The sequence below is a fragment of the Ochotona curzoniae genome, unplaced genomic scaffold (assembly GCF_017591425.1).
Source record: "Ochotona curzoniae isolate NIBS_2020 unplaced genomic scaffold, NIBS_Ocur_1.0 scaffold_3208, whole genome shotgun sequence".
Classification (NCBI taxonomy): domain Eukaryota; kingdom Metazoa; phylum Chordata; class Mammalia; order Lagomorpha; family Ochotonidae; genus Ochotona; species Ochotona curzoniae.
This window is the reverse complement of record NW_024467106.1, coordinates 32,527,222-32,657,776: the sequence shown is the minus strand read 5'-3', so window position 1 is coordinate 32,657,776 and position 130,555 is coordinate 32,527,222. Positions and strand designations below refer to the sequence as shown.

At 44.2% G+C, this 130,555-nt stretch overlaps 3 protein-coding genes and 1 non-coding gene across 6 annotated transcripts; 3 read left to right on the top strand and 1 right to left on the bottom strand.

Moving 5' to 3' along the window:
- The first annotated feature begins 24,463 nt into the window (after positions 1-24,463).
- Positions 24,464-24,870, top strand: LOC121144713 (cytochrome c oxidase subunit 7B, mitochondrial-like). Its single transcript, XM_040963162.1, has one exon. It carries the CDS (start codon positions 24,509-24,511, stop codon positions 24,749-24,751), a length of 243 nt encoding a protein of 80 aa, XP_040819096.1. The 5' UTR covers positions 24,464-24,508; the 3' UTR covers positions 24,752-24,870.
- Positions 24,871-26,094: 1,224 nt separating this feature from the next.
- UBAP1 (ubiquitin associated protein 1) lies at positions 26,095-83,771 on the top strand. Of its 3 annotated transcripts, none has more exons than XM_040963830.1 (7): positions 26,095-26,270; positions 51,969-52,009; positions 64,317-64,441; positions 70,531-71,454; positions 81,183-81,356; positions 82,198-82,299; positions 82,682-83,771. In XM_040963830.1, the coding sequence occupies exons 2-7, from the start codon at positions 51,976-51,978 to the stop codon at positions 82,820-82,822; spliced, it is 1,500 nt and encodes a 499-aa protein (XP_040819764.1). In that variant the 5' UTR covers positions 26,095-26,270; positions 51,969-51,975; the 3' UTR covers positions 82,823-83,771. The 3 variants fall into 3 exon arrangements, with proteins under 3 accessions (XP_040819764.1, XP_040819766.1, XP_040819765.1); XM_040963832.1 differs by having other exon boundaries at positions 26,128-26,146; XM_040963831.1 differs by lacking the exon at positions 26,095-26,270 and adding an exon at positions 50,427-50,438.
- A 1,435-nt stretch (positions 83,772-85,206) lies between these two features.
- KIF24 (kinesin family member 24) lies at positions 85,207-130,342 on the bottom strand. The gene is made up of 13 exons (XM_040963829.1): positions 130,199-130,342; positions 129,306-129,953; positions 122,616-122,805; positions 115,107-115,204; positions 111,858-112,073; positions 108,708-108,795; positions 98,248-98,369; positions 97,332-97,437; positions 93,990-94,061; positions 91,089-91,198; positions 86,747-88,921; positions 85,820-85,913; positions 85,207-85,347 (listed from the first exon to the last, which is right to left on the bottom strand). The coding sequence occupies exons 1-13, from the start codon at positions 130,246-130,248 to the stop codon at positions 85,207-85,209; spliced, it is 4,110 nt and encodes a 1,369-aa protein (XP_040819763.1). The 5' UTR covers positions 130,249-130,342.
- On the top strand, positions 103,555-103,660 carry LOC121145203. Its single transcript, XR_005881984.1, has one exon. It is a non-coding gene; the product is annotated as a U6 spliceosomal RNA (small nuclear RNA).
- Positions 130,343-130,555: the final 213 nt, after the last annotated feature.

Here is a 130,555-nt window from a genome sequence, read left to right as displayed (position 1 = left end):
GCGAGAAGGAGATTTTTGTGGTGGTTTAACTTACCCACGCCCCTCTTCATCTCAGTGGAGCAGAGGTTTCAAAGCTGGTAGCCTGCGTTCTTGGCTGGATATTGGTTCTTAAGGCAGTAGAGCAGGTTTTGTTTTCAAGGAAGAGTGTCTATCTTTTGTACCTGACAGGGATTTTCCTAAGGGATTTCCAGAGCAGAATAGCTATTTAGAGGACTCCGTCTAATAACACTGAAAGACAAGAAAACATATTGTGGCTGCCTGGTTAAAGACAATTAAATAACAGTTGGAGCAAATAGCACACATGCTGAAAGCTTGAGAAGGAAATGCAAATGGTTAGATCTGCGGACAAATAAAGCTTTTATAATATTCATGTGATTTTAAGTTTCCACTTACTTATTTCATAGGCAGAGACAGAGGAGGCAGAAAGATCTCATTCATGGATTCACTCCCCAGGGATCTGAAACAGCCGAGGGTGGGCCAGACTGGGAACTTAAACTGGGTTTCTCACATAGACAGCAGGTGCTCAGTCACTTGAGCCATCACTGTTACTTTCCAGAATATTCATTGGCTGGAAACTGGAATGGGGAGTAGAATAGAGACTAGAACTCAGGCTCTCCAGTAATGGAATATACACATCTTAAGCAGTGTCTTGGCAGCTAGGCTGAACTCCTGCCCTGGGTGTTTAATGGGGAATGTAGAAAGTCACACACACTCCAAGGGAAGGACACACCCTTAGAAAAGAGTTGAGCACAAACTTTCAACTCTGGCTGACTGTCAGGTTCCACACAAGCAGGATGTGGAGGGTAAGACAGAGTCATCAACAACCAGGCAAAGCAAGAAGAGACCTACCAAGGAGCAGGAGAATTCTATTTTCCTTCCTTTCTCCCTCCCTCCCTCCCTCCCTCCCTTCTTACCCTTCTTCCTTCCCTCCTTCCTTCTTTAGGGTCTCCCACATGGGTGAAGAGACCCATGGCCTTTTGTCATCCTCTATTGTTTTTCCAGGCCATAAACAGAGTTGGACTGGAAGTGAAGCAGCCAGACACAACCCAGTGTCCATATGGTTGAGGATCAGTGTGCTATACCACTGTGTTGGCTCCTTCTTTCTCCCTTCTTTCCTCCAGGCATTTAAAGAAATCTCTCAAGCCATAAATAAATAAAGTTATGTAAGAAAAGGCCTTTGCTTATGGGAAGTACCACACTGAATTATTTGGGTGTTTACAACTTTCCAACCTTTTAGTGATATTTCCAAATCACTGACTACAGATTCAGAAACAGACGAAAGCTTAGTAATTTAACAAGCATTTCTTAGGCTCTACTGTGTGATAGGTGTGGTAAGGGGCAGAGATGTGACATCATAAGGAACTCATAACTAAAATACCAGGCAGCCTAGGGAGGGCCATAGGAAACACACGAAGAGCAACAGGAGTTTATCCTTCCTAAAACTAAGAACAAAGAAAGGCAATGGGAACATGATACCTAAGCATATGAAAGCCAAGCTCTTTACACCTTTTCCTTCTCTTCTCCTTTAATCAGTTTTCTGGGGCTGGTGCCATGGTTTAGTAGGTTAAGTCTCCACCTTTGTGCTGACATCCCAGTTAGTGTTTGGCTGTTCTACTTCCAATATAGCGCCCTGCTAATGGCCTGGGAAGCAGTAGAGGATTGTCCAAGTCCTTGGGACCCTGCACCCATGTGGGAGACCCAGAAGAAGCTCCTGGCTCCTGACTCAGGTTTGGCTGTTGTGGCCATTTGGGGAGTGAACCAGTTGATGGGAGATCTTTCTCTGTGTCGCCTTCTCTCTGTAAGTCAGCCTTTCTAATAAAAAGAACTAATTTACTTTAAAAAGCTTGGTTTTTCTATATTAATACAGAAATGAATGTATACATACATATACACAGCAAGAACAAGAACAAGAGAGAGGTTGATTTATTTACTTTTTCTATGTTCCACTGGCTCCAGAATTGTAGTTTCAGGTATACCAATGGATCTATGTCTTCTCTTTTTGAAAGTTCTTTCACACCTTCCACGTGTTTCCCAATATCTCTCGCTCTTTCCATTCTAGCTGTACAAGGATTCAAATATGCTGGAGATTTAATTTCTCCAATTACATGGAAGACCATCTGTGCCCTGCTTTGATGCATGAACTCCTTCCTGCTCTAACCAGGGAACCACGTGCTGCTCTGGCAGGCCTTCCTTTGTCCAGCATTCCTCGTTTGCATCTCTACCATCTGGCCATGGGATCACTTTTGTTGCAAGAGTGGGACTGGGAGGTGGAGCTTTAAACATCAAGCCTCCCTGCCCAGCTGTTGCCCTGATGCCCTGGGGACAGGCAAACACCAGAAGGCCGTTTGACATCAGCCACCCCTGGCCCAGAGCTGCCTCCTGCTAGACGTCTTCAGTGGCTGAGAGGGTGAAGGGCCCCTCCCCGCAGCCTGGAGACTTGGCGCTTTATCTCCCTTTAGCAGATTTTACTTAAGTTCAAGGCTGAGTCATTGGGGTAAGCACTGGGATGTTCTCACTATACTTAAGTAGACGTTGTTGACATTATGGCAGAATTCTGGTAAAGACTACATGTTGGTCTAATTGAAAAGTATTTTCTATAATGAAAAATCATGAGAAAAAATGGATCTTTCAGATTCTTGCTTTTTTTTTTTTTAAATCTAAAAACAGACTTTTCCTTTTGTGGACCGTGAAGAAGAAAAGAAAAAGTTACTGAATCTTTTCAATTTTGTAAATTAACATTTACCTTATTTAATTGAAAGGAAGAGTGACAGAATGAGAGAGAATGAGAGAGAGAGAAAATCTTCTATTCACTAGTTTACTTCCCAGACAGCTAAAACAGCCAGGATTGGATCAGGTTGAAGCCTGCAACCAGGAATATTGATCAGATTTCCCACATGGGTGGAAAAGATAAAAGCACTTGGGCTATCCTCCTCTGCCTTCCCAGACACATTAGCAGGAAGCTGAATGGAAAGTGAAGCAGCTTGGACCTAAACTGGCTCTCTGATATGTAATACCAGCATGGCAAGGAATGCTTTTTTTTTTTTTCTTTTGAGCAATAATTTTCCTTCAACCTCATCTACTCCTCCCCACTCAACCAAGAATATTGGGAGAAAGAAAGCAACTAAAGATAAGAGTGTGACCTGCTTCTATTATTAACTCTCTTTGTTTGTCTCACTGTTCGCTTACCCAGCCATTTCTGTGACTTATTTACAGCCTATCTCTTCACCCTCATATGTCCTACCCCTTCTTTATTGGAATAAGTCACATATTTCAGTTCAGGGCTCCCAGCTATTTGGGGTTCAAAGTCTATTAAGCAAGGCTTTACTCTTTTCTTTGATTAACACAAAAACTCAACTTCTTGCCAGCCAGTAGAAGCAGAAATCAGAGGGGGAGGAACCTTTGAAGATAAACAAATCTGATTCATTTCATATGTAGGTGAGAAGTCAAAGACCTGTCTTGCCTTCACCAAGGTGGGAACACCAGAAGATTGTCCTGGGGCCTAAGTGGCAAAAAAGCCAGCTGAGCTCCAGATATAAGTAATATAGTGTAGTCCTTTTGAAAGCCCACATCTGGGGCTATGGACTCAGGTGCTTTGCTCCCTGGCTGCGTGGCTCCCCCCAGGGGACTCAGACTGCCTGGTGGTATGCTCTGAGGACTTGGGGTGTGGCATTATAGGGAGTCTGGGGGATGGCACAGGTAGAGGTGAGCAGGGACCTGAGGGTTCACATCCAGGTGAAGAATGACTTATGTGGGACTTCCAAGGACAAGGTCACACTACTTGAAGGGTTAGAACATGGAACCCACCAGCAAGGGTCGGAAAAGGTAATGGGTCTGAGAGGCTGGGCCATGAAGCCAACAAGCATGTGAGTGAATCAGGTCTGGTGGTAGAATCTGCAGGGGAATATTGGGCTCATCCATAGGAACAGCAATCTCCATTGTCATGTGCAAGATCTGTGGCTGGGAATAGGTCTGGTTGGGGACCTAAGGGGACGCCTCAGTTGGGCTAGAATTCCCACTGGTGAGCACAAGAGCTGGAATGGGGGCATTGGGCTGGGCTGGGCATGGAGGCAGTCTCCCTCGGCATGGGTGTAGACTGGCTCTGGAGAGTACCAGACTGGGGTAGACTCTAGCACCCACTGGTACTCGTGAGAGTCAGGGTGGGTGTAGAACAGGCTGGGCTAGGTCTCAGATCCTGTTGAACCATGTGAGAGCTGTGCCTTGACATGGACCAGTTGTGGTTGGGCTGCAACACCTAAAAATAAAAACCAGAAAGGGTATGGGTCAATTGGGAAGGGACACCATTCCTGACTGGACAAGAGGTGGACAAAATTAACTTGGGCCAAGGACCCAGCAGTGAGTGCAAGATTTGCCACTGGGAAGAGACTGGATAGAGGAGCTTGATGAACTCCTTTGTCAGGTTATAGTCCCTGCAGGTAAGCGCAAGAACCAAGGCAAGGAGCAGCCCAAACCAGGCCAGGTTACAGTACCAGCTGGCATACATATGAGTCAAGTCTAGGGGTGGGTTGCATGACCTGGGGCCTTGGGCCCACCTGCACAGTGGGTGCTAGGTCCAAGAACCCCAGGGGTGGGGGTTCCAGAGGGACCTGGGTCCTAGGCCCACCTGTGGGGGTGGGGTCCAGCAGGACCCGGATTACCTGGCTGGAACCATGAGCCTGCCTGTACATTTGGTGGGGCTTAGGTCACCTGCCCCAGGTTCTTGGGCTCACCTGTAGGTGGGTGCCGAGTCTGGGAGCCCCAGGGTTGGGAGTCTGGCTGGGCCCGTGTCACCTGGTTCAGGTCCATGGACTCACGTATGAGAACTGGTTCTCCTCAGTGTAAAAATGGAGTGCTGGATGGCAGATCATGATGCACCTAGAGGATATGGTAGACAACTGGGGCCTGGAGAGGACATCTGGTACCATAGTAGAGAATGGAGAACGGAACATGTGAACGACTACTTAGCCAAATGACGACAGCAAATATCTGGGCGAATGTGGTCAACTGTCAGCCAATGGACATTGAAAGGGATTCCTCATCCATAGATCAGTGAGACTGACAGCATTTCAGAACTATTGCATTCACTTGGGGAGAACTGCGGAGCATGTGCCACATTGTAATCCTGGGTTGATATCAGATGCTCATTCCCCATCCCCGAGTACTGGGATGGTGGGAGGCTAGGTTTGGCTTCTCCCTTATCTGTCCCCCACTTGCAGCAGAAATGGGAAGAAAAATAGAGTTTGGAAACAATGACCACACCCACTTCTTTCTAACCCTAAATTCTTCCCACCCTGACCAACTGTGTAAACATTATCTAAGATAATACAAAAAAAAAAAAGTTTTTAAAAAAGAAAGCCCAGTTTTGGAATAAGATCAACTTGGTTTAAAATCTGGTGATGTTGAATAAAAATTTCCACTCTCTAAATCCATGTCCTATGCTGCATATTCGAGATAATATTAGTATGTTTGGCCATTTAATGTAAAGATGGATATAAAAACTCTAGGCTTGGAATAAAGTAACCATCTGGAAAATGGTTGCTATCCTGTGTTTCATTACACACCATTTCTTTCCCCCCTTTCTAAGATTTACTCATTTTTATATGAAAGGTAGACTCACAGAGAGAAAAGACAATGATCTTCCATTTGCTGATTCACTTCCCAAATGGTCACAACAGCTGGAACTGAGCTGATCAATCCAAAGCCAAGAACCAGGAAACTTCTCCAGGTCTTCCATGCCAGTGCAGGGACCCAGGGACTGAGCCATCCTCTGCTGCCTTCACAGGTCATAAGCAGAGAGCTGGATTGGAAAGGGAGCTGTCAGGACCAGAACCAGTACTGTATAAGATGCCAGCATTGCAGGTTAAGGATTAGTCCACCAAGACATTGTGCTGGTTTCATTCCCACCCTCCTCCCCATCCCCTAACTTTCTAAGCAGTGGCAGAAGAATAAAGGAGTTGGGAAGTTTCTTGCTTCCAAGAGAGCTCTAGCTGCTCTGCCAACCCAAGTTATTCAGCTAGGATATCCAGGATGATCATGAGACCCAGGGCAAGTCCTTAATTCTTTGTACTGGAGGAGAAACTGAGGAAGGGTAGAGATACTTTGTGATGTGAAATGATAAGGAGTATATAGAGGTGGGTACTTGGTTTAGCAATTCAGCCATTAATTGGGATGCTACCATCCCAGAAGCGAGTACCTGGGCTCAATGACCTGCTGATGTGCACCCAGAGAGGCAGCATTGATGGCTCAAGTAATTGGGTTCTGGATTCCTGACTTCCACCCCAGGCTGAGGTGCTGGAAGTATTTGGGGGGTGAAGTAGCAAGTGAGGGGTTCAATTTCTGTATCTTTTTTTTTTCTTAAGATTACAAAGTCAGATATACAAAGAGAAGGAGAGACAGACAATAACCAACTAACAGGTACAGCTGGCCTAATGAATATTTGCACTGACAACATGTTTGGAATTTTTCATTTATAGTTGATTAGAAGGAGAGAGTGCGGGAGAGCTTCCATCCACTGGATCACTCCCCAAATGCCTGCAATAGCTAGGGCTGTAAGAGGCCAAAACCAGGAGCCTGGAACTCTATTAGCATTGCTTCTGTGGATAGCTGAGACCACAGTACTGCCGGCATTGCCTGCTGCCTCCTGGGTGCACGTTAGCATGAAGCTGGAATAGGAGGCGGAGCCAGGTGTTGTACTTCACACTCTGGTTTGAGTATCTCTACCACTGTGCTAAATGCTCACTCAGGGAATGCTTGTCTCCTACTAAAACCTCTTCTAGTCTCCTCTCAGCTCCCTCATTCTCTTTCTATTTTGTTTATTTTATTAATTTGTTTCCAAAAATTTTTACTTTATTTTTTATTTGAAAAGTGGAGTTATTGGAGTGGGAAAGAGAGAGATCTTTCATATGCTGATTCAATCCCAACAGTCAGGGCTGAGCTGATCCAAAGCTAGGGGTCTGTAGCTTTCTCCAGGTCTCTCACATGGGTGGAGGGGCCCAAGGACTTGGGCTATCTAGGATTGCTTCCCCAGACCACAGGCAGGGAAGCAGATTGGAAGTGAAGCAGCCAGTACATGAACCAGTGTCCATATGGGATGCTGGTGTCATAGGTGGAGGCTGAGTCTACTATGCCACAGAACCAGCCCCCAAATTTTTAAAGATTTATTTATTTATTTGAAATTTACAATTAGAGAGAGTTTTCACTTGCTCATGACTCCTCAAATAGCTGCAACAGCCAAAACCAAGCTGAACTCAGGAGTCAGGAGCTTCTTCCAGATCTCCCACTTGAGTGCAGGGTCCCAAACACTTGTGCCATCTTCAGCTGTTTTTCCTGACACATTAGCAGGGAACTGGATGGGAAGCAGAATAGTAAGGACACAAACTGGTGTACATATGAGATGGGGAAGTCACAGGCGGTGGTTATCACTATACCATTATCTCACTACTCACTGTTAAAAAACAAAACAAACAAACAAACAAAAACAAACCAAAAACGAACAGTTGATACCAGCACCAGCACGGTAGCCTAGGGGCTAAAGTCCTTTTCTTGCATGTGCCAGGATACCATATGGGCACCGGTTTTAATTCCAGTGGCCCCACCTCTCATCCAGCTCCCTGCTTGTGGCCTGGGAAAGCAGTAGAGGATGGCTCAAAGCCATGGGACCCTGCACCCACATTGGAGACCTGGAAGAAGTTCCTGGATCCTGGCTTCAGATCAGCTCAACTTTGGCTGTTGTGGCCACCTGGGAAGTGAATCATCGGACGGAAGATCTTCCTTTCTGTATCTCCTCCTCTCTGTATATCTAACTTTCCAATAAAAATAAATAACTCTTAAAAAAAAGAAAAACATCAACGCAGTCACTGCTATACAGTGAAGTTGAGCTTAATTTACACGATTGTCATCTCTACTGTGATAGTACACCGTTCATTAATATCTTTCTTTACCACTCGTGAACATGTCCTTGTTTTCATTTGACAGGTTTTTTGACCAGCTTTACGAAGCTTCAGTTTGTTCACTTGAGGTTACCTGCATTATTCTGCATCAGATTCAGTGTGACCACTTGGAATTTCTGATTCTCCTTTTCCTTGTGGCTCTTCTCTGGCAAACTGCCTGGCAAATTTCAGTTCCCTTTGAACTTCTCAAGCTTGATCTTGGCTTCTTCATCTCACCAACACTGCTACGTTCAGTTTCAGTTCCCCACTCTGAGTTGAAGTTGGACAAGTGTCCTAAGGCAGAAAGCCTTGTTGTTGAGCCCATCTTTTCTCTCCTCGGGGAATCCTCGTCATGTACTCCTTGTTGTCCAGAGCCTCGAAACAGTTCTTACACTTATCTGGCTGCTTGTCAGTACCAATTATTCATTCTAGTGAAGTTAGAATCTCCTTTCCCATAAAGTTGGCATCCATTTAATTTAATCGGGTGGTAATAAAGGAAGGAGAAAAATACGAATGGCTGCAATGACCAGAGCTGAACTCATCCAAACTGGGGAGCCAGGAGCTTCTCCAAGTTCTCCTGCATGGGTTCAGGGTCCTAAGTACTTGGGCTGTTCTCCGCTGCTTTTAAGATGATAAGCAGGGAGCTGGATGAGAAGTAAAGCAGCCTGGGATTATTTTTGAGCTTGCCATAATCTACTGATATCTTCCAGAATCTAAGTAAGATTGTTGATCAGAAGAAAATATTGAGGCAGGGGTTGGACTTGGTGGTTAAGACATTATTTGGGGGCCCAGCACAGTAGCCTAGTGGCTGAAGTTCCTGCCTTGCATTTGCTGAGATCCCATATAGGTAATGGTTCTAATCCCGACAGTCCCACTTCCCAACTAGCTCCCTGCTTATGGCCTAGAAAAGCAGTTTGAGGACAGCCCAAACCCTTGGGTCCTTGTGCCCTGCTGGGAGACTCGAAAGAGGCTCATGACTCTTGGCTTCAGATTGGCTCAGCTTTGGCCATTGCAGCCAGTATGGGAGTGAGTCAGTGGACAGAAGATCTTCCTCTCTGTATTTCTGACTTTCCGTAAATTAAAAAAAAATCTTTAAAGAAAGGACACTATTTGGATACCTACATCCTGTTTTGGAGTCCTGCTGGGAGTCTGTGCTTCCCAGCTTTTGTGTCATTGAGGCACACAAAGTTGCAAAGAGTACAACTTCCCTGCTGGCAAGGCTGCAAGGAGCTCCCCAGCTGTATGGCAAGGCCTAGAAAATGTCCCTGCAGCTGCTTCAGTGCAATTTCAGGAACACTCAACTACCCTTGGAATCTATTAATGCATTGTTGTTTGCCCTTATAAGATGATCTCTGCTGATGAGAGCTAAGGAGCTAATGTCATTAATAACGTCTTGGTGAACAGGCCTGTAACAATTTATGGGTCTTGGTCACTCCCATGACTCTTTGGCTGGAAGAGCTTAAGGATGTTTGCACTAACATTGTAAAACAAGTTTTCAAAGTCATTAAGAGTTTTTAAAGCCGGTTGTGGCAGTGGGAATTTATGTTTAAAGTTTTTTGTTTCTGGGACCTGGCGCCATGGCCTAGTGGCTTAAGTCCTTGACTTGAATGTGCTGGGATCCCATATGGGTGCTGATTCTAATCCCGGCTGCTCTGCTTCCCATCCAGCTCCCTGCCTGTGGCCTGGGAAGGCAGTCGAGGACGGCCCAAAGCACTGGGACCCTGCACTCTCGTGGGAGACCCAGAAGTAGCTTCTGATTTCTGACTTTGGATTAGTGCAGCACTGTCCGTTACAGTGACTTGGGGAGTGAATCATCAGAGGGAAGATATTTCTCTCTGTCTCTTCTCTTCTCTGTACATATCTGATTTTGCAATAAAAATAAGTACATTTTTTTAAAAATAAAGTTTTTTGTTTCTGATCTTCATGTTTTTCCCTCTGTGATACATTTTCTCCTGTAACTGATAAGTTGTAGAATGAGAAATGCAGTGGGAGTGTATTACTGATTAATATGTGCTGCCAGCTGAGGAATTCCTGGCTGCAAGGTCAGAATGGATAACGCCCTTCTTTAAGGTGAAACAATTTGCAGACTTATCTTTGGAAACACCCACTTGACCATGACACAAAAAGTCTGTGCGAAAGCTTGTAACTTCTGCATAAATAGAGAGGACAGCTTTCTTGCATTTTTCATTATGATCATGACGTTAGAGTGGTCTATCTTTTCTCTTTATCTTTTTTTTAAAACGTTGACTCCACACATCTTGTGTGATCCTAAGCAGGGTCCCTGGGTTTGAGTCTTGACTGCTCCTGATCTTAGCTTAGGCAGTCATAATGGCTCAAGATTTTAAGTCTCTGACATCTACCTGGGAGATCTGGACAGAATTAATTCGTCCTGATTTCAGGCTGTCACAACCCAGGTTCTTATGGGCATATGGGAAATTTCTGTCTACTTTTCAAATAAATAAAAATAGACATATTTAGAAAAAGAAAATATGGGGCCCGGTGCAGTAGTCTAGCGGCTAAAATCCTCACCTTGCACACACCAGGATCCCATACGAGTGCCTGTTCTAATCCCGGCAGCTCCATTTCATATGCAGTTCCCTGCTTGTGGCTTGAGAAAGCAGTCAGTCCAAAGCCTTGGGACCCTGCACCCGCGTGGGAGACCCAGAGGAGGCTCTGGGCTCCTGGTTTCAGATTGGCTCAGCTCCAGTTGTTGTGGCCGCTTGGGGAGTGAGCCGTTGGACGTAAGATCTTCCACTCTGTGTCTCCTCCTCTCTGTATATCTGCCTTTTCAATAAAAATAATGATAAATCTTTAAAATTATAAAGGGCATTTATCTTTTCTCTAAAGTTTACTTACCTACCTGAAAGGCAGAGCCATAGAAAGAAAGTGGGACTGGGGTATATTCTGAACACTGATTCATCCCATTAAGTAACTGAAATAACTGGGGCTGGGACAGGCCAAAGGCAGCAGCCGGGAACTTCTTTAAAGTCCTCCCTTGAGTGGCATCGGCCCAAGTACTTGAGTCACCATCTGTTGCCTCCTAGGGTGATTGCAGAGAGCTAGACTGAAAGCAGTGAGCTAAACTTGCTCTAAATCATTTCAACATGGGATGTGAGTATCTTAAGCATCAGTTCAACCTGCTGTGCCATGAGGCCTGCCCTTATAGCATCCTTTTTTATTTTATTTTATTTTATTTTAAAGATTTATTTTATTTTTTATTGGAAAGGCAGATATACAGAGTGGAGAGACAGAGAGGAACGAAGCCAGAAGCCTCTTCAGGGTCTCCCACGTGGCTGCAGGGTCCCAATGCTTTGGGCTGTCCTCGATTGCTTTCCCAGGCCACAGGCAGGGAGCTGGAAGGGAAGCGGGGCTGCCGGGATTAGAACTGGCGCCCATATGGGATCCCGGGCGTGCAAGGCGAGGACCTTAACCACTGCGCCACCGTGCCGGGCCCATATATAACATCCTTTTTAAAGAACAATTTTAGATTTACAGAAAAAAAAATAAGTAGTTAATTCAGAGTTTCCATATTGTACCTGTCTTCTCAGCTTCCTCTATTGACATTTTCTTTAATATAGGACATTTATTATACTTCCTGATGAAGAGTTGATGCGTTCTTATTAGTGTCCAAGGCTGAAGTTGTAACAAGGTTAAATATCTTAATTGGTTTTATGATTCAAGTCTCAATAAGTATATCTTGCCTTGGGTTAAGCAGAAGAGATTGGTTTTATAGACAGAGATGGGTTGGGGGCAAAAAAAAAAAAAAAAACAAAAAGCAGCTTGGTCATTTCAAAATTACTTTTCTTGTAAGGCAAGGACATGAAGACAGAATAGGAATATAACATTGGCTAACATTAGGTTATTTCAGGTTATATTCTTGTAAGTATTAAAGTAGAAGAAATATTTATTTTTTATTATTTTTTCAAATTTTACCAGCCAACATTTTTGTTTTTAAGGATGTATTTATTTTTCTTGGAAATGCAGATATACACAGAGGAGGAGAGACAGAGAGGAAGATCTTTCGTCTAATGGTTCACTCCCTAAGTGACCACAATCCAAAGCCAGGAGCCCAGAGCCTCCTCTGGATCTCCCATGTGGGTTCAGGGTCCCAAGGCTTTGGGCCATTCTCTACTACTTTCTCACTGAAGTTTCCCTGCCACAAGCAGGGAGCTGGATGGGAGGTAGAGCAGCTGTGATTAGAACCTGCGCCCATATGGGATCCTGGCGTGTTCAAGGCGAGGACTTTAGCTGCTAGGCTACTGCATGGGATCCAGAAGGAGCATTTATTATTAGGCTGAATGAACAGTCTGGCTAATTGGTTGATTATCTCTTTTTCCTGATTTTACAGAAGGCCAGTTAACAGTTTAGTTTTCTTTCTTTTTTTTTTTTTTAGCTTAGTTTTCAGTTGAATGAATCTTAGAATGATGATCACATTAAAATTTTTAGTCTGATTTTTTGAAGTCTAGTGCAGGAATTTAGTCTAAAATAGCGAACTGTTATACTTTTTGTTTAACATTAACTAAAATTCATTGTTCACACTAAGGTTCCCTCCCTCCTATACAGCAATATGAGTTTGACAACCACATAGTGTCATGTATTCATCATCAAAATATCATATAGCATGATCTGACAACCTAAAAATACCCTGTATGGGGCACGGTGTGGTAGCCTAGTGGCCAAAGTCCTTGCCTTGTATATGCCAGGATGACATATGGGTGCTGGCTTGTGTCCTGGTGGTCCTGTTACCCATCCAGCTCCCTGTTTGTAATCACTACACTTCTCACTGCCTAAAATTTTGCCTTTTATAGCATCCTCTTTAATAGGTACATAACCTTGTCCCTTAGATTTATCTAGACAATCCCTTATTATCAGATACTGAGATACACAAATTACCTAACTTGAAGACTAGAATGGTAATTCCAAACCTTGGATTCATGTAGAGCAAACCAAACTTGGCTGAGATGGTACAGAATTCATTTCCTCAAGGCCTGACACTTCCTTGTGTATACAGGAGCCTTTGAAACCTCCCACACTATCTTGGAAACCAGAACACATCTGGCATTCTGTGTGATGGGAAAACTAAATAAAAATATAAACACCATCTGTTAATGTTTCCTTCCAAAGAAGCCTGTCCAAATTTCCAGGAGGTTCCTTTGCCAGCTCCTCGTCATGATTAGTGGAGCCATTGAAGTTTCTCAGGATGCTCTGGACTAGGAGACTAGGCTCCAGGATTCTCTTGCTGCACAGGTATACATGGTCTAAGAATGCCTTTGCCTGCTTTTTTTTGTTTATTTATTTGTTTGTTTTTTTAAGATTTACTTATTTTTATTGGAAAGGCAGATGTAAAGAGAGGAGAGCTTCCACCTGCTGGTTTACACCCCAAATGACCACAATGGCCAGAGCTGAGTCAATCTGAAACCAGGAGCCAGGAACTTCTTCCAGATCTCCCACTTTGGTGAGAACCCGTAAACTGCAGTCCATATGGATCCCAGCGCTCAGAGGTGGAGGGTTAACCAGTTGGGTTTCTCATAGGGACCTGTCTCTTCTCCTTAAGCAAAGCGGATGTATGAATATGCCCTTTGTGATTTGTTGAGGAATCTGGAGAGGGCTGAAGTCCAGTTGCACTCAGCTTTGCTAAGCTGTATGCTCTGGTAATCCATCAACCCTGAGAGGACACTTTTCCATTTTGTACAAAGGCAGTCCTTGCCCTCCAATCCCCTGAGATTATTTAACATCTTTTTAAAATAGTTATTTATCTTTATCGGAAAGGCAGATATACAGAGAAGAGGAAGATCTTCCATCTGTTGATTCACTCCCCAAGTGACTGCAATGGCCAGAGCTGCGCTGATCCAAAGCCAGGAGCCAGGAGCTTCTTCCAGATCTCCCACGTGGGTGCAGGGTTCCCAAGGCTTTGGGCTGTTTTTGACTGCTTTCCCAAGCCATTAGCAGGAAGCTGGATGGGAAGTGGGGCCACCCGGCTCAGAACCATCGCCCATACGGGATCTTGGCCCATTCAAAGCAAGGACTTTAGCCACTACAGTGTAGTGCCGGGCCCACCACCCCAACTCTTAAGTTAATCAGCTGGACTTATATTTCCATAGGGTTAGGCCCACATATTACCTAAGGATCTACTCACCAGACCTGCTTCTCTTGAGTGCTGGTTGGTGTCATGGGCCAGCATAATGTGACTCGTTCCCTATTCTGACACTCACAGTCAGGTACTAGGATCTAGCCCTGCATTACAGGCCCCCAGCCCTAACTTTCATGTGGGATGGCGTGTGGCGGTCAGCAATGTTCTGTGCTAATAAGCCTATCTCAGAACTCCCATTTGGGCTGGAGCATCAGTCTGACCCGTAAAATCTTTGCTCTCTCCCCTTCAAACCACCAGGTCTCAGTCCTCTTGCTTACCTGCAAGTACAGTGAACTTGTTAGGAGTCCTTCTAGAGTCATTCCTCCCCTGCATTTATGGTGTTTGTTTCCAGGGATGTCTCTCAGCAGTAATTTCTCACCTGGGTGTGAATCCACAGGTCATCACTCTCGCTCCCTTGTTAGATTCCCCAATCTCTCTGCAAATCCTCAGCCCCAGGTTCCCACAGAATGCTGCCAGGCAGCCTGAGGATTGCACCTAGTGCCATTGGCACCTGGACCACAAATCCCAGAGCCACCCCTGCCACTGCCGCCAGCTGGGTGGGGGCAAAAAGACCCCAGCAGGCTCCTGAAGTCGCCTGTAGCACCTGAGGAGCACCGGGCTCAAGGTCTATTTATTTATGTGAAAGCAGAGAGACAGAGAGGGAGCTACAGGGAGAAATATTCCACCCCCTGGTTCACTCTCCTAATGACCAAAACAGTCAGGTGTGAGCTAAGCAGCAGCCAGGCGCCAGGAACTCCATCCTGGTCCTCCACATGGTGACAGGTGCCAAACCCTTGGACCATCTCTTGTTATTTTCCTAGGCATATTAGCAGAAAGTTGGATGTGGGACCTGGCACAATGACTCAATGACTAACTCCTCTTCTTGCATGTGCCAGCATCCTATATGACACTGGTTTGTGTTATATGTGGCTGCTTGCTGCACCTGCATTAGATATCTGGAAGAAGCTTGAGGCTCCTGGGTTTGGATGAGTTCAACTCAGGCCGTTACAGCCATTTGGGCAGTAAACCAGCAGATGGAGGATCTTCCTCCCTGTCTTTCCTTCTCTTCATAAATCTGATCTGCCTTTCCAATAAAAATAAATATATCTTTTTAAAAAAGTTGGATGTAATGTAGACTTGAACCAGCACTCCTGTACGGGATCCCAGCATCTCAAATGGTGGCTTAAGACTTTATACCACAATGCTAGCCTGTAATTCAGTTTTTTAAGATTGTTTTATTTTTATTCAAAAGGCAGAATTATAGAAAGAAGGAGAGAGTAGGAAGTCTTCCAACTGTTCTCTCAAGTGGACGCAAAGGCCAGATGTGAGCAGATGGGAAGCTTCTGGGAGGCACTTCTTCAGGGTCTCCCACATGAGTGCAGGGGCCCAAGGTCTTGAGCCGTCTTCTGCTGTTTCCTAGGGCTATAATCAGAGAGCTGGATTGGAAGTAGAACAGCTCTTGGACAGGTATCCATATGTGATGCTGGCACTATAGGGAAAAGCTTAGTCTGCCCCTCAATTTTTTTCTTAAAGATTTATTTACTTTTATTGGAAAGGTGTATATACAGAGGAGAGACAGAGAGGAAGATCCTCCATCTGATGATTCACTCCCCAAGTAATTGCAATGGCCAGAGCTGAACCTATCTGAAGCCAGGAATCTGGAATTTCCTCTGGGTCTCCCACGTGGGCCGTCCTGGACTGCTTTCCCAGGCCACAACCAGAACCGGTGCCCATATGGGATCCTGGAGTATGCAAGACCAGGACCCCAGCTGCTAGGCCACGGTGCTGGGCCCTCAATTTTATTTTTATTGATTCATAAGGTTCTTTGTGCATTGACAAAATGAACTCACTTTAGTTTATGTATCACAAATATTTTCTGTTTCCTCTTTTCATTTTGTATAAAGGATCTTTGCCATCGTCAAGCCTATCAAGTATTCCCTTTGTTATGGTTTCTGGATTTGATGTCACCATTAGACAAAGTAATGATTAATTTTGTCAATTTCATTGGGTTAACGAATATGCAAAAACATGAGAGAGCATTCTTTTGAGAGTTTCTGTGGGAATGTTTCCAGGGACCAACCCTCTGTGTCTGAGTGAGCTTTGAGGGAACATTTCCCCAACTTCCTACTCCCAGTATTGTGAATGGGCTCCATCTAATTGGCTCGTGCTCCAGAGGAAACAAATATGGGTTGATTGGTTTCTTCCACTGAGAACAGAGATGTGTTGCTTTTGTGCCCTGCATATCGGAGATCCAGGTCTGCTGGCCTTTGGACTCCAGGACTCATGTTGTTGGCTCCATTGCTGATAGTCTTTCAGTCTCAGGCTGAACTGTGACAGCCCAGACAATCGGAAATGGTCACAGGAAGGCTAGGTCTTCTGAAAACTTCTGGGACATGTCCATCACCTGGGCTCTTGAAAAGTCCCGAAAGGAAAGTGACAGTGCTTAGCATGGGACTGTATCTCATTCTAGGATGAGTTCTTGCTTTTCTTTCACAGCTCAGGTGGTAAGCTGATTGACTCAAATTGTGTTCTGTAAATAGAATTGGAAGGATCTGTTTGCCTGGTTTTGTTGTCTGCTACTAGATGGGATGTGACTCTTGCTGATTGGATAGCTTAAAGTGCAGGATGCTTAAACTGGGTATCTCTGTTCCATGCTGCTACAGTTGATTGTATCATTTGTATTGTACACTGTTGTGAACTTGGTTGATTGGATGATTCACATCATGTATCAGGGTCCTCTTAGTTGACTAGATGATCATCGCTTAAGAACTCCTGAACACGGCTGATCGGGGCTGATCCCTTCTTCCATATGTGGTGGAATGGGACAGTCCACTGGTCCGCACCAGCAGGTTAATATATATATGCACACACACACTCTATATATGTTCTATACATATACTATATATTATATATAATCTACATATAATACAAATATATACTCCATATTATAGTGTGTATATGTATATATATACACACATATATACATATATAAGAGTCTGCCTCAGACTAATTTATGGGATAGATTTGGTCAACTTGCAACAGTTACACCCTTGGTTCCCCTAGTTCTGAGATCTTTGGACTTGAACTGAGCCATGCTCCTGCTATTCCAGGGATTCTGACCTGTAGGTGATCTTGGCTGGGAACCTCTTAAAAGTCAAAATTGCATGAGACAGTTCCCCAATAAGTCTGCTGGGGTTTTTTTGAAAGGGTATTTATTATTCTTTTTTTTTGGATAGGAAGTGTACAGAGAAGAGAGAGAGAGAATGATCACTCAACTGCTGTTCCACTTCCCAAACGGCCACAATGGCCTGAGCTGAACTGATCTGAAGCCAGGAGCCTCTTCCAGGTCTCTCACATGAGTGTAGGGTCCCAAGGCTTTGGGTCATCCTCCAGGCAACAAGCAGGGAGCTGGAAGGGAAGCGGAGCAACCAGGACATAAACTGGCAGCCATATGGGATCCTGGTACTTGCAAGGTGAGAATTTAGTCATTGAGCCATTGTGCTGGATCCTTAAATTTGCTATTTTATGTCTAGAAGCACATAGTATTGCTTTGGTCTGCTTGAATTATTTTAATACAAATTCTTTCCATCCAATTATTTTAAAAATTCTTCTATACACTTGTTTAAAGGTAGATTTATTCATTTATTTTGAATGTCAGAGTTACAATTAAAGGGAGGCAGGGAGGGAGAGAGAGGTGGGGAGAGAGAGAGATATCTTCCATTCACTTGTTCACTCCCCAGATGGTTTCAAGCACCAAGCACTAGGCCAGGCTGAAGCCAGGAGCCTGGAACTTCCTTTGAGCCTCCCACATAAATGTTAGGGGCCCAAACACTTAGGTCATCTTGCACTTTTCCCCTCCAGGCCATTAGCACAGAGCTGGTTTGGAAGTGGACTAGCCAGGACACAAACTGGTCCCCACAGGGCTGGCCTCTTCCATATTTAAATACTTTCTTTTAGTTTTCCCTTCCTAGTTTTCTAGAAGTTTCACTTATTTGTAAGAGTTATGTGGGAGGGTCAGAGAGAGAGAGAGAGAGAAAGAGCAAGAAAGAAATTTCAATCACTGGATCCCTCCTCAAATAGTTGCAACAAGGCTGGGGCCTGGGCCAAGCTGAAGCCATGAACTAAGGTTATTGAATTGTGCTGCTCTTCCAGGAGCATTAGTAGGGAGCTGGATGTGAAGCAGAGCATCTGGGTCTCGAACAGGCACATACATGGAACGACAGTATTGCCACAGCTTAACTCTGTTTGTCCTAAGACTAGCCATCTTCTCGTCCCATATCCTAATCTAGATATTATTTTTAAAGATTTATTTATTTTTGTTGGAAAGTCAGATATACAGAGAGAAGGACAGAGAGAAAGATCTTCCATCACTCTGATTCACTCCCCAAGTGGCCACAACTCCTGGAGCTGAGCCAACCTGAAGCCAGGAGTTTCTTCCGGGTCTTCCAAGCATGTGCAAGGTCCCAAGCCTTGGGGCTGTCCTCCACTGCTTTCCCAGGGCACAAGCAGGGAGCTGGAAGGGAAGTGGAACTGCCAGGATATGAACCAGTGTCCATATAGGATCCTGGTGGATGCAGGGTGAGAACTTAGGCACTATGCTGTAGTGCTGGGTCCTATTATAAATTCTTTTCAAAGATTTATTTATTTATTTGAAAGGCAGAGTTTGTGCTTGTTTCAGCAGCACATATACTAAAATTGAAAGGCAGAGTTTACAGATGGGTGCTAGTTTGTGTCCTGGCTGCTCCAGATTCCATATAGCTCCCTGTCTGTAGCTTGGGAAAGCAGTGGAGGAAGGCCCAATGCACTGGGACCCTGCACCCTTACAGGAAATCCAGAGGAAGCTCCTGGCTCCAGGCTTTGGATAGACTCAGTTCACACCGTTGTGGTCACTTGGGGAGTAAACCAGTTTACTGTTTCTCTTTTTCTCTGTATGTCTGCCTTGCCAATAAAAAAAAATATGAATCTTTAAAAAAGAAGAAGAAAAGAAAAGGATAGTTATAGGGAGAGAAGGAGAGAGATTTGGGGTGCAGTATTGTAGCTTGAGGCTTAGCTTACTATGCCATGATGATGGTCCCCACAGGATTTTTTTTTTTTTTTTTAATATCCCCAGTTCTTAGAAAAATGCCAGGACCTGGGCCAGGAGACCCAAATCCTGCCGGGTCTCCCATTCCTGGAGCTCACGAACCCAGCACTCACCTAATAGGCAGGTCCTAAGACCTGGACCAAGCAACCCAAGCCCCACTGGATCCCCCATCCCTGAGGCTCACAAACCCCACACTCACCTAGTAGACAGGCCCCAGGACCCGGTCCATGAGGTGCAAGTCCTGTCAGATTGCCCATCCCTGGGACTCACAAACCTGGCCTCCACTGTGCCCAGGCTGGCGTGACTCACCTCACCTCAGCATCCACAATCTTATTGTGCAGCCTGGCCTAGCCTTGTCTGCCCCCTGTTCCAGCTCCTGCTGTTGGGCGCTACAGCTTATCCCAGCCCAAGCTGATTGCTGTCCTGGTCCTAGTGTGAACTGGCTGGTGTCGCGGCGTTATCTGGCTCCTCCTGCCCCCTGCCCTTGTTCTCAGATCTGCCAGTGGGTGTTATGTGCTGGCCCCGACCGTTCTGTCCCTAGATGTGACCCACATGTATGCTGGTGGGTGTTGTAAACTAGCATTGTCTGGGCTGCTCCTTGCCTTGCTTTTTGTACTCACCTGCAGGGACTGCTTCCCAATGAAGGAGTTTCCTAAACTCCTCTGTCGAGTCTCCTCCCAGTGGCAGTTCTTGTGCACACCAGTGGATCGTTGGCCCAGGTTGACCTTGTCCACCTCCTGCCCTGGCAAGAACAGTGGTCTTACTCAGCCGGCCACACCCATTCTGGTTCTTGTTGCTCATTGTTGCAGCTCAGTGATAACTGCTCCGTGCCCAAACAGCTTTCACATAGTTCAGGGGAAGTCAAGAGCTAGCCTGGCCTGTTCTACATTCAACCCGGCTCTCACCAGAACCAGTGGGTGCTGGAATCTAGCCCAATCTGATGTACAACAGTCCCAGTGCACACCTGCAAAAGAGCAAGCAGCAGCCATGTCCAGTCACCTGCTGCTCCCAATCTTACTTTCTTCCTCACCAGTGGGAACCCCAACGCAGCTGGGGTGCCTTCTTAACTCTCCAGCAAGGCCTGACCCCATCTGCAGTTCTTGGGCTAGCCAGCAGAGATTGCAGTTCCGCAGGGGTGAGCCCACATTTCTCAAACAGATTTTGCTATCAGATACACTTTTTTTTTTAAGATTTATTTATTTTTATTGCAAAGTCAGATACACAGAGAGGAGGAGAGACAGAGAGGAAGATCTTCCATCCTATGACTCACTCCCCAAGTGACCACCATGGCTGGTGCTGCACTGATCCGAAGCTAGGAGCCAGGAACCTCCTCTGGGTCTCCCACGTGGGTGCAGGGTCCCAAGGCTTTGGGCCATCCTCAACTGCTTTCTCAGGCCACAAGCAGGGAGCTAGATGGGAAGTGAAGCTGCCAGGATTAGATCCGGTGCCCATATGGGATCCCAGCGCTTTCAAGGTGAGGACTTTGAGCCGCTAGGCCACAGCACTGGGCCCCAGACCCACTTCTCTCACTCTTGTTCTCCCCTCCAAATCAAATTGCTGTCAGTCCCCTATTTATACACACATCCTAGTTTACGGAAGTCCCTCAGCTATAGTTCCTAACCTGGGCATAAAACCACAGGTCATCTCTCAATACCACCTGTGAGGTCTCGTCATTCCCCTGTAAATCAAGACCCTTCAAACCATGAGGGTATGCCAATGCGAGGCCTGAGGGGTTTCGCCTGGGTGAGACACATGGTCATGCTACAGGCATCTATGTGGGTAAAAAAAAAAAAAAAACAAAAAACCTTCCAGGATGAGGTGGTCTCAGAAGTCCCTTCTCCCTAGAGAGCCAGTGTGCACAGCTATATGTACCTTTGCCAGTTAGAAAAGCCTCCAAGGGTCTGGCATAGTAGCCTAGTGGCTAAAGTTCTTGCCTTGCACATGCCAGGACTCCATATGGGTTCTGGTTTGTATCCTGGCAGCCCTGATTCCCATTGAGCTCCCTGCTATGGCCTGGGAAAGCAGTCAAAGACAACGCAAAGCCTTGGGACCCTGCACCCGTGTGGGAGACCTGAAAGAAGTTCCTGGTTCCTGGCTTTGGATAGGCACAGCTCTGGCTGTTGTGACTGCTTGGGTAGTAAATCACTGAATGGAAGATCTTCCTCTTTGTCTTTCCCTTCCTTTGTAAATCTAACTTTCCAATAAAAATAAATAAACATTTAAAAAATAAAAAGCTTCCAAGCAGAGGGTCCTGAAGGCCCTCCACAAGCGTACCTCCCCCAACACAGCCACGCAGCCCGGTTATAGGCACCCGTGCAGCCAACCCTTTATTTTTATTTTATTTTTTTTTTTTTTAAGATTTTACTTACTTTTTCTTATTGAAAAGGCAGATACACAGAGATGAAGAGCGACAGAGAGGAAGATCTTCCATCTGATTGTTTATTCTCCAAGTGGCCACAACGGCTGGAGCTGAGCCAATCCAAAGCCAGGAACCTGGAGTCTCTTCAGGGTTTCCTACACAGGTGTAGGGTCCCAACGCTTTGGGTCATCCTTTGCTGCTTTCCTAGGCCACAAGCAGGGAGCTGGATGGGAAGCAGGATCGCCAGGGTTACAACCGGTGCCCATATGGGATCCTGGCACATTCAAGATGAGAAACTTTAGCCACTAGCATATCGTGACGAACCCCAGCCTACTTTTTTTTTTTTTTAAAGATTTATTTTGCTTTTTATTAGAAAGGCATAAATACAGAAAGAAGAAGAAAGAGAGGGGAAAAGATCTTCTATCTGCTAGTGGCCTAGTGGCCTCCACAGCATGGACTGAGTGGATCCAGAGCCAGAATCTTTGGGCCTCTTCCAGGTCTCCCATGCAAGTGCAGGCCCCCAAGACTGTAGGCCATCCACTCCTGCTTTCCCATGCCACAGCAGGGAGCTGGATGGAAAGTGCAGCAGCCAGGACATGAACTGTTACCCATATAAGATCCCTGTGCTTACAGGTGGGGGATTAGCTAGTTGAGCCATTGTGCCAGCTCTGTCCCTCAGAATTTTACGAAAGCTCAGGTCTGTCTTATTTCTGACAAGGACTCCCAAAATTTGACTTGTTCTTCAACATATCTCTTTTAGTTTTTAAAACCATTGAACTGGGCCCGGTGGCATGGCCTAGCAGCTAAAGTCCTTGCCTTGAACGCGCTGGGATCCCATACTGGCGCCTGTTCTAATCCCAGCAGCTCCACTTCCCATCCAGCTCCCTGCTTGTGGCCTGGGAAAGCAGCTGAGGATAGCCCAAATCCTTGGGACTCTGCACCTGCATGGGAGACCTGGAAGAGGTTCCTGGATCCTGGCTTCAGATCGACATAGCATCGGCCGTGGTGGTCACTTGAGAAGTGAACATCGGCCGGAAGATCTTTCTCTCTCCTCTTCTCTGTATATCTGACTTTCCAATAAAAATAAATCTTTATTTAAAAACAGCCATTGAACTAAATATATTTTGTTGTGGCCATATTTACACACATGGATATCTCATAACTTTTTACATTTTAAAGTTTATGATTCAAGGGGTGTTAATTGCACTCCAATGTTGTATGAGGACAATCATTTGCATTATGAAGTTCCAGAACTTTTTCCAGAAGGAAGCCTGTGAGCATTAAGCAAGTTATTTCCAGTTCCTCCTCCCCCACTTGGAGACATTCATTCTATTGAGTCATCTGACCCTTTTAAAATCTGGGTAATGCTCATATTTTTTCTGTGTCCCCTGACCTAGTCACTTCAGACTGCACTTAGTCATATGGCATGATTTAGAGGCCACACATTAGATAAAAATTTCTCCTCTTGATCAGTTCATATTTGTCTAAATAACATTTAAAGTTTTTTCTTAGATTTTATTTTTATTGTAAAGTCAGATATACAGAGAGGAGGAGAGACAAAGAGGAATATCTTTTGTTTGTCGATTCACTCCCGAAATGGACGCAATAGCCAAAACTGTGCTGATCTGAAGCTAGGTGCCAGGAGCTCCTTCCAGGTCTCCCATGTGGGTGCAGGGTCCCAAGGCTTTGGGCCTTCCTCTACTGCTTTCCCAGGCCATAAGCATGGAGCTGTATGTGAAGAGGGGCCGCTGGGATCAGAACTGGCGCCCATATGGAATCCTGGCGTGTTCAAGGTGAGGACCTTAGCCACCAGGCTATGCCGCTAGGCCCTCCCTCTTAAAGTTTTTAAAAAACAAAGTTTACTTTGAAGGAAATTAAAATTTCCTTTGGAACAGTTTTAGATTTATAAGAAAATAATAGGTAGTTCTTTGAAATCTCTGCCAAGTTTCCTTTTTTTAAAAAAATAAAAGATTTATTTTATTTTTATTGGAAAGGTAGATTGGTAAGAGGCAGATTTACAGAAAGGAAAAGTCCTCCATTCCTTTGGTTCAGTCCCTGAAAGTTCACAACAGCTGGAACTGTGCTGATCTGAAGGCAGGAATCAGAGGCTTCCTCTGGGTCTCCCATGTGGGTACAGGGTCTGCAGGACTTGTGCCAGCCTCTCTGCTTTTTCAGGCCATAAGCATGGAGTGTATCTGAAGTGGAGCAGCCAGAAAATGAACTGTCACCCATACTGGATGCCAGTGCTGCAAGGCTGAGCACGACCTTGCTAAACTACGGCATTGTCCCCGACAGATTTTTACTCATCTGATTTTTTTTTTTAAATCTTAATGTGATAGTAAAAGAAGCAGCAACAAATTCAATGCAGTTCACAGACATAATTCTAAGAATACAATGCTATTCCTCGTTGTTTTTTAGAATGTTATATAGACTTGTGCCACAGGGAAAAATCACAGGATATGTGTTCTGACATTGGAATGCATGTGTTGGGACTAGACCTTCTCAGTTGTTGATGCCAGTGCTGTGGACAGCAGGTCCAGATGCACACGGAGGACATGACAGCCAGCTCATGTAGGCCAGTAGGGGATGTCAATTGCCTCATCAGAGGATGGAAAGCAAAACTGGTCAGACAACTTTCCCGGCCAAGCTAGCAGCATGTTCCTGAGTCTGTAGATACACTAAGGTGGACTTTGTCAATCAATGGATCTTAGAAAGATCTTCTCAATCCTTGAGCAACAAAGCCAACAACTTCTCAGAACTATCAAACCCCCTTAATTAACAGTCTCGGAACACTGTTCGCCATGGCAGGGTCCTTAATGCATCACCAAATGACTGTCCTCCATCCCTGAAGCTTAATGTAGTTTGACATCAAAGAGCAGACCCCCTCCCTCTTTCCTTGAAAACACAGGAGGAATTTTGTTTTTCAGGCTCTCTGTGAGGGTATGGGGAACAGGAGTGAACTTGCAATGAAACAGTAGCTGTGATTGTTCCAGTTGTATTTCTGTTTCACGATGTTTCCTTTGGCCAGAAATGCGCTGAGTCATCAGCAAGTTCGAAGCATTCAGCAAGCAATGGCAAGGCAGAGCCACCAGAAAGGTACATCTGATTTTCATGACAAATATGGTAATATTGTATTGGCCGGTGGAGCCACATTCTGTATTGCTGAATGGACATATACAGCAACACGGACTGGAATAGAATGGAATCTGTCTCCTGTTGGCAGAGTCACCCCAAAGGAGTGGAGAGATCAGTAATCATCCCAGCTCGTGTAATGCTGAATTGATCCAAACCAACTCATAAATGATGCCAAGAAAAATCACTGTAACAGTTAAAATACTGTATTATTGAAGAAGTAAAATACATTTGAAACCTTCAAAAAAAAAAAAAAGAAAAAACAAAACACTTGTCCCACTCACCTTCCCTCACCCTAATCAGAACTCCACATGGGCGTGTATCCCTCTCAGTTCTGTAAATGATAGAAAGGAAATAAAAATTGTTTTCTGAAAAACTTAAAAAAACTTAGAACCCGTTTCTCCTTGCAAACAGTAGATATTTAAATCTAGTTGAGTCTGTCTCTAACATCTTACTGCAGTTCTTCTGGTAGTCACGGAACAGCCACCGCTTCTGTTTGGCCCATGGAGTCCGACTCGGTGGGGAAAGCTTGCAGCCTCACTGTATTCACTGCTATCATTTGAATACTCGTCATGAAAAGCTTTGTCCAGCTCCCTGTGCTCTCTACAAGGCTATGCCTTTCCATGTCCTGAACTAAGCAGGCAAACAATTCAGAACCGGTGACATGCTTTTCTCTTCCATCCCCCTTTCTGGAATGCCCACTCATTGTGAGTTAAAACCGCCACACCCTTCAAAGCGCAAAAAATTCTTTCCTGCCTAATTAGGCTCAGGGGAGAAAACAGCGGAAGAAATAACATGGGATGGACGCATGCTTTAGGTTTTTCCAAAGCAGTAGATGCACTTGTGTTATACCATGATGCTTCCTTTTTTTTTTTTTTCCTCTAAGTCAACTGCTTTTGCTTCTATTTAGTGTCATCGATTAGGAACTTCTGGGGCTAAAGATTTATTTTAGTCACGGACCTAATTCCAACAGACATCTAGAAAGAAGGCAGTGAAGATGTAGGATTGGTTTATGCGGTTTCAAACTGTTCCGTGTCAGAACTGGAGGGAATTCTGGGGGTCACCTTTCAACCCATACACTTACAAACGGGGAAAGTGAGGCCCTTGGGGGGAACGTGTATTACCAGGAACGTGTCAGACGTCCTAATTCCCATGTAGGAATTACTGCTGAGTCTGGGTGCCTCCTTTCGCGATTTCACGGTCTTTGCCTTCGGTCCAGTCTCTTACCCTCTTGGGGACTCCTTTCTTTCCGTCTTCCTCTTGGGTCAGTCGGGTTCATCCTTCCCAAGCTTAAAGCTCCAGGTTGCAGGACGTGTACAGCGCCTGACTAGAGATCAGTTACGTCACCGCCAGCTCCTCCCATTGGCCCGGGCGGGTGGAGCGCGGCGCCATGACGTCGGACGCCCATAGGGGCGGACCCGAGAGGGAAGGAGGAGGGAAGTAGGGCTTCAACATGGCGGCTGGGAAACTGGTGCTGGCTACGGTGACGACCTGGCCCGGGGCAGGCAGAGTTGGAGGTGGTGGAGTTCGCTTTCCCTAGGGGCTGTCGGGAGCTCTCGGGGTGGGGGACTGAGCCTGGAAGGCCGGCCGGTGCCAGCACCTTTGGGCTTGCGGGACGGCGGTGGCTGCAGCGTCGTTCAGGTGAGGGGGCCTCCCTCTGGGGGACGGGGAAGAGGGGTGGAGTTGGGGGAGGGGGCCGGTACCGACAGACCGGTGTCGGAGCCTCCCGAGAAAGGGGCTGGAACCCGAGAGGAATGGAAAGAATTGGAGCTAGGAGTGGAAGGGGCAAGGGCTAGAGGTCGGTGACTTGGGGAGGATCCTGGGAGGGTGTTAGAGTGAGGGGACCCGAGTTGAAGGGACAGAGGGCACAGGGGGTGCGGGGGAATGCGTTGGGAGGAGGGGTGCTGGTTTCCTTCAGGGATCTGGGCACCAGAGACGGCTCTCGGGTCGGAGTTAGAGCTGGTCGGAGCGGGGTGGAGGACTCAGGTGAAGAGCGTGAGTGATGGGGGCGGTGGAGGGTGCGCTGGGGCCGTCCTCTGTAGTGCTTCCTGAGGCCCCGAGGTTAGGGAGAAAGCAGAACAGATCGGGGTGAGCTCTCTTCGGGGGCTTCCTTGCATTGTCTGGTCCTCTGCTTTTTGTTTGTTTGTTTGTTCCTTGTGTGGAGACTTACCTGTACAGTCCACCTTGGCCCCAGGACACAGCCTACCGTCTTGTGAGGCCAAGTTATAGATCATGTATATGGCCTGTAGCAGCCATCTCTGACCTTTGTGTGGTTGCCACATGTAATTGTTTCTTGACTAGTCTCCTGAACGTGTGGCTGGACATACAAATATATTTTATGTTAACCAAACAAAATTTTGATTCTTTTTAGAAACACTGTAATGTTGCAACGCTAGATTTGGTAGTTTGGGTTAACTACTAAACATGTTATGTTCTAAGTACACACAATATTTTGTGTTTTTCCTTGGTTTAATTATCGGTGTTTGAGAATTTAAGTGTGATGGATGTATCCCTTCGGAGCATTGTCAGATTTGGTCTTGGGAAAAGATATGCACTTTGAGTTTAGTGATGGCTCTTTGCATTTAGTGTCCCAACCTAGTTAAACTGAAAGTTTATCATATCTTACAGCAAAGCGTGTGTAATGACAAGTTTTAATTACTTCTACTAACTTGTTATAAGTCGGATTGTATACATTCAGTTGTTCACTGTTATTCTGTTATTTAACTTAGTATGTATTAAATTAATAAAAAATCATTGCAAATGTTGAAATGGGCAAATGATATTTCTCTAATGAGCGTCTTATCACTACACAGCAAATAACTTGCTAACCAGCTGCGGTCTCATTGGGGGAAAAAAAAAGTGCTGTTCTAGAAACAGAAACCAAGGAAGAAAATGAAGTTTATGGATATAGACACTTCTTCAGTTTCTCTTTCATTTAGTATTTGAGACGCATTACTTTATCATGAGGTGTATCTGATTTTATTTTTTGTTGTGATTTTTTAAGAGAACAGTAGCTAGTTAGTGTTGTTAGTTTATAGAAAAGTTTTAACACGGGAGGTATGGGCGATGTCACTTGGGTATTTTGACTTTCATTCTCATGGCATGACATTTAAAATGAGAATCCTGTTAAAATATTCTGAACGTTAGAGATTTATTGTCGTTAGTACTGAATGTAGATGTTGAAAGAGTAATTTATTTACTTTTTAAGAGTTATTTGAAAGGCAGAGAACAGAGAAGAGGAGAAACAGAACTTCCATCTGTTGGTTCACTCTCCAGATGCCTGTAACAGTCAGGGCTACACCAGGTTGAAGTCAGGAGCCAGGAACTCCTATCTGTCCCAAATAATCCATTTTAAACTCCTTGCTCTCAGTTGAAATACTGGTATTACTGGAATGATAGTTTATTGAGATTTTAGACATTTATGATGTCATCAGTATTGAAGGAGGAAATGAATACTTGAATGCTTTGTACTTAAGAAAATTGTCAGGATATATGAGATCAGGGATTGTAAGTTTTCTTTTTTGTATTGCCGAGTTAAATTGGACCCTCTTTATTGCTGAGTCAAATTGGAACTGGTCCATTAGGGGCTAACTTGTGTTTGGCGAGTATCTGCATGCCTTCTCAGGATGCTGCATTGGTCTGTGAGTTACTTAATGCTTAGTGTACACTTCCAGCATGTGAGTCACTGTTTTGACTCGTGGTAATTGGAAATCTTGTGGTTATTGAGTCAAGAGCTAGTGATGTGGTGGGTCTCTCCAAGACCTGATATTATCAGACTTTTGGATTTTTTTCTAATCTGGTGAATTTCAAGAATATCTGTTGTGCTTTTATTATCGTTCCTTAAGTTGAGCAACATTAAAATATTCATTGGCTATTTTCTGTCCATGAGGTGTACAAATTCTTTGTCTATTTTAATTTTGGATTGTTTGTCTCTTTCTGATTGATTTTTAGGAGTTCTTTATATATCCTAGAGACTTGATTATATGTTAATTTATGAATTGCAAATATCTTGTCCCACATTATGGCTTTCTTTTTTCTTTTTTTTTTTTTTATTGGAAAGGCAGATATACAGAGAGGAGGAGAGACAGAGAGAAAGGTCTTCCGTCCGATGGTTCACTCCCCAAGTAACCACAACAGCCGGTGCTGCACCGACCTGAAGCCAGGAGCCAGGAGCTCCTCCAGATCTCCCACGCGGATGCAGGGTCCCAACAGCTTGGGCTGTCCTTGACTGCCTCCCCAGGCCACAAGCAGGGAGCTGGATGCGGAGCAGGGCTGTCGGGATTAGAACTGGCGACCTATGGGATCCTGGCTTGTGCAAGGCGAGGACTTTAGCCACTATGCTATTATGATGGGTCCATGGCTTTCTTTTCATTTCTTTATATCTAGTTTTGGTCAGAAAATTTGTAATTTTATTGAATTGAATGTTTCAGCTCTTCTTTTTAAAATATTTATTTATTTTTCTTTATTTTTTTTAAAGATTTATTTATTTTCATTAGAAAGTCAGATATACAGAGAGGAGGAGAAACAGAGAGGAAGATCTTCCATCTGCTGATTCACTCTTCGAGTGGCTGAATGGCCAGAACTGAGCTGGTCTGAAGCCAGGAGCCAGGAGCTTCTTCCAGGTCTACCATGCGGGTGCAGGGTTCCAAGGCTTGGGACCGTCCTGTGTCTCCCAGGCCACAAGCAGGGAGATGGAAAAGAAATGTAGCAGCTAGGATACGAACTGGCACCTAGATTGGATGCTGGCACTTGAAGGTGGAGGATTAGCTAGTTGGGCCAACCTACCAGGCACTAAATAAATCTTTTTTTTTTTTTTTTTAAATAATTAAGGCACATTAACAGTGAGCTGGATCTGAAGTGGAGTAGCTGGAGCTTGAGCTGACACCTACAGTGATGTTGGCACTGCAGGCAGTGACTTAACCCATAGTGCAACAGCACTAGCCCGAAAGTCACTCTTTTTAATGCCTGAATTATTTCCTCTCTGATCAGTAGGAGCTGCTTCAAGCTGTTTCTGTGATATGATCGGTGAATCTCTGGAAGACTTTTGTTGTATAACATATGGCCTGTGTTCATCTTGTGCCTTTCTTTCCCCCCATCTGAAAGTAACTGTTTCTCTAGAATCAATACAAAATAGTGTCAAGGGCTTAAAGTCTGAGCTGTGCTGATGTTCATTTTTACGCTGTGTTTACAAATATTTAATTGCAATCCCATGGTGCCAGCGTTGTGATGAAGTAGGTAAGCCACCACTTGCAGTGGTATAGGGGTGTTAGAACTCTGATCAACTGGGAAATGTGACTTTTGGGGAATATGTGACTTTACTAAGTAAACCAGCTTTGTACTTCCTTCCTTCACACATTCCTCTGTGTCCTTACCCAGATCAGTTTAGCTGGTCTTGCCCTTAGAGAGCTTCTCGCCCCAGAACCCATTCCTCTATCACTCTTCAGATGCTCGACCTTTATAAAACCACAGACCCTGGCTTGAGCATCTCGCTCCCCCAAACCAGCATCATTTCCTGGCTCTTCCTTCAAAGGCTGTAGTGTCTGTTCCTGGCCTCCATGGCCTGCAGCCCTGCTGGTTACTGGATCCACTTCATTTCCGGACCCACCCAGCAGCTTTACCTGCCCTCCAAGTACAGACAGTGGCTAGGTACGAGCCGGGACGCTGGCTGCAGACCCTGCCTGCACACAAACAGCAACAGCTGGGCCATCCAGAACCCCGGGCTAGGCCGACTGCTGACTGTCTTTCTCACTGAAGTGAACCTGTGCAGAAGTGCTGTCCAATTCTTCAAATAGCAGGATCCTCTATGAGCCCTCTCACCTGGATCCCTGCGGGTCTGTCTGCAGGGTGCCTATCTCTAAGGAGGTTTGGGAAGCCTAACTATGGAGGCCTATAGTGTCCAGGTCTGGGTAGTGGGCTCCTTTCCTAGGACCCCCAAGGAGTTAGAACTCAGGGCATCCTACCTTAAGCATATTACCTTTAAAAGTGTAATATGTTTTGGTAACAACAAAGAAAAGCAGATCATCTTTGTTGCCTAATCAATTGATCCATAATGAATTTTGTCTTAATTGCCCAGTTAGGATCTTAGGTTTTCCATCCAAGCTTATAAAGGACAGATGCCATGGCAGTGTGCGTTGGATAGTACAGTGATGCACCATTTTCCCAGGAGTGTGTCAGGTTCATTGCCAAGGCCTTAGGAGGGATCCAATTACTTTGACATCGTGACAACTGCCCATATAGGAACTGAGCGTTACCTGGGCCCTCGCTACAGCTTTTCTGATCATGATCCTCTTCTGCCTTCCCGCACGTGCCTGGCTAAAATATTTGAGTAAGAGGTTGACGATACTCAAATCCAAGCAATTCTGAATTCTTTATAAGTTCAGAGAGCTCTGTTTTCTTTCTTTTTTTTTAAAAAAAATTTATTTATTTTTATTGGAAAGGCAGATATACAGTGATTCACGGAGGAGAGACAGGAAGATCTTCCGTCCAATGATTCACTCCCCAAGTGACCGCAGTGGCTGATCCTGAGCTGATCCTAAGCCAGGAACCAGGAGCAAGGAGCTTCTTTCTGGGTCTCCCACGTGGGTACAGGGTCCCAAGGCTTTGGGCCGTCCTCAACTGCTTTCCCAGGCCACAAGTAGGGAGCTGGATGTGAGTGGAGCAGCTGGAATTAGAACCAGTGCCCATATGGGATCCCGGTGCTTTTAAGGTGAGGACTTTAGCCTCTAGCCATTGCGCCGGGCTGAGCTCTGTTTTTTGTAAGGGTTTGTAATTGGAGTTTCTAGTTTCCTTTAATGGGGTTATTTGTCATGTTCCTTGTAATGTTGTATTGTTTTCTGGGTGTTTGAAGAAAAGGACACCACTTCTGTCTGTACAGGTTCGTTTTGGCGAGGAAAGACAGTCAGCAGTCAGCGTAGCCTGGGGTTCTGGATGGTCCAGCTGTTGCCATTTGTGTGCAGGGCCTGCGGTCAGCATCCCGGCTTGTACCTAGTCACTGTACTTGGAGGGCACATGAGGTCCCTGGATGGATTCTGAGGTGAGGGGAGCCTGTTGGTTGCCCAGCCTCTACATTCTGGCAGTGCTGCGGCTGACTGAGTTCCCTGCCTGGGCTGGGTGCTGCCTGGCTCCCTGGTTGGGGGAGTTTGGAGGCTGGGCCCTGTGATTGGGTGCAGTGTGATTTGACATGACTGTAGGATACTAAAGAAGTTTTGGATTTAGGAGTATTTCAGATTTTAGAGTTTTGGATTAGGAGGCTGAACCAGTAATCTCTGCCAGTGGAAAATCCCGAAATCTAAAACACTGCTGGGGGGTAGGGCATATTCAGATTCTACTTCATGAAACAATGCCAAATAATTTATATGTAATACTTACAAATATAGTGATTTTTCTTACCCTCTGGTCATTAAGAAGGCATTTGACCTTATAAACAAAGGTCTCTCTGTGTACAATTTTTTTTTTTTAATGCTAGAAAGTATCTTGAACATCAAAATGAGATCTATTTGTGGGTACAGAAATCATTGATGCATAGGTTTAGGAATATGGCTCATAGTAGGTGGTGGAAAATAGAATTGTAAGCAGTTCGCATAAAAAGATTTGAAAATGTACATTAGATTTCTTCTGATTATGATGATTTCTAGCCATGTGGCAACATGTCACTGGGTAAATCAGAACTGGCCTGAAAGGTTTGGTTAGGATGTAATTTCATTCTTTGGGGTTAGGAAGTAGGAAATGCAGTTGAAACATGTTTTTGCTGTTTATTCTATTTTCCTTATCTCTAAATAAGCCTTTTGTTAGAAAAATGAACCCTTTGGATGAGCCATTGTCAACAGAAATGATTTGTTTTGGAAATGGGAAAAAGAATATTATCCTCCAGCAAGTTAGTATCTGGGTGGTGCCCAGATTTTGGATTAAGTGCTCTAAAAATTAGTCCAAGAGATATAACAATTAAATTGTAGGGTAATATTCGGTGTTTGGCACAGTTGATTTTTTTTTCTAAAATATTTATTTATTATTTTTATTGGAAAGTCAGATATACAGAAAGGAAGAGAAACAGAGAGGAGGATGTTTCTTCTGTTGACTCACTCCTCAAGTGGCTGCAACGGCTGGAGCCGAGCCAATCCAAAGCCAGGAGCCAAGAGCTTCTTCCAGGTCTCCCACGTGTGTGCAGGGTCCCAAGGCTTTGGGGCCATCCTCAACTGGTTTTCCAGGCCACAGGCAGGGAACTGGATGGGAAGCAGGACCATCAGGACACAAACTGGTACCCATATGCAATCCCGGCACGTACAGGGCAAGGAATTTAGCTACTAGGCTACCGTACCACACTCTCCTCTCCCCCTTTTTAAAAAAATTTTCATGTAAATAGACTTAGCTGAAAATATGATATTCTGATGACCATGTCTTTAATTATAGTTAATGTAAAGGATTATCAGAGATTACTGATAATAGCTAGAATATAAATGCTAGTCACTGACTCCTGCTGTTAGTAGTGTTGGACCTGATATTTACCGTGTAAATCACATTGAATGTACAGCTCTGTCATTCTGGTTACTAGGCCTGACAGACTTTGCTGAATCATTTTTAGATAGGGCATCTAAATAATTGATAGTCCAAACAACTCATCAATCTTAATTTTTGAGGTATCAGAATATTTTCCTTAAATTTTTATTTGAAAGTGGTTCCTTGGTGTGAATTGACTTTATTGAAGATCGGATCATGTTTGTGGAGGAGTGGGTTCAAGAATTCCATTGTAGCACAGTATGTAAAGCTGCTGTCTGCAATACCAGGCATCTTATCCGGGTGCTGGTTCAAGTACTGGCTGATCCTCTTCTTTTTTTTTTTTTTGAGATTTATTTATTCATTGGAAAGTCAGATATACAGAGAGGAGGAGAGACAGAGAGGAAGATCTTCCGTCTGATGATTCACTCCCCAAGTGAGCGCAACGGCTGATGCTATGCCGATCCGAAGCCAGGATCCAGGAACTTCCTCCGGGTCTCCCATGCGGGTGCAGGGTCCCAAGGCTTTGGGCTGTCCTTGACTGCTTTCCTGGGCCACAAGTAGGGAGCTGGATGGGAAGTGGGGCTACCGGGATTAGAACTGGCGACCATATAGAATCCCGGGGTGTTCAAGGCGAGGACTTTAGCTGCTAGGCCATGCCGCCAGGCCCATGGCCTGATCCTCTTCTGATCCATGAGGTAGAAATGGTGATTCAGGCTCTCGGCTCGTCCATAGAGCCTTTTTGGGCCATTTGGGGAGTGAAACAGTGGATGGAGGATATTTCTCTCCCTAAATCTTTCAAATAAATACATGGCTAAAATATGAAATACCAAAACAGAATTTAACTTTTAATTGTTTTATTGATTTAGAAAAATTACATGACACCAAGGGAAAGAACTACTTAAGTGAGAGTTTGATTTTTCTTAAAAAATAGACTTATTTGTTTGAAAGAATGAGAGAAGGAGAGACACAGAGTGAAAGATCTTCCATTCATTGGTTACAATGACAGGATGGTTACAAGGGACAGCACCGAGCAAGGCCAAGCACAGGAGCTAGGAGCTCCTTCCAGGTCTCCCATGTGGCTAGAAGGTGCCCAAGCACTTAGACCATCCCTCACTGCATTCCCAGAACATTAGTAGGGAGCTGGATTGGAAGTGGAGCATATTGAGCATATGTACCCACAAAGGACACTGGTATTGCACTCAGTGGCTTTAACTGCTGTGGGAGTAGAACCAGTGCCCATATGGGATCCCAACTCATACAAGGTGAGGATTCAACCACTGAATAATTGCGCCAGGTCCATATGCCTTTTTTGTATAAAGCAGTGATTGCCTTGGGTGGTGGAATTTTTTTTTTCCTGTTTCTGTTTTTCTGGCTTTTTAGTTTTTTTCTCACAATGAGTACTTCATTTAAAGAAAAATTTCTGGGCCCTATGTGGTAGCCTAGTGGCTAAAGCCCTCACTTTGCATGTGCTGGGATTCCATATGGGTGCTGTTTCGTGTCCTGCTGGCCCCGCTTCCCATCAAGTTCCCTGCTTGTGGCCGGGGAAAGCAGTCGAGGACAGTCCAAATATTTGGGACCCTGCACCTGTGTGGTAGACCTGGAAGGAGCTCCTTGCTCCTGGCTCCTGGCTTTGGATCAGCTCACCTCCAGCTGTGTCCACTTGGGGAATGAGCCAGGAGCCAGGAGTCTCTTCCAGGTGGAAGATCTTCCAGGTAGTTGGAAGATCTTTTTCTCTTTGTATCACCTTCTCTCTGTGTATCTCACTTTCTAATTAAAAAATAAAAATAAATCTTTAAAAAATTGTTTTGGGGCCCGGCGCGGTGGCACAGTGGTTAAAGTCCTCGCCTTGAACGCCCGGGATCCCATGTGGGCGCCGGTTCTAATCCCGGCAGCACCGCTTCCCTTCCAGCTCCCTGCCTGTGGCCCGGGAAAGCAGTCGAGGACGGCCCAAAGCTTTGGGACCCTGCACCCGCGTGGGAGACCTGGAAGAGGCTCCTGGCTTCGGATCGGCATAGCATCGACCGTTGCGCTCACTTGGGGAGTGAATCATCGGATGGAAGATCTTCCTCTCTGTCTCTCCTCTCTGTATATCTGCCTTTCCAATAAAAAAAAAATAAAAAAAAAAATAAATCTTTAAAAAAAATTGTTTTGAAGGGCAGAGTTTTAGAGAGAGAGCGACAAAAGAGAGAAGGCTTGCAATCACTGGTTTGTTCCTTACATGGATACGGCTGCTGGGACTTGCCCTGCCTGAAACCAAGAGCCGGAACTCCATTCAGGTCTCCTACACGATGGGGGGGGATGAGAGAGGGGTCCCTAGTACTGGGACCATGTTCCTCTGCATTTCTAGGCGTGTCAATAGGAAGCTGAGTTGAAGTGGAGCAAGTAGGACTCACATGTTTACCTATGTGATGTTGATGTTGTATCCAGTATCCATCTCAGTTTTTATTATTATTATTTTTTAAAAAGATTTAATTTTAGGGCTCGATGTGGGAGCCTAGCAGCTTAAGTCCTTGCCTTGCACACATCAGGATGCCAGTGGATTTTCTAATCCCAGTGGTCGTATTTCCCATCCAGCTCCCTGGGAAATAAAATAAAAATAAATAAATCTTAAAAAAAAAATTCAATTTTATTGGGAAGGCAGAGTTACAGAGAGAAGGAGGGACACAGAGAGACCTTTCATCCTCTGGTTCACTCTCTAAATGGCTGTGATGGTTGGAGTTGGGTAGGTCCAACTCTCGGAACTAGGAACTTGGAAATTCCTCCTGGTCTCATGTGGATGCAGGGGCCCAAGCACTTTGGGCCATCCTTTGCTGCTGTGTCAGGCCATTAGCAGGGATCTGGATTAGAAGTGGAACGGCTGAGACTGATACTGGTGCCACATGGGATATAGGCGCTACAGGCAGGCTGTACTGTGTCACAGTGCTGGCCCCTCCACATGGCCTTTAAAACATGTAATTATCCACTCTTTTTGGGTTTTTGTTTAGGTACTGTATCTCCAATTTCTTCTGTGGTGGTTAGATTTCTATTCTTTGACATTTGTGTCACTTTGTCTTTTCTGTTCTATTTAGTCAGAATTTTGTTTATGTTAATATATTTTTATATAGTTTTTTAAAAAGATTTATTTATTTTTATTGGAAAGGCAGATATACAGAGAGGAGGAGAGAGTGAGAAAGATCTTCTGTCCGATGATTCATGCCCCAAGTGAGTGTAATGGCCGACGCTATGCCGAGCTGAAGCCAGGATCCAGGAACTTCCTCCGGGTCTCCCATGCGGGTGCAGGGTCCCAAGGATTTGGGCCATCCTCGACTGCTTTCCCAGGCCGCAAGCAGAGAGCTGGATGTGAAGTGGAGCTGCTGGGATTAGAACTGGCGCCAATATGGGATCCCGGTACGTCCAAGGCGAGGACTTTAGCCGCTAGGCCACGGCGCTGGGCCCAGTTTTTTCTTTTTTTAAAAAGTATTTTTTGGAAGGTCAATTTATATAGAGCAAAGGAGAAACAGGTTTCCATGTGCGAAACAGGTTTCACTCCCCAAAGAGCCACAATGCCCAGTGCTGGGCCAGGCTAAAGGCAGAAGCCTGGCAGTGGGTCTGGGTCTCTCATCTGGGTGACAATGGCCCAAGCATTTGGACTCTCTGCTTTCCCGATTGCATTTCCAGTCCAGCGGACTCGATCAGAAACGGAACACCTGGGACTGAACCAGCATTCGGATAGGATGGTGGCATCCCAGGTGATGGCTTAACTCACTGAGCTAAGCTTTGTTTTACATTAAATTGTGAAGTCTTTGTGGTCCAATATTTTGCACTTAAAAAAAAAATTTTTCCTTTTCTGTCACCCTAAAGCTGGATTTTGACTGAATGCTGAGTATTGATAGTTGATCAAGTAGTAACACTTTCAGCTAGTTTATAAATGAGATATTTTTAATTTTCATTTGGCCAGTTCAGTTAACCTAAGGTATGTAACACACATTTTGTTTTCTTTTTTTTATAACTTTTTTTAAAAAAAGATTTATTTATTTTTATTGGAAAGTCAGATATATAGAGAGGAGGAGAGACAGAGAGGAAGATCTACCGTCTGATGGTTCACTCCCCAAGCAGCCGCAATGGCTGGAGCTGAGCCAATCCAAAGCCAGGAGTGGGGAGCTTCTTTCCGGGTCTCCCATGCAGGTGCAGGTTCCCAAGGATAGCTTTGGGGTATCCTCAACTGCTTTCCCCGGCCACAGGCAGGAAGCTGGAAAGGAAGTAGAGCTGCTGGGATTAGAACCAGCGCCCACATAGGATCCCAGCTCTTGCAAGGTGAGGACTTTAACCACTATGCTATCGTGCTGGGCCCTACATTTTGTTTTCATTCATGTGTTTAATTTCTTCTGTAGCCAGTGGAGAGGTTAGAAGAGTAGATTAGGGCCCGGCGCGGTGGCGCAAGTGGTTAAGTCCTCGCCTTGCACGCCCGGGATCCCATATGGGCGCCGGTTCTAATCCCGGCAGCCCCGCTTCCCTTCCAGCTCCCTGCCTGTGGCCTGGGAAAGCAGTTGAGGACGGCCCAGAGCTTTGGGACCCTGCACCCGCGTGGGAGACCCGGAGGGGGCTCCTGGCTTCGGATCGGCATAGTATCGGCCCGTTGCGGCTCACTTGGGGAGTGAATCATCGGACAGAAGATCTTCCTCTCTCTCTCTCCTCTCTGTATATCCGCCTTTCCAATAAAAAATAATAAAAATAAATCTTAAAAAAAAAAAAAAGAAGAGTAGATTAACAAAAATGACAGGAGTTGTATTTGTGCCACAGTGGATAATGTTGCTGTCTGAGTTTCCAAATGTTCCACTTCCCATCAGGTTCTCTGCTAGTGATCTGGAAGAGTAACAGAGAATGACCGAAAGTGCTTGTGCCCTTGCACTCATGTGGGCAACCTGGAAGGAAGCTCCTGGCTCCTGGTTTTGGTGTGGCCTGGCCCTAGCTGTTATGGCTGTCTGGGGTTGAGCCAGTAAATGGAAGATCTGTCTCTCCCTCTCTCTGTAACTTTTTCAAAAGAAAGAAATCTTTGCGCCTGGAGCAGCTGTCCAGCCTCTAAAGTCTTTGCCTTGCATTCGCTAGGATCCCATATGGGCACAGGTTCTAATTCCCAGCAGCTCCACTTTCCATCCAGCTCCTTGCTTGTGGCCTGGGAAAGCAGTAGAGAATGGCCTAAAAGCCTTGGGACCCTGCCACCTGTGTGGGAGACCCAGAAGAGAGTCTGGGCTCCTGGCTTCGGATCGGCTCAGCTTTGACCATTGTGACCGCTTGGGGAGTGAATCATCAGACAGAAGATCTTTCTCTGTCTCTCCTTCCCTCTGTAAATTTGCCTTTCCAGTGAAAATAAAACAAATAGTAAAAAAAAAAAAAATTCAGGGGCTCATGTTGTAGTGTAGCAACTTAAGCCATTTCTTGCAGTGTTGGCAAACCATATAGCAACAGCTGCTGCACTTACTGATCAGCTCCTGTTAATGCACTGGGAAAAACAGCGGGGGATAATCCATGTGTTTGGGCCCCTGGTACTCATTTGGGAGACTTAGAAAAAGCTCATGGCTCCTGACTTAGGTGTGGCCCAGCTTCCAGGCATTGGGGCCTTTCAGGGAGTCAACCAGCAGATGAAAAATCACTTTCTGGGCCCGGAGCCGTGGCGCAGTGGTTAAGGTCCTCGCCTTGCACACCCGGGATCCCATATGGGCGCCGGTTCTAATCCCGGCAGCCCCGCTTCCCTTCCAGCTCCCTGCCTGTGACCTGGGAAAGCAGTCGAGGACAGCCCAAAGCTTTGGGACCCTGCACCCACGTGGGAGACCCAAAAGAGGCTCCTGGCTTCGGATCGGCATAGCATCTGCCATTGTGCTCACTTGGGGAGTGAATCATCGGACAGAAGATCTTCCTCTCTGTCTCTCCTCTCTGTATATCCGCCTTTCCAATAAAAATAAAATAAATCTTAAAAAAAAAAGAAAAGAAAGAAAAATCACTTTCTGTCCTTCTGCCCTTCTCAACTATTTCAAAGAAATAGTTTTGTTAGTTTGTTTCTGTATTTATTTTTTGAGAAGCAGAGAGAGGGAAAGTCAGAGGTCCTTCATCTGCTGGTTCACTCCCTAAATGACAACAATGGCCGGAGCTGGAGTGGTCTAAGGGAAGCCAGAAGCTTCATTTAGGTGTCCCCTGTGAGTGCAGGGCCCTCAAAGACTTGGTCTGTTCTGCACCGCATTCCCAGGTGCTTTAGCAGTGAACTCTGCCAGAAGTGGAGCAGCTGGGACTCCAGCTACTATCTGTGGGATGCCAACACTGCAGACAGAGGTTTATCCTACGATTAAGTAGGACCGCAGTGCATGCCCTGAGACAGAGATGGAGAAATCTTTGATCCACTGATTAACTCCTCAAATGGTTACAGCAGGCAGAACTGGGTGAGCCTGGAGCCAGGAGTCAGAAGCTCTCACGTGGGAGGAAAGGGCCAAAGTACTTGAGCACATTAGCAGGAAGTTAGATTATAAATAGAACACCTGAGAAGTTGGGCTGTAAATAGAACTTGAGCCTGTGCTTTTTAAAAAAAATTGTTGTTAATGTTTATTTAAAAGGTGGGGAGATCACAGCATAGTTAGGCCATGCTCAGGGATAAAGTGGGGCAGAAGGAGAAAGGTGAGAGAAATCCTTCTATGTTCTATCCCAAGTCTGCAGAAAGCAGACAAGCAGCTCTTTCTGTTTCCATGTTGTAGTACATTTCAGTGTTTCATTCCTTTCTGTATACATTGTGGTCAAATAACATTCCATTGCATGGTTATAGCACTTACCATTGGTGGACATTCGGTGTTTTGCTCGCTAAGACTCATGCTGTTGTGAACATTCATGTTTGTGTGGACAGAGATTTTCATTTCTCTTAGGTATATATGTACAAGAAAACTTGCTGAGTCATATGGTAACTGATTAACATTTTGGAGAAACTACCAGATTACTTTTCTTTTTTCTTTTTTTTTTTATTTTCGGAGGTTTATTCCAGTGGGGCAGGAACGGAGTGGTAAAGATGAGGAGGAAAAGGGGAAGGGGGAAGGGAGGCTGGAAGAACTACCAGATTACTTTCTAAAGAAGCTGCTTTATTTTATGTTCCCACTGGCAGTGTGCAATGGTATAATGGTTCTGATTTTTCTACATCTTTGCCAAGAAGTATTATTTCTGTCTGCTTATAGTTATCCTTGCAGAAATGAATGACATCTCATTGTAATTTATTAATTCAATGAGATTAACAAAATTAATTATATAAATGTGAACAATTCACTGGTGTTTAGCATATTATGGTGATGTGCAGCCCATACCTCTATCTGTATTCAGAACTCATGGTTTTGATTTCTGCTTCCATGATGACTAACAATGTTGGGCATGTTTTCATGTGTGTCTTGACTGTTTACATATTCTTGGGGAAATGACTGCTCAATGCTTATTTCCTTTTTCCTCCCCTTTTTGGTAAAGATTATTATTATTTAAAAAAATTTTTTTTATTGGAAAGGCGGATATACAGAGAGGAGAGACAGAGAGGAAGATCTTCTGTCCGATGATTCACTCCCCAAGTGAGCGCAATGGCAGATGCTATGCCGATCCGAAGCCAGGAGCCTCTTTTGGGTCTCCCACGCGGGTGCAGGGTCCCAAGGCTTTGGGCCGTCCTCGACTGCTTTCCCGGGCCACAGGCAGGGAGCTGGAAGGGAAGCGGGGCTGCCGGGATAGAACTGGCGCCCATATGGGATCCCAGGCATGTAAGGCGAGGACCTTAACCACTGTGCCACTGCGCCGGGCCCTGGTAAAGATTATTTTGAAGAGTTATGGAAAGGGGAGAGAGAAAGAGAGTCTTTCCATTTGTTAGTTATTTCCCCAGTGGCATAAATGGCTGGAGCTAGGTCAGAACAAAGCTAGGAGCCAGGAGTTTCCAGGGGGGTTGGGGGTAGCAAGAACAAAAGCACTTAGGCCATTTGCTGCTGCTTTCCTAAGCTCATTAGCAGGGGGCTGGATTGGAAGTGGAGTGGTCAGGACCCAGCAGATACCCATATGGGATGCTGGTGTAACAGACAGTGGCTTCATGTGCTATGCCACGGTGCTGGCTCCCCTCACCCATTTCTAACTGTGCTGTCTTTTTATGGGTTGCAGGTTTTACATATTCTGGATGTAAGTCACTTAGACAGATGTATGTTTGCAAGTATTTTTTTTTTTTTAAAGATTTATTTTTATTATTTTTTCATTGGAAAGGTGGATATACAGAGAGGAGAGACAGAGAGGAAGATCTTCTGTCCGATGATTCACTCCCCAAGTGAGCGCAACGGGCCGACGCTATGCCGATCCGAAGCCAGGAGCCTCTTCAGGGTCTCCCACGCGGGTGCAGGTTCCCAAAGCTTTGGGCCGTCCTTGTCTGCTTTCCCAGGCCACAGGCAGGGAGCTGGAAGGGAAGCGGGGCTGCTGGGATTAGAACCGGCGCCCCTATGGGATCCCGGGCGTGCAAGGCTAGGACCTTAACCACTTGCGCCACCGCGCCGTGCCCGCAAGTATTTTTTAAAAAATTATTTTTAATGTTGTTTACATAGTTGAGAAGAGTACATGCTCACGTGGGCCACTGATAGGATAGGGAGGGTCGAAGCATGTGGGAAAGTGGGTAGGACAAATGTTTTCAAAATTTTGCTTTTTCTCCTGTATTGGCATGGGAATAGGGAAGGAGAGGAGACTGCATCTTGCTGCAAAACTACATCAGCATCCAGGGATGGGGGATGACCACTTGATATCATCTTAGAGACCCTCATGTGAAGAAGAGTGCTCAGAAGATGTTACTTGAGTGATTTTCATAGTTCCAAGACATTGTTGATATTGTTGCTCCAAGGTTGAAAGAATCTTTCCAAGGTCCATTGGTTGACAAATTGATATCCATCTTAGTGCATCCACAACTCAGACACCTGCTACCAGTGCTAGGCAGGAGAGCAGGAGAGTTGTCACAACCTGCTCTGCTTTCCATCCTCTTACAAGATAGTTGATGTCCTGTGCTGCGTAGATGGTCTGGCCAATCAGCAACCGAGGAGGCCCAGTCCCAACTCATGTGCTGGACGGTCAGGTCACATATGTTGTGGTTTTTCCCTCTTATTGGAGTTTGAGTCCAGTAGTTTGGTTGGTTGGGGAGTCCCGCAAAAAACCTTGCCTGTGGTAACCCAGACATTTTGTGCGCCAGCTAGTGCAGGGTATGGGTCAGTATATAACTTGCATATCCTGTGTACAGACAGTGAATGCAGTTGCCTGGTCAGTTCCGCCCCCAGCTCCATCACCTGTGCAAACTGATTGGTGCTGTGGGCTCTTCCTAGTTCAGCCTGCCACAAATCTGGCCATTTAACACCAGTGCGAACTGCAACCTAGATGGGGTGACCCCGGATAAACCCTTCCAGGTTCAACCCTAGGCTGGTGGCATGTGCAAGAGACTAGTCCAGCCCCTCCCACATTCCATCTGGTTGTTTTACACACCCGTGGGAGTTGCAGCATAGCAGAGGAGCGCCCACAGTTTCCCTATTAGGCCTACTCCCAGCCCCAGATCCTGTACTTGCCAGGGGGCACTGCCATCCAGCCTGACATGACTTGAACCCAGTTCTGGCACTTGCTAGTGAGTGAATTCTGCAGCAAAGCTATGCCTGCTCTCTCTTACTCTGGCTCTTGTATGTGCCAGTGAATGCTGTGGTGTAGCCTAGCCCAACCATCCCCTCAACCCAGACAACATTTGCAATTATTTCCTCCCATTCTGTCAGGTATCTTTTGGTTGAGCCTTGAAAAAAAGTCCTTTTAAATTTAGGTGGAAAGGCTACAGCTTTGTATTCTTTCTAGTGACAGCTTATATTGAGTTTCTTTTGGAAATTATTTCTTAAATTGAAGGCTCAGCAGCATCTCCAAGGCATTGCCTCATGAAAAGAGCTGTGTCAGGCCAAGTGTTTGGTCTAGTGACTAAGCTGCCAGTTTTTATGCCTACATCACCTATTAGAGTGCCCAGGTTCCCGTCCTAGCTCCACTTCTGGTTCCAGCTTCCTGGTAATGAATACCCCAAGGCAGCACGTGGTGACTGGTATTTGGATGCCTGCTATGCACATGGGAAAACCTTAGTACTGGGATTTGGAGAATCAGCTACAGGATGGGACGTCTCTTTTTCTTTCTCTTTCTCTATGTAAAATAAAATTTAAAAAGGCATTTGGGCCTGACACGATATCCTAGTGGCTGAATTCTTGCCTTGCATTTTCTGGGATCCTGTATGGGCACTGGTTCATGTCCTGGCAGCCCCACTTCCCGTCTGACTCCTTGCCTGTGACCTGGGAAAGTAGTGGAGGATGGGCCAAAGCCTTGGGACCCTGCACGTTTGGGGTGGGGGATAGGGAAGCTCCTGGCTTTGAATTGGTTCAGCTCTGGCCATTGTTGCCACTTGGGAAGTGATCCAGCAGATGGAAGATCTTTGTTTCTCCTTCTCTATGTCTGCCATTCTGATAGAAATCTTTAAAAAATATATACAGAACTAGGGTAGCATTAATGGCATTGCAGCACTGTGCATTAGGCTGCCTATTGAAAAACTAACATCCCAGGTCAGAGTGCTGGTTTAAGTTCTGGCCTCTTCGTGTGCTTGCTTTCTCTGTTTCTCTTTTCCTTCCTTCCTTTCTTTTTTTTCCATTAAATTTTATTTTATTTGTTTGAAAGGCAGAGGGAAGTATGTAAATGAAGAGATCTTTCTACTGGTTCACTCCCCCCATGGCTGCAATGGCTGGGGCTGGGCCATTCTGAAGCCTGGAACTTCTTGGTCTTCCATGTGGGTACAGGGTCCCAAGAATTTGGGCCATCTGCTGCTTTTTGAGGCATCCTATCCGGGAACTTCATTGAAAGTGGAGCAGCTGGACACAGGATGTATAATCCAACATTGGAGTGCATGTATAAAAACTGGGCCTCCTTAGTTGCTGATGCCTGTGCAGTGGACAGCATATCCACATGTCCAAGGGGAGCATGATGGGCAGATCATCTAAGCCAGCACAGGACCTCACTGCCTTGTAAGAGGATAGAAAGCAGAGCGGGTTGGACAGTTCTCCTGGCCAATCCAGCAGCATGTTCCTGGGTATGTGCATGCACTAAAGTGTACTTCAATTTGTCAACCAATGGACTTTGGAAAGATTTTCTCAACCTTGGAGCAACTAAAACAGTAACTTCTCAGAACTATCAAAACCACTCAAGCAACACCCTCAGAACACTATTCCCCACATTGGGCTCTCTAAGGCGTCGTCAAGTGACTGTCCCTCATCCCTGGTTGCTGATTTAGTGTGGCAGCAAGGAGTAGCCTGCTCTGCCTCCTCGCTGCAGACACACACAGACACACACAGACACAAAAGGGGAAGTGGAGTGCCGGCATTGTGGCCTGCAGCTTAACCCTGTGTGTCATAATGCTGTCCCTTATCTTGCTTCAGTCTAGCTTCCTGCTATGTGCCTGCAAGAGAATATAGGATGGCCTAAGTGCTTGGTCTTCTCCCTTCCACATGGGAGACCAGGACTGAGTTTCTGGCTCCTGGGTTGACCTGACCTCGACCTGGTTGTGGGGTCTGTTTGGGGAGTGAACCCGTGGATGGAAGCTCTCTGTTTCTGTTTTTTGTCCTTGCTTTCTCACCCTGCCTTTCAAGTGAATGAATAGATAAATTCTTGAATGGAAAGAACGGTTTCTTTACAATATTGATATCTTACAAAATCAGTAAATTAGGGACACAGAAATGAAAACACTGGTTTCCTGCACCTGTCTGTGAGCATGTTCACAGCTGTCACTGCTGGGCGCTTAGATGCTGCTGCTTTCCCAGCAGAGAATTGTAAAAACAAATGTGTGGTGTGTGGCTGTGTGGGAGGGTTGATGCAGTGAGGAATCTTGTGAGTGGCAGTATAGTGTAGTGGTTTGTAACCATCGCAGTGATCCTGAATCCCCTGTAGGAGCCTATGATATATCTTCTATAGAGAGAAGAAAAGTTGATTCTCTTTGTGCTTTTTGGGTCTTTGAAAACTGAATGTCATTGTGCTTTGTAATTTTAACCCTCTATTAACAAATATACCTCATCCTTTTGGGAAAGAAAATGGCACTTGTAGGCATTTGAAATACATTTTAAAATCAGAAGATCTTGCTATAGAATGCTTAGAAACAAGCAGTTTATGAATTAGTTTTAGTTCTTTAACTTGAGATAACCATTGTAAATGTTTTAGATTATTTTTTTTTAAACAAATTTAACAATGTCTTTTTAAAAGAAGTGTTTCCATTTTCAAGAGTTATAGAGAGGGAGGGGAAGAGAAACTTCCATTTGCTGGTTTATTTGAAATACAGAGTTTCACACTTGGCTCTCTCTGTGCATAGTAGTTTAAATTTCTACCAGGGGTGCTGACATCCCATATGGGCACTAGTCCTAGTCCTGATCCCTCTACTTCTGATCCAGCTTCCTGTTTATGGCCTGGCAAAGCAGCAGAGGATGTCTCAGGCCCTTGAGTCCCTGAACCCACATGGGAGACCCAGAAGAAACTCCTGATTCCTGGGTGTGGATTGGCTCAGTTCTGACCATGGCAGCCATTTGGGGAGTGAATCAGTGGATGAAGGATCTCTCTCTTTGTTTGTCCTTCTCTTTGTAATCTTTGTCTTTCAAGTAAAAATAAATGCATCTTTAAAAACAAGAGTTACAGAAGGGAAGAGGGAAAGAGAGCAGGATCTTCTGTTGCAGGTGGCAATAGACAGAGATTAACCAAGCTGAAGTCAGGAGACAGAAATTTCAAGTGGATTCCCACATGGTGGCAGGAGCCCAAACACTTGGGCTGGGTTTTACTGCTTTTCCCAGGGCATCAGCAAGCAGCTGGATTGAAAGTGGAGCAGCTGGGACACTGGTGCCTTTGTGGATGCTGGTACTGTGGGTGGTGGCTCTAGCAGCCTTGCTGCTTTTAAATCTGAGAGCGCTTTGTATCCTTAATCAGTTGTAGTCACACACATAGTACTTAGGAGATAATTTCTTACCCATTGCTTTTTAAATATAATGATTGAATTTCTTTTTTTAAGCCAATAAATATTACAAAGCCTGTTTCACTAATGATAGTTATTATGAATGTGAAGACATCACTTTTTTTTTTCTTTTTGTCTTCTCTTCCTAAACAGTCCTTATTTAGTTGCATTGTTTACTAAATTTAGAGTGGCTTTTTTGATAATCACATTGACTATAATTTACAGCAATACTCAATTTAGTAGAGTTTAGTGTATTCAGTTTTATAGTTATCACTATATTCAATTTTTGAATTTTAAAATTATTTTTAAAGATTTTTTTTCCCCTTTACCTTAGATACATGAAGGAAACAATATGGAAATAATAGTCTTACCCACTTTCCTGTAGCCTTTGAACCTTTTTACCCTAATTAGCTATGTAAAGATTGTCAAAAATATAATAAAAAAATGGACAAAGTAAAAAAAATATGTAAGATTTACTTATTTTTTATTGCAAAGTCATATATACAGAGAGGAGGAGAGACAGAGAGGAAGATCTTTCATTTGATGATTCACTCCCCAAGTGACCGCAGTGGCTGGTGCTGCGCCGATCTGAAGTGAGGAGTCAGGAACTTCTTCCAGGTCTCCCATGGGCTGTCCTTGACTGCTTTCCCAGGTCACAAGCAGGGATCTGGATGGGAAGCAGGGCTGCCGGGATTAGAACTGAATGTCAAAACAGTGGCCTCACCCACTTTCCTCTAGCCCTTGACCCTTTGCACCCTAATCAAATATCTAAAAATTATAAAAAATAAAATGTATACAATTATTAAACATTTTTATAAAGGGTTTATTCATGTGTTTTTTCAATAAGCATCAGTTTATTAAAACAGTTGTTTATTTATTAAAAAAATTTTTATTTGAGAGGCCGAAATAAAGAACTCCGAAATACCAGTCAATGCTGGCAATGCAAGTGATAATTTAACCTGCTGTGCCATTATGCTGACTCCAGAATTTGCATTTTTCAGCTTATATGCTTTTCTTTTTCTAAAGATATATTTTATTTTTTTGATTGGAAGGCCAGATAACAGAGAGGTGGAGAGACAGAGAGGAGGAGACAAGAACATCTACCTGAGGATTCACTCCCAAGTGGCCACAGTGGCTGGAGCTAAGCCAGTCCGAAACCAGGAGCCAGGAGCTTCTTCTGGGTCTCCCATGCAGGTGCAGGGTCCAAAGGCTTTGGGCTGTCCCCTTCTGCTTTCCCAGGCAACAAGCAGGGAGTTGGATGGCAGTGGGACCTTCAGGACATGTACCGACACCCATATGGGATCCTGGTGCTTATAAGGCGAGGAATTTAGTTGCTAGGCTACCGCGATGGGTCCAATATATGCTTTTCTTTAAAGGAACCTAAGAGGTATATAAACCAGTTTACCCTGACTTAGTGATTTTTTCCCCCCCTTTTGTATAGGGAAGAAATTCAGTGTTGCAAATATCTATCATGGGCCTGGCGCAGTGGCTCCATTGGCTAATCCTTCCTCTTCAAGTGCTGGGCTCTCATATGGGCACTGACTTGTATCCTGATTACTCAATTTCCATCCAGCTCCCTGGTTGCTTGTGGTCAGGGGATGCAGTGGAGGATGGCATAAACCCTGGGACCCTGTACCTGCATGGGAAAGCCAGAGGAAGCTCCTGGCTCTGGATCGGCTCAGCTCTGTCTTATGGGTGCCATTTGGAAAGTGAACCAGTGCACAGAAGTTCTTTCTCTGTCTCTTTCTGTCTATATTTCTGCCTTTTCAATAAGAATAAATGTAAAAATAAAAAAATTAAAAAAATGTACATCATAGTGAAAATTTCATGTCATCAGGCAGGAAACATATTAGTGCAATTTCAGATAGCCATATAATTTCTTGATTTTGAATTTTGAACTTTGCAAAATCAAATTGTGTTTCACTTCATAGGTTAAAATATCATCAGTAGGGGCAGGCCTTTGACTTTGTAGTTCAGATGCTTGTGTCCCACATTAGTGTGCCTGGGTGCCATGCTTGGCTCTGGCTCCTGACTTCAGCTTTCCTGTTAGTGGGTGGCAGTGAGCGTGGCTCAGGTAATTGGGTTCCCGCCACTCTCTGAGAGCTAGCTCCTAGCTCCTCGCTTCAGGCCTGGCCCAGCCCAGTGCTTGTGGCCGTTCAGGGAGTGACCAGCAGATGGAAAACATATAGTCCCCGTGTTCTTGCTCTAACTGTATACCTCGTGAATAAGAAAAAGGAAGAAAAAAAATGAAAAAGAATATCAGTTCGTTGTTTGGGAGAAAATACTTGCAAAGTGCATTTCTGATCCGGGAGTTACATCCAGGATATATAAAGAACTCATTAGATTCATTAATAAAAGCTTAATAAAATAAATGAATCAAAGGTGAATAGATCCTTCATCAGAAAAGATCTTCACATGCAAGTGAGCACATGGGAAGATGTTAGTCACTAGGGAAGTACAAAGTCAATCCCAAGAACACACCACACCCATCGGAATGGCCGAAAGGGGCAAATGGCCGTGCTAAGTGCTGATGTGATAATGACGTGTGCCTGAGTGAGATGCTTTCATACTGACACAATGAAGTATTCCTTAGTAATGCAAAAGGAGAAAATACTGGTTCAGTACCATTGTAAAAATGGGTCTGAAGTGTGCCATGATAAATAAATAAGCCTGACTCTAGAAGATCGTATACTATTAAAAATTTAAAAAGTGGAAAAGCAAAATGAAGAAAAAGTAAACAAAAAAGCCCAAAACAACAACTGCAAAAAACAACAAAGAAATAAAAGCAAAAGAAAAAATAAATCTATGCTATGTAATTTTGTATATGATGCTCTGGAGTAGGCAGAAAGCATAGGGACGCAAAACTAACTAGGTATCAGAAACTGACTATTAAAAGGAACAAGGGGGCCTGACGTCATAGTCGCGCAGCTAAAATCCTTGCCTTGCAAGCACCAGGATCCCATATGGGTGCCAGTTCGTGTCCTGGAGGCTCCACTCCCCATCCAGCTCCCTGCCTGTGGCCTGGGAAAGCAGTCAAGGACGGCCCAAAGCCTTAGGATCTTGCATCCGTGTGGGAGACCTGGAAGAGGCTTCTGGCTCCTGGCTTCAGACTGGCTTAGCTCTGGCCTTGTGGCTGCTTGGGAGTGAATCATCAGGTGGAAGATGTTCCTCTCTGTCTCTGTTTCTCTCTGTATCTCTCCAAAACAACCAAATCAAAACAAGACAAAACAAAACAAAACAAAACATGGGAGTGCCAGTGCCATAGTATAGCAGACTCATTGGTGTTGGCGCCATGGCATAGTAGACTAAGCCTCCATCCTACCTTGCCAGCATCCCCTATAGACTCCAGTTTGAATCCCTGCTGCTCTACTTCTGATTTAGTCCCGTAAACAGCCCGGGAAAGCAGTGGCGGATGACCCAGCTGCTTAGGCCCCTGCACCCATGTTAGAGACTTGGAGGAAGCACCTGACTTCTGATTTCGTACTGGGTTAGTTCTGGCCATTGTAGGCAGTTGGAAAGTCTTTGTATCTCCTTTTTGAAGGGAACATGGACAGTTTTATATTTGTGCCATGTTACATAATTATATTTGTCATAAGTCATTAGATCAAAAAGCTAAACATGGTTAATGGTTAATTTTTTTTACTCACTGGTTTACTTGTTTTTTTTTTTTTTAAAGATTTATTTATTTTTATTGGAAAGGCAGATATACAGAGAGGAGAGACAGAGAGGAAGATCTTCCGTCCAGTGGTTCACTTCCCAAGTGATTGCAACGGCTGATGCTGTGCCAATCCAAAGCCAGGATCCAGGAACTTGTTCCAGGTCTCCCACGCGGGTGCAGGGTCCCAAGGCTTTGGGCTGGGAAAGCTTCATCCACTGGTTCACTCCCCAGATAGCTGCAGCATCTTATGCTGGGCCTGGCTGACGTCAGGAGCCTAAAACTCCATCCAGTTTCCTGTGTCGACACAGAGGCCCAAGTACTTAGGCCATCTTTCCCTACTTTCCCAACTTTCCCAGGTGCGTAAACAGGGACCTGCATCAGAAGTGGAATAGCCAGCACTGTCACCTGTTGGGGTGCTGACTTGGCAGATGGTGGCCTAACTTATTGCCCCAGAAATTTAAATTTTTTTAAAGAATTATTTATTTTTATTAGAAAAATAAATTTTATTTATTTTTATTATTTTTATCAGATATACAGAGAGGAGGAGAGACAGAGAGGAAGATCTTCTGTCCGATGATTTACTCCCCAAGTAACTGCTTCGGCTGATGCTACGCTGATCCGAAGCCAAGAGCAAGGAGCCAGGAGCTTCTTTCAGGTTTCCCATGCAGGTGCAGGAACCCAAGGCTTAGGCCGTCCTTGACTGCTTTCCCAGGCCACAGGCAGGGAGCTGGATAGAAAGTGGGTCCACTGGAGCTAGACCCAAAACCCATATGGGATCCTGGCATGTTCAAGGCAAGGACTTTAGCCTCTAGGCCACCACACTGGGCCCAGAAATTTAAATGTTAACAGTCATCATTATCTAAGCAATATTTACTTCCATGAGTAAAGTCAAGTCTCCGGATCTGCTGTTGACATACTTTTGGTTTATGTCAGGAATACACACACTCAAATTATTTTGGTAGCATATAAATTGTTTATTCACTAGTACACTTTGTAAGCATGGAGACTTAAGAAAGACATGTTTTGTTTAATAAAATAATGTCTCTGCCCAAATGTCTTTTGGAGGGTGGGACCAACACTGTGGTGTAGGTGGTTGAACTGCTTCTTTTGATGGCAGCAATTGCTGGTTCAAGACCCAGAAACTGGCTTTTGGATTTAGCTTTTTGCCGATTCCACCTGGGAAGGCAGAAAATGATGCAAATAGTTTGGGTTACTTTACCCCCTAGACCACGATGGAGGTGCTGGCTCCTGGCTTTGGCTGGGCCCAATCCTGGTTGTTGTTGCCATTTGCTGAGTGAACCAATGGGTAGAAGGTCTGTCTTTTTTATCTCTCTTTGTGTCACTCTCCTTTCTTCTTCTTTTTTTTTTTTTTTACGATTTAGTTATTTTTAATGGAAGACATATATTCAGAGAGGAGGAGATGAAAGTGGTCACAACAGCTGGAGCTCAGCCTATCTGAAGCCAGGAGGTATAGGAACTTGAGGAACTTGTCTAAGTCTTCCATGCGGGTGCAGGGTCCCAAGGCTGTGGACTGTTCTCAATTGCTCTCCCAGGCCACAGCAGGGAGCTGGATCAGTAGTGAAGCAGCCAGGATACAAACCGGTGCCCACATGGGACCTGGTGCTTGCAAGGCAAGGACCTCAACCACTAGGCTGCTGTGTCAGACCCCTGTCGTTCTTTTCAAGTAGATGAAAATAAGTAAACCTTAAAAAAAAATTACAGAAGTGAGGTACTGATGCAGTGGTATAATGGGCTAATCTGCCAGTGCTTCCCAGGTGAACACGGGTTCCTGTCCCAGCTGCTTCACTTATCATCAAACTTCCTGCTTGTAGCCTAGGAAAGCAGCCCAGGGGATGGTCCAAAGCCTTGAATGCTGCTCCTACTTGGGAGTCCTGGAGGAGGTCCCTGGCTCTGGATCAGCTCAGCTCTGGCTGTTGTGGCATGGAGTTAGCCCATGGATGGATGAGCTCTATTTCTGTCACTTCTTTTCTGTGTAGATCTGTCTTTTAAATTAAAAAAAAAAAAAAAATTAAATCTTAAACGAAAAAGGTGAGGCTATGTCAGTCATTAAACTTTTGACTTTTTGGTTGTTTTTTTTTTTTTTTTTGTAGTCTGAATTTTCTTGAATTACTCATTTATACCTATGACATCATGCACCTAAGTAAATTTCCTTTTTTTTTTCCAGGTTATAAATGGCTTCTAAGAAGTTGGGTGCAGATAGTCATGGTAAGTGAACTGCTCAGTATCATGAGTTAAGTTATGATTTTATCAGTTTTAAACCACTTAGTACAGTTTTAAGTGCTCCTTTTTGTCTTTTTAAATGAATGGTTTCAGAAAAATGAAATTGTGTAGCAATGTAGCATATATATTCAGAGATCTTTAATTTTCAAGTATTTTAGGCTAAGTGGTAGAATCTTCCTGGATATTGTAGCTGAAATTACTAAGGGTAGGCTAAAGAGCCTGCCCAGGTTTGTCCATCTTCAGCAGGGTTTTGAAGAAAGTCTGTTATTTCCTGACGTGTTCCTTGGTGTCCCTGGTGGTGTGAAAAAATTATAACCTTTGAGATAATTCTTTGTAATATTATAACTCTTAAAATTATCACCCTGTAGAAAATGCTTTAAGATGTTCTGGTTTAGTCCTCACTCTAAAAAGGAAGTAATTGTTTTCTTTCTTTCTTTAGATTTATTTTATTTATTTGAAAGGCAGAATTGTAGAGAAATAGAGGGAGAGAGAGAAATCTTCCATGTACTGATTAATTCCCCCAAATAGTTGTGACGGCTGGGGCTGAGCAGGCTGAAGGCAGGAGCCAGGAGCTTCATCTGGCTTCTCAAGTTGGTGTAGCAGTTCAGGGATTAGGGAAGGAAACAGAAGATGCCAACATACTTGGGACGCTGAACTCAGGTGGGACCAGGCTCTGGCTTCGGTCTGACCCAGCCCTGGCTGTTGCTGCCATTTTGGGAGTTAACCAGTGGATAGATCTTGATTTCGATCTTTTCTTTCTGTAGCTCTGCTTCTCAAATAAATAAATGAACTTTCCAGGAGTTCATGTGTTCTGAGCTCTTCTTGGCTATAATTGTTCCTTGACAGTGTCACTTGATCCAGTTGGGGTGGTACAACTTCAGGCACTGTGGTATCAACGTCTGTGTATTTTTGTTTTTGATACCATTGTTCGTATACTGACATACATAACCTGCCAATATTTTATTTAAACCTTTTAGAATTAAATCATTCCAGCTCTGGAGTCGGCACTCCCTGGCAGCTCAGGCGGTAGGCCTTCCAGGTGAGCTAGCTCCAGAGTAAGGATTATTAAGGGATCCCGGAGGATTTCTCAGTGAGAGAGGCAGATCTGAAGTTGTCTCTGGATCATTTTTTTAAGGGAAGAGAAAGCACAGAGCCAAGAACACAGGAAAGGCGTCTGCAGAGAAACCAGCAAAAATGATAAGTTAAACTCACAGTGTTATCTTAGTCCTTGATTTGAAAAAAGTTTGTGCCCTAGGATGGGTGTTCAGCTGAACAGGCTAAAGAGAAGATTCCAGTTCCGGAGGTCTTTTTTTTTCTTTTAAAGAACTTCCTCCATCTCTTTACATTCCTAACAAAATGTATTTAAATAAAAATTTCTAGCTGAGGAAAATTTGGGAGAAAATTTTCTGATCTTCATGTTGCTTCTGGTTTAGTAGGGTTCTAACTGTAGAGTTCCTGGTTGAATTTCAGTGGCTTTACTTTGATTTTTAGAGGGGGAGAATTCTGCTTTTTAAATATCAAGTAGTTTGAGGAATAAACCTAAGTGAATATGTGGGGAATTAAATGTATATGTATTGAGAGAACTACCATTTGCTGGCTCACTCTCCAAATGTCCACAATGGCAAGGAAGAGGCTGTGCTGAGCCAGGAGCTGGGCATGCAGTCCAGGTCCCCACAGCGGTGTCAGGAACCTGATTTCTTGAGCCATTATCACTTCCTGGTCTGCATTATCAGGAAGCTAGTCAGGAGCTAGAATTGCATGTTGAAACCATGTTCTCTGATGTGGGATGGAAATATTTTTTTTAAAAGATTCATTTGTTTTTATTACAAAGTCAAATATACAGAGAGGAGGAGAGACAGAGAAGAAGATCTTCTGTCCAATGACTCACTCCCCAAGTAAGCACAATGGCCGGTGCTGTGCTGATCTGAAGCCAGGATCCAGGAACTTCTTCCTGGTCTCCCACACGGGTGCAGGGTCCCATGGCTTTGGGCCGTCCTCGACTGCTTTCCCAGGCCACAAGTAGGGAGCTGGATGGGAAGTGGGGCTGCTGGGATTAGAACTGGTGCCCATATAGGATCCCGGCACGTTCAAGGTGAGGACTTTAGCTGCTAGGCCACGCTGCCGGGCCCAAGATTTATTTTTTATTGCAAAGTCATATATACAGAGAGGAGGAGATACAGGGATGAAGATCTTCTGTCCGATGATTCAATTCCCAAGTGACTGCAACAGCCGGTGCTGCGCTGATCTGAAGCCAGGAGCCAGGAACCTCCTCCAGGTCTCCCATGTGGGGGCAGGGTTCCAAGGTGTTGGCCCATCCTTGACTGTTTTCCCAGGCCACAAGCAGTCAGCTGGATGGGAAGTGGAGCTGCTGGGATTAGAACTGGAGCCCATGTGGAATCCCAGCATGTTCAAAGCAAGGACTTTAGCTGCTAGGCCACTGCGCTGGGCCTGGAAATATTTTTTAAAATATTTATTTGAAAGGCAGTTACATACAGAGGATAGATAGAACAAGATTTTCTGTCTGCTCTTCACTCCCTAGATGGCTGCAACATCTAGAACTGAGCCAGGAGCCTGGAGCTTCTTCCAGGTCTGTTGTGTGGATTCTCTGTAGGCAGAGGCTTACTTTTGTATGCCCTGGTGCTGTTTCCTAGATGGATATATGTTATAGCTGGTAGGGCATATGCCTGTCTCAGGTGGAAAATATTTAATGGGCAATCTTGTAGGCACCTGAGCACAGTAAACCTAAGTTCACTGGCATCTTACAGCGTTGAAATTAGAGAGCCGGGAACCTATGGCTGTTTTTTGTTCCATTTGTCAGGAATCTTCTTTGCATTTCCTCACCACTTTCCTGTGCTCCCATGTTTATTTGATCATTCCCTAGTTTGCTTTCTTGGCCTATTAGTACAGAATATACCAATCTCCAAATGGCTGTGTTGGTTATCTTGTTACTTGCAAGTTTAAATGGTTAGCCTCATGCAGATGGAGTTTTGGTTTCTTTGATCAAAGGAATCTGATGGCATAGTTTAACGAGCATGTGGATAATTGGTTCCCCCCAAGCTAAGTATTGTCTGACTAGTCCATTGTGGGATTAATGGGTGTGGCTGTAATTTTTAGGGTATGTAGCATGTCAACAATGAAGTAATAACTGCTGTGACTGAAAACTTTTTTTCTATTCTTTGTGACTGAAATATTAAGATGCCTCTGTTTCTGAATATTTGGAGCTGATTATGTGTTGTGCTTTGCTTATTGACCAGCATTTACTTTCAAGTTCATTCTTTTCAACTGTATTTGAACTTTTCCCACTGTTATTCATAGTCTTATATTCCTGAATGACAGTAAAGAATTCAAAGAGTTTCTTTTCAAAGATTTTTGAGGCTATAGTGCATATATTGTATGAAATGGAAACCTTTGGCTCTGGTTAGATACAAAACTTAGGAGCCTTGCACTTTTATTTTTTAAAATATTTATTTATTCTTATTGCAAAGTCCTATAAACAGAGAGGAGGAAAGACAAGAGGAAGATCTTCTGTCCGATGATTCCAAGTGACCACAACAGCCGGTGCTATGTTGATCCTGAGTCAGGAGCCAGGAACTTCCTCCAGATCTCCCAAGGCTTTGGGCTGTCCTAGACTGCTTTCCCAGGCCACAAGCAGGGAACAGGATGGCAAGCGGAGCTGCCGGGATTAGAACTGGAGCCCATCTGGGATCCTTGCATTCAAGGCGAGGACTTTAGCTGCTATGCTATCGTGCTGGGCCCAGGAAACAAAAATCTTGTGTCCTTTGATTCACTCCCCAAGTGGCTGCAACAGCGAGATCTGAGCTGATCTAAAACCAGGAGCCAGGAGCTTCTTCCTGGTCTTCCATGTGGGTACAGGGTCCCAAGCCTTGGGTCATCCTCCAATGCTTTCCCAGACCACAGGCAGGGAGCTTGATGGGAAGTGGGGCCGCTGGGACAGGAACCAGCAACCATATGGTATTCTGGGACTTAGAAAGCAAGGATTTAGCCACTGAGCCATCATACCACTTCTTTTCTCTGTAACCCCTTTTCCTTTTTTTTTTTTTTTTTTTTTTAAATCCCTATCTCAAAAGTCAAATAGAGAGAGAGTGCACCTTCCACCTACTGGATCACTGTCCAAATGCTAATAGCAGCCAAGGCTGGACCAATTGGAGACAGGAGATCTGGGTCTCCTAAGTGGGGCATCATCCTCTTCCTCCCAGGATGTGTTAGCAGGAAGGGAGTTAGGAAATAAACAGTCAAGACTTGAACTGGCACTCTGATAAATGATATGGACATTTCAAACAGCTGCTCAGCACACTGTGCCACAACTTAAACCTTGATTGTGTTTGAATTTTAACTTGTTTCTTCCCCCCAAAAAATTATTCTTTTGGTCAAAATGCTTTGAGATTTTGTTTTAGAAAAAATAGGGCTTTTTAATAAAACTTAATAAAAGTAAACTACCCACTTCTTTATAGTATTATTTTTAGATATTTAGTTATTTGAAAGGCAGTGTGACAGCGAGAGAGATCTGTGTGTGTGTGCCAATTCACTTAGAGGGAGAGGTTGATCGAGCTGTTTTTTTGGTTCACTCAACAAATGGCCATAATAGCTGAGGCCAGACCAGATCAAAGCCAGGAGTCAGGAGCTCCATCTGGGTCTCCCACATGGGTGGCAGATGCATAAAATATTTGATGCATTGTCCACTGCTTCCCAGGTGCATTAGCAGGGCTGCTGGTTTGGAAGCGGAGCATTTGGCACTATTTCAAGTGATGGCTTAATGTGCTGTGCCCCAACCTGCTGTGGCCCTCCCTTCCCTTGTTATGGTCACCTCACCGAGATATGACTGATAGCTTAAATAGCTGTGTAGGTTTAAAGTTTGCATCTTGATAAGTTGGAGATAAATGTATACCCATGAAAGTATCTTCATCAAAGCATAAAACTTCCTATCCCGTCTCCATTTTCCTGTATTGGTGCCTGTTAAGAGGCCTGGTTCATTGATCCAATGTGGAAATCTGGATTTTTAGGATGATTAGGTATCTTCTGTGAAACGGCGTAATATTTGCATGTAGCCCAAGCATATCCTCCCATATTTTAAATGCTCTTAGGATTTCTTACAATGCCCAGTAGACCATAAATGCTGTGCTGCAGTATTACACTGTTTAGGGAATAACAAGAAAGGCATAGTTATTTAGTAGCGACACCATTGCTTTCCCAAAAGATTTTTAATCTTTTGGTTGAATCCACTAATGTGCTATTCATGAATCTGGAGAACCAACTATATGTGAGTTTTTTCCTTTGAAGATTTATTTATTTGACAGGCAGAGCAACAGAGAGGGTGAGAGGTACAGATCTTCATCTGCTGGTTCCCTTTCCAGATGGCCGCAGTGTCTGGGGCCAGGGCCCTGGCAGGCGGAAGTCAGGAGCATGGAAGTCTCCTAGTGTGTGGGAGGCATACCTGTACAAAGCTTCTTCCACTGCTTTCCTGGGTACATTAGCAGGAAACTATCGGCAGTAGAATAGCCAGGGCTCATATCCACATTCTGATTTGGGATGCTGGCTTTGCAAGTGGCTGCTCAATGTATATGTATATTTTTAAGATTTTATTTATTTTTATTGTGAAGTCAGATTTACAGAGAGAAGGAGAGAGAGAAAGGTTTTCCATCTGCTGGTTCACTTCTCGAGTGGCCACAATGGCCGGAGTTGAGCTGATCCAAAGCTAGGAACCTGGAGCTTCTGGCTCTGGCATGTGGGTGCCAGGTCCCAAGGCTTTGGATCATCCTTTACTACTTTCACAGGCCACAAGCAAGGAGCTGGAAGGGAAATGGAGCAGCTAGGATACGAACTGGTGCTCATATAGGATCCTGGTGCATACAAAGCGAGGACTTTAGGCACTAGGCTACCATGCCGGGCCCTGCTTAAGTTATTTTTACACACCGTTTAACTGTGTTGCTTTTGGGATGGGGAGGGTGCTAGAAACACTTAACTAAAATCTACACTTTTAGCAGTTTTCAGTGTATGGGATGGTATTATTAGCTGTAGGTACTATACTGTGAAATAGATCCCAGAACTTTGTGTAACTGAAGCTTTATCACTTCCTCACAGCTGCTCCTTTTCAAACTAAACTGTTCAGTTTATGACCAGTTGACTAATTTCTAGAGGGGTTCGTTTTACTCTTTATGATGTTCCTGTGGATTGATAGAATAAACATTTTATTCTAGAATGTTATTAAAGTTGATCTGCAATTTGCTTTGGAGAGAAGTCAACGTAATTTTAATTATTCTCTATGTAATTTATCACCCCACCCAATATTTTTTTGCTTGTTTATTTTCATCTAATTGAACGGCAGAGAGAGATTGAGATTGAGATTGAGATTGAGACTGATCCTGATCCTGATTGATTGGTTTTTCCCTATCAATTGGTTCATTTCCCAAAGATGTACAACAACTACAATTGGCAAAGGCCAGATTAGGGGCCAAGAACTCAGCTCCTTCTGGTCTACCATCTGTGTAGCAGGGGTCCAGGCACTTGAACTATATCGTCTGCTACCTCCCAGGCTGAAGTAGCTGAAAGTTCCATTACAAGCAAAGTAGCTAGACTGCACATTGTCACTCCAGTATGGGATGCTGGTGTTGGAAGTAGTTGGTTAACCTTCTGAGCCACAGGACCTGACATCTCCATTCCACCCCAGGGCGTTCCTTCAATATGAAAGGGAGAGACAGAGGATCTTTCATCTGCTGGTTCACTCCTCAAATGCTTGCCATGGCCGGGGCCAGCCAGTCCAAAGCCAGGATCCTGAAATGCAATTCGTGACTCCCTGTGGGTGACAGGAATGTACCCTATCGAACTTCCCAGGGTTTGCATTAGCTGGAAATTGGGCTGGGATGTCGAAGCAGGGCTGGAACCAGACAAGGCATAATGGGATGCAGGTGTCCCAGGCAGGCCAGGCTTTGAAGGTCTGGTGCCAGAAGCTTTATCTCTAGAAAACTGGATTTAATCACGGAGTAGTTGGAGCTCTGATGTGGAATGTGGGTTTCCCAGGTGGCAGCTTGAGCCTCTGTGCTAGCCCACTCCCAAGGGGGCATCATGTCTTTGTTTTTTTGAAGAATTTGTTTTGTTTGAATGACAGAGAGATGAGACATCTTCATATGCTGGTTTGCTTCCTTATGTGGCTACAACAATTGGAGTTGGACCAGGCTGCAGTTTCCCAGGTGTGTGGCTGGAATTGGAGAACTTGCGCTCCCAGAGTAGGCAGCTCTGGAACTGGCAATTGCCATTCCACCACACTTGCTCAGCTGGTTTTAAGATTTTTTCTTTATCTTTTGTTTTCAACATTCCTTGGTGTGATTATCTATATATTTATCCTGCTTGGGTTTAGTGAACTTCTGTAGGTTGGTTGATATTCTCAGCCATTATTTTTTGTTGTTGTTTTCTCCATTCTTCATCTTTACTACTTTTGAGATTCTAGTGACATATAGGAGGCCAATACTGTCCAGACATTTCTTAATTTGGATCCAGTTTTTAAAAAACTTTTTCCTCTGTTTTATTTATTTGTTTATTGCTTTTTATTTAATTTCATGTTTTTTGAATCTTTGTTCAGTCTTGTTTTCTGGTTAGCATATGCTGGCTTATGAGTCAACAATATTTTCTATGATAATGCTCTTTTCACTGTTTGCCTTTTTGTATTTCTGTCTGTGCTGAAATTCCCCATCTGCCCACACATGTTTAATCTTTTCCATGAGCTCTTTTAACTAATTTGTAATAGTTATTTGAAAGTTCCCTTGTCTGGCAACTCCAGTATCTTGGCTATCCTTGGGTTTGGTCTGTTTTTCTCTTGATGATGGATTGAATTTTCTTGTTTGTGTATCACACTTTTTTTTTTAAACTCGAATATCATGTATTACCTATAAAAGGCTGGTTTTGTGGGGTAGTTGTTAACCTGATTAACATTTCCTTTTGACTTCATGTCATATGAAGCTGTTTATAACAATTTTTCAAGTGTTACTTGGCATATGGCTTTAAGACAGTGATTACCTATCATAGAATTGTAGTTAATTTGCTTATTTTAAGTGCGATCTTGATTTTTCAATAATCTTGTATTTTGAATTACTTCAAACCTGAATTACGCATAATCCAGTTGCTTTCCTCATTAGGAGTTTCCCTCTCTACCTGGGATTAATTGTACCTTCCCTTGCTCCTCCCCCCCAGCCATTTAGAAAGAATGACATCTTCCCAGAATTTATCCTGAGTCATTCATTACACATTGAGCCATTTTCTTCCACTGTGGCCTCAGGTGACCCTCGGGTCAAGGAGCTGCTGGAGCTGCAGTCATCGGAGCTGCACATGGTGTCTTTTTTCTAAATGGATTTTGGGAAAATGGCCTAATTTTATGGAGATTTTTCAGTTACAGGGACTGAAAAAGTATTTGGGGTGAGCCATAAAATCAGTAGCTACAATACTTAATGCTCTGGGTCATGTGGTGAGTTGAATTTTTATTTAATTTGTTTAAAAAAGTAGAACGTATTAAGTAGCAAGAAAAGTTGGTATTTTTAAGTAGGTATTCTGATATGTTAGATAAGACAGAGTATATTTAAGAAACATTTTTGTAATCCTTACCACATCATCATTAAATAATACGGTGGGTGCTGTTACTCAGAAGGTTGCTGGTTTTTGTTCTCATCTCCTTGAGGACCTTTTTTTTTTTTTACAACAGTTGTAAGATTTATTGCAGCAAGACTTCAAGCAGCAAAGCGAAAGCAGTTACAGCCTAGCTCTAGAGATCGCCTTGAAGCGTGCCTGGGAGAATCTTGAGGACCTTTTTGTCCTGTTTTTTCCATCTCCTCAGTTGGGTGCTCATTCCCTGTTAGCAAAGGTCAAGGACTGTGGAAGTTTAGGGATGGCATTTATTTTATCAGTGAAAAGACACTGCCTTTTCAAGCAGGTATCTGATTGGTGCTCAGCAAGGGAAGAAAGCAGTTTTTTCAAGGTGTTCTACTTCAAATTGTCCCCATGCCAGAACCCTTGAGTATATATTACACTGTCGTCTTTCCTAACTGAAACGTAGACAAGAGAACCAAGCAACTTTGTTTTTTTGGCTTAGGTAGCTTTATCATAATATGGGGTACCTACAACAGAACTGTTGATTTAAGACAATTTAAGTAGTGTTAATGTGGATAGATTTTCTTGTATCTTTGTATCTATCAAATGCACTTATTAGTGTTATGGAAAGGATTTTTCTAATGTTGCTTTGTAATTAACTACATTACACAGTTCTGTTTAAGGAGTGTTTTATTAAGCAAAAGACTTAATTTTGTGAGTTAACTATACCTTGCCAATGAATCTTAAGTAAAGCTCAAGTTCCAATTTCTCAATTTGTCAGGGCACTACACAAAATAGAATTCTTTCAGGAATATTGGAGCACTTTCTTTTCTTTTTCCTTCTTTGTTTTTAAAGATTTGTTTTTATTGGAAAGGCAGATCTGTAAGAGAGGAGAGAGAGAGAAAGATCTTCCATTTACAGGTTCACTCCCCAAGTAGCTGCGACAACTGGAGCTGCTGATCTGAAACAAGGAGCCTCTTCTGCGTCTTCCTTGAGGTTGCAGAGCCCCAAGCCTTTGGGTCATTCTTGACTGCTTTCCCAGGCCACAATCAGGGAGTTGGATGGGAAGTGGAGCAGCTGGGACATGAACTGGAGCCCCTATGGGATCCCAGCATTTGAAGGGGAGGATTAGCTAATTGAGCCATTGTGTTGCACCCAGAGAACCTATTTTCATAGAAAACATGTAAAAATTCTTTAAAAAGAGCTTTTTTTGAAACCTTTTAATATTTTCCAAGTGCCAGAGGGCACAAGATCTTTTTTTAAAGATTTATTTATTTTTATTGAAAATCTGATATACAGAGAGGGAGATAACAGAGAGGAAGATCTGCTGATTTATTCCCCATGTGGCTGTAACAGCCAGGGCTGAGCTGATCCGAGGGCAGGAGCCAGGAGCTTCTTCTGAGTCTTGAACATGGATGCAGTGTCCCAAGGCTTTGGGCTGTCCACGACTGCTTTCACATGCCACATTCAGGGAGCTGGATGGAGGTGGAGCAGCAGGGACATGAATGGATGCTCATATGAGATCCAGATGTGTGCAAGGCAAAAAATTTAGTCACCAGGCTACTGTGCTGGGCCTGAGTTTATTTCTTTCTCTTTTCTTTTCTTTCTTTCTTTTTTTTTTTTTTTAAAGATTTATGTATTTTTTTAAGAAGCAGAGTTACAGAGAAAAAGAGCGAGAGAGCGATTTCACCTGCTGGTTCACTCCCCAAATGGCTACAACTACCGATAGTGGGCAAAGCTGAAACCAGGAGATCCTTCTAGGTCTCCCACACAAGTGGCAAGGGTCTAAGTACTTGAGTCATTTCTGCTGTGTCCCAGCTATATTAGCAGGACGTTGGAATGGAAATGGAACAACCTGGGCTTGAACCCACACCTGCATGGTGTGCCATTGTTGCAGGAGGCAGCTTAATCCACTGTACCAAAGTGGTTCCCTTGAGTTTATTCTTAATGACTATAGATGCTCAAGTAGTGTGGGTAAGATTATGATAGGCCTTGTCAGCTGAGAAAACAGCACATGTGAAAGTATAACTACACTTGAAAAATTTTCTAGAGTGTTAATGATTATGGTTAATGGATTTAGTTTTTGGCTGAGCAAATTGCAGATATGTTTTAAGTCTGACCCCTTCCCCCTTCTCCCTCCCAAGGATGAGCATGGGGACTTTCTTCCAGATGACATATTTCAGGTGTATTGAATGAATACCAACTTCAGGAAATTGTACTGATGGCAAAATTACAGGTGTACTTTTGACCTTGATAAGGCTGGATTTCTGAATAGATTTTAGAAGGAAAAGCAGTCTCTGTGAAGAATTATAATTGGACTCTTCCATGTCCATAAGTGCCCATGAAAATACACTTGTGTGTGGGCCCATAAATAAGCCTTAATTTACTGACTACTAAAAGTGAAAATGTAAAATTTATTTTTATCAGCCATGTTTCATGGTCCATAATGTCTCTGTCAGGAAAGCTGGCCCTCCAGAACTTGTCCCGAGGAGAAACTGTGGCACCTATGAGAGTGTCACACGAGGCACTCTGCTTTTCTGACTCTGAGTTGATAAAGATTGTGTCTTTCATGGACCTTCTGTGTTGTTTTGTTATGTATGATAAGCAAAGAGTCCTTTGGGAGTTAAAGCAGTTCAGTTGTGTCTAGCTTCTGTTTCCTGGTTACCCTATGCCAGTTCTCATGGTTTACCTGGTTTTCCTTTGTCAGCAAGTACTCATGTTCACCTATTTCCATGCTGTTCCAGAATGTGGTAGTAGTAGTGTTTTTAGATCTAGAGTGCTTGTTTAAATAAAGAATGATTCTTTATGAAATAGAGGAATACTAATCAGGGAAATTCTTTTGTTGGAAGTCTACCAATTTAGTAATGTTTATTAAATGTCCTATATGTGCTAGGCAATATTACAGGTTTAAAGAAATATACCATTGAGTGAGGTATATTCAAGGTAAATGCTTGCCTGAAAAGAACTTAAATTCCATTGGGAAAAGAAAATAATAAACCTGATGGTACTTCAAAATTTATAGGAAAATACAAAGGTAAAATTTTGAAATCCATGCATAGTTTTTTTCAGAGTACTCATTTTTGTGAACTTTTTAAAGACTCAATATATGCATGGATTTTAAAAAATCACTGTACCAAAAATAACCTTAACTTTTAATTCCATTTCATGAACTTTTTGAAATACCCTTGTGTAATTTAAGAAATAAGTCATGGCTGTTGGGTGATGGGAGCTGCTGTGGGGTAAGGACAAATACTGGCCCCAAGGTGCTACAGTGAGGGTGGGTCAGGCTGAGGCTGCTCGAGAGGTAACCTGCTTACCAGGCCTGGGAGGAGTGACAGGTCACCTGAGTATCTGGGGAGGAGTGTTCACATGGAGGGAACAGCCAGTACAGAAGCTTTCAGTCTGTTGTTGTTAGGAACATGGTCACCGTAGCTTGGGGCAGCCAAGTGATTTCTAGGAGATGAAGGCAGAGGTCATGGGCTGTGAGTACTTGGGTGTAACTGCAAGTAAACGGTAAGAGCAATACTGCAGGGTTTCTCAGAGATCCAGGTCAGGAGAAGGTAAGCAGTCAGAGGAAGGCTCTGTCTGTAAAGTCGAGTCTTTGGAGACCATAACTAATGCATATCCAGTAGATATAGAGATTATAGAAAGATATTATAAAGTTCTTTGCTGATATTTTCTACTTTATTTTTGATTATAGGGACTTTCAGTTACCTTGATGATGTCCCATTTAAGATAGGAGACAAATTCAAAACACCAGCTAAAGTTGGTCTACCTATTGGCTTCTCCTTGCCTGATTGTTTGCAGGTTGTCAGAGAAGTACAGGTAAGTGGTGATTTTTAGTTTAAGTTTAGTACATTTAAGATTTTAAAAAGTAAGCATTTTATGTTTAGTGAAATAGAACAACCTTTATTATCTCTTATTTATATTCCTGATAGTTCCTGGCTCACATGATTGCACGCATATGTACATAAATCTGTTTTATACACTCAGGCACATGTATTTTGTGTACTTTGTGTAATATGGTGGGTCGTGTATTCCTGGGTCTCTGCCTTGCACAGAACAAACTCCCGTTGCCCATGTAACTGTCATTTTTGCCCCTACTCCCTTCTCTGCCCATGTCCTTCTTATCTTCTCACTCAGTTTAGGTAATAATCTTTTGCTGTGTTGTATGTTCCACCCCTGCCTTACTTTACACATATGTTAATGCATTGGCCTCTTTAATTAGCCCCTTTGCTAGTAGTATTTTCCATGTTGTTTCTAGAATACTATCCTTAGCATTTTAAATTGTTACACCCCTGTTAAACTGCTTAGTGAATCACCAGTCCTTATTGAATTTAGTGTAGACTGTGGCAGAGCACCTTAGCTCATCCTCTCCACATTTTCTCCAAACCAGGTTACATTACTTTGTTGCACAAATCTTGTACCTTACCTCCCTGTGCCCTGCCTTTTCTCATGAGCTACTCTCTCCACCTGGCATATTCCTCTCTTTTTGCCTTATTAAAAGCTATCATTACCTACTTATTCTTCTAGACTTGTGCTTAAATATCATTTCTGCAGGACTTCTTTCTTAACCCTCTCATCTTTAAATTCAGTTGTATGATAAATGTACTGAATTAGTGCTGGAAAGCAGCAAGCAGTGCTGTGTCATTTGCTTCCTGTAGTGTGCACTTGTCGGTGGCCTGCTTTGGAGGGGAGTTCTGCTGGCCCAGAACACAGAGCTGCTTGCCTGGATCACTGTCTCTTAAAAGGAGTTTTATTTCTGGGGATTTACTAAGCTATCCCCTTGTTACTTTAGGAAGTATTCTTGGTCTTCCCTTTCTAGAGTTCATATGCTTTGATGAATCGTAATAGAACTTTAGTTACTTTAAAAATTTTTTTTCTCAGGGGACTTGAACTGGCACTGCAATGTGGATTGCTGGTCATTGCAAGCGTTGCTTGCTCCATTGCAAGTGGAGGCTTAACCATTTGTACCACAATGACAGTCTCTCACATAGTACTTTTTTTTTTTTAATTTTAAGATTTATTTGTTTTATTTTGCTTCAAAGTCAGAGATACAGAAAAAGGGTGGGCAGGACGGAGGAAGGGAGGGAGAGAATCTTCCAGTTTACTGATTGATTTCTCAAATGGCAGCAATGACCCAGAGCTGGGTTGATCTGAAGCCAGGAGTCAGGAGCTCCCTTTGTTTCTCCTATGGGGTACAGGAGCCCAGGGCTTTGGGGCATCTTCTGCTGTCTCCTGGGCACATCAGCAGAGAGCTGGATTGCAAGTGGAGGAATAGAGACATGAAATGGTGCCTATATAGGATGCTAGTGCGGCAGATGGAGGATTAGCCTTCTGTACCACTGTGCCAGTCACTCACATAGCACCTTTAAACTTGACTTTCTAAGGGATTTGGCTGTGGTCCTCATCAGAATGAGAGCCCTAGACGACTGGCTTGAAGCTTTCTGTAATTTTTATTTTTATTTGAGAGGCAGAGAGAGCTAGAATGACAAAGTTTTCATCTGCTGCTTGTTGACTCCCCAAATGGCTGTCATGGTTGGAGCTGTGCCAGTGCAAAGCCAGGAGCCAGAAGGTTCTTGTGGGTATCCCACATGGGTATAGGAGTCCAAGTACTTATACCATCTTCTGCTGCTTTTTCAGGTCATTCAGCAAGGAGCTGGATCGAAAGTGGAATAGCTAAGGCTAGAACCGGAGTCCACATGGGGTGCAGATACTGTAGGCATAGGCTTAACCTGCTACACCATGGTGCTGGCCCCAGTAGTAAAAACTTGTCGGTTAAAATTCCATCAAGAGAAGCTGTTACAACATACTTGGTGTTTTGTATCTTGGTGTCTGTCTAGAAAGCTTCCATTTGAATGGAAGCACTTTGTGTCATGGTTTAGAACCGAGTCGGGTTACATATGTACAGTAGATGCAGTGGCTATGAAATAGTTATGTAATCTTATAAAGATTTATTAAACTCTCCAGGCCTCCATTTCCTTATTTAAAATGGCAATAATGAGCTTGTATAGTTGTCCATAAAGATTAAAATGGTAAAATAATCCTGTGTTAGTCTGTATGGTGTGGCTATTAACAAAGCACCTGAGGATACATGTTTCATACAGACTTCATACACACTTTTGAAGGCTGTAAGTCTGGGGCTACACTGTTCCTTTTAGTCTCTGCTGCTGTTGCCTTGTAAGTGCATCAGAATGTGAGGCCGCTGGCCACATGCGGAAGGCTTCCAGCAGGGGAAGACCATGGAGTGAAATAGGAACCAAGAGGAAACTCCTGGGAGCTTCCAGATTGTGACCAGTGGTTTTGTGGGCTTTTTCTCAGTTTAGGGGTTTAGAGAAGGAAGAAATAATAATGTGGGGGAAAAAAAAAGATGTTTTGAAGAGCAAGAAAGCACTCCTTCAAGAAAAACAGTTGTATCTCCTAGTCACCTGTATTTGGTCCCACCTGTCCGAAGCTCCACCACCTCTGCCACCATGAGTTTTCTAGGGACAGATGCCATCCAAATCATAGCAATCTCCTTGTCCTGCACACTTAGGTTCCCAATCCTGCTGTGGGTGCCTGAGACCCCAAGTGGTGCTAAATTCCGTATGTAAGCAATTACTGCCCAAGCAATTGATTTGATAACCATGATGAGAGAGTAGCGTTTACGTTTGGCTATCCTGGATAATGGGGTGATTTACATTCTGAGTGAGATGGAGCAGGAAGGTGCCAGATTTAATCATATTGCTCAGAATGGCACAGAACTCCAAAATTAAAATTTCTGGAATTAAAAAAATATTTATTTATTTGAAAGGTACAGTTATGGAAAGAGAGGGAGAAAGAGAAAAACAACCATCTATCTGCTGGCTCAGTCCTCAAATGGCTGCAGTGGCTGGAGCTTAGCTGGTCTGAAGCCAGGAGCCAGGAACTTTTTCTGAGTCTCCATATAGGAGACACCTGGGCCCTCTTCTGCTCTTTCCCAGACCCATTAGCAGGGAGTAGGATCAGATGTGGAGCAGCCAGGACTTGAACTGAAGTATTGTTAATGATGCCAGTGCCATAGGTGGCAGCTTTTACCCAGTATGCCACAGTCCAGACCCCATTTCTGGAATTTTCCAGTCAGTATTTAAGGACTGTAAATGACTACAGGTAAGTGAAGTTATGGAAAGCTAAACCACAAGGAATTGTTGGCTAAGATGCTTGCATGTTCCAAGTATTCTGCATTACTTTAATTTTCTTAAAAGCTTCATAAAATTTGCTAGGAAAGGAAAGAAATTTGTAATTATAGTTGTTCTTTGAACAAAACTTTAGAGGTCTGTGTTGATAGCATGGGAAGTTGGTTACAACTTTTATTTATTTATTTATTTTATGAGTTATTTATGTTTATTGGGAAGGCAGAGTTAACAGAGAGAGGAGACAGAGATTTTCCATCTGCTGGTTCACTACCCAAATGGCTGGAATGGCCAGAGTTGGACTAGTCAAGGAGCCAGGAATTTCTGGGTCTCACGTGGGTACAGGGACACAAGGACCTAAGCCAGCCTTTTCTGCTTTTCCTGGCCATAAGCCTGGAACTAGATCGGAAATGGAGCAGCCTGGACTCATGCTGGTGCCCATATGGGATACTGGTGCTGCAGATGGAGACAGCCCGTTACATCACCACACTGGCCTCACAGTTTCTATTTTTAATTGCTGTTAGCCGGTTGCCAAATTGTATTGCATCCCCTTCCCCGCCCCCCACAAATAGAAGCAGTGAAGTCTTTGCCCAGTGCTGCTTTTTTACATCTGTAGTGGCAGAAAGCAGGCAAGAGGATACCCCTGGGGCCTTTCTGGGCACCCCAGATGGCTCAGTGGCCAGTGAACTTCTTGACACGCATCAGTTGTAGGCTTCTTGTTAGAAGCCGAGGGGCTTGGGATGGCCAGAGACCTTTATGTTTCTTCTGCTTTGAAATGCTTATCTTACTGAGGCATAATTATTTCCTCTGTTCTCCTCCCATCCTTTTTTTAACCATTGATGTGGCTCCAATCTTGATGTACCAGCATTGTTTGTATCGATTGCTTTAGAGTGAATTCTAAAATGTGTTTTCCCCGTCCAGTGTAAATTTTGCTTTAATGTTTTCTAAGCATGCAGATGAAAATGTTGTAAATTGAGCTATACTTTAAGAGATTGTAAAGGAATCATGAGGTGAATACAGTTTGCTGTATGAAATCTTAAACACAGTTTTGGGTTTTTTTCTTTTTTTTTTTATCTGAGACATGGAGGGAGGGAGGAAAAGCTCCCGATGCCAGGGCTGCTGGTTCACCCTCTAGATGCTCACAAGTGCAGATCTCCTAGCTTGAACTGTCACTTCATCCTCCCTTGTTTTGTGGGAAGTTGGAGTCAGGAACCACAGCCAGGCACTTTGAAGAGGGATGAGGGTGCTGCAACAGCTGGGCTAAATACTGACTCTGCTCCCAAGGTGGCTTTTTTTAAAATAGTTGGGCAGTGGTTCTCTTTTCCATTTAAAAATATATATATATACATATATTTTTACAAAATTGGATATACAGAGACAGAGAGGAATATCTTCTGTCCAATGATTAACTCCCCAAGTGAGTGCAACGGCTGGTGCTGTGCCGATCCGGAGCCAGGAGCCAGGAACCTCTTCCAGGTCTCCCACAAAGGCGCAGGGTCCAAAGGCGTTGGACCGTCTTCGACCGCCTTCCCAGAGCACAAAGGAGGGAGCAGGATGGCAAGTGGAGCTGCTAGGATTAGAACTGGTGTCCATATAGGATCCTGGCTCGTTCAAGGCGAGGACTTTAGCCACTAGGCCACGGTACTAGGCCCTCTCTTTTCCATTTTAAATTACTTTTTTGTCCTAAAATCTCAAGTGTTGGTTTAACGTTGTATTTTTTCTAAATGTTATAAAAGAGAAACAGCTAGAAATCTTCTGTCTGCTGGTTCACTCCTTCAGTGCCTATAGCAGACAGTGCTGAGTCTGGCATAAGCCAGAAGCCTGAAACCCCATTCCAGGCTCCCTAGAGGGTGGCAGGAACCTGGATATTTGGGCCATTCCTTCTGCCTTTGAGGTGCTTCAGGGTGTTTTGTTGAAAGTGCACACTCTGGGGCTTGAAGCAGGCACTTTGCTGTGGGGTACAGGTTTTTGAAGCAGTAGCTTCACTTGCAGCACCATGCTGCCTGCTCACTCTCATCCGACAGTGGTTTAATGCACAGGAGCTATACTTGTTTGGCCTGGAATCAGATTCAGGCCGCACCAGCGCGCTTACTAGTATTGTGATCTTGGGGGTTGCCTGTGCAAATGGAGACTGCTGAAGACAGTTGAGTCTCAGTAATGACTTTAAAGGGTTGTCAAGGAAACCCCCGAGGTAATACACAAAAGGTGCTTGGGGATGCATGACGTCTTGTGTTTCTCAGATGTTGGAGGCGTCATTGCTGAGCATGTGGCTGTTTAGAACACTGGGCTAGGTAGTAGAAACCAAGCGAGGCTGTAACAGAGGTGCTGGCCACAAGAGGTTTGTGATGTCCCTGGCACGGGGTGTGGTACCAGGTGGCTGACCAAATTCAGAAGAAACACCTGATCATCTGGGAGACTTGGTAGAGGAGGGAGGGGGCTGTGCTGTGCTGGAGCCACAGATGGAAAGTTCTGGGCCTGGAGATGACCTGAGGGAGAGCAGCAAAGGCCGTGCAGAGTCTGTGTGGCCTGGGGTGTCAGGCTGCAGGTGGTGGGAGTGCTTTCTGCTTCTCTGACAAGTCACCTGGGAACCCAGTGAGGTCAGACCGTAAGGACGTTGGATACCTCAGCCTGCTGAATGGGGATCGTCTCGCACGTCCTGAACTCTGCCTGCCCAGGGTCTTCCCTGTGCAGGCCTGAGCGACCTGGGTGGGGAGAGGGTGGCCACCTGCATTCACACCTCCTTTCTCTGCCACATCTTTGCAGTATGACTTCTCCTTGGAAAAGAAGACCATCGAGTGGGCCGAGGACGTTAGGAAGATCCAGGACGCCCAGCGGGAAGCAGAACGCAAGGCTGAGGAGGCGGAAGCTAAAGTCAATTCCAAGAGTGGCCCAGAGGGCGATAACAAAATGAGCTTCTCCAAGACTCAAAGTATAGCCACAATGCCACCTCCTATTAACCCCATCCTTGCCAGCCTGCAGCACAACAGCATCCTCACTCCAACCCGGGTCAGCAGTAGTGCCACGAAGCAAAAAGCCCTCAGCCCCCCACACACAAAGGCAGATTTCAATCCTGCCGACTTTGAGTGTGAAGAGGACCCATTTGATAATCTGGAGTTAAAAACCATTGATGAGAAAGAAGAGCTGAGAAACATTCTAGTAGGAGCCACGGGACCCATTATGGCTCAGTTATTGGACAGTAACTTGCCCAGAGGTGGCTCCGGGTCCGTGTTACAGGATGAGGAGGTCCTGGCATCCTTGGAGCGGGCAACCCTAGATTTCAAGCCTCTTCACAAACCCAATGGCTTTATAACCTTACCACAGTTGGGCAACTGTGAAAAGATGTCGCTGTCTTCCAAAGTGTCCCTCCCCCCGATTCCTGCAGTAAGCAATATCAAATCCCTATCCTTCCCCAAACTTGACTCTGATGACAGCAATCAGAAGACAGCCAAACTGGCAAGCACTTTCCACAGCACATCCTGCCTCCGCAGTGGCACGCTCCTCAACTCCTTCAAGCCTTCCACCCAAAGCAGTGCCAGTGAGCTCAATGGGCATCATACCCTTGGGCTTTCAGCTTTGAACTTGGACAGTGGCACCGAGGTGCCCACCCTTGCACCCTCCCAGACGCCTTCCCACTCAGTCTTGTCTGTGTGCACAGAAGAGTCATCACCTCCACAGGCAGGCTCCGCGGTGAGTTTTAAATCCAACCCCTCCCCATCCTGCCAGAGTCCCAGAGATTTGTAAATTCCTAGCTGCTGCCTCCTTTATATATATGTATGTTTTAAGATTTATTTTAATTTTTATGATTTTTTATTTTTTATTGCAAAGTCAGTTATACAGAGAGGAATATCATTTGTCTGTTGATTCACTCCCCAAGCGGCCGCAATGGCCAAAGCTGTGCCGATCCGAAGTCAGGAGCCTCTTCCGGGTCTCCCACGTGGGTGCAGAGTCCCAAGGCTTTGGATCATCCTCAGCTGCTTTCCCAGACCACAGGCAGGAAGCTGGATGGAAAGCAGGGCTGCTGGGATTAGAACCAGTGCCTATATGGGATCCTGGTGTGTGCAAGGCGAGGACTTTAGCTGCTAGGTCATGGCGCCTGGCCCAATATATATTTGCTTTTTGACTGAAAGGCAGATTTACAGAGAAAAAGAAAGATCTTCCATCTGCTGGTTCACTCCCCAGGTGGCCACAATGGCAGGAACTGAGCCGATCTGATGCCAGGAGTTTCTTCTGGGTCCCATGTGGGTGCAGGGTCCCAAAGCTTTGAGTCATCCTTGACTGCTCTCCCAGGCCACAAGCAGGGAGCTGGAAGGGAGGTAGAGCAGTTGGGACTAGAACTGATGTCCACATGGGATGCCAGTGCTGCAAGGCAGGGTCTGGACTTAAACCAGCACCAATATGGGAGGCTGGTGTTGCAGGCAGTGGCATTACTCACTGTGCCACAATGCTGGCACATGTATATATTTTTTTAACCATAGTTTTGTAACTTGGAGTTAATTTCTTCAGATTGGGTGATGCCTTAGTAAGTGGGAGGTGGTGTTGCTGGTTTTTTTTTTTTTTTGATTTATTTATTTAAATTTGAAAGGCTGGATCTTAGAGGAGAGACACAGAGAGAAGGAGAGGGATCTTCCATCTGCTAGTTCATTCCTCAAGTGGCTGCAATGACCAGAGCTGGACTAGTCTGAAGCTGGAAGCCCCAGGAGCTTCTTGTGAGTTTCCCACATGGTTGTGGGGACCCAAGCTCTTGGACCATCTTCTGCTGCTTTTTTCTGGGAACGTTATGAGGGAGCTAGATTGAAGTGGAACAACTGGGACTTGAACCGGTGTCCATATGAGTTACCATGGCAAATAGCGCAGCGCTTGATTTGAAAATCAGAGTTAGAGACAGAGATCTTCCGTCTATTGGTTCCTCTCAATATGATGGCTGCAGCTGCCACGGTTGGGTCAGACCAGAGCCAGGAGCCTGAAACTCCATCTGGGTGCCCCACGTGGTGACAGGGGTCCCAGCACTTACATTATCAGACAGTGCTGCTTCCCATGCTGCACATCAACAGGAGGCAGAAGTCAGAAGCTGGAGCTGGAAATTCATCTCAGATTCTCTGATATGGGATATGGATATCTTATAACAAATATCAGTACTTTTATTTATTTTCATTTTATTGGAGGGAAGGTGAGGCAGTGGAGAAAAAGAAAGACTGATCCTCCATCAACTCCTCAAACAGCCCAGGCTGGGCCAAGCCAAAGTCAGGAGCCTGAAAGTCAGTTGAGATCTCGTGTGTGACAAGGACCGAGAACTTGAGCCTTTGCCTGCTGCCTGCCTGGGTGCACGTTAGCGGAGCTGGGTTGGAAGCAGAGACGCGTGGACCTGAATCAGCCATTGTGACTGAGGATGCTGCTGTCTCAGGCAGCAGCTGCAGCCGCTCTGACGGCTCTTGCCTTAGCTGGTTATGCTAAACATTGTCCTGCGTGTGCCCTCCTCTTCCAAGTTCCTAACACTCTGAAAACAATCAGATTCTTGGCCTCGTGTGGCCTGGATCTGGTTTTTTTCAGTTTCATCTTTCACTGTGAGTAATGGGAAGGCTGTGTGTTTGTGAGGGGCGTCATCTTGAGAACATCTTGTAATGGGCCCTTGTTCAGGGTCCCTTGGAGCTCCTTTCGCGCTCGGGCTGTCTGCTGCGGATTCCTCTCCGCATTACTTAACTCCTCGGGTTCACTCAGCACGGTGTAGAGTAGCACTAGCTGGCCTTTAAATTATGTATGTATGCAGATTATGTGCACACACACACATATACACACATATTAAGATTCATTTATTTTTGAAAGTTAGAGAGGCAAAGATGAACCATCTGTTGGTTCATTTCCAAATGGCTACTGTGGCGTTTTGCTGGGCCAGGCGGTAGCCAGGATGCGGAGCTTCCTCTGGATTTCCCACATGGTGGCAAGGGCTTAACACCTGGGCCATCTTTTCCTAAGCCATTAGTAGGGAGCTTCATCAGAAGTGGAATAGCTGAACACAAATTAGTAAACACAAATTAGTGCCCATGTGGAATGCTGGTGTTGCAGGTGGCAGCTTATACTTACTGTGCCACAACACCAGCCCCTTTAATTTTGATATTTCAAAATCTTTAGGTGTTAAGTACATCCCTTGATAATTTCTTACTTTATTAATTTTTTGTTATCTTTTTTTATAATTTCTTTAACAGAGTTCTTCAGCTCTGTATTTTAAAAAATGCACGTCTATAAAACCAAATAGTTATAAAACATTAAAAAATTAGTTCATTTTACTTATTTTAAAGACAAAGAGGGAGACAGAAGTATCTTATCTTTTGGTTTATTCCCCAAATGAATGGAATAACCAGGGCTGAGCCAGGCAGAAGACAGGGCCTGAGACTCTGGTCTCCCATCTGGTGGCAGGGACCCAGTTACTGCTGCCTGCCTGGGTCTGCATTAGCAGGAAGTTGGCATGGAGAATGGAGCTAGAATTGAAACGATGTGAGCCTCCTGGCTGGCAGGGGCAAAGGCTGGCCTTAAATGACAACTGGAAGAGGCTTACACTGAGGAGTAGTAGTCCCTGTCTCACCTCCACCAGTTACTCAGCTTTGCTTTCCAGTCAGACACATCAACTCCTTAAGCTATCTCTATTAGCATTTTCCTGTATTTTTAAAATGATTATATTGCTTTTTCTCCCCCAAAGGTTGATTATGTGTTTCAAAGTCATATTATATTTATAGAGAAGGAGCGGGGGAGAGAGATAGCTGCCGTTTGCTGGCTTAGTCCTCAGACCACAACGGTCTGCATTGGGCTCGGTTGAAACCAGGAGCCAGGAACTTCATCTAGGTCTTCTGCATGGGTTGCAGGGACCTAATCACTTAGGTCACTGTTTGCTGCTTTCCCAGGTCATTAGCAGGGAGCTACATCAGTACAGTAGCCAAGACTCGAACTTGTGTCCATATAGGATGCCCGTGTCACCAGTGGTAGCTTCACCCGCTGTGCCACAATGCTGGTTCCTACTCTACATATGTCAGTTTTGGGTGGTTTATATTTCCTGTTGTCATAATAGTGGATGGTCTACCTCCTGTAGTGACTCCTTCAGCTTTTACTACATTTTACTTTGTTTATTTCCTCTTCTGGCTTTGTCTTTTATAGTGGAGGCCTTGAGTTTCTGTGTTTTCTATTCAGGTTTAAGGTGGGGTGGGGGTTGGCTGCAGTGGCCTCATAAGCTAATTCTCCACCTGTGGCACTGGCGTCCCTTATGGTGCTGGTTCATTTCCTGGCTGCTCCACTTCTGACCCCGCTTCCAGCTTGCACAGGCCCAGCTCTGGCCGTAATGGCCAAATCGGTAGTGTGCCAGCAGAGGGAAGGTCTCTCTTCTCTTTCTCTCCTTCTCTAATTGTGACTTCTAAGTAAAATAAATAAATAAATCTTTGTTTTTTTAAGGGCATATGTTTTGGCATCCTTGGTGACCATTAAGCTTTGCTATAGGCTGAAAGTTGGCATTGAGAACTCCTTACATTGTCAACATACAAGGGTGTTGGGAGTTGATTTTTCTCCAGAGAAATTTTTTTTAAATGTCTTTTTATTGGAAAGGCAGATCAGATTTACAGAGAAACATCTTCTGTCCACCATTTCACTCCCCAAATGGCTGCAGCGGCTGGGTAGAGCTGATCTGAAGCCAGGAGCCAGGAGCTTTCCCTGGGTCTCTTGTGCGGGTGCACGGTCTAGTGCTTTGAGCCATCCTCTGCTTTGTCCTGCCATAAGCAGGGAGCGGGATGGAGAGTAGAGCAGCCAGGATGTAGCCATTTAGCCATTGTGTTAGGCCTTCTCCAGAGAAATGTTGCCTGAACACTGAGAAGTTGAGAAGGTTAGTCAGACATTGTAGTGGTGTAGTAGTCAGTCTTTTGTAGCTGTAAATAGGGAGAAGTTACTGATGGAAGGTTTATTTCCCGCTTGTGGTTTCAACGGCTCAGCCTGAGCTGACGCAGCCTCACTGATATGGTGTCTGATGAGGGCACTGATGGTGGAAGGGGGCAGAAGGATCATGTGCTGGGAAGCAGAAAGCCTCCACGAATCTGTCCTGCAACCCAGCAACCCAGTTTAACCTGACCACACCGAGAGACCCTCCACCGCCACCTTCTATCCTTAATCTGTTAACCATTGACACTAATCCAGGAACCATTAAAATAAGATTTTGGGGATCAAGTCCGTACTACATGGCCTTTGGGACATACCAAAACTGATAGCCAAGTCGTAACAGTGGAATTTTGGAAGGTTGAGAAATTTGGTAAATTTGTTGTATTAAATGAAACATCTTCTTTGAAAATCTTAATAAAGTTTCATTTATTCTATAGCTGTTGATTAGGTCCAAATTAAATCTTAAAGAAGAAAGAAAAACTTTTTATTTCAGGCCTGGCATAATAACCTAGTGGCTAGAGTCCTCATTTTGTACCTGCGTCGGCATCCCATGTGGGTACTAGTTCAGGTCCAGCTGCCACACTTACTTCCCTTCCAGCTTCCCGCTTGCGGCCTGGGAAAGCAGCAGAGGATGACTCAAAGCCTTGGGACCCTGCACACGTGGGAGACCAGGGAGAGGCTCCTGGTCCCTAGTTTTGGATCAGCCCTGGCTGTTGTGGGCACTTAGGGAGTGAACCAGTGGGTGGAAGATCTTTCTCTCTGTCTCTCTTTCTGTGGATCTGACTTCTCTATAAAAAGCAATAAATTAAAAAAATTTTAATTTGAAAGAGTCCCAGAGAGGGTGAGAGATATTGACATTCTCAGAGATATTGTTCATCTGCTGGTTGACTTCTAGATGACTGCAGTGACCAGCTGATGGCCCAGGCCATGGTCAGGAGCCACGGGCCGTGTGGTCTCACACGTGAATGCAGGGGTCCAAAAACCTAGGCCATCTACTGCTGTTTCTCCCAGGCCCTTGAGAAAGGGACATGGATCAGAAGAACAGCTGGGATGCAAACTGGTGCCCCTGTGGGATGCAGGCTGCATGGTAGGCAGTGGCTTTTATCTGTTGTACTATAGCACTGGTCCCCAGATAAAGAAAAGGAAAAAAAGTCATGCTTGTGTCCTTGTGTCCTTTCACAAGCTTATTTTTCCACGGATTCCAGTACTGAATTTGGAAAGATACTTTAACCTTTCTCACTTTTCTCCTTTTTTTGTTCATTTTAAGTATGTAGTATTTTTAATGTTTGAATATGCAAATCACAATTCTGTGCTGGAGTCAGCCTATTCTTGGGAAGTACCTTTAGCCTCCTTTTGTTGAAATAGTGGCAAAGGGCGACTGTGAATGCGGTAATGGCATGAAAAGGTTCTGTCAATATTAACCATGGGCATGGTATGTATTTGAGAGTAGTACTCTGGATTAAATAGCGTGATAAATGATCCAAGAACCCTAACACTAGTATTGTGATTTTTTCTTTTATTATTTTTATTTTATTTTGTTATTTTTTTGTTTATTGTGATTTTGATGTGATATCCTTTTAAACGCTGTCCATTTGGGTTCTGCTGGGTTAGTCTAGTGCCTGTTTGAATCATAAAACACTCATGTGTTGCCCAGCGTGATGGCTCAGTGGCTAAATCTTCATCTTGCAAGTGCCAGGATCCCATATGGGTGCCAGCTCATGTCCCAGCTGCTGCACTTCCCATCCAGCTCCCTGCTTGGGGCCTGGGAAAGCCGTCGAGGATGGCCCACAGCCCTGGGACGCTGTACCCAACCATTGTGGCCACTTGGGGAGTGAACTAATGGATGGAAGATATTTGTCTTTCTTCTCTCTCTAAATCTGATCTGCTTTGCCAAAAACAAACAACACACACTTATTTGAAGGCTATACCTTATTTTGTCCCCAGTCATGGAAAATGCCATTATCTTAACAGTTATATGTCTCACGCAGCTTTAGAAAAATATGGCTGGGGGGCACTGTGGCGTAGTGGGTGAAGCCACTGCCTGAGGCACTGGCATCCCACATTGGTACCATTGAGTCCTGCTGCTCTGCTTTCAGTCTAGTTTCCTGCCAAGGTGAGTAAAAGATGGCCAAGGTGATTGGGTCCCTGCCCCTCTGCCTCCCAGTGGAAGACCCAGAAGTTGTTCCTGACTTCAGACTGGCCCAGCTTCAGCTGATGTGGCCATCTGGGGAGTGAACCAGGGGATGGAAGACCTCTCTGTTTTTGTAAATTCCTGCTGCATGCAAAGTTGGACTGCTGGGATTAGAACTGGCACCCCTGAGTGATCCTGGCACATGCAAGGTGAGGACTTTAGCTGTTAGGCTACCGCACTGGACCTGCTTTCGTAAATTCTTTCAAGTAAATAAATGAGCCTTTCCAGGAAAAAAAAATATACTGTAAAATGTTTCTGTAAAAATGGAATTAAAAGATTGTTATTTGAAATCCAGGCAGTTTTGTTCTTTTTTAAATCTTCATATTTTGAGGTCTTAAAAAAAGATTTGTAGAATTTTTTGTAATGAGAAAACTGCATGGATTTCCAAATTTATTTGCCACAAAATAAACTTACGCTAGTTCCAGCATGTCTGCACCACATCTGGTTAAAGGCATTATGAAGCATAAGACATCAGTTTGAAAAGAGCCCCTGTCAGAGCAACATGGATTCTACCAGCACTGATGCAAGAATAAGCAGCAGTTTTATAATGGACCTTGTGGGAATAAAGCCACAGATAGTCTACAAAAAAGAAATTATGGGGACATTCCTGTCATCAAAACAAATGTGATTTTGGAAGTTTTAGTGGGAAATATTAGTCATCTCACTTATGGTCCTGCACTGACTATTGCATATGCTTCCAAAAGATCGTTAAAGGCCACTCAGTTTTCTTCAGATTGTAATGTAACAAACACTGGCATGGACTAAACTGCTTACATTATATGTTGAATTTGATGGAGCTTACATTGAGAAATAGTTTATACATTTTTACCTTTTAATTCTAATATTCCTATAAACTCTTTGAGGTCATTTTAGATTTATTTTTTCCACTCAATGTTGTTTATTTTTTAAAGGATATGCTTTATTTGAAAGACTGACAATCAGAGGAGACAGAGAATGCGAGATCTTACATCTGCTGGTTCACTCCCCAAATGGCCCCAATGGCTGGAGCTAGGTCGATTCGGAGCCAGGAGCTAGGAGTTTTCTCTGGGTCTCACACATGGTGCAGGGACCCAAGTACTTGAGTCATCCTCTGTTGCTTTCCCAGAGCATAAGCAGGGAGCTGGATGGGAAGTGGAGCAGCAGGGACATGAACATTGCCCATGGGGGATGCTGGCACCACAGGTGGAAGCTTAGCATACTTTGCCATGGTGCTAGCCCCTACAGTAAGTGATTCTAAGCGTCACTTCAGAATTGTCATACTGTATTGTTCCCTTACCTGCTAGCCCATCTTGGGTATTTAGGTTGCTTCTGACATTTCGTACAAATGATGATGAAATTAATATTAGTTGACATCTTAATATTTTTATCATTAAAAGTAGATAAAATATGAACATTTTTCAAGCTTTACATATGCTAGATTTCTCTAGAATAGCTTCCACTAGCAGGATGTGTCAAGAGTTCAGTACTTGGGGCCCAGCGATGTGGCCTAGCAGCTAAAGTCCTTGCCTTGAATGTGCCGGGATCCCATATGGGCGCCGGTTCTAGTCCCGGTAGCTCCACTTCCCATCCAGCTCCCTGCTTGTGGCCTGGGAAAGCAGTCGAGGACAGTCCAAAGCCTTGGGACCCTGCACCCACGTGGGAGACCTGGAAGAAGCTCCTGGCTTTGGATCGGCATAGCATCGGCCGTTGCGCTCACTTGGGGAGTGAATCATTGGACGGAAGATCTGTCTCTCCTCCTCTCTATATATCTGACTTTCCAATAAAAATAAATAAATCTTTAAAAAAAAAAAAGACTTCAGTACTTGTTTTGAAAATCGCTAACAGTCTTACTGTTTGTAACGTGATTTTTTAGAAGTGCATGCCCATATCCCACCAGGCCTTTAGGAGACTTAAGAGCAAGCCTGTGGATTGTTGTGACTTCTTGCTTGGGGCAGGTCACAGGAGAGCTGACGTTGCTGTTTCCTGTTGATGTTCTTGAGCCCTGTTGGGGCCCATCTCCGAAGAGAATGTCTGGGTCTGCTCAGTGGGGCAAGACTGATACGACTAATTTCTTAGGCCCGATCCCGACTCTGTAACTCTGTGACTGGGGTGCTTGTGTAAGGTGATTAAATGGAAATAGTTTTTGTTGTTGTTTTAAGTAACATTATTTTAAAGTCACAGTTAGAGATGTTCCATCCACATTTTTACTCCCCAGATGGCCACAGCTGCTAAGACTAGACAAGGCCAGAGCTAGTTTCCTGGCTCTCCCGGTGGGTGCAGGGGCCTAAGCACTCGGGCTGTCTTCTGTTGCTTTCCCAGGCCATTAGCAGAGAGCTGGGTTGATGCAGAACAGCCAGAACATGAACTGGTTCCCAGAATGAGTGCTTCAAGGCCTGTATTCCTGCCTTTCCTCAGCTGGCTGCTTTGAGAACATCTGGTTATAGCTAGATCATTTTTGGAATTTTTAGTACAGAGAGCTCCCTACTGCATAACCTCCTTCCATCTCACTTGTTATAAAAAAAGAAATAAAACTCCAAATAAAACTTCTGGGCTGTGGGCCAAGCTGTAGAACTGCCTGACCTTATTCCCATGGTAGATGGGCTTTTGGCCTGGGAGAGCTGCCTCTGTGGCTCAGGCCTGGTTATTGATTCTCAGAAATGTTTGGGAGTAGTTAGTCCCAAGAACTTGTATATTCATCAGATCAGGGTGAGGCCCAGGGGCTGAAAGGCTACCTGGCCCATGTAGTATACTTTGACAGGGCCCTTGAGTCTCCATTGTAGTCCTTGGGACTCAGCTTGGTGTTGCTAGTCTTACCTCAGTTTTGTGAGTACGTGGGGTGGTGCACAGGGGAGCTTCCTCAGAACGCTGGCATCCTAGTGAATTGGCCACACGTGGGAGCAGCACTGGCTGCCTCTACCCAGCCCAGAGACAAGGAAGGAGTTAGATAGAAACAGATCAGCTCCAATGGGAGTGTTGCAAGTGAACAAGCCCTTCAGGACAGTGGCTTAGGGGACATATAATGGAGCCTGAGGAGAAACCATTGTGTCTTGTCAGTAGACAGTCTCAGAATCTTCTCCAGCTCAAGCCCAGGGCATTTGGACCTGGATGGCTGTTGTGTCTTCTCATTCTGCAAGGCAAGATGTAAACCAAGTGGGACCTGCAGGTGCCTCCAGTGTTTGTGTCCCTTGGCGGGTACTTCCTGCCCCTCTTCGGATCTAGCCAGCAGACTGCTTGACTGGGGGGGGTTTGACTTGTGTTAGGAATGGCCAGCCTCATGACCACCACAGTGCCAAGTCTTTTTTCCTCATGCCTTCATCTCTGATTTCTCCAACTCCAGGTCGCCCCTCCTAATTTCTCAATGTCACAAGTGCCCAGCTGCCCCCAGGCCTACTCTGAGCTGCAGACATTGTCCCCCAGTGAGCGGCAATGTGTGGAGACAGTGGTCAACATGGGTTATTCCTACGAGTGTGTCCTGAGAGCTATGAAGAAGAAAGGAGAGAATATTGAGCAGGTGAGTGGCTGGCCAGTGAAAGGGGTGCTAGGCCAGGGGTGACTGGGGCCTCAGCTGGAAAGCCCTTGGACTCCTCACCCTAACCTCCTCTTGTGTGACTCTGCTGGGACTGATGGGGCTGTGTTAGGGAAACAAGCACTCTGCCCAGCAGGCTTCTCTGGAGCTCAGGTTTAGGGAGAGCCTGGGGTGCCTGGAAACTCAGTTACCCAGTTCTCCCCCTCTGTCCCCAATAGTGAGACTGTCCATGCTCGCTAAAATTGTCAGGTCTAGGGCAAGCCTTTTGAGGCCATTCTTCCTGGGCTGCCCTCTCGTTGCCCCATTTTTGCATGTAACACAAATATTGGCAAACAGGATATTATTTAACTCTTGAGAAGCCTGACACCTCTGTGAGAATGGAAGTGTTTGTTGGAAAACGCACCATTTGTCCAGTCATTTCACCAGGTGGCCAGGAAAATAACACCTCTGTGTGGGCAGCACAGGAATTGCCCAGCTATTAATTGATTAGAGGCCGCCAGTGTGCCTTTTGTAGGTTCGCCCAGGTGGGCATCCAACAGAAACCCTACCCAGCTGAGTGACACAGTGATAGGGAGGTGCTGTGCAAGTGACATCCTAAGAAATGTGAATCAGCTGTGACTACACGCCTTTGAACAGTGGCTGCTTGTATTTGAAAGAGTGAAGATGCTTCTCCATTCAACAAATAATAACAGCAGATCCAGTTCAGGACACAAAGTCAGGTCCCTTCCAGAACCTGGTAGCATGGGTCAAGTGGGGAGCAGACTTTAGTTTGTGTAAGACTTGGAAAGCAGCAGCAGTGGATGTTGAAACTTCTTTGTTTTCCTAGATTCTCGACTATCTCTTTGCACATGGACAACTTTGTGAGAAGGGCTTCGACCCTCTGTTGGTGGAAGAGGCTTTGGAAATGCACCAGTGTTCAGAAGAAAAGGTGAGAACCCTAAGGCTAAGGAACTGCCAAGTCTCCCAGCCTTATCTTGAATCCCACTGAGGGAAAGGGGAAAATTGACCCTGGGCTAAAAGTTTAGCCAAACTTTTGGATGACTGGGAAGCTTGCTGGTCTCATTGTTGTCCCAGGGAACAGCTGTTTGGGAGCCTGCATGGTGGGCATGGGTGGAGGGACCCAGAGCTCAGCAGGTGAGCAGACAGGCTGAGGTGTCAAACTTGTGACTGCCGCTCCCAAAGGGACCTCATGGAGACAGGTGGCTCTGGCTAGAGGACGTGGGATCCCTTTGCAGAGAGAAATGCCTGTTTGCTCTGCTCTGTTGGACGGCTGGACCTTTTTCTTTAATCTCTCTTCTCATCTCCCTTAGATGATGGAGTTTCTTCAGTTAATGAGCAAATTTAAGGAAATGGGCTTTGAACTGAAGGACATTAAGGAAGCGTTGGTATTACACAACAATGACCAGGACAATGCTTTGGAAGACCTCATGGCCCGGGCAGGAGCCAGCTGAGACTTGGCCCTGCCACGGAACCAGCACCCCCAGGAAACCCTGCAGAGCCCACCTGTGGGAAGGCGAAGGGGCACAAACTGCTGAATTTTCCTTTGGGCTTAGCGCGTCAGGTGTGGAGACTGTGCTTGACAGTGTCCGAGTAGGGCCTGAGCTGGAGAGAAAGGGCAGGAATGGGTGTGTGAGCGCTCCTAGAACTGGCCTGGCTCCTTCTATCTTACATGTATTTATATTTTGAGAAGTGTCCTTCCCCCCTTGGCCCTCCAGAAAGTCTACCTTTGTCTTTTCTGGGGTTTTCTGTGGTTAGCCCTGGCCTGGCTGCCAAGAGGCGTCCAGGAGAAGGGGTGAGAGGGCCAAACTCAGTGCTGCTCTGGGATTAGATCTGCCCTGTCCCCACAGTGGTGGACTGAACTCTAATCCGTGTTGAGTGCAAGTGAAATGTTCCTCTGGAGTTTCCTTTCCCCCTCACCGAGGTCTCTTAGTGTTACACTGGTTCTGCGATGTCTGAGGTGTGAAGGATGCGCTTTTCTCCAGGGGCCCCGAGTTGAAAGCATCCCCAGCCGGCAGTTGCTGGATGGGTACCATGCTGGTGTGGTTGGGCCAGTCTCTGCTGCCCAAGGCTGTAGAGCCCCCATTGTGGGAAGCAGCCATCAGTTTGATCCTTGGCCCCTTTCCTGCACATTCGGTGGGTGGGACAGCAGGCCATGGTGGGATTGCCCAATACTAACTGCACTTCCGTTCTCCCTGGACAGCATCTCCCTGCGGCCCACTGCTTTAGAATGACACAATTAGTAACACCTAGTCATAAAAATCAGTCTCTTTGGTTTGTTTTGTATTATGTTGAACATCATTAAAAACCTAAATACAAAGAATATACAGTCTTGAATCTAAAATAATTTGCTAACTATTTTGATTCTTCAGAAGAGTACTACTAATAAAAATCTAAAAGGTTTATCTTGCTGTGCTGATCTCCTTATTGCCGGGGGCTGTTTCACTGAGGGTGAGTGGGTGGTGCAGGGACTGCGGGCTGAGATTTGCTGGAGCGGGGCTGTCACCTCAGTCCTTTCTCCCCACTGCAGGCCTGCAGCCCTGGTTTGTGGTTTGCCAAGGAGGCCCAGATAAGCGTCTGTTTAGGTCTGACCTAACTCAGTCTGGGCAAGAGACAGGATTTCCTGTAAGACTGACTGGAAGTGGGATGGACTGGACCTTCAGAGGAATCACCCAAGAAATGAGGAAGAGGTCCCTGTGAACTCTGTGTCCCAGGTGTGCTGGACTTCAACATCTGTCAAACCTAGATGCATCCCTACAGTTTTTTGTTCTTATACTCCTGACTGGGCGTGGATCTCCTTGAAGAGGCTGTAGACTTAGGGCTGAGAGGCACCAACTGGAGGCAGGATGCCCTCTGGTGGTCAAAGGGTGGATCAGGCCTGATTGCTGCAGGCTGGAGAAAGCCACTCTGCCTTTTAAAACCTTAAAAAAGTTATTGTTTACCTGAAGGAAATGAGAGGTCACATGGTAATGGGCATCAGGGTCCAGGCTGTACAAATACTAGTTTGTCCCTCTGCAGCCTGGGAAACTGATGGGCACCTGGAGGCCTCTCCTCGTCTTGAGCTTCTTCCTGCTGAAAAAATGTACAAGTAGAACCCAGAGCTGGGAGGAAGTTGAGTCGGAAGCCTCAGACTGTTGACAGGAGTACAGAATACAGGCCTGTGAGAGGCAGGTGGCTGGGGTGCCCCGGGGAGGAGACTTGGGGCCCTCCAGCTCTTCAGGTGCTCCATGGAGACTGTGGAATCGGCAAAGTGAGGGTATTACATAGCTTGTCACCCCTGCAAAAGCCAGCAATGGGAAAAGAATGCAGTGTCATAAGCACCCTCTTGTGTCTCAAAGCTAGACTGCAGGAAGGGACCTGTAAAGCAAAAAACCTGTCACATCTGCTACTGAAGACACAACAAAGTTTATTTTGAATTTGAAAAATCTCACTAGCAATGCCGTTTTAGCCTGCAGCCATTGTTTTAGTCTTCAAAGACAGGTGCAGAATGGAGCTGATAAAGCTCCTGGGTCAGTGTGCTGCCCTTCCCGGGACTGTGACCTCCAAGTATGTTCCTCCAAAGGGTCAGTAGAGCAATGCTCTTCTAGCTCTGACAGGAAGAACCAAGTCTTCCATCTGGTTTTTCCTCTCACTCCTGTACCTGGAACTGGGGAAGGATGGCAGTCTGGCCCTGACAGGAGTGGGGGCGGGGTCCATTCGAGGCCAGTGTATTCAGATGAGGTTAGCACAGACAGCGGATGCTGCTATGTGCAGGGTGGGCCTGACACAGGCCGCCTCCAGCCACTAAGAGTCCAGTACAGTGACCTGCACTGCCCCTGCGGGCCACCAGAACCTTGCTTTAAGACGCCACTGTCCTCTCTGGTGCTGCAGCTGGCCTGTGGCAGGCAAGGTACAGCTGCAGCTGGCTCCTCAGACTCTGGATGCACTTGGACTTCAGGGCCATGATTTCATCCAACCGGGTCACAAAATCTTCAAAATCCTGAGAAAGGAAACAGGACAAATTTTTTTGCTCTTTTTGGCCCTCTGCCAGATCTCTCTTTGCTTCCCTCAAGGTTTCAGAACCTATGCTCCTTGCCCCCCTACTCCTCCCCTGAAAAACTATGTGGCAACAGTGCAGGATGGGCCCACTTCTGGTCTGAGACAGAGAGCATTGCCTCTAGTCCACATGTGGTCACTGTTAAGAGTTACGTGCAGGGGCCCCAACAAACCACTAGGAAGGCAGAGTCGTTGAGGATATAGGTTGAAACCATTCTAGCTTGGGAGTGGGGAGCGCAGTAGCATGTTCCGGCAGTACCTGTCCCGTCGGAGTGGCAAGAGAAGCACAAAGCCCCAACAGTGCTGTGTATGACGGTGACCCTTACATACACATGACCATGGTAAACAAGGATGACCATCCAAATGAGTTACAAATCGATTCTTAACAGATCAAGTGTCCGGCCAAGGCCACTTACATTAGTTGCTAGCTGGCTCATCAGGGTCTCCTCCTTGAGTCCCAGCTCGGCCATTTCATCCAGCTGTTCCTGGTGTGCCTGAATGACCACCTGCCTGGGAACACCAGAGGGGGACACCATCTTGCTCTGGGCCTCCCATCCTCTTCTGGACAGCTGTCCAGCCATGAGGGGGGTCAAGGATTTGAGCAAACCCAGCTTATCACTTTACTTCCTTACTCATTTACTCTTCTCAGGACTAGTCAAGGGATCAAGGAGTACCAAGCAAGATAAGGAGAAGCAAACCCAGTGCTATGGCTCAATGCTAAATCCTACCCATCTGGTAGCTGGTTCCCATCCTGGCTGCTTTACTTCCCATTCAGCTCCCTGTGTGGACTGAGACAGTAGTAGAGGATGGTTGGGACCCTGTACCACGTGGGAGACCCGGAAGAAGTTCCTGGCTCCTGGCTTTGGATCAGCTCAGCTCTAGCTATTATGGCCACTTGGGGAGCGAACCAGTGGATGGAAGATCCTTCTCTTATCTCTTTCTCTGTAAATCTGACCTGCCTTTCTAATTAAAGAGAGAGAGAAACGCCAGAGGCTCCTCAGTTGTCCCCAGCCCGAGGGATGGGGCTGGGTGCTGCTTCTCCAGAGGTGCTATTCACGCCTCATGGCTGCGCTGAGAAAGGCTTTCATGGCTGTACTCAGCGCTGCTGGCATGTGTGGCACCAGCTGGGGGCCTGTTGCCTAGTCTGCTAACATTTCTACTTCCTGTGGGGGATACAGGGACAAATTTGGACTAACAATGGAAGGAGCTGCCTTTTTCCAGACTCTAAGTATGAACAGAAACTATGGGGCAGCAAGGCTCCACTTTGGTGGCCTTCAGCACTGATCTGGGGTAGGGGGAGAGTGCCAGCAGGGCTCCAGTTTTGGGGAGAGAGTCCAGCTTACTGTGCTTGCTCCACAGTGGACTGGTGGAGTGTCCCTGCCGTCACGGGAGAGCAGCTGGTGACCAGGGGAGAGTCAGGCGTCAGGAAGTGCCTCGAGATGGGCCTCCGCTTGAGCCACATGATGTCCTTGTCGCAGCCAGGCTCGTTGATGGAGTCTGCAGACGGAACCCGCTCCTGCCAGCCAAGCCCAGCAGGTGGCTTTCTCTCCTGGGCCCAGTACTGCTCAGCTGCTTCATTTCTTCCTTTCTGTGCAGGTTCAGAACAGGGCACCCCAATATGTAAGGTAGAAAAGGGCTTTCCCAGGAGATGCCAGGAGGCATCCAACTCTCTCTCAGCATCTGCATCATAGCACTCACTACCTGTGTGGTCCCGGGGGGAGAAGCATGCGGTCTCTCTGCTCTGGCTGGCCACTCCCAGGCTGCCCTCTGTGATGGGCAGCCTGTCAGGTGGGTGCTGACGAATGGGTGATGGGGATAGAGCTGGCAGACTGCCACTGGGCTTGTCATCAGGAGGAGACGAGGACAGCCACAGGCGGGCGGTTGCTGAAGACACGGGCAGGGCTGCCTCCTGTTCACCAGATGACGCTGTGCAGCCCACAGCTGGTACCCCTGTGTTCTCGACCCCACCCCGGGCCAGCTGCTCCAAGGGAAAGGTGGTCTTGTCTTCTGGGGTCTCCAGGAGGGACACGGTGAGTGGAGCCATTAGGCCAGAAGCGTATTCAGAGCCCGTCTCTGACTGCCCTCCAGAACACTCCTGGAAAGGGCTGCTGCTTCTCACGGTCCGATCTAGGCGAGCTGGGTAGTCACTGCCAGCACTTGGAGGGGAAGTGACTGAGGCTCTTTGGTCTGGGGATACAGAAAAAGCAAAAGCATCTTCCCCAGGGGGTGGTGAGCTGTCCACTGCCTGCCCAGCAATTCCGCACCTGAATGCATCCTGTCTGCAAGCGAAGGGTGGACTTCCTCTATTTTGTCTGACCACAAAATCGGCCTGGGAGCAGGAGGTTCTCTCAGCCAGGCTGTCCTCTGCAGAAGGCCCCGAGCAGGAGGAGTGCTCTCTGCTCCAGTCCGCGGACACCTTCCCTGGGCTGGGGCTGAGTGCTGCTCCTCTGTGGCTTTGGGATCCTCTCGAGCACACCCAGCTTCCAGCCTTCTCCTCAGCATCTGGCTTGGGGCCAAAAAGGAGTCCTTGCTGTCTCTCAGTCACGAGTTCCTCCGGCCCCGGGCTCCGACTCTGATGGAGGAAGAACGAGCCCTCACTGCTCTCCGCAGCGTGCTCCTGCTTTGTGCTCCTCTGGCTGGACACATGGGAGAAAGAATCTTCACTGAAGTCGCTGTCATCCGGCTCCTCTGCCTGGGCTCCCTCTGAGCTCTCGGAGTGACACTGCAGCGGAAGCGGGCCCTCCTTAGGGAGCTGATTCCCTGGGGGCCTGTACTGGCACAGAAACCTTTCCAGTGGCTGATAATTGAGCTTCTGCTGGAGGAGAGGTGGCTGCTGGAACTGCTGGTGATAAAAGCGCAAATGTTCCTCTCTTTCCTTCTGGTGTGGGGGAATGTTTGTCCAGGCTCCGGAAGCAGGCCAGGCTGGCACAGCCTCCTGGCTGCACTGACTGTCCTCTGCTAAGTGGTAGGTGCTTCCAAAGCAGAGCTCGACTCGGGACATAAGCTGCTTCTGCACTGGCTGCACGGTCTGCACCTTCTTGCACTTGGTGGGCAGCTTTACCTGTGCGAGGCCTTCTGGGCAAAGCGTCCTGCCTTCCCACGCCAGGCTAGTTTTGTTGCCCATTTGACTTCTCTCAGAGTACAGTGGTACAGACTCTTCCTCCCTCTTCTTAGCCAGATGTCCAAGCCGAGAGGCTCCTTTCATAGGGCCAGTCTGTATGCCCCACTCCTGGGGAGGACTTCCTCTGGAGCCACCTCTTTTACCAGGAACTTTTGGCCCAGAAGCCAAGGGGATGTTGGGTGGGTGGCTGGCTAGAGGGTGGACCTTCCCTCTTGTGGAGCCAGGGGCCACCGGGAGTGACTGCAGAAGGCCCAGCTTGACTTTTTTTGGAGAACATTTGTCCCCTGGCAGGGCTGCAGGGGGGCTCTGAATTCTTTTTGGAGAGGAGTTTCCTGGTGAATGATTTCGACTGGGGGTTGCAGCGTAGCACTTAATGCCTTTCTTTAGTTCTTTGACACTGCAAATAAACCATTTCATGATAAATGTGTATTACAAGCACAGGCAGATTTTTTTTTTTTTTTTAATGCGGGGGAGAGAGTAAGAGAAAAGGTATATTCTACTTCAGCATGAGATATGTGCTTGGCTCCTGAGTTAAACAGGGTCAGGGCAGTGTTCCAACACAGCTAATAAAGCCACCACTTACAGAGATAGCATCTTAAAATGGAGTGCTGGCACACATCCCAGTGACTCTGCTTCTGATCCAGCTCCCTGCAAATACACCTGAGAAAGCAAATGACAGTCCAAAGATTTGGCCCCTTTTCACCTACACAGGAGACCTGAATGGAGGTCCAGGTCCCTGACTTCAGCATGGCACAGCTCCGCTTGGGAAGTACAGCCATTTGGGGAGTGACCCACGTGATGGAAGATCTGTGGGCGTGTGTGTGTGTGTGTGTGTCTCCCTCTTTGTCATTCTACCTTTAAATAAGTAATTCTTAAAAACCAGGGAGTGGCGTGATAGTGTAGTGGTTTAAAGTCCTCACCTTGAACACGCCGGGATCCCATATGGGCGCCGGTTCTAATCCTGGCAACTCTACTTCCCATCCAGCTCCCTGCTTGTGGCCTGGGAAGGCAGTCGAGGACAGGCCAAAGCTTTGGGACCCTGTACCCGCATGGGAAACCTGCAGTAAAGTTCCTGGTTCCTGGCTTTGGATCGGCACAGCACCGGCTATTGTGGTCACTTGGGGAGTGAATTATTGGATGGAAGATCTTCCTCTCTGTCTCTTCTCCTCTCTGTATATCTGACTTTGTAATAAAAATAAAATAAATCTTTAAAAAATGAGATTTACTTATGGGGTCAGTGCTGTGGCACACCATCTGTGGTGCCAACATCCTATATGGGCACCAGTTTGGGTTCTGGCCACACCCCTTCCAATTCTGTTGCCTGCTGGTATGCTTGGAAAGGATGACCTGGGGATTGGGCCCCTGCCACCCACATGAGAGACTCAGACGAAGTTCTAGGCTCCTGGAGTCATCATGGCCCCGTCCTGGCCACTGTGGCCATTTGGAAAGTAAGCCAGCTGATGGAAAATCCATGTCTTCTTTCATTTCTCTCTTCCTTTCTTTTTCTCTCCCAGACTCCTGTAACTGATAAAATTTTTTAAAGAATTTACTTGAAATTCAATTTACTTGTTTGAAACAGGTTAGAACAGGAAGGAGGAGCAGACCTATCTTCCACCAGCTGGTTATGCCCCAAATGGCCACAATTGCTGGGCCTGATCCAGGCTGAAGCCAGGAGCCTGGAACTCCATCTGGATATCTCACATGGGTAGCAAGGGCCCAAGCGCTTGTGCCATCTTCCACTGCTTTCCTAGCACATCTGCATGAGATTGGAACCGGAGCAGCCAGGACTTATATGGGATGCTGATGTTGCAAGCAGCATCTTCATCTTGCTGTACCGCATCTCTGACCTTGAAGTCCCTTCATATTCATGCAGGGCCCAGACTGCTTCCTGCAGATGGACCAACTCAGGAATTCATGTTCAACAGTGAGAACCTTCTTTTTCTACAAACCAAAACCTCTTTCAGTCATTTTTGGAAAAATGAGCTCTTCCAATCTGCTCGATCCTTCAGGAAGCAAAATCTCCAGAAATAATAAGCTGGCTTGTGCAAGTTCTGTTAAGGGAAGAATGATTTGTCTGTACACAAGGTTTTGCAGCACCACTGATATTTTGCACTGAACAGTGTTTGCTGTCCGGGCTGCCCTGGGTACAGCAGGGTGGTTAGCAGCGACCTTGGCCACCACCCACCAGATGCCAGCAGCACTTCCCTTCCATCTCTACCAAGAACCATTTCTTACCCACCCTGCTGTACAAAACACATGGAACCATAGTGTGAGAAAGCAGACGATGGCGGACACCTGAGTCAACCCAGAAAAACCCTGACCAGTGAGTCAGATGTGGCAGCTCTGTCATCAATTCCTGACGAGTCTGTGGAAGTCTCTCACCCCTTCTCTAACACTTCAGTTTCCACTAGCCACCGAGAAGCCACTGATGGCGTCAGTCTGAATAGGCATACCTGCTCCAAGGACAGGGTTACAGAGCTCAGGGCCAGAACCTTATGCATGTGTGAGATACATGCACACACAAACACACACACCCAAAGCCTATGGCACGGGAGCCGACTTACCGGTCGGCGTAACGCAAGGTGTTCAGGGTGTGTTCAGTGGCTACATGGCTTGGTGAAATGTTGGCGATCATGCAGGTTTTGGCATTACCAATGAAAGAGTCCTTCAGTACCTGTATGACACAGAAGGCAGGGCACAAAGTCAACAACAGACGGTGCCTGCTGCTCAGGAGCAGAACCCCTGGGCTGCATTTCCCCTGTCCACAGGAGGCCATTCACAAGCGGAAACATCAAGGATCAACCAGCACTCAACTCACCCTTTACCAAAGAATTACAAAAACAGCATTTTAAAAAGCTAGCATTTTTTGCCAGTAGGATTAAAAAAAGACTGATGATCCTGTATACTGTGAGGGCCCAGAGAAATACATGGCTGTGAACCATGGCCCATGTACTGGGAAAAGCTTACTGGAATAAGTGATATGTATTCAAATATAAAAAATATACACATTATTGATTTGGCAATTACACTACTAGGACTTTATCCTAAGCAGATAATTGCTTTAAAAAAAGGCATACACAGGATATTCATTACAAAATTATATATAATTTAGGAGTCCATACACATATAACAGACAACTATAAAACAATTAAAACTTCTCCCAAAATAGGAGGAAAAAAAGAAAATTTGGAAACAATGGTCTTACGAACTTTCCCCTAAACCTCGGTCCTTCCCACCCTAATCAGCTATGTAAACATCATCAAAACTAAAACAAACAAAAAAATTTAAAACTGATTGTGTTTATAAGAATATGTAAAGAAATCTGAAACTTAAAGCTTTGACAGCACAGTGTGTTAAGCCACTGCCTGCAGTGCTGGCATGACAACTCCTGAGTCAGGATAGAATTCTAACCATTCCACTTCTGATCCAGTTTCCTGAGAAAGCACCTGGGAAGGAAGATGGCCCGAGTGCCTGGGCCCCTGTCACCCATGCGGGAGACCTGGGTAGAGTTCCAGGCCCTTGGTCTTGGCCAGGCCTAGCCCTCAACACTGTGAGCTGGGCCCAGAGTCAGTGGATGGAATATATATCTCTCCATCTCTTCCTCTTTCTGTAACTTTGTCTTTCAAATGAATAAATCCTAAAAAGAAATATTTGAGTGAAAAAGACATATGACTCCACAATCCTGTGGCTACAGGGCAGAGATATCTAACGGATGCTCACTGCAGTGTGGCAGCAGCTATTACTGGGTGGCAGGAAGGATTTTAAGGTACCTTTGTCTTTGTATATACTGTTGGAATTATTTTTAAATTAGATAGAAGTACATTTTCTAGAGATGAGAAACCTATTTTAAAAATCATAGAGCAAGGGTAGCAAAGTAGGCTAATCCTCCATCTGAGGCTCTAGCATCCCATCTGAGTGCCAGTTCACATCCCGGATGCTCCGCTTCTGATGCAGCTCCCTGCTTATGGCTTGGGAAAGCAGTGGAGGATGACCTACATCTTGGGTCTCTACGCCCATCGTAGGAGACTCAAAAGAAGCTCCTGACTCCTGGCTCAAAATTAACACAGCTCTGGCTGTTGTGGTCATTTGAGGGGTGAACCAGTGGATATAAATTGTTTCTTTGTAAAATCTATCTTTTAAATAAAAATAAATAAACAAACAAAAATAGAGTCAAGGCAGGCTTGGGACTAGCCATGTAAGTTCTGAAATCATGTTGAAAAAGACAAAACCTAATGTAGCTGAGTTAGTTTTGTTTTAAAGTTCTATTTTATTAAAAGGCAGAATTAGCAAGAGACAAACACAGAGGGGGCAGATTTGTTGATTCACTCTCCAAAGGTTGAAGCCAGGAACCTGGAACTCTATCTGGGTCTCCCACAGGGCTGGAAGGGACCTTAGCAGGAAGCTGGATCAGAAGTGGAGAGGCAGGACTCAAACTAGTGCTTAGTGAGGATGCCGGCGTTGTAAGCAGCAGCTTAGTTCACTGTGCCACATTGCTATTCTAGGTCCTAGGAGGCCACCAGTCAGGCGACACAGAGTCGAATGCCTCCCACAGGCCAGGCTGCCTTCTCTCTGCAGCACAGGAAGATCTTCCACATGCCCCGTCCCGTGCACCACACAGAGTGCTGAGAGGAGCCCTGGGCTCCCGTAACCATCCTCGCAGTGGGGTGAGCCTAGACCCACGGCTCACTGGGCCACTCTCCTGCAGCCATCACAGTTGCTGCTTTAGTGTAAATGGATGCTGTGATGATAAACAGGCACATTTTCATGATGAAAACAAAACAAAACAAAAAGTAATTACCTGTAGTTCAAGAATAGTCATAATGTGCATAATTTTGGTGTAGTTTCTCTTATTGCATCTTTTTCAGATTATAAAAAAGCTAGTTTTATAGTCCTAATTTTATAACATGAAAAGTTAGTTCCACTTTTACCCTCTCTGCTACTCTACTGGATATATCTGATGCTAACCATTTCTTCTTCATCTTTTTGAAACTATCGTTTAGGGCAGCTACATATACAATCAAGCAAATGCTTTAAAATTATGTAGGTAATCACATTGGGACACTGTTCCGCGGCTTGTTGTTTATAACATAATAGAGCTTGGTTTTCTTTCAGCACATGGAGAAAACCTAACTCATTCTTTTGAACTGCAGCCAATTGTACTGAAACACAGCCAAGAAAGCACCCATTACAATCATACCCCCTCCTCAGAGACCCTACCACGTCAGCAACAGCACTGCTGCCATTCCAGTGGGGCCCCAGCTACCAGGTACAGCGGACAGCTCTACCGGAGCAAGTCCCTCATAGAAGCCCTCGCAGACTAATAGCTCCTGGTTCCTCCCCTTCTCTTGTCTAGCATCTTGCCTTGTTGGTGATGAATACTGTCTGAATGAAGCGTTTCTTGGAGTGGAAAATGGAACAAATAAATGAATCCACCAGAATAAGCTTAAGGCTCACATTTAGCTTACCTGAGTTAACTTGCTCTGCCTGAAGGGAGTATGGGTATGTTCCTGATCCAGGGCGCGGATACATTCCTTCAGCTGCAATAAGCAAATCAAATATGACATGCACAGAGACTAGGAGATCAGGTGCTCCATCCACAGCAAGCTATTTTTTCTTAAGCAAGGGAGGGTGGTGGCAAGAATTTGGTGCGGCATTTAGGATGTTTTTTGGGACATTCACGTTCCACACTAGTGCTCCTAGGGTCAAGCTCTGGCTTTGCTTCTGATTCCAGCTGCCTGGTGATGTGTACCCTGCGTGGCATCAGGGGACAACTTGAGTAGTTGGGTCCCTGACACCCACATGGGAGAAGTGTGAGTTCCCAACTCCTTCAAACTGATCTAGCCCTAGCTGCTGAGGACATTTAGGGACTGGACCAGTAGATGAGGTGTCTTTTTATACTTTTTTAAATTAAAAAGAAATGTGAAAGAGCTCCAAATAGCCGAATCTGGTACCATGTGGTTGAAATAGATTATAATCCAATGAATAAAGCAAATATCTATCTATTGATATGAGCAATCTTCAAAAACTTCACGGCAGCAGGTGGGCAGGGGAGGTGTAGACATCTGGCCCACTGGTTGAGATGCCAGTTGGGGTGCTGGTGTTCCGTGTCGGCACGCCTGGATCTGGTTCCTGGCTCTGGCTCCTGACTGCTGTTCAGGTGAGGTCTCTGAGAAGCAGCTGTAATGCTCATGTAGCTGACCTCAGATGCTGTCAGCTATTGCGGGCATCTAGAGCGAGGGGGCCAGCAGATGGGGAGCTGGTCTGTCTCTAATAAAAAAAAAGAAATCTTAAAGTTCACTGGGCAGGGTGCATGGTTTGTGGCATAATGGGCTAAGCCACCATTTGAAATGCTGTCACAGCATATCAGAGTGCTGGTTCAAGTCCTGGCTAATCTGCTTCCCATATAGGTTCCTGTTTAATGTCCCTGGGAAGGCAATAGGAGATGGCTCAAATGCCTGGGCCCCTGCTCCCCTCATTAAAGACCCAGTTAAAGTTCTTGGCTCCAAGCTTTAGCCGGCCTACCCCCGGCTTGCTGCATCCAACTGGGGAGTGAAACAGAGGATGGAGGCATGTGCATTCTATATATAATTGCCTTTCAAATAAATAAAACTAATCTTTCAAAAAATTATGTATACAAAAAAGGTTGATGGTAAACTTTCTAATAGAGGAATTAGTCTGATAATATTTAAATTTCTCTAGTCTTAAAATTACAAAAGGGACACTCAGAGATTCTATATCTTCGGATGTATTACTGTAGGAAGTCATGATTATTCTTGTCAAAAAAAAGAGCTCAAACCCGACCTAGCCTCTAGTTAATACTGCCCAATAGACACGTGAGCCACAGATGCAGATCATATGCATAATTTAACGTTTCTGTAGCAGGACTAGGCATGTGGCCAAGAGTCAGACACTTGTGTCTGGTATCAGCGTATCTGGGTTCACTATCCACGTTTGCTCCTGACCCCAGTTTCCTGCTATGGCAGACCTTGTGGAGAGAAAAGTGATTGTCCAAGTGACTGAGTTTCTGACACGCACATGGAAGACCTGGACTGTGTTCTGACTGTTGTGGGCATCTGGGGTATAAAGCAGCAAATGAGTGCTCTCTGTCTCTCACATAAATAAATAAAAAGTTAAAACCCCAATTTTCTAATAGCCCTATTTTTAAACTAAAAAGCAAATTATTGTTAATTTATATTTTATATAACCTACCTTATCTAACAAATTACTTCAACATGTAATACATATGAAAAAACCATTAGTGGCATTTTTTTTTTTTTGGTAGGTAATAAGCCTTCCAAATCTTTTTTTTTTAATTTTTTAAAAGATTTATTTATTTTTATTACAAAGTCAGATATACAGAGAGGAGAAAAGACAGATAGGAAGGTCTGATGGTTCACTCCCCAAGTGGCCGAAACGGCTAGAGCTGAGCCAATCTGAAGCCAGGAGCCTCTTCCGGGTTTCCCAAGTAGTGCAGGGTCCCAAGGCTTTGGGCCATCCTCAACTGCTTTCCCAGGCTACAAACAGGGAGCTGGATGGGAAGTGGGGCAGCCAGGATTAGAACTGGCGCCCATAGGAGATCCTAGTGGTGCGTGCTAGGCGAGTACTTTAACCACTACTCTATCGCTCCGGGCCCTTGTTCATATCTTAATTTGAACAAGTCAACTGTAAACAGATATTTATGGGAAATAGAAAAGATATTTATGAGATAATAAGAGAAATTATAATATTTACTAGAAAATAGGTAACATTAAAGAATTTTTTAAAAAGATGTATTTATTTTAAAGGCAGAATTACAGAGAGAAAGAGAGAGACATGGAAAGACTGAGGAATCTTCCATCTGTTAGTTCACTCTCCAAAATGGCTGCAAGGGCTGGGGCTGGGGCAAGCAAAGCCAGGAGCTTCATCGGGCTTCCATCATGAGTGCAGGGCTGATGGACTGGTGCAGACATGTTAGCAGGGAGCTGGCTCGGAAGTGGCGCAGCAGCATGTGACCTAGCACCCAAATGGGAGACTGGCACTGCAGGGAGCAGCTTAATCTGTTCCATCACAATGCCAGTTCCAGAAAACAGTATTATGATTATATTAAAAATAAGAGACCTCAGGCCCGGCGCCGTGGCCTAGCGGCTAAAGTCCTCACCTTGAACGCGCCAGGATCCCATATGGGCTCCGGTTCTAATCCTGGAAGCTTCACTTCCCATCCAGCTCCCTGCTTGGGACCTGGGAAAACAGTCAAGGATGGCCCAAAGCTTTGGGACCCTGCACCTGAGTGGGAGACCTGGAGGAAAGTTCCTGGTATCAGATCAGCACAGCACCGGCCATTGTAGTCACTTGGGGATGAGTCATCGGACAGATCTTCCTCTCTGTCTCTCCTCCTCTCTGTATATTTTATTTTGTAATAAAAATAAATAAATCTTTATTAAAAAAAATAAGAGACCTCGTATTTTTTTAGACACTGAAATCGTTACACTATTTGTTTTACTGTTTGAAAAACTAACACAATTTTAAAACTTTTTGGGGGGAGGGAAGTTTACTAAATTAACCATTCAGTGACTGCAGAAATACTTCTGTCCCTGATGGGGATTGACCAGAGAAGGCAGGGAGGGGGAACAAATTGCTTAGAACTGTCAAAAGTCTGACTGGATGGCTTCCACGGCCAAGCCCAGAGTTCCATGAGCAGGTAAGAGCTTGCCTGCTGCTTGGATTCCCCAGCCCCTTTCACCCTCATCACCCTTATCTCCTCTGGCTTCCGGTAAAGGGCAAAAGTCTCTCAAGAAGGAATTTTAGAGTAAATATTGTGAACAACTTACAGCCAAAAGACTCTGGTTTATCTCTGCACCTTCCATCTTGGTCTGCCTGTCTGAGTCCCTGGCATCTGCTGCTCTTTCACTGCCAGCCAAGTCAATAAACGAGATCCTGGAGAAGAGAAACAGCAGGAATGATTTCTTGGGGGTTTGTTGACATTCTGCGACCTCAGGAAGAGATTAATTCTGGCTCATCCTTGGGAAAGAAAAAAAACATTACTGTCAGCATTCCAGAAGGAGCACAAGATTCTGACCTGTCAGCTGCTGCTGGCACCCTTCACTCAGACACTTCTGTTGGCTTTAATTATTTTTTTGAGAACAAAAGAAGTAAAATTAACAAAATATTTTTTCCATAAGGCTAAATCATCACAATGCAAATCACTTTTGTGACCACTTAGATAATGAAATAAAAACTTTTTTGGGCTACTTTCCAGCTTAGAGGGAAAAAAAACAGAGAGAAAGAAAGAAAAAGGACTCATTATTCAAAGGCGAGACAGGCTCATCCATCAGCACGGCAGAGAGTTTGCTAAGATAGCACAAGTGAAGCCATGGACATATCCAATTGTCTCACGGTTTCTTTCAAGAAGAATGAATTAATAACCGCCCACCCCTCTTCTTTATGGTCTGTGAGCTCACAAAGATGCATTTTCTGCTGTTTCTCTGCTGATACTGTGTTTTATGTTAGAAGCAATCAATGTCCCTTTTAATAACTTAGGGTTGACCAACAATAGGTCATTACTTCATGGTTAATCAACTGATGGCACTTTAGTACAATGATTTATTTCATGGCTAACAACTCAACTTTGTATCCCTGTAATGAAAAACTCTGAGGAGGGAGGGTGTTCTGTTGTTGATAACACATATTTCAAAGTCATAGTAAGGAAAGGCAGACGATGCAATTCCCTGCAGAGTTCCAGCTCACCTGCCAAATGTCCTCTTGGCTGAATCTTTGATCTGAATTTGGATGATAGCATGGGAACGAGAGGAGTCGGCATTTACCCCAGTGGCCCCAGTGCTGCGCTCCTTGCTGCCCTTTAAGATGACCTGAAAACAAAATCCACAGGGTGACTTCCCCAAGGACTAAACTAAACCCTCTAGCTCCTAAGAGTTGGCTGGGAGCCATAAGGATCAAACACACAATTTGGTCAGTCACTGCAGTTTTTTTCTGTCCAGGTGGAAAGCTGCCCAAGCTCTAAATCATACAAAGTAAGTACCCAAAGGCAACGAAAACAATATGGAATACTAATCTTGTCAGAGAACATTCAAAAGCTCAAGAGCTAATTTACTTCTTGATCTCATACACTCTTCTTAATATCTTTGATGGATTTAGACCAACTAAAACCCCCAGGGCATAACTTGGCTTCAAGCAAGATCTCTTAATACCTATCTATCTTAGTAACTGAAGCAAAGGAAAGAAACGTGTATTATGGAATGACTGATCGCATCCACCTGTTCACCCAGGATGGAATCATAAAGGGGGCCAGGCCCGATGTGTACAGGAACACGAAAGGGATGAGTTATTGTAATTACCCCGAGCCCATGATTTCCCTGGAGAGAAGTCCTCCTCCTACCCTAACTGGGAGTCGAGACTAACAAGTTCCTCTGGACACAAAAGAATAAGGGAACGGGGGTGGGGGGTGGGGGGTGGGAGGCGAGACCCCACAACAGGACTCTGGCCATTGAAAACACAGCCGTATTGGAACACACTGTGCAGATTCTGGATGGGGGAAAACATCCTGATTACTAGGAATTAAAAAGGTAAAGAACTTTAGAAACATGATCTGATATAATCCCCACATCAGCCTAAGGTGAGTACTAAGCATGCCTGCCGTCCCAGTTACAGCTCAGGAGCAACTTCAGAGGCTGATTTGCTCTTAGCCTGCTGAGCACCAGAGCCAAATTCCACATCTGGTATGCCTGACTCCATGCTGTTTCTACCACACCGTGGGACAGATATGATAAATTCATTGATTTGGGAGTGGAATTAAGTAAAGGAATGTTGCCCTTTTTTCCTCAGTCTCCCAGAATTTTAATTTATACCATACTGAACATAGCCAGTTTTCAGGATAAACATTTAAAAATTAAGGATCAAACTTCGTAAGAGGACATAAAATATTACAAGTAGGAATAGGTAGATTGCTAAAAATAAATTAGGGCCTGGGGCAATGGCTCAATTGGCTAATCTTCCCTTGCAAGTGCCAGGATTCCCAATGTGTGCTGGCTCATGTCCTGGCTGCTCCACTTCCCATCCAGCACACTGCTTATGTCCTGAGAAACCAGTGGAGGCTGGGACCTTGAAAAAGGCTGGGGACATAGAAAAAGCTCCTGGCACCTGGGTTTGGATTGACTCAGCTCCAGCAATTGTGGCCATTTGGGGAGTGAACCAGCTGGTAGAAAATGTCTCTTTCTCTTCTCTCCATAAATCTGCCTTTCTTTTTCTTAGGAAGGCAGAAACACAGAGAGAAAAGATCTTGAGTTCATCCCTTGGCTCACTCTGCAATGGCCAGAGTTGAGTCAATCTGAAGCCAGGAGCCAGGAGCCTTCCACTGGTGTCCCACATGGGTTCAGAGTCCCAAAGTTTTGGGCCATCTTTGAATGCTTTCCTGGGCTACAAGTGAGGAGCTGAATGGGAAGTGTAACAGCGAGGACACAAATGGGCACCCATATGGGATCCCTGGTGTGCAACGTGAGGACTTTAGCCACTAGGCTACCATGCTGGGCCCCAAATAAATCTTTAAAAAAAACTGGAAAAATTAAAAATAAGTTTCTTCATAGTCTAACAGTTAAGTTTCTAAAGATTATGTGAGACTTAAAGGTTTAGAATATTTAAATGTGAACAGTTTGCTAACAACGTAAAGATTAAATTGATAACTGTTTGTAAAGAGAACCTGCTAGTTTATAAAACCAGACCATCAGATACATGAGCAGCATGTTGCTGTTATCTAGAAATCAGAAACCAGGGTTGCATATAAGCACTTTATCTAAGTTCAGATGTTGGGCAGGATACTTAAGGCAAAGCTCTCACTGAACCATTTATTTTTTATTTTTTTTCTTAATTTTTAAAAATTTTATTTTTGATGATTTCTACATAGTTGATAAGGGCTACAGAAGGTGGGAAAGAACACTGTTTCCACATTCTCTCTTTTTTTCTTCCTGTATCTAGGGGAAGGGGAGAGCTAACGGGAGAAGCCATACCCACCCTCCTAACCATCCCAGGGTCCCCGATGTGGGGGCATGCTCCGAGGGTCCTGCTCAAGTGGTTTGATAGTTCAACAGTTATGTATTGCTACCAATCTTGCCACTCCAAGCATGATGAAAAGTCTCCAGAATCCACTGGCTGACATAGCCCAACTTGGAGTCTCTGTTTAGCCAGATTTTCATTGTCAACACTTGGCTGGGGTAGATGATCAATTTGTTCTGTCTTCTGTCATGGTACCAGGTATCCTCTGCAGGTTCCAATGCACTGCCATATCCTACATGTGCATCTGGATATGCTGTCCACTGCTGCTCCATCTGAGCCACTGAGGAGGCCCAGCTCAGATACATGCACTCTATGGTCAGACCATGGAACCTGCAATTCAATTCTCTCCATGGTTGGAGTTCCGAGTCCAGTGATTCAGTTGGGGGAATCTTCAAAGAAACCTCATCTGAGGTGATTCTAGACCTGATTTTTGTGTGTGCTTGCCAATATTGAGTTCAGCATAGTCCATCACCCCAATCAGCTTATGCGCACACTGGTGGTTGTAATTGCTGGGTCAGTTCTGTCTCCAGCCCTGTCTCCAACCAGTGAATGTTGGAGCTGAGCCCAGTCCTGCCCACTACACACTCGACCTTCATGTAAGCCAGTGGGAGCTGCAGCCTAGTTGGAGTGACCTGCAGAGTGACAGATCTTCCATGGAGGAAGGTACGGAGGGAGGAAACAAAGGAGGGAGGGAGGAAAGAAAGAGAAAGCAAGGAAGGACAATCTATTTGGAGAAATGCAAGTTTAGGATCTGATAAAAACGAGTGCAATAATCTTAAAAATCATTAGGGATCCTTTTCCTCTGTTTCCCAAACTTCTCTTTCCCTAACTAGAATATCAGCGCTAAGTCTAGGTCCTTTAGAGAACATGCTATGTGAGTGGTGAAGCAGGGATCTGGGTAAAACAGGAGACAGACACAACTTCCAAATTCCATGGTTCTAGGAAACATTCAGAGACTTACTAGCCCATGTGACAAACTGGGCTAGCATCACACTAAGCCTTTTAGTATGAGATCTCATGTCCTTCTATCATCCAACTCGATCATCTATTCTCATTTATGTGTCTCAGATAGAGGCTATGCTTAAAGACAGGCAGTACTGGCAGCAAGCATCCTCTGGTTGTAAGGCTTGAGCCATCTCAAGCTTCCTGCATGAATATCAAAGGAGGACCCAGAGCAATGCATCAGTCTGGCATCGTGTATAACATCACTATTATCTGTAAACACCTGAGGAGCGCAAAAGAAGAAGTTCTTGGGTGGGCAACATCCAGGAAGGTTTGTCTAAAGTCCTAGGAAAGCATACCTAAGATTATGTAAAATGTCTAAAAGAATGGTTTAGAATCTTGTAAATATCTATTACTGAAAATAAGAAAGAGCCCATTTAATTGCCTGACAAAATCTGGATTCCGAATGTGATGAGGTGGTGAGTCCTCTGCAAAGGAATAGTCCTGCTACTTCATGGGAAAGAATAGGGAAACAAATATCAGAAGAAAAAAAAAATCCTGAAGGAAATACACAACAATTACGTGTGAACAATGAAGCTGCCAGTCGTGCAGGCAGGCGACAAGTGGCCACGTCTGAGCAATGCTGCAGGTGATCAGGGGGTGGGAGGCACTGGAAGATGACACCAGAGCCAACACACAGGTGATACCCACAGTGACACCTGAGAGAGAGAACGTGCGACACCTAAGTCAGCAAGTGCTGCTGTTTTAAGCCACTGAGGGCAATTGTGTCAGACATACATAATTTAAACCAGCTTTCCACCTCCATCTCAGGTGGCTTCCCGCTTGTTGAACACTGCTTATGTTGTAGACTGAGGGTATCAATGGCAATTCAACAAGGTGTTCTTGAGTAACAAGAAACGTCTGTTCTTCTTTGGAACCATATTTTAGGATAACATAGTACCATAAGGTCTTCCAAAACAGAGGGGCTCACTAGACACCTAACTGTATTAGCACAGCTCAGGCACATGGCCAAGGTAAAGGAATTTCCTTCCAGTGTTCGTTTCTTCCTCATTTAGTTGGCCAAATTTCCAGGAACAAAGAAATCATGAGGACCAAACTTGCCTGAGACTTGAGGCATGAATAAAAAGACCACAGAAAATAAGCTTCTGAGAAACAATTTCCTTGCAACTCCTAATGGAGGAAGCTCTGGACAGTTTAAGATGCTTACGGCAGGCCCAATGCAGCAGCCAAGCAGCTAAAGTCCTCCCCTTGCATGAGATGGGATTCCATATGAACACTGGTCTGTATCCTGGCGGCTCCACTTCTTTTCCAGCTCCCTGTCTGTGGTCTGAGAGAGCAGTTAAGGGTGGCCCAAAGCCTTGGGACCCTGCACCCATGTGGGAGACCAGAAAGAAGTTCCAGTTTCCTGGCTTTGGATCAGCTCAGCCCTGGCCACTGTGGGCACTTGGAAAGTGAACCAGCAGATAGAAGATCTTTCTCTTTGTATCTCCTCTCTGTAAATACGACTTTCCAATAAAAAATAAATCTTAAAAAGTTCAGGGATTCAGGGGAGCTCTTTTAACATGTCCTGTCCCCCACTTGACTTTACAAGCACTAGAAAGTGACCCTATAAAACAGACACAATAGGGCCCAGCGCGATAGTTTAGTGGATAAAGTCCTCACCTTGCATGCGCCGGAATCCCATATGGGCTCTGGTTCTAATCCTAGCAACTCTACTTCCCATCCAGCTCCCTGTTTGTGGCCTGGGGAAGCAGTCGAGGATGGCCCAAAGCTTTGGGACCCTGCACCTGTGTGGGAGACCTGGAGGAAAGTTCCTGGTTCCTGGCTTCGGATCGGCACAGCACTGGCCATTGTGCTCACTTGGGGAGTGAGTCATCGGACGGAAGATCCTCCTCCTCTCTGTAAATCTGACTTTGCAATAAAATAAATAAATAAATCATCAAATCAAAACAAAAATCAGACACACTCAAGTGCTGTCGTCGGGTTTTGGATCTCAGAATGCAGGAGTCAGAAACACACAGACATGTGCTCGGTTTGGCAGCACATACATTAAAACTGGAATGATACAGAGAAGATTGCATGGCCCCTGTGTGAGGATGACATGAAAACCTGTGAAGCATTCCACATTTAAAAAAACGAAAGAAAGAAAGAAACACCTAGACACAAGACCCCAAACTTTAAGAAAAATTTCCTATTTGTTTTAGGAAAAAGAAGCTATTACAAAATATGTCCATATTTACACCCTGCCACTTTACACACCTTAGTTTAACTCTCAGGTTTGAAAAAGCAACACAAGAATTTCCTATTAGCACTGTTATCTGAAATTTAAATATACCCTCTTTAAATACCCATTTTTAATCAAACAATTATGAAAGATAACTGTTATAAATATACTAATTCACCGAGTGTTTTTTTCCTTAAAAAGAAAAGGTGATTCCTAGTTAGGCACTGTGGGTAGTTTCACTATGGCTAGCGAAATGGATATACACTTCAAAAATTAATCCAGGGCCCGGCGCGGTGGCCTAGGAGCTAAAGTCCTTGCCTTGAACACACTGGGATCCCACATGGGCACTGGTTCTATCCCAGCAGCCCCTCTTCCCTTCCAGCTCCCTGCTTGTCGCCTGGGAAAGCAGTTGAGGATGACCCAACACCTTGGGACCCTGCACCTGTGTGGGAGACCTGGAAGAGATTCTGGCTCCTAGTTTTGGATTGGCTCAGAACCGGCTGTTGCGATCACTTGGGGAGTGAATCATCGGAGAGAAGAGCTTCTTTGTCTCTCCTCTCTGTATATCTGACTTTGCAATAAAAATAAATAAATCTTAAAAAAAAATCCAAACTAGAATCAGATTTTTCAGTTAAAAGCTATGTGTCCTTGGGTCGTAACTTAAGTTTTCAGCATGTTTTCTCATCTGTAAGATAAAGTTTGTTATGTTTACTTTATCATGCTTTTATGATGACTAAATGGGATAATTAAATCTCTAACATCGCATTTGATAAAGAGTTAAGTATCTGGTAAACACATAGATTTTATTATTACCACTTGGTGAGAAGGAAAGCAGGAAGGATGCAGGGTAGAGTTAGCTAGATTTTAATTTTGGCACCCATTGCAAGCATTTTAAAAATACTGCCATTGAGGAGAGCAATATGAAGCAATACTAAAAGTAAACTGTCAAGTGCCTGGCCTGTCCTTGTGCTCTTTTCATCTTTACTCTAGCTGGCCTTGCTGGATATATTGGAATTGTTGAGGGGCTTAAGGGAACCATGTTCTTGTCACTGACACAGGAAAGATGTCCAAGGACAGGACACAAAGGCCAGTAGGAAGGTGAGATTTATTGACAGTGAAAGTACCCACTCTATAGTCAGAGTATGAGCAGGATTGGAAGGATGAGTTGCATTGAGTGCCCAGGACCTGAAGTAGATTCTGAACTCAGGGCAGAGACATGTACCATGTTCGGAGGCCGGGGGGCGGGGGGGAGGTGCGGGTGTGGTGTCTCTGAGCACAACTGGCATAACATGCTCTTAAATATACTATGTTTTATCAGCATCTCAGATCACAAGAGTTATATATATATATTTTAACTATTATAAGGAATCAAAAGTTGATCAGCAGTCAAGACAGCTGTTCAAACCGGTAAAAACCAGTTTTTGTTTATCTGCTCAGTGCAAGGAGATGGTTGCATCTGGCTACTTAATTACTGATGGTAAGGGCCTGTTTCTTTTCAAGAGATGGTTTGATGTTGTTAATGCCACATAGCAGGTTTCTGGCCTAGGCCAATTATTTGTTTATTCTGTCTCACTAAGCCAGCCATCTACACTACATCTGAATGACTATGATGGTTTCAGGTCAGAAACAGGTGTATTTTTTCTTCATTTTTAATCTTTTATTATCATTATCATTTTATGATACAGTTCCATGGGATTTCCCTTATCCCCTAACTTATAAAATAACGCTCACTCTCATATTTTTTTTGATGACAGTAAAAATCATACAGTCATTTTGGAAAACAGTGTGGCAGTTCCTCAAAGAACTCACAGTATGACCCAGTGATTCTCCTCCTGGGCATATACCCCCCAAAACCTGAAATAGCTAAATCCACATAAAAACTTCTACATGAATGTTCATAGCAAGATTATTCATAATAACCAAAAATGAAAACAATTCATTGACTGATGAATGGATACATAAAATTTAGGGTCTATTCATACACCAGTATATATTCATCCATAAAAAAGGAATGAAACGCTGGTACACAGTAAACCTGAAAATATTACGTGAATAAAAAAAGAAGCCAGAGACAAAAGCAGCCTACTGTATAAGTCTATTTATATGACTGGAATAGGCAAATCTATAGAAATGGAAATTAATTGTTGCACTGTGGATGGGAGAAATAGGGAGTGACTAATAAAAGCTACAGGGACTCATTCTGGAATTAATGACAAGGGTTTCACAATTTTATGAATATACTATAGAAATCACTGAACTGTACTCTTGAACAAAGTAAATTTTATAGTCTATGAACTATATTTCCACTTAAAATAATAATATAACCCATGCCTGGGGCCCCCATCCCTAAGAAAGCCTGATCTAAACAACATGAGGACTCAGGCATTAAGACATAAAACTGGGAAGATGGACACAGAATGAGACAATTCTCTTTTGACACAAACACCTAACAAAACATTCATATCTGGATAAGTGTTCGGGTACAGTGGGTTAAGCTGCTTCCTGCAATGTTGGTCAGTTCAAGTCCTGGCTGTTCCACTTTTGTTTTTAAAAAAGATTTATTATTATTTATTTGAAAGGCAGAGTTACAAAAAAGGCAGAAGTCTTCCATCTGCTGGTTCACTCCCCAAGTGACCACAACAACTGGAACTGGGCCTGTGCAAAGCCTGGATCTAATCCAGAAGCTTCTTTTGGGTCTCCTAACCAGGGATGCAGGGGCCTAAGCACATGGGGCCATCCTGCACTGCTTTCCCAGGCTATTAGTAGGGAACTGGATAAGAAGTGGAAAAGCATATGGGATGCTGGCAACACAGGTGGAGGCTTAACCTATTATGCCATGGCACCAGCCCCCACTCCATTTTCAATCCAGCTCCCTGCTAATGTACCTGGGAGAGCAGCAGAAAATGGCCCGAGTACTTGAGGTTTACATCCACATAGGAAACCTAGATGGAGCTGCAAGCTCCTGGTTCAGTCCAGCCTAACCCCAGCCATGGAGGCCATTTCTGAAGTGAACCAGTCTTTCCCTCTCTTTCCGCAACTCTGCTTTTCAAATACACAATTAAAAAAAAAAAAAGACAACAACTCATATCCAGGCTACACAAATTGTTAAGGAAAAGATAGAAACCCCCAAATAAGCAAAGGACTTAAACTGGGATTCCTAAAAGAGGAAATCCAAATGACATACTAAAGATAAGATGTTTAAGTTTATCCTCACTCAGGAAAATGCAAATTTAAACCACAATGAAGTATAATTTAAAAACTTCTAGTTTGGTAAAAATTCAAAAATCTATTAATAAAAACAACTGGTGAGATGAAGAACAACGGGATTGGCCATCTAGTACTAGTGGGGAAGGATTCCACCTTGGAAAACAGGTGACCTTCAGTGAAGTGGAAGATCAGCATGCCGTGCTCCCCAACCATTCCCAACTACTGCAGGGCCCAGAGAAGCCAGGCGCTGTTACTGAAACACACGAGCGAGATGAGGCCACTCACGGCTGCATTGTTCAGAACATTCCCAGAACAGAAACAACTCCAACTGTCCATCAGTGAGAGAATGATAAACTGCGGTAATGTTCCTATGACAGAACACTCCACAGCAAATAATAATGAACAGAATAACAGCAATATGCAAAAATACAAAATAGAACTCAAAAGCACAATGATGAACAAAAAAGTAAGACACAAAAGAGTGTATAGCCAGTGTGGCTCTATTCACATGATTTCAGGATGAATGCACAGGTGCTGAAACTGTTAACAAAGAAGGTGATTAGCATAAAGTCAGTACAATAGCAAGTCGCACAGCCAGGCTTGTGGTGCGCTGCAATGCTCTATTTCCTGATCCAGATAGGTGGCGCTTATTTCCTTATTATTACACATTCCTGCTGCATGCACATCTCTGTATAGTGCCATGTTTTCATAATAAAACAGGTTACAACATTTTTTAAGTGAGGGGGGAAAATCTCCCAATATCTAATATAAAGCCAAGGTTAAGAAACACTGCATTAAAGGATGGCTCATTAGAAACATATTTATACAGAAGTTATTAAAGGTCCAAATCAGGGGGAAAAAAACCCCTAAATCTCATGTTAAGTTATGTTAACTTCAGAGGCACTGGGGTTTTATATATATTAGGGTACCTTTATTTTCTCTCTTCTTGCATATTTCTGTAATGTTTAGGTATAACAGTGATCAAGTACTGCTTTTTTTATACTAACATCCTTTAATAAAAGATCTCAAAATTTCTTTCAAAAAACAAAAACAAACAAACAACCCATTGTCTCAGGAGTTGGGTGCGTGCCACAGGCGTTCCATGTTGGGATGGCAGCTGGAATCCTGGTTGTTCCATTTTCTATCTTGCTCCCTGCTAACGCGCCTGAGAAAACAGCCGACTATTCAAGTGCTTGGGCCCCCATCATTCGTGTGGGAGACCAAGATAGAACTGCCGGCTCTGGCTTTGGCCTGGACCAGACCTGGCTGTTGTGGCCACATGGGGACTAAACCAGGTAATGAATGATTTCTGTCACTCTGAAATAAAATAAATCTTTAAAAAAATGGTTGACTCAGGAAAATGACATTTTCACCATAGTCATTGACTTGAACCCCAGTGAAATACATGCTTATGTAACATTTCATTTTAAATATTTGTCTCTAGCAGCTTTTCCCAGAGTCCACTACCATAGAAAAATACATTAACAGCATTTAAAACTTGCCATGGAGTGTCTGCCAATGTGCTGAAATCCTACCATGTCCTACTGCTCCTTAACCTACAGGGAAACAAGTTAGCCTCTCAGAAGCAGGTCAAATTTTACAACTGCAAAGTGGCGTGCTTGCTACTGACCTTGGCTTAACTGTGAGTCCACTGCATTGGCTAGAAGACAAAATGAATTCCTTCTCTGTCCTTAGACTGCTGGGGGGGTGACGGGGGGGGCGGGGAGCAAGAGAGAGGAAGAGTTACCTCCAAGAGGAGCCCCACACTCTCCACCTGAAGCTCTCGAAGTCCCACTATCTGCACGGTATGTTTGCTATCTTCTCTTGCGAAGAGCCTGCAGGGGCAAAAGCAAGGTCAGCAGAGTGTTCACCTCCCCTTCTCCCCCTCCTGGTCTCAGACTCAGGGTAAAGGGACAGCCCTGGATTGCTTAAAACAAATCAGCATCTTTGGCTACAATTTTAAAATGAACACATAAGCAAAACATGCCAATCAACACATGGCATTTTCCTGGCTAGAGTGATTGATTCAGTAATGGATATGGGATCTATGCCAGTCCAGTCAAAACAAAGACCTGGCGTGGTTGTCAGGTGCCTGGTGGCAAGATAGCTTCCCTCCATTCTCAGACAGTAAAAGTGTGGGGATGGGGCAGAGGGGCAGTGCCAAGGTGTTGTATGTGTGCTGGTTCGAGTCCCAGCTACTCCACTTCCAATCCAGCTCCCTCCTAACAACCGGAGAAAGCAGTGGAAGATGGTCAAGTCCTTGGGGCCTTGCACTCATGTGGGAGATCCAGGGGGAGCTCGTGGCTGGATCTGCTCTGGCTGTTGCAGCCATTCAAGGCATGAGCCAGCGGATGTAACATCTCTTTAATTTTCTCTCTGCGACTTATGACTCCACATTTCAAATAAAAACAGATCAATCTTCAGGGGGAAAAAAAGCATTAAAAGTAGATCCTTTCTCTCCTCTCCTTCTGGCTTCCCGCCCCCATTCTTCCTCCCCTTCCTCCTTGCCTCCCACCACCTCCACCCTGTTCCTGCCCCACATGAATAAACCTCCTAAGATAAAAAAAAAAGTGGATCCTTAGGACATCCTTTAGCTGTTGAAGCTAGTGTTGAGATGCAGTGAGTAAAGCTGTTACCTGCAACACTGTCATCCCACACGATTTATTTATTTTTATTGGAACGTCAGATATACACAGAGGAAGAGAGACAGAGAGGAAGATCCTCCGTCCGATGACTCACTCCCCGAGTGATCACAATGGCTGGTGCTGCGCTGATCTGAAGCCAGGAGCCAGAAATCTCTTTCCGGGTCTCCCACATGGGTGCAGGGTCTCAAATCCTTGGACCATCCCCGACTGCTTTCTCAGGCCACAAACAGGGAGTTGGATGGGAAGAGGGGCCGCCAGGACTAGAAGCAGCGCCCATATGGGATCCCGACACATTCAAGGCGAGGACCTTAATCACTACGCTATTGCGCTGGGCCCACGAGCACAGCTTTGGGTCCTAGCTGCTCTGAGTCTCTCCCTCCCTCCCTAACCCTGGCTTTCAAATAAATAAATCTTGGGGGGAGGTAGAGGCAGAATAAAAACATCCGTGAGCTGTTGAAACAAACCATCCCTGAAGATAGACTGTCCTTCGGGATTTTTGGTTATTTGAGCCAATGATTTTCCTAAACGGTGATAACATTTATTTTTTTCTCAGTGTAAGGAGTCCTCACACATCTTCCAACAGAGCAAGGAATGGGCTGCATCTGGATGCCTCAGGCTACAAGTGAATGGTTAAGGTCTACCATCATCATTAAGCCAGATGCACTCAGAGCTATGTGCTGGATCTATCAAAGCACTAAGATTGCTTCTCCTTTAGTACAATATGAAGGTTAGCAATGGAACTCCACTTCATTGCCAAATACAGAAAATGTTTTATGTACATATATATGTATGCACGTGTGTATATATATATATGTATATATATTTTTAAAAGATTTTTTTTTTAATTGCAAAGTCAGATATACAAAGAGGAGAGACAGAGAGGAGGATCTTTCGTCTGATGATTCACTCCCCAAGTGATTGCAATGGCCAGTGCTGCACTGATCCAAAGCCAGGAGTCAGGAGCTTCTTCCAGGTCTCCTTTTCTTTGTGATACAAGATTAGGTTGTAGAATAAGAATTGTAGCAGGAACTTCTATTGTTTTTAGGTAAAACAAATGGCAGAATTATCCTTAGAAACACTTGACCATGCTGTAAAAAGCCTGAGCCAGAGTTTGACTGTTTCTGTATAAATAAAGCGGACAGCTTTCCCACACTGTTCATTATGATCATGGAATCCTAGTGGTGTATTTTCTCTATGCCTCATCCACACACCCTTTTCGAGTTCCGAACTCAGCTGGAGCTGGACTCTGGCAAAAGGACATTTTGCATGAGAATAAAAGCCACTGTTGAGGCCAGCATGTGGCACAGCAGGCGTAATAAAGAGGCACCTGTTAGATGCTGGTTTGAGTCTCAACTATTCCATTTTCAGTTCAGCTTCTTGCTAACATGCCTGGGAAAGCGGCAGTGGATGCGCCAAGTGTTTGGGACCCTGCACACATGTGGGAGACCCACAAGAAGCTCCTAGCTTTGGACTGGCCCAGCTCCAGCTGCTGTGGTCATGTAGGGAATGAACCAGTGGATGGTAGGTCTCTCTTGCTCTGTTTCTTCCCTACTACTTCTCCAACTCTGATTTTCAATTCAGTAAATCTTTAAATTAAAAAAAAATGGCTGAAAAGAATAGCACAGGATATAATAAGTACATGATGGATACTGCTTTTTGACTTCCTGAAATAATGTTTTCACAGACTAGAACAGAAAGTCTTTTAACACAATAAAGATATTGATCATTTAAAACATTAGAAGGCTAGCTTATGTTTTTCTCTAGCTGAACTGAAAAATTAAAAATAAAATTCAGTGGCAAGCATTTGGCACAGTATTCTAGATGCTGCATCTCCTGCTGGAGTTTTGGATTCAGGTCCCATCTCTGCTTCCTATCCAGCTTCCTGTGATGTACTCTCTCTGGAAAATAGCAGGTCATGGCTGAAGGACTTGGGTCTCTATGACCTTATGGAAAATCTGAATGGGGTTCTGAGCTAGCACTGGCCTGGCTCCCCCAACCACAGGCGTTTTGGGGAATGAAGCAGTAAGTAGATGGGAGATTTCTCTGTCTAGCTCCACCTTCCAAATAAAAAGAAAAACTTTAGAAACTTATTTAGCCGATTTAAAAAACATCAAACACAGGAAGCCTTCATGCACAAAATGAAACTAACGTATCAAAGTCTGTCAGTAAGGCCTAAGGGTCAGTGATTCTGTGAGGCTCTGACTTTTAACCATAATGAACAGAAGTACAGCTGCCCAGGCAAATCCCAGTACCTTTTCCTCTTATTTAGGAGATCATAAAGCTGTCCACAGTAGATTTCATAGAAACTGATCCACACAAAGAGGTGCCTTCTTGGCTGAGAAACTTCTAGTTGCCTGAAGATATCTTTGGCAGCCAGAGCGTAAAGTCCCGGGTTCTCATGAGTTCCTATCATGGTGTAGGTCTTTCCAGCACCTGTCTGTCCATATGCAAAGCAAGTGGCATTGCCTCTAGGGAAAGAACAATTCACATCATTCATGTGTAATAAAAAACTACTAACCTACACACAGGTTTTTAATGAACAAAGTCAAGTGGAAATACAGTCAAGTGGAAATACAGAATACGTGACAAAACTCAAGTACAAATATACAACTCTTTAAGGAGAGGGAGAGCTTTATAAGACAAAAACATAAAAGAAAAAAAAAACATTCTCAAAGCAGTATCTTCCTTCATGAATTTTTTCTTTACAGAAGTGATAACACTACATAAGACAATATTGGAAAATAAGGAAACAAAATAAAGTCAGTGCAAGATTATACATTATATTTAGTTCTCATTTTATTTTACTTATTTTTATTTCTTTGCAAGGCTGAGAGAGAGAGACAGATCTGCTACTTCACTCCTGAAACACCTGCAACAGCTGGGGATTCAGGCCAGTGCCAAGAGCTAGAAACTCTATGGGTCTCCATTCTGGGTAGCATACAGGAGCCACCTCTGTTGCTTCCAGATACACATCAACAGGAATCTGGATTGGAAGCAGAGTTGGGATTCAATCCCAAGTACTCTAATAAGGGACTCAAGTGTCCTAAATAACATCTTAACCACTATCAATACCTGCTCTGTAAACAAGAATTTAACACACACACACAAATTGAAAAAGCAGAGTTACAGAGTACAGAGAGACAAAAAGAAATAAATCTTCCATCCCACTGTTTCACTCTAAATGGTGGCAACCAGGAACTCAGATTCTTCCTGGTATTCCACGTGGGTACAGAGGCCCCCCAAGCACTTGGACCATCTTCTGCCGCTTTCCCAGGTGCATCTGCAGGAAAATGAATGGGAAATGGGACAGCCAAGACTTGAACACGTGCTTTTATGGGATGGCACGGCATTGTAGGCAGCAGCTTAACCCACTATGTCATAATGTTGGCTCCCGTAAACAAGGATTTTTTTAAGAAACAGCTTGACCAACAGGCATTTACTGAATTCCTGAATTCCATAGTAAGTGCCTTAACAGGTCCTAGAAAATATTTTGTCTTATTTTTAGGAAATGGAAAAGTTTGGTGAATAAATTAAAAAGAATTGGGGCCAGTATGGTGGCTCAACAGCTTGATCTACTTGCAAGTGCTGGCATACCATATGGGTGCCGGTTCATGTCCTGGCTGCTCCACTTCCCATTAAGCTCTGTGCTTGTAGCCTGGGAGAACAGAGGAGGATGGCCTAAGTCCTTGGAACCCACATAGGAAGCCCCAAAGTCTCCTGGCTCCTGGGTTCAGATCAGTTCAGCTCCTGCTGTTGTAGCCATTTGGAAAGTGATCCAGTGGATGGCAGGTCTTTGTCTCTCCTCTTCATAAAATGTGCTTTTCCAATAAAAATAAATAAATACTAGAAGTAAAATAGAATGAACATAAATGATATCATGCTGTAACAAACAGGATGGTAGTGATCATTCATATGAAAACAGAAAAAGGTGAGATTAGTATAAATAATATACTTTAAGAGTTCTAAAGACTAAAGAACTGTGTTAGGCTCTGAAGACAAAAGCTGAAAGTATAGACAGTCTCCACTGTAGTGCAGGAACAGTGTGAGCAGGGGCCACAGCCACAGAGGGGCTGCCAGGGAAACCAAATACTGAGAGGAAAAAGGCCTGGGTTCTGGTCTCTGACCTGCCATTAAATGATTTTAGACAAGTCACATCACTCTATGGTCTATTTTCACTTTCTGTCAAGTTAAACCACAGAACCAACCTGAAGAGTGCATAATCCGGGAGTGGGAGTGGCCTGGGAGCGAAATAGTGGGCTCCTCCCTCTTGGGTTACCACTCCCACTGAAGAGAATGAAAACTAGGATAGGGGCTGGGGTGGCTAGACAGAGAGGCACCCAACAACACCTGTGAGGGCTGGATAGTTGAGCTGTTTAGATGGAACTAGGCTTTAATACCCATTGACATGTATGAGAGCCAAATGGGATGTGGGACAGACTGGACTAGTCTGCTACACTTACTGGCAAACCAGGGTAGGGGTGGGCCTGGTGGGGGTTATTGTGGGTCACTTCGACTAGGCTGTAGCTCCCACTGGTTTATGTGGGGGCCAAGCATGTGCTGGGCAGAACCAGGCTGGACTGCAGCATCCATTGGTTCCAGTGGAAGGAAACAGGGCTGGAAACAGAACCAACCCAGCAGTTGCAATCACCAGCTAATTAGGGCGATGGACTGTGCTGGGCCCTGTACTTCCTAGTACATACAAGAATCTGGTCTGGGAACACCTCAGACAAAGTTTCTTTGGGAAATCTACCCAATCGAACTGCCAGACTCAGAACCCTAATCATGAAAAGACAGAGGACAGAACAAGTCAATCAACACCTCAGCTATATGTTGGCAGTGAAAAACTGGGCAAACGGAGACTCTAAGATGGACTATGTCAACCAGTGGATTCTTCAACAACCTCATCGTGCTTGAAGTGGCAAGACTGGCAGCAATTCATAACTGCTGAACTATCAAAACCACTTGAACAAGACCCTTGAAGCATGCCCCATATCAGGAACCTGGGGTGGTTGGGAGACTGGGTGGGACTTCTCCCTTAATATCCCCCTTTACCTCAGATACATGAAGGAAACAACATGGAAATAATAGTCTTACCCACTTTCCTGTAGCCCTTGAACATTTTTTACCCGAATTAACTATGTAAATATTGTCAAAAATATAATTTAAAAAATGGAAAAAGTAAAAAAAAAAACTTCAAATAAAAGGTATCTTTAAGAATTTGGTAAGCAATATTTAATTATCTATCCTATGCCAATGAAAAAAAAATCAACTGAGTTAGTTAGCATACAGAATTCTTAGGAATAATATTGATGTAAAAAAAATTCTGTGCAAATTTACACTCGGTAAATCATTTAAGTAGACATTGCATTTTTTAGAAGTCTAATTTAAATTTAGCTCAAAACATAAATTCATGTTTAATTTCAAACTGAAAATATTTACAAAGCAATATTTACAAAATACAGAAAATTAAAAGCAAGAGAAGCACACAATGATTTTCGTACCCATTAAAGATGTGTTGAATGAGTGGATGAGTAGTCTTCATGTAGACATCCCGGTTGGTACACGCCTCCCCAAAGACTTCATCAAAATAAAAAACATGCTGAAAAAAAATTTATTTTTATAGAAAGAAACACATTATGGATTTTCTTTGCCACTATTCTAGTTAATATGTGATAAAAGCTTAAACACATTTTTAACTAATAATAACTGACTAGACCCGGCACAATGGCTCAATTGGCTAATCCTCCCCTTGCAAGCACCACAATGCCATATGGGTACTGGTTTGTATCCCAGATGCTCCACTTCCATTTCTGCTCCCTGTTTTTGTGGCCTGGGAAAGCAGTGGAGGATGGCCTAAAGCCTTAGGATCCTACACCCACATGGGAGACCCAGAGAAAATTCCTGGTTCCTGGCTTCAGATTGGCTCAGCTCCAGCCATTGCAGCCACTTGGAGAGTGAACTAGTGGACAGAAGATCTTTCCCTTTTTCTCTCCTTCTCTCTGTAAATCTGCCTCTCCAATAAAAATAAATGTTAAAAACAAAATTGAAGGTATGACAAACTTCAAGATAAACAGGCATTCAATAACTGTTCAATGACAGGATTTTCTTTTGCTTAACTATCTACAGACATGTTTTAGAATATAAAAACAGAATATTTGTTCATTCCTAAGGGATGCAAATTGGTGAGTATTAAATTGAGTCCCCTTAGATACAGGAAAGGATATGCTATGAGTATTATTCACATGGCGCAGTTCATGCCAGCATATCTGAAAATCTGGGGGAGTCTTAGGGGAAGATTGCCATTCTATATAAATTACATAGCTTTTGGGCCCGGTGGCGTGGCCTAGCGGCTAAAGTCCTCACCTTGGACATGCCAGGAGCCCATATGGGCGTTGGTTCTAATCCTGGCAGCTCCACTTCCCAACCAGCTCCCTGCTTGTGCCCTGGGAAAGCAGTCAAGGACGGCACAATGCTTTGGGATCCTGTACCCTCATGGGAGACCTGGAGGAAGTTCCTGGCTCCTGGCTCCAGATTGGCATAGTACCGACTGTTGTGCTCACTTGGGGGATGAATCATCGGACAGAAGATCTTCTCCTTCCTCTCTGTTTCTCCTCCTCTCTGACTTTTTAATAAAAATAAATAAATCTTTGAAAAAATAAATTACATGGCTTTTAATCCTATGAACATTTATTGCCTAACTGCTAGAATGTTAACAATAGGCACTGGGAGCCCAGGATATGATTCTAAGGATGTTAATCTATAAGCATACAAATCACTACAAGCAGACCAGGTAAAGTACGGGTGGAATTCAAACGGAAAACATATTCCCTCAGACTGGCAGACACCAGGAGAAAGACTGTAACGAGAATGGGCCAGGAAGCAGAAGAGTAGGGAAGGAGACAGATGGAGGGAAGCTGTTCTTGCGACAGAAGCATGATCAAGGAATTTAAGGAGAAAGAGTTAACTATTAATGTTTAGGGAAAGTAAAGATTAATGCGGCTAAAATAGAGGAGGTAAGAAAGAAGAAGAGTGAGGTAGAAAGGCTAGACTAATGAGCTAGGACGTGTCACAGATTCTTCATCACCAAGCTCAAGGGAGTGTATATAATGTGCACATTTAATTAAGTAGATAGTGGGGAAACAGTGAAGGGCTTTGCAAGGGGAAGGATACCCTGAGCCATTCTACTGCATTGATTTGGCTTCACAGTGAATGAAGTAAGAACAGGGACTCAAGCAAAAGTAATGAGGTATGCAAAGTCTAAATTGGATAAAAATAACAGAAATGAGGAGATGGACACATGAGAAATTTGACAACCAACTGAAAATGGGGAACTAGAGAGAGAAAGGGGTTGAAGATGCCTTCCACATTGAAAATCATGATAATCCAGAAAAAAACATAGGAGACCTCCACTGATTGGTCTGGAAAGCATGAATTCAGCAGCCATAATTAGTCACATAATTTAGAGGCTTACTGTGTTGACAGCCCAACTGTATCTGATTAGGAAATAATAATAATTTCAAGTTTGACTGAGACATGATGACAGTCCAGGCACTATGAATTGGAGGTTAGACCCTTGTCATCTTTTGGCCCTCTCTAAATATTAAAAGAATTCTTTTGGAGAGTGGCTAGTAGATGGCAACTCTGTGTGTCTCTATCTCCATCCATGACCGTCTCTTTTTTTCTATATCTCTGCTTTTGAAACAAATTAAATAAAAAATGATTTTTTAAAAATTCTTATTTGCAAGGCAAATTTATATAGAGAGAAGGAAGAAACTACAGGTCCACTCCTCAAAATGACCGCAACTGCCAGGCCTGGACCAGGCCAAGAGCCAGGAGCCAGCAGCTTCTTCCAGGTCTCACATGTAGGTGCAGGGTCCCAAGCACTTGGGCCCATCCTCTGCTGCTTTCCTAGGCCTTTTAGCAGGGAGCTGGATTGGAAGTGGAGCAGTCAGGACTTGAACCGGTATCCACATGGAATACAGACACTGCAGACAGAGGCTTAAGCTACTACGCCACAGTGTCGGCCTAAGAATGAATTCTTTACTGAATTATATGCAAAGATTCAGAAAACTGAACTTGTATCAATTTACTGTGGTTCACTGTACACTAAGTTCATTCTGTCTTGTGTGCCTTTACAATAGAAAGTAAATCTAATGGGGCATCTGAGAAGGAACTGGGAGCACAAAATCAAGTTCACCAATTATAGAGTCCAAGTTAAAGTGAGAAAACAGGGTCCTGCGTGGTAGTCTAGCAGCTAAAGTCCTTGCCTTGAATGTGCTGGGATCCCATATGGATGCTGGTTTTGATCCTGCCAGTCCTGTTTCCCATCCAGCTCCCTGCTTGTGGCCTGGGAAAGCAGTCGAGGACAACCCAAGGACTTGGGACCCTGCACCCGTGTGGGAGGCCAGGAGGATGTTCTTGGCTCCTGACTTCAGATTAGCTCAGTTCTCACCATTGCGGCCGCTTGGGGAATGAATCAATGGATGGAAGATCTTCCACTTTGTCTTTCCTCCTCTCTGTATATCTGACTTTCCGATAAAAAAAAAAATAAATCTTATGAACTTTAAGTGTTCTAAAAATGTAATATTTTAAGAACACTAAAATGTTAAGTGTTGAAGCTGAGAGATGGATGAGTTCATTACACTTGTGACTAAGCTTTCAAAAAATAAATAAGGTAAATGTATTTGTTAAATCTAGCTTTAATAAACATGATTTATGTAGAATTCATATCTGGTCTCTAAGCAAGTAGACAAATTATTGTTCAAACATTATAATAGGTTTTTATTCTTAAATATGATATCAAAACAAAGTTATCTACAGATATCTACAGACATACAAATATTTAACATGTTTCAAAAAATACGTGTCAGAAGGAATATTTTGTTTTATTTTTATTACTATTTCACTGAGTATATGGCATTTCTTCTTCTCCCATAGATGCTCATAAATAACTTTAACATTTACTAATCAACAAAACTGGTATCTTTCAACAGGATTTAGACATTGTTTTTTCCAGTGCTTCAAACACCCTTCATGAGATGTAGGAACTTGAAAGATTTTAATGTAATTAACATGCATATAATTCATAATTTCCTCTGCATCATATACTTTCATTTGGTTACATTTTATCAATGAGGTTGAACCAATTTCAATCCTCATTTTAGTTTTGATATGGTCAAAATTTAACAGCTTTTAAAGTTTGTTTCATAAATTGCCTTATGAATTTATAGAATACCTCTGGAAAAATATACTTAGAATAGATAATACTGATTGCTTTCAAAGAAGAAAATGGGATTAGAAGTACATTTTTTACTGTTATCTTTCTGTACCTTTTGATTTGTGTGTGTGTGTGTGTGTGTATATAAACCTATTTTATTTTTTTAAATTTTAAAATAGGTGAATCTATCCTATTCAAAAATTTTTAGTGTTTTCTGTTTGTTTGTTTGTTTGAAAGGCAGAGCAAGAGACAGAGTGAAAGAGAGGAAGAGAAAGAGACACATCCTCTGCTAGCTCGCTCCCCAAGCAGCTCCAATGATGGGCACGGGGCAGGATGAAGGTAGGAGGCAGAAACTCTATTGGGATCTCCCACGTGAGTGGCAGGAGCCCAACCATCTGCTGCCAATATGGGTACACTAGCAGATAGCTGGATCAGAAGCAGCACAGCGGGAACTCAAACCAGAGCTCCAAAGAGGGATGCTGGCACTGCAAACAGCGGTTTGTCCTGCTGTGCCAACTCAACACTAAAATTTTTTTAAACTCAATTAACAGTAGAAAATATCAAAAATATGGACTAAAATAAAGATGAAACTGAAATTACCTGTAAACTTTTTCGTTTTTGAAGATTAACTATCCAGAAGGCAAAGTTAGAGAGAGAGAGAAGGGGAGACACAGAAATCTTCCATCTGCTATTCCATTCCCCAAATGGTTGCAATGGCCAGGGTAAGGACAGGCCAAAGCCAGGAGCCAGAAATTCCATCTGGGTCCTCAAGCACTTAGGCTGTCTTCCACTGCTTTTCCAGGCACCGTAGCAGGGAGCTGGAGTAGAAACAGAGTGACTGAGACTCAAATTGGTGCCCTTATAGGACTTTGGTAGCAGCCTAACCCACTGTGCCAATAATACCAGTCCCATCTCTTTGCCTTGCAAATTTTTATATCCTTCAACTCAGTCTTTTTCCTACATCTACACACACATATAAATATATAAATAGTATATAACATTTTCATGTTATATAATATATATTACAAATATAATATATGTGTGTGTATATATCTTTAAAGCTTTTTTATTTATTGGAAAGGCAGATTTTTTTAAAAAAATTTATTTTTATTGCAAAGTCAGACACAGAGAGGAGGAGAGACAGAAAGATCTTCCGTCAGATGATTCACTCCCCAAGTGATCACAACAGCTGGAGCTGAGCTGATCCAAAGCCAGGATCCAGGAACTTCCTCCAGGTCTCCCATGTAGATGCAGGGTCCAAGGCTTTGGGCCGTCCTAGACTGCTTTCCCAAGCCACAAGCTGGGAGCTTGATGGGAAGTGGAGCCACCGGGAGTAGACCCAGTGCTCATATGGGCTCCTGGCGCATTCTAGGTGAGGACTTTAGCCACTAGGTCGTGGCGCCGGTCCCCAGAAAGGCAGATTTGGAGAGATAAGGAAACACAGAGATAAAGAGATAAAGATCTTCCATCTGTTGGTTCACTTTCCAAGTAGCCACAATGGCTGTGGCTAAGCTGATCTGAATCCAGGAGCTGGGAGTTTCTTCCAAGTCTCCCACATGGATACAGGGTCCCAAGGCTTTAGGCCATCCTCGACTGCTTTCCCAGGCCACAACTAGGGAGCAGCTGGGACACAAACTGGTGCCCACATGGAATCCCAGTGGTTGCAAAACTAGGATTTAGTCACTAGGCCACTGGGCCTTTCTACATGTATTTTTAAGAACTTGAAACACATAATTGTTATTTTTTACTCCTGTTAACATTATATAGGATAGCACATTACATGTTACTAAGTAAAAAAACTTGAAAAGACATAATATTGTGGCCAATATTACGGTATAGCAAGGTAAGCTTCTTACTGCAGTGCCAGCATCCCATATGGGTGCAGTTCAAGTCTTATCTGCTCTGCTTCTGATCCTGCTCCTTGCTAATGGCCAGAGAATGAGCAGAAGATGGCCCAAGTACTGGGGTCCTTATACCAATGTGGGAGACCTAGGCTGTGGACTTGTACAGTTCCAACCTTTGAGGCCATGGGGAAAACAAACCAGTGGTTGGAAGATATCTCTCTCTCTCTCCTCTTTAACTATTCCTTTCAAATAAAAAAAATAAGCCTTTTATAAAAAGATATAATATTTAATTAGGCACACAGACCTACTGTTGTAATTCCTAAATAAGTTTAGAAATAAAACCCAAAGAATATAGAATCAATACTTATTTAGCATCCACTTGCTATGAACCTTTTCTTTTTTCTCTTTGAGGAAGGAAAATGAGAAAATTAGTCTTCCCACGAGTTTTTTTATTATAGCATTGACAGGTAAGGACTTTGACCTATGAGAGCAAAGGTCCAAAGTTCAAACAGCAGAGAAAGTGCCATGGTAACTATAGGTATTCAATAAGTATTGAGCAGCGGTAATGACAAAGTAGTACGGATATTGTGTTTAGAAATAATGGGAAAATACAAGAGATAAGACGGCGTCTCCTTGAGGGAATTACTGTGACACAGCATCATTAAGAAGTCTTGGATAGCCAGTGATTGGATATAGCTAATCTTATGGGTATAAGTAGCCATAGAACTAAACAGCATTACAACTAATTGGTCATTTAGACCATCTTGAAAATAAATATCTCCCACTGAGACCTAACAGGCTCTGCATTGATCAACAATCAATAAAGCTGTTAAAGTGACTGGATTGGTTTTACACCAGTCTAGTAATTTAGTGCCATAGAAAGAATCAGTGGATTATTTGGACTGTCTCAGTGAAACAGTATTTTGGTAACCAAGGAAAAAAAGAACAATGCCAAGTTTGAAACAAGGGGCAAGTGTTAACAAATTGACTTCAGTGTTAATAGATTTATTCCAGTAGAGTAAGATTTCAGCTGACTAAGGTGAATTTCTAGAATACCATATATATATATTTTTTTTTTTTTCCTACCAGACACTGCATTTCCAGGCAGGCGACTATTAGGAGTGGAGAGAATACAGTATCAATGTTGAGGGAGGCAAATTCTGAGTAACAGAAATTTCTGAATCTAACATCAGGTGGGTTATCTAGCCTCCTAGATTAATAACAATTTTGGAGTACCTAAATTATGATCTGTGGAGTTTCCTGTTCCTTTAGGAGATTGAAGAGTTACTGCAAGGTACTTACCAGTTGGAGCAAGGTGTAAGCTCCTTCACTGGATTCTTTAATCGTTCTATCAGGTAATGAACACCGTATGTCTGTTTTATTTAAACTCTGTGCTAAGGAATCATATCCTTTGATTATATTACCTCAAGTTGGCCTTGTGCACGGTAACCTAATCAGAGCCAAATTTCTACCAATTAAGCCTAAACCCAAACAGCTGAGACTCAAAATAAGCAGTTGGCTGGCAATTCGGAGCTTGTTGCTGTACTCAGCAGAGTAAGAAATCCACATTGCGAGATGCAGGCAAGAGGGATCACTTGGTAGTCACTCTTGGGTGTCTACTCAGTGACTGGTCCTATGACAACTACTTCACTTAAATTCTTCTTATGCTCTCATTTTTCTTTTTGCTTAATATATATAATAAATTCACATACAGTATGCAAGTAAATGTATACATAACTGACGCAAGTAGAGGAATTATGTTTCTGTATTTCTTACTGCACCATATCATTAAAGAATGAAGACCCCAGATACCAATGATTTCATAACAGGAATGTCAACACTCAAACCAGAAACTAAATTTGAGAATTTATATGCTATTATTCAAACAAAAAAGCAAAAAACTGGCAAATCTGATATTAATTTCTAACACAAACACCAAAATATCTCACCTGCAGGATATATTGTGTGAGATTGACTGCTTCTTTTTTCTCATGTACAAGTAGAGTTTCTTTGTCTTCTACAGTAATGATATTAATTTCTCCACGACGTACTTCCCTTAGGGCCAGAGGGCGCTTGCGAACACAAACTCTGATTTTCTCCATCTCAGTCCAAGTTTTCTCTTTCTCTGAGGTGTTCTGTCTGGTATGTTGGTAAACAGGCTTTAATTAATAACAGTATATTTTGTTGTAGTATTAGGAATAATATTAACATCTATTTACTTATTTTCATTTATTTGAAAGGCGAAGTGACAGAGAAAGAAAAGATTTTCCAAGGTCATGCCAGGGTGAAGCCAAGACTCCAGAACTCTATTTGGGTATTCCACAAGGGTAGCTGGGGCTCAGGTATCTGATCCACCATTCACTGACTACCAGCATACATTAGCAAGAAGTGGAATCTGAAGCAGAGTAACCAGCCATGGACATCCTCAATGGTGGCTTTACCCACTGTGCCAATACTCACCCCTGAGCATGATAGAGTTTCACATGTTACATATTGGGGTGATTAGTTGGCTTAGCAGTTAAGATGCTGCTTGGGATGTCCACATTTCTGACTGGAGTGTCGGATTCCACTCTGGGCTCTACCGCCAATCCAAGTTCCCTACTGATGGGCATGTGGGGAGGTGGCAAGCAAAGGCTCAAATACTTGGATTCCTCACTCGGATTGCGTTCAGTGCTCCTGGCTTCAGCCTGTCCCAGTCTTGGCTGCTACAGGTGTTTGTGGTGTGAACCAATAGATGAAAAAAATCTCTCTGCCTTTCAAGTGGAAAAAAAAAAGTGAAAGTATATATTTAAAATGAACCACTGTGAAAGCTATTTTAAAAATAATTTAAAGTATATTTGTTCATTTATTTAAGAGGTAGAAACAAGAGAAAGAAACAGGCAGTATGATGGAGGAAATCCTAGTTGTTGGTTCACTTCCCCAATGTCTGCAGTAGCTGAGGCTGGGCCCAGCTGAAGCTGTGAGTTGGGAACCCAATTCAAGTTTCCTACAGGGATAGTAGGGATCCTGTTACTTAAGTTCCCCCTGTGGCTTCCCAGATCATTCATTAGCATGAAGCTGGAATCAGGAACCAGCAGTGGACTCAAACAAAGGCTGAAACCCAGAGACTACAAATATGAGACGGGACTCTTAATCACTAGGTCAGATTCTCTCTCTAGAAGATTCTTTCATTAGCTAAATCCCAATTACTTCTATATCCATCCCTACTTCATCAATTTTTATATAGAACAAAACAACACAAAAGAAAAATCCCTTCAGGAACTGTTCTAGCTCTGAGACATATTCGGCTTCTATACATGATTTGCTAATGGTGAACGCTCCTTACATTCCCAAAACTCAGGTTGGTTAATTCCCCCAATCTAACGCAATATGTTGTTACCATCTCTCTAAGACCTTTACACAACCCAATCCCATGCCTCTTATTACCTTTCAATCCAGTTATTTTTTCATATTTACCACTTTCTTAATCATTAGTACAATTTTTATCCTGCCTGTAAATTCCATAAAGTAGGTGCTAAGTATCAATATTTCTACTGTTCCTCTCAGATATATTCTTTTGCTCTCAATGTTTCCTACTTCCTCTTTTTATGCACTCCTGACACGTGTGTGTGTTTGTGTATTAAAACACAATCAAGTCTTTCCAGAAAAATTTTATGGCTATTCACCTTCAATTCAACCTTCTATTCAGATGCGTTCTTTCATTGGTTTCAGTGAACTACTCAACCTTAACATTTAGAGTGATATTCCTTTGCTTAGGGATGCAAAGTTCACCAAGTTTACTCGCTGAACCTAATGACAGTCTCATCTAAGAATTGACCATTTATTAGAAACTCCTCTAAAACTAGGAAGCAAGAAAACAGGGTTCTTGAACACAGGTGTTTTATCAGGATCAACGCCTTTGGCTCATGTACTAAGAATGCTTTAGCAAAACAAACTACTCCCTCTTTCACATGATAAAATTTTATTAACAGTCCTTAAAAATCCTTTCATAATAGGGCTAATATAAGCTCCTGTTCTATATAATTGCTTCATGTCAATTTTGATTTTCTGAACCTTCCAAGTGACTGGAATATTATTTTTTGCCAGAATGTAAATTAGCAAAAAACAAAACCCTAGAAATAATTATTTTTAGATTTTTTTTAATTTTTATTGCAAAGTCATATATACAGAGAGAATGAGAGACAGAGAGAAAGATCTTCCGTCCACTGATTCACTCCCTAAGTAGACACAATGGCCAGAGGCTGAGCCAGTTCAAACCCAGGAGCCAGGGGCTTCCTCTGGGTCACCTGCATTGGTGCCGGGTCCCAATGCTTTGGGCCATCCTCGACTGCCTTTCCCAGGCCACAAGCAGGGAGCTTGATGGGAAGCAGGGCGGCGGGGATTAGAACCAGTGCCCATATGAGATCCTGGCACACGCAAGGTGAGGAATTCAGCTGCTGGGCTACCGCACCAGGCCCTACAAAGAAAATGTCTAAAATAAAGTATTTAAAAAAAATTTTTATATATTTGAATTTCACAAGAAAGGAAATTATAATGTATCATTTAAAAATAAGCTTTTTAGAAAAGATCCATTTATTTGAAAGGTCAAATGATACAGAGGGAAAGACAGAGAGAGGTCTTCTACTCACTGTAACAGAAAGGTCCAGGCCAATACTATGAGTCAGGAACTCCACCCTGATCTCTCACATGGGTGGTAGAGACACAAATATTCATGCCATGTTTTCTACATTAGCAGGAATCAGGTTGGAAACAGTAGCCAGGACTAACGAGCATTCCAATGCAGGATGTCAGTGAAGCAGGCCACAGCCTAACCTATTTAGACTCCAGCCCCTACTGCATCACTTAAAAAGTGGTTCTTGTGTCAAAGCCTCTCATTAATAATCTAATCATATGCAACTAATCCAAGAGCACAGGAAAAATATTGACCTTTATTCACCCTAGAACTTTTTTCAATAGGAGGCAGAAAAACAGAGCACAAGTGTGAGATCCACTGGCTTATTTCCCAGATGCTCATAGCCCAGCCCTCCCACACGGCTAGCAGAAATCCAACTACTCATGCCATCACCTGCTGCCTCCCAGGGCTGGTACTGGAAGACAAAGCCAGAACCACAACAAAAAAAAACTCCCGTATACCCAGGTATCCTAGCTTTCATCTTCGTCTTATTTATTATTTTTTGTTTTATTTTCTTGTTAATTTATCTTATTTTTTTTTAAAGATTCATTGCTTTTCATTGGAAAGGTAGATATAAAAAGAAAAGACAGAAAGATCTTCCGACTGCTGGTTCACTCCCCAGTGGCTACAAAGGTCGGCGCTGAGCTGATTAGAAGCCAGAAGTCAGGAGATTCTTCCGGGTCTCACACACAGGTGCAGGATCCCAAAGCTCTGGGCCATTTTTCACTGCTTTCCCAGCCCACACGCAGGGAGCCAGATGGGAAGTAGAGCAGTTGGGACACAAACTGATACCCATACAGACTCCAGGTATGTGCAACGTGAGAACTTTGGCCACTGGACTACTGTGCCTGAACTCCTAGGTTTCATCTTAACTGTAAAACCAAATACCTGTCCCTAAATCTTCTGAAAATGTAAAGAGAACTCAAGATGAGTAGTCAATGAAAAAAAGACCTGTAGTTCTTAAATTCAAAGGGAAAGAAGGAATGCCTGTTCATCTTTTTAAAGAAGCCAGCTTCGGGCCCAGTGCCGTGCCCTAGCGGCTAAAGTCCTCACCTTGAACCTGCCGGGATCTTATATGGGCGCCGGTTCTAATCCCGGTGGTTCCACTTCCCATCCAGCTCCCTCTTTGTGGCCTGGGAAAGCAGTTGAGGACCGCCCAAAGCCTTGGACCTTGCACCCGCATGTGAGACCCGGAAGAGGATCCAGGCTCCTGGCTTTGGATCGGTGCAGCACCAGCGGTTGTGGCCACTTGGGGAGTGGATCAAAGGATGGAAGATATTTCTCTCTGTATGTCTGACTTTGCAATAAAAATATAAAACCTTTTAAAAAAAAAAGCCAGCTTTAATGCTTACTCTTTTCTAGAATATAAATGTGTTACATTTTTATTAAAGTCCTGAGGCAAGCCATTTATTTTCAACTTTTTGAGTATCTAATAAGTAAAAATCTGCTTTGAGGTAACCAGAGAATTTCTTTGGCTGATTCCCTAACAGTAATTCTTAAGCTGGTAAGAGGATTTTGCATGGTTCCAAAACCCTGACTACTACTTGGGGTCAGGGTGAGAAGACAATATTGAAGATCATTGGAGAAAATGTCCCTTCTTATCTTCACCTCCCTAACATAACTTTTTTTTAATTTATTTTTATTGGAAAGGCAGATAAGCAGAGAGGAAGATCTTTCATCAGATGGTTCCCTCCCCAAGCGGCTACAACGGTTGGAGCTGAGACAATCCAAAGCCAGGAGACAAGAGCTTCCTCCGGGTCTCCCACGCAGGTGTAAGAACCCAAACCTCTGGGCCATCCTCAACTGCTCTTCCAGGCCATAGGCAGGGAGCTGGATGGGAAGCGGGGCTGCTGGGATTAGAACCGGCAGCCATATGGGATTCCGGCTCATTCAAGGTGAGGACTTTAGCCGCTATTGTATTGTGCCGGGTCCCATAACATAATCTTTTAAACAGGAAAAATAATGTAAGAAAGCACAGTCCAACAGACTCTACTCTGGCTCTGTCATTTCCAAACATCTATAGGGTACTTAAAATATTCTTATATAGAACTGAGCCTAGGGCCCGGCGCGGTGGCGCAAGTGGTTAAGTCCTCGCCTTGCACGCCCGGGATCCCATATGGGCGCCGGTTCTAATCCCGGCAGCCCCGCTTCCCTTCCAGCTCCCTGCCTGTGGCCTGGGAAAGCAGTTGAGGACGGCCCAAAGCTTTGGGACCCTGCACCCGCGTGGGAGACCCGGAAGAGGCTCCTGGCTTCGGATCGGCATAGTATCGGCCCGTTGCGGCTCACTTGGGGAGTGAATCATCGGATGGAAGATCTTCCTCTCTGTCTCTCCTCTCTGTATATCCGCCTTTCCAATAAAAAATAATAAAAATAAATCTTTAAAAAAAAAAAAAAAAAGAAAAGAAAAAAAAAAAAAGAACTGAGCCTAGCAGAGAGGGTACTTAATTTTTGTCAAATAAACAAAATGACAATTTCTAAACTAAAGTATCCATTTAATCTTGATGGGGGTTAATTGGAAAGTCAGATCTACAGACTGAAGGAGAGACAGAGGGAAAGATCCTCCATCCGTTGGTTCACTCTCCAAGCGGCTACAGTGGCCAGAGCGGAGTCAATCCGAAGCCAGTAGCCAGGAGCCTGGAGCCTCCTCTGGGTCTCTCACATGGGTGCAGGGTCTCAAGGCCTTGGGCTGGGCCCCTCTGCCTTCCCAGGGCACAAGTAGGGAGCTGGAAGAGAAGTGGAGCAGCCTGGACACCAATCGGTGTCTGTAGGGATCCTGGGTGTGCAAGGTGAGGACTTTAGCCATTAGGTTACCATGCCAGGCTCAAAGTAATATCTTAGTAAGTCATTTTAATTTAATTTTTTGTGTTGCTCAATAAAAGATGGTAGTAGTCAAAGTGTTCTTTCACAATGAACTAATCAACAGGATAGCAATAATCATTTTCACAGTCATGTGGCAATCTAGTTCTCGAAGAATCATCAGAAGCAAATAGTATTACATATTCTGTGTTTAACTAGAAGAAACAAAGTTTTCAGATTACTAAGGGTGCTATCTTTTAGCTTTAAAACCAAGTTTTTTTTTTTGAGTAAAAGAATTGGTTATGAAATGCTATGAAACCTTTCATATCTTATTACAAATGATATTTTAAAAAGAAAATAGAGCTTAACAATTTTATTTCCCCACAACTTATACAGATAACTTATAACATAAATCCAGCAACAGCTTTTTCTTTAAGAACGCATTTCCTGTTATACCAGTTACTAGCAGATTGATATTTCACCTTTCTAGGAATCTTATTTCAAAATGTAACCCAAAGCACTAGGTGAAAATAACTGAGCATCACTCTCTCAAATTCAGATCTTCACCAAATGTTCTGATTCTTTGTAATCACAAGCATCATGTTTTCCTTGGCTAGAATTACAGAAAGCACCCAAAAATCAGGATCATCTGACAATGCATGCAAATAAGTTGCTCCAAAGACTGACTTCATTCAACTACATCTCTTTGGTTTTTAACTAAGCTGTAAGCCTCCTGGTTGGTTTGAGTGAATTTGATGGCCTTACTAAATAATTAAATAAATAAATCCTGAAGATTTTGTAATCTCTTTCTGTTTCCATTATAGAAAATCAGTCAACATTTCACTTTCACAGATGCACCAGATATATCATGTTACACTACAATAAATAATAGAAATAGATCTGCTATAGGAGTAACCGATCTGGCAAAGAGCAGCTGTTTGATGCCCACGAACAATATCATCTTTCTCCCATCTGGAAAGCTTCGTATAATACCTCACTGTCTCCCATCCAGGCATTCCTACTATTAATTCCAAAGCTGTTCACTATCATTTTTGTTATATTCATTTACTGTAAATAAGGAATTGCTCTCTTCTGGTCATGAAGGGCAGATCTATCCCTGCCCAAGGTTGCTGTTTCTCTAAAACAGAAATAAAGCATAGAAAATTCTTACCTGACACAGGAATGAGGAATTCCATAGTTATATCCTGATTCACGACAGACTCTTTGAATAACAGGAATGTCACAATCTCCCAATATTGGAGAAAAGGGATTTGATGAGGAGAATGAAGAGTTGATTTTTGTTTGCACATAGGAATCAGCAGTTGTGGCGTTCAGAGTTCTTGTTTTTGTATGGTACTGCGAATCACCTGGCAACATGTGTTCCAGAACTTTTAGATGAGTATACTTCTGTTCAGTTGTAGGGAAATTTGACAAACTGCACGTTTCAAAACCAATACTGCTGGGAGTTCTGCTTTCCTTGTTAGTAGGAGAATCAAAATTTAATTGTCTGCGAGGGCCAGATTTGAATTCATAGGGTTTGGTATACAGGCTGTTTGTCTGAAGGGAATTCTTTGGGCTAATGGCTGCTTTATCTTTTTCCTGCATAATCTTAATGATTTTGATAAGTTGGAAGAGACGTTTGCGGTCATTCATGTCACGAACTCCCAATTTGGTGTAGTCCTTCATTGTAATCTTGGCTAATTCATCTACTTTCTGAAGGCCAAGAGCAGTAAAATGAGGATAATACTGTGAAAGTTCAGCTTCACAAAGACATTCATATAACCAGGATGCCATTTTTGTGAATTGGTTTTTATAAACTCTGAGAGAGAAAAAAAAGAGTAGTTCATTTGAAGTAAAGAAAACCAAAAAACATGTTGAAAGACATCCTTATATTAAGTTGTCAATAAATGTATTTTCTTTTGAAATGACTGAATAACACCATAGCAAATAAGCACTTTGTACAGCATATGAAGCTTTATAGTAACATCTACTTGATTCATCTACTTAACAAAAGTAGCCTTTTAATTAGATACAAAGATAAGCAGAAATACACATAATACTTACTTATTTCTAGGCAGAGTTCCTTCCAATCTTGCAATGTCGTTTTGACACATGCCACAAACTACTGAAACCTTGTTCTCAGCTACTGATTATACAGGGACTAATTTTAGATATTCAACTTAATGTCAAGGCATGTCGCACAACTGTTTCCTGTGATTAATGAACAAAGGCTAAGAACTCTTTCAGAATAGAAAGTAGAATCAAATAGAAGACCACACGGAATTATAAACTAACACAGCCCAAACGAAACTGGACGTATATGTGCTGAATACTGGCAAAAATCAGTTAAGCAGAAATAGAAACATCAATTCAGAACCAATTAATTCAGGATTTCAGACTATTTTAAAACATTGCCACTAA

What these genes read in the sequence shown, in the direction of transcription:
- LOC121144713 (XM_040963162.1), top strand. Translation starts at nt 24,509, where the DNA reads ATGTTTCCTTTGGCCAGAAATGCGCTGAGTCATCAGCAAGTTCGAAGC.
- UBAP1 (XM_040963830.1), top strand. Translation starts at nt 51,976, where the DNA reads ATGGCTTCTAAGAAGTTGGGTGCAGATAGTCATG. An exon ending in CTCCACAGGCAGGCTCCGCG is followed by an intron (nt 71,455 to 81,182) that starts GTGAGTTTTAAA and finishes CTCCAACTCCAG; the next exon opens with GTCGCCCCTCCTAATTTCTC. An exon ending in AAGGAGAGAATATTGAGCAG is followed by an intron (nt 81,357 to 82,197) that starts GTGAGTGGCTGG and finishes TTGTTTTCCTAG; the next exon opens with ATTCTCGACTATCTCTTTGC.
- KIF24 (XM_040963829.1), bottom strand. Translation starts at nt 130,248, where the DNA reads ATGTGTCAAAACGACATTGCAAGATTGGAAGGAACTCTGCCTAGAAAT. An exon ending in GTGTGGGGCTCCTCTTGGAG is followed by an intron (nt 98,370 to 108,707) that starts GTAACTCTTCCT and finishes TTTTGTTTTCAG; the next exon opens with GTCATCTTAAAGGGCAGCAA. An exon ending in TAAACCAGAGTCTTTTGGCT is followed by an intron (nt 94,062 to 97,331) that starts GTAAGTTGTTCA and finishes TGCTTATTGCAG; the next exon opens with CTGAAGGAATGTATCCGCGC.